The following is a 132,342-nucleotide window of genomic DNA, read 5'->3' as shown; positions in this document are numbered from 1 at the left end:
TCTCTCACCGGCACAGTGGGCTGCCTTTCCTCTAGCCCGAAGGGAGTTTTCTAAATTCGATCTGGCAACAAGATACACCTCACACGACCAAACAACGTGTTCGATGTCGTGGTAACCTCGGCCACAAATGCAGAGATTGCTACCGGCCAGATTGAAACGAAAGAGTAACGCGTCTAACGAACAGTGATTGGACATGAGTCGGGAGAAGGTGCGAATAAAGTCCCGACTCAAGTCCAGACTTTTGAACCATGGTTTGAGGCTAACCTTAGGGATAATCGAGTGAAACCACCGGCCCAATTCATCTTCGTTCCACTTACGTTGCCAGTTTGCGATGGTATTTTTACGGACTAAAGAATAAAATTCATTGAAGGCGATTTGACGCTGATAAATATCGCCTTCAATCGCACCTACCATTGCTAATGAGTCAGCCCTCTCATTACCCGGAATTGAGCAATGAGAAGGGACCCACACAAAGGTAATGACATAACAGCGTCTGGATAAAGCACTCAAAATTTCTCGTATTCTCTCAAGGAAGTACGGCGAGTGCTTTTCCGGCCTCACTGAACGGATAGCTTCGACAGAGCTAAGACTATCCGTTACAATGTAATAGTGTTCAACAGGTCGTGAGGCGACGCTGACCAGCGCCCAGTGAATCGCTGCCAATTCAGCAATATACACTGAACAAGGATTCTGAAGACTGTGTGAGGTGCTAAAAAATTTGTTGAACACTCCAAATCCTGTGGACTCGTTTATAGTGGACCCATCAGTAAAGTACATATTATCACAATTGATACGCCCATACTTTGCATTGAAGATCGTAGGAACGATCCCCGATAGAAGATAATCTGGAATATCATGGATTTTCTCCTTCATGAACAGATCAAAATGCATAGAGGAATTGATGTAGTCAGGAAAACAAACACGGTTGGGAATATACGAAGAAGGATCAACCTGCATGGAGATGAATTCATGATATGAACTCATGAATCCAGAGCGAAAATTCAGCTCGATCAGCTGCTCAAAATTCCCGATCACCAATGGGTTCATAACCTTACACCGGATGAGGAACCGAAGATATAATAAATTGAAGTGATCTTTTAGTGGGAGTACGCCTGCCAAAACCTCGAGGCTCATGGTATGTGTTGAGGGCATACATCCCAACGCAATACGGAGACAAAGATACTGAATTCGCTCGAGTTTAATGAGGTGTGTTTTGGCAGCTGATTGAAAACAGAAACTGCCATACTCCATCACTGAGAGAATAGTTGTTCGATATAACATTATAAGATCTTTGTACGGAGAAAGTTTATTCTTTGTTGACATTTTTTACTCAGATACCTAATATGGGCCCCCAAGTACATTTGGAGTCGAACCAGACCCCAAGATACTTGAATGACATAGCATGAGTGATCGGTTTACCCAAAAGTTGAAGCTTTGGTTTTGCTGGTCTATGCTTCCTAGAAAAAACCACCATCTCTGTTTTCTTCGTGGAGAATTCGATCCCTAGCCCAATGGCCCAGGTTGAAAAATTGTTCAAAGTATCTTGTAAGGGTCCTTGCAGGTCGGATTCGTTTGATCCTACGACAGACACCACTCCATCATCTGCAAGTTGTCTTAGGCTGCAATTTTGTGTAAGGCAATTGTCGATGTCGCTTACATAGAAGTTGTACAAAAGGGGGCTTAAACATGAGCCCTGGGGGAGGCCCATGTAAGAGAACCGATTTACTGCCGAATCTCCGTGAGAAAAGTTGAAATGCTTCTCACAAAGCAAGTTATATAACATATTATGCAATAGAGGCGGCAGACCCCGAGAGTGTAATTTGTCTGACAAAACCTCTATTGAAACAGAATCAAAAGCCCCCTTTATGTCCAAGAATACTGAAGCCATTTGTTTTTTTTTCGGCATAAGCCAATTGAATTTCTGAAGAAAGCAACGCAAGACAATCATTCGTCCCCTTGCCCCTGCGGAACCCATATTGTGTATCTGAGAGTAGGCCATTCGTTTCAACCCATCGATCAAGGCGAAACAAGATCATTTTCTCCAACAATTTCCGTATACAAGACAGCATTGCTATTGGGCGGTACGAATTGAAGTCGGACGCGGGTTTTCCGGGTTTTTGAATAGCTATAATTCGCACTTGTCTCCAATCATCTGGAACAATATTATGCTCCAGAAACCGATTGAATAAATTCAACAAGCGATGTTTCGCCACATCAGGGAGGTTTTTTAACAAGTTGAACTTAATTCGATCCGATCCCGGAGCAGAATTGTTACAAGAAAGAAGAGCAAGAGAGAATTCTACCATCGAAAACTCGGAATCAAGATCGCACCTATCTTGTGGTATATCTCGAACTATTTTTTGCACAGGAGCGGAATCAGGACAAACCTTCCGTGCAAAATTAAAAATCCATCGATGTGAATATTCTTCGCTTTCATTCGTTGAAGAGCGATTTCTCATGTTTCGAGCCACTTTCCATAATTTTTTCATTGACGTTTCTCGTGACAAACCTCCCACGAATTTTCGCCAATAAGCACGTTTTTTCCCTTTGATCAAATTTTTGAACTGATTCTCAAGGGCTAAATACGTTTGAAATTTTTCAGGAGTTCCACGTTTCCGAAAAGCTTTAAATGCATTCGATTTTTCTATATAAAGCTTGGAACATTGGCTATCCCACCATAGATTGGGAGGCCTTCGGGAAATGGTGGAACCTGGAATGAAAAGAAAGGAAGTTATACTCCTCCAATGGAGGTAAACCATCTCTGGAATTGATGGCTAGAGCAATCGCGTCCGCATACTTTTTCCAGTTAATGTGTCTTGTGAGGTCATATGCCATGTTTATAGATTCAGAAGGATTCGACCCAATGGTGATGGAAATTTTGATTGGCAAGTGATCACTACCGTTGGGGTCCTGGATTACATTCCACATGCAATCTAACGATAGTGAATTCGAGCAAAGCGAGAGGTCAAGAGCACTTGGGTTAGCAGGAGGTTTAGGTACACGTGTTGTTTCCCCAGTATTCAAAACGGTCATATTGAAGCTGTTACGAAGATCATATATCAACAATGAACGATTGTCGTCGTACTGTTCCCCCCAGGCAGTTATATGAGAGTTGAAATCTCCCAAGATCAATCGTGGCTCAGGAAGGAGTGAGCACATGTCGCTTGCGGCTAACCGCAGCTCTCGGAGGCCAATACATGCTGACAATACAGAGGTCTTTGCCTTTGATGTTTGCATGACAAGCAACAGCTTCGATCCCTCCAATAGGTGGAAGGTCAATTCGAAAAAATGAGTGGCACTTATTGATCCCCAGTAGCACCCCTCCGTATCTGTCATCACGGTCTAAGCGTATAATATTAAAATCGTGGAAAGAGAGATCATTTTGAGAAGAGAGCCAAGTTTCGGACAGAGCAAAAACATCACAATTGAACTTATGAATCAAAAATTTGAATGTATCCAATTTAGGGATAAGACTACGACAATTCCACTGTAAAACAGTGATATCTCCGACCTCTCTATTTGAATTAGACATCAAGAGAGATAATCATTGCAAGGAGGGGCCATGTTTGCATCAATTGTTGCAAAATTGTCTTTAATACTGGAAGCATTGAGATGACAATGGTTCTGATGGAGTCGGAGACATTAAAACACGTGAAGATTTGATCCACAAGGTCAGACAACTTTATAAATCCCGATTGGGAAGTTGAGCTTGACGGCGAAACAGGGACAGTTGGGGTTTTTGATGTCCCCTCGAGTGCTGGGTCGTTCGAGGGTGAACTATTCCCACGGAAGCCAGGAGGAACCTGATTTTGCTTGTCCGCTGCACTCGATTTTTTAGGCAAGCTAACAGGGGGTATCACCGGGGGAACTTGTTCTTGAAATTTGGGAGTGGTCACATTTTTGCGCCGGGGATTCCCTTTGAAAATAAACGATGTGCCCCCGCTAGCTGTGTCCGCTTCCATTTCATCAACTGGCAACGTGGAGAAAACATTGTGTGTGGAGATTGTTTGTTGTTGTTGTTGGGCCAGTGGAGAAGCGCCCTTTAAAATTTCCGCAAAAGTGCGCTTCGAGCGTTCCTTTAAAGAGCGGATTTCCCCTCATGTTGCTCTCCGCAAGTGGCACAGCGCTCCTTGTTGGCACAATAAGCTGAAGTGTGACCAACTGACTTGCATTTTTGGCAAGTCATGGGCTTTGGCACGAAGAGTCGCAAAGGCAGCCTCAATTTATCCACCATGACGTAGTCAGGGAGGGCGGAACCAGCAAAAGTTACTCGAAACGAGTCTGACGGCGTGAATTTAATTTTTCCCTTTTCTTGGGATACTTTCCCTAGTTGGCGGCTGTCCAAAATTTTAACGCCCACCAACGGGAGTCTTTTAAATTTTCCAAATCCTTCTTTTATCATTTTATACGTCAGACCCGTTTCAGTTACCACCCCCGAGATTTCTACGTCATGGGACGGCACGTAGACACGATACTCCAGGGTGAACCTCTGGTCGATCACAATATCGTTTGCATGTTTCCGATCACCCCCGATAACACGCAGTTTGTTCGGTCTAACTTTCAAAACTTCGATCACGGAGGAGTATCTTGTCAGATCTTTCGTGATCTGAATAACATTCAGCGCTTTTCCGTTTGGTTTGGGCCGGAAGAAAACAACCCAGGGACCAGTTCCAGGTGCATCTTCTGGATAAACCTTGACCCGAGGAGAGGACACAACAGAAAGGGAAGACGAGGACGAGGTTCGCGCGGGAACGGTGTCGTTAGAAGGGGAGAGGAAGTGGATGGTTGAGGGGGATCGGAGACAACAGATGAGGAATGCGAGGTCGAAGGTTGAGTGGAAACAGGAGGATGAAGCGATTGAGAGGAGAGATTTGCGGATTTATTGGAGGGGGGCTTTTTAGTGTTGGTTGAATCTTCTTCAGAAGATACATCTTCTGTTACGCGTTTTAGCGACTTTCCGGCCCCTTTCTGGGCAACCGAGGGAATCTCAATATTTTCATTGTAAGAGATCACCATACTTGGAGATCCCTCTCTATTTGCCATAGTCGGCAATTATATGAAATATTATTATTATATTTTATTGAAATCTTATTTCTATCAAATCTTAAAATATATTTATTTCTAAAAATACCTAATTGCACACACCGGTGCTGCTGTACTCAGTGATCACCCGATCGCGTGCTGTGTGCTCGGCACAAACGAGATAGTGTATCACACACCACCAAGGAGTAGTCTGGACCGCTTCTTCACACTAACGAACGACGGGTCACACCAATACTAATTAGTGTGCGATTGACCATCGATGCCCGTAATGGCGCTGGTTCGACGAAAATCGAAAGCCAGCCACAGCCAAAAACTGGTCAATTCCATTCCAAGCCGCATCAACAGAGTTATAAAGGCTCGTGGAGACAAGATCGCCCAAATTTAAACTTGAAGTCTTCAATTCTCATGAAGTTCATTGAACTGCCTATAATTATGACCAGGTTTTTTCTACATTTATAACCACACTTAGTTCCAACTCCTTTTTTTAACTTTTAATAGAGCAACAACTACTGCGTTTTATTTCTGTTATCAATAAACTCTTTAAAAAATATCACTGTACTTCATTCACCTGATACTGAAGAAAGATATTCCAAGCTCATCATAATACCAACCTTACTGCCTATAATTCTGACCAGTACTGTATGTTCCCGTGGATAACTTTATGGAACTTAAACAATGCGTCCGATCAGAGCAAAAATGCCAGGTGTTTAAGTAACATTATAATTTGAAGTGTATTGCAATCAATGTAAAATATAATGGGCGCACAACTTAATTCGTTCCGTTTAGTGGCGAATGAACTGCAAAGTTCAAAGCTTCTTAAAAACAAAGAAAGAAAGAAAGAAATTTGTTCCGTTTCCACAAAATGGTTCGAGATGCTATAAATAGTCGACGGATGCTATAAACAGATTTTGTAGGGAATGGTTGAACGATTTTTTTTTTTTTTTATTAATCCGTTTATTTTTACAGGCTCAGTTACATAAGTTTAATGGAGCCAAACTCTTAACTATATTTCAACTAGCATATATCAACATGTTGTTTCCTTAATTCTATGGTTAATGAAATAGGAAACCGATTACTCGCGGTCGACTCGAGTTTAGAAGGATGACACATTTTCATTAGGAAAAGGATGGGATGTAAGGAGATGTGTGTTTACACTCGCACTCACATTCACATTCACATTCTCATTCACACTGACACTTCACACTCAATTCTTAAAACTATCCTTACATCTAATATGTATTTACAATTTAACTTATTCTAATGTTAGTAGGAAGGGAACCGATAGCTCGCGAAGGACGAAAAGGAGGGGAAAAAGGATGTATGAACAATCACACTCGAAGATCGATAGCTTTAAGGAAAACATATATTTGGGACATGTAATCAAGGTCTAACCGAGCCAACACATCTCTCACCGGCACATTGGACTGCTTTCCTCCAGCCCGAAGGGAGTTTTCTAAATTCGATCTGGCGACAAGATACAACTCGCACGACCAAACAACGTGTTCGATATCGTGGTAACCATGGCCACAACCGCAGAGATTGCTGTCGGCAAGATTAAAACGAAAAAGCAGCGCGTCTAACGAACAGTGATTGGACATGAGTCGGGAGAAGGTGCGAATAAAGTCCCGACTCAATTCCAGACTTTTGAACCACGGATTGAGGCTAACCTTAGGGATAATTGAGTGGAGCCACCGGCCCAATTCATCTTCGTTCCATTTGCGTTGCCAGTTAACGATGGTATTTTTACGAACTAAAGAATAAAATTCATTGAAGGCGATTTGACGCTGATAAATTTCGCCTTCAATTGCACCTACCTTTGCTAATGAGTCAGCCCTCTCATTACCCGGAATTGAGCAATGTGAAGGGACCCAGACAAAGGTAATGACATAACAGCGTCTGGATAAAGCACTCAAAATTTCTCGTATTCTCTCAAGGAAGTACGGCGAGTGCTTTTCCGGCCTCACTGAACGGATAGCTTCGACAGAGCTAAGACTATCCGTCACAATGTGATAGTGTTCAACAGGTCGTGAGGCGACGCTGTCCAGCGCCCAGTGTATTGCTGCCAATTCAGCAATATACACTGAGCAAGGATACTGAAGACTGTGTGAGGTGCTAAAAAATTTGTTGAACACTCCAAATCCTGTGGACTCATTCATAGAGGACCCATCAGTAAAGTACATATTATCACAATTGACACGCCCATACTTTGCTTCGAAAATCGTAGGAACGATCCCCGATCGATGATAATCTGGAATTCCATGGATATCCTGCATCATGGACAGATCAAAATGCACAGAGGAATTGATGTAGTCAGGAAAACAAACACGGTTGGGAATATACGAAGAAGGATCAACCTGCATGGAGACGAATTCATGATATGAGCTCATGAATCCAGAATGAAAATTTAGCTCGATCAGCTGCTCAAAATTTCCGATCACCAATGGGTTCATAACCTTACACCGAATGAAGAACCGAAGAGATAATAAATTGAAGCGATCTTTTAGTGGGAGTACGCCTGCCAAAACCTCGAGACTCATGGTATGCGTTGAGGGCATACATCCCAACGCAATACGGAGACAAAGATACTGAATTCGCTCGAGTTTAATGAGGTGTGTTTTGGCAGCTGATTGAAAACAGAAACTGCCATACTCCATCACTGAGAGAATAGTTGTTCGATACAACATTAGAAGATCTTGGGGATGGGCTCCCCACCAGGTGCCGGTAATTGTACGGAGAAAGTTTATTCTTTGTTGGCATTTTTTACTCAGATACCTAATATGGGCCCCCCAAGTACATTTGGAGTCGAACCAGACCCCAAGATACTTGAAAGACATAGCATGAGTGATCGGTTTACCCAAAAGTTGAAGCTTTGGTTTTGCTGGTCTATGCTTCCTAGAAAAAACCACCATCTCTGTTTTCTCCGTGGAGAATTCGATCCCTAGCCCAATGGCCCAGGTTGAAAAATTGTTCAAAGTATCTTGTAAGGGTCCTTGCAGTTCGGATTCGTTTGATCCTACGACAGACACCACTCCATCATCTGCAAGTTGTCTTAGGTTGCAATTTTGTGTAAGGCAATTGTCGATGTCGCTTACATAGAAGTTGTACAAAAGGGGGCTTAAACATGAGCCCTGGGGGAGTCCCATGTAGGAGACCCGACTTACTGTCGAATCCCCGTGAGAAAAATTCAAATGTTTCTCACAAAGCAAGTTATATAACATATTATTCAATAGAGGCGGCAGACCCCGAGAGTGTAATTTGTCTGACAGGACCTCTATTGAAACAGAATCAAAGGCCCCCTTTATGTCCAAGAATACTGAAGCCATTTGTTTTTTTTCGGCGTAAGCCAATTGAATTTCTGAAGAAAGCAACGCAAGACAATCATTCGTCCCCTTGCCCCTGCGGAACCCATATTGTGTATCTGAGAGTAGGCCATTCGTTTCAACCCATCGATCAAGGCGAAACAAGATCATTTTCTCCAACAATTTCCGTATACAAGACAGCATTGCTATTGGGCGGTACGAATTGAAGTCGGACGCGGGTTTTCCGGGTTTTTGAATAGCTATAACTCGTACTTGTCTCCAATCATCTGGAACAATATTATGCTCCAGAAACCGATTGAATAAGTTCAACAAGCGATGTTTCGCCACATCAGGGAGATTTTTCAGCAAGTTGAACTTAATTCTATCCGATCCCGGAGCAGAATTGTTACATGAAAGGAGAGCAAGAGAGAATTCTATCATCGAAAACTCGGAATCAAGATCGCACCTATCTTGTGGTATATCTCGAACAAATTTTTGCACAGGAGCTGAATCAGGACAAACCTTTCGTGCAAAATTAAAGATCCATCGATGTGAATATTCCTCGCTTTCATTGGATGAAGAGCGATTTCTCATGTTTCGAGCCACTTTCCATAATTTTTTCATTGACGTTTCTCGTGACAAACCTCCCACGAAATTTCGCCAATAAGCACGTTTTTTCCCTTTGATCAAATTTTTGAACTGATTCTCAAGGGCTAAATACGTTTGAAAATTTTCAGGAGTACCACGTTTCCGAAAAGCTTTAAATGCATTCGATTTTTCTACATAAAGCTTGGAACATTGGCTATCCCACCATAGATTGGGAGGCCTTCGGAAAATGGTGGAACCTGGATTGGGTTTCGTTTGAGCGCGAACTGCGCTGTCATAGATCAAACGAGAAAGGAAGTTATACTCCTCCAATGGAGGTAAACCATCTCTGGAATTGATGGCTAGAGTAATCGCGTCCGCATATTTTTTCCAGTCAATGTGTCTTGTGAGGTCATATGCCATGTTTATAGATTCAGAAGAATTCGACCCAATGGTGATGGAAATTTTGATTGGCAAGTGATCACTACCGTTGGGGTCCTGGATTACATCCCACTTGCAATCTAACGATAGTGAATTCGAGCAAAGCGAGAGGTCAAGAGCACTTGGGTTAGCAGGAGGTTTAGGTACACGTGTTGTTTCCCCAGTGTTCAAAACGGTCATATTGAAGCTGTTACAAAGGTCATATATCAACAATGAACGATTGTCGTCGTACTGTTCCCCCCAGGCAGTTCCGTGAGAGTTGAAGTCTCCCAAGATCAATCGTGGCTCAGGAAGGAGTGAGCACATGTCAACAAGTTGCTTGCGGCTAACCGCAGCTCTCGGAGGCCAATACAAGCTGACAATACAGAGGTCTTTGCCTCTGATGTTTGCATGACAAGCAACAGCTTCAATCCCTCCAATAGGTGGAAGGTCAATTCGAAAAAATGAGTGGCACTTATTGATCCCCAATAGCACCCCTCCGTATCTGTCATCACGGTCCAAGCGTACAATATTGAAATCATGGAAAGAGAGATCATCTCGCGAAGAAAGCCAAGTTTCGGACAGAGCAAAAACATCACAATTGAACTTATGAATTAAAAATTTGAATGTATCCAATTTAGGGATAAGACTACGACAATTCCACTGTAAAACAGTGATATCTCCGACCTCTCTATTTGAATTAGACATCAAGAGAGATAATCATTGCAAGGAGGGGCCATGTTTGCATCAATTGCTGCAAAATTGTCTTTAATACTGGAAGCATTGAAATGACAATGGTTCTGATGGAGTCGGAAACGTTAAAACACTTGAAGATTTGATCCAAAAGGTCAGACAACTTTATAAATCCCGATTGGGAAGTTGAGCTGGACGGAAAAATAGGGACAGTTGGGGTTTTTGATGTCCCCTCGAGTGCTGGGTCGTTCGAAGGTGAACTATTCCCACGGAAGCCAGGAGGAACCTGATTTTGCTTGTCCGCTGCACTCGGTTTTTTAGGCAAGCTAACAGGGGATATCACCGGAGGGACTTGTGATTGAATTTTGGGAGTGGTCACATTTTTGCGCCGGGGATTCCCTTGGGAAATAAACGGTGTACCCCCGTGAGCTGTGTCCGCTTCCATTTCGTCAACTGGCAACGTGGAAAAGATATTGTGTGAGGAGATTGGATGTTGTTGTTGTTGGGCCTGTGGAGAAGCGCCCTTTAAAATTTCCGCAAAAGTGCGTTTCGAGCGTTCCTTTAAAGAGCGCTTCTGTTTCTCCCAGCGACTCTTGTAATTTTCACAAGCTGAGAGCTCATGTGGGGTCCCCCCGCAATATGGACACTTATGCTCAGTCGCACTGCAGGATTTGCCCACATGTTGCTCTCCGCAAGTGGCACAGCGCTCCTTGTTGGCGCAGTAGTCTGCTGTGTGACCAACTGACTTGCATTTGTTGCAAGTCATGGGCTTTGGCACGAAGAGACGCAGCGGAAGCCTCAATTTGTCCACCATAACGTAGTCAGGGAGGGCGGAACCAGCAAAAGTTACTCGAAACGAGTCGGACGGCGTGAATTTTGTTTTTCCCTCTTCCTGGGACACTTTTCCTAATTGATGGCAGTCCAAAATTTTAACTTTCGTCAAAGGGAGCTTTTTAAATCTGCCATCTCCCTCTTTTATTAATGCGCTCGTCAGACCCGTTTCTGTGATCACCCCCGAAATTTCTACGTTTAGGCAGGGCACATAGACGCGATATTCTAGTACGAACCTATTGTCGACAACAATCTCGTTAGCTTGCTTCCGATCAGCCACGACAACACGCAGTTTGTTCGGTCGAACCTTTCTAATTTCGACCACGGAGGAATAATTTTTTGTCAGATCTTTCATGATCTGAATGACGTTGATCGATTTCCCGTTGGGTTTTGGCCGGAAGAAAACAACCCATGGGCCAGATCCAGATGCATCTTCTGGATAGACCTTGACACGCGGAGAGGGGACAACTGCGGGGGAGGACGAGGTCGATTGTTGAGCGGGAGCGGGAACAGTTGGGCTGGGAGGCAAGTTCGGGAGATAATCGGAAGCGGGAGCGGGAGATTGAGGGGGCGAAGTGGAAAAGTTTGCCAATTTTCTTGAAGGGGGCTTGTTGAGGTTGATTAACTCTTCCTCTGTGAAGACATCGTCTGAGGGGGGAACGCGTTTAAGCGACTTCCCAGTAGTTAGTGAGGAGGAAACATCAGATTCAATGTCCATATCAAGAGGATCGCACTCTGCCATTATGGCAGATATACAATTATACTTTTTCTTTTTTTTTTAAATCCTTAACCTAATATATATATAAACTAAAATACTTGAAGCGCACGGTGCGGATGATTTGTATCGGTGCTCCAATCGAACCACGTGATGATCGCTTGGCACAACAGCAATGGTGTATCGCACCACAATACGATGACGAGGAACGGCACACGCTCACAGCGCCCGCAGTGGAGGATTTCTCCCTCCCGCTGGTTGTGATTACTTATCACTTCACTCTCGCAATAAAGAAAACACCGTTAGAGCGACACAATCACTTCAGCGAAACCGATAACGGTATTGTTCCAACACAATAACGGACACGAACAACTTTGCGTCCGGCGGCTTCGGACTGCGCGAGCTGACTGGTTGAACGATTTAAAAGTGGTGATTTTGGTTTGAAAGACAAAAAGCGTCCGGTTGAACCGAAAAAGTTTGAAGACGATGAATTAGAGACATTACTCGATCAAGAATCGTGACAAACGCAAACAGCTACGAATCGTTCGTTCTGCGAGTAGGCATAGGATTTTGTACTTCTGATACGATTTGCGATTAAATGCTCCTCTAATGTACTCCAAATTTTGAAAAATTGGCTAGAAAAAATGGCTGAATGCATCAACTTGAAACGTTCACAAATGTTTATGGAATACAACACACCAGGCTAACAATTTGCCTGCAAACATTAGAACTTACTGCGATATTTGTAGAATTACAGTGGATTTTGTAAAGTACTATAAAAATCCTGTTTTTGGCACTGTTTTGACATCGATGCAAGAAATTTAAATATTTGTTTTTCGTCAAAGTAACAAATTATCCTTGTGCAGAATTTATTGGAGTTTCCAAAACTGCCTTTCGATTTGCGGTGCGATGGTTGTTTATTGAATTATTCATCATCAAAGACGGAGGGGTAATTTTTCATTCAAACTGAAATATTAGGCTGTCAAAAAAGTCCTGTGGTATTTTTTTTGAATTTTCATTTGTTCATAAAATTAGTTACAATCATATTTTTTTAAGTCAAATATGCGCCGTTTTGTTCGATGACTTGTTCCCAACGAGATGCCAACTTCGTAATACCCCTGTTATAGAAGCTTGCTTCTTTATTGGCAAAAACTCGGATAGCCAATTTTCACAGGCCTCTTTTGTGGCTAACTTCTGACTACCTAGCTCGTTCGCCATGGACAAAAACAGGTGGTAGTCACTTGGTGCAAGGTCCGGACTATACGGCGGATGCAAAAGAACCTCCCATCCGAGCTCCCGGAGCTTCTGGCGCGTCACCAAAGAAGTGTGTGGCCTGGCGTTGTCCTGATGGAAGACAATGCGGCCTCTGTTTATCAAAGATGGCCTCTTCTTCATGAGTGCTACCTTCAAGCAGTCCAGTTGTTGGCAGTACAGGTCCGAATTGAGCGTTTGGCCATAGGGAAGCAGCTCATAATAGATTATTCCTTGACAATCCCACCAAACACACAACAGAACCTTCCTGGCCGTTAATAAGGGCTTGGCCACCGTCTGAGCCGCTTCAGCGGGCTTCGACCACGACCGTTTGCGCTTCACGTTGTCGTAAAGGCTGATTTAGAAGATGCCAGTCAGCGCTCTAGTTGAAGTATCCAGTGAACAGAGAACAGACACTCTGTTCAAGTTCGAGGCCAATTACTTGTTCGATACTGGTACAAGTAACTTGAACAGAGTGTCTGTTCTCTGTTCACTGGATACTTCAACTAGAGCGCTGACTGGCATCGTCTAAATCAGTCTTAAGTGACCCACTTTCCATCGCCAGTCACCATCCGCTTCAGAAACGGGTCGATTTTGTTGCGATTCAGCAGCGATTCACATGCGTCGATACTGTCAAAGATGTTTTTTTGCGTCAACGTGTGTGGCACTTAACCAAACAAAACACTGTCAAGGAGCTATAGTATAGTAAGCTATAGTATGACTCGATACAATGAATACAACTAGAACTGCGCGCTTACAACGACACCTCGCGGAAATACCGCAAGACTTTTTTGACAGCCTAATATCTCTGTATGGAAAAGTTTTACAGGAATGTTCTAAGAACCAAAGGAAAACTGGTTGTAAACTGTACCGAAGAGCACTTGGATAATGTTTTTGTGCTGTGAAAAAATTAAATGTGTAGTAATCTGAGAGATAGCGAGCTCACAACAAGAAAAAAAATAAAATTTAAAATAATAATTGGAAATATTATGTAACAAACTCCATCTTTCAAACCATGTAAACTATAAAAACAAATACAATAATTAATTACGAAAAGAAAATCAATTTTTTCGGCAAATATGATATTTTTTTAAAGACTAGATTTGGCTCCAATTTGATATATCGATCATCTGAATCGGTCAAGTAGTTCAAAATTACGAAATTTCAAAATGTCATTTTTGGAAAAAAATAACGAAATACTAAAATATTTATGAAATGATCCTCAATGAAAATCAACCATATCCGTTCTCTCTCATACCGCATCAAACCGCAATTGCAGGTGCGTGCATATCCTACCCAATACTTCTCTTACATATTTATAAATCTTTATATGCCACTGGATCTAGACAGTCTTGATGTTAACATACTACTAAATCCTAGTGAAGCTTCGTTTACATACATATCCTAGTGCAACATACCGCACCTGAAAATCCATGGAACTCATTAAAGCAAGACGAACAGTTTAAATTTCCTTCCTTATAAAAACATGACTGAAAATGAGAAGAGTTATCAGATACATTTTGTTTCTATTAAAAGATATATAAAAAATTGTCTCTTAAAATTTCTCCGTTTTTCTTTACGAGAATTTCGGTATAAACACTAACATTTTTTAATAATTTACAAATAAATTTTAATGATTTACTATTCTCACTCCCGACTTTCTTCCGAAATGGAAGGTAAAAGTGACGAACCAGCCAAATATGTTGAAAGTCACTATAATACAGACAAACAAGATTTACCATTAAACCCAGGCACACTAAGATAAGGAAACAGTTACGCTTAGGCTTCTTACATAAATTTTGTCATTATGTATTTCGTTACATGTATCATTTTTCCTGACATTACACATAAGGTGTTTATTGCGGTTGAACTCAAGACAGAAATTTCAACTAGCAATGAGAAATCTTCACATGCTAAGATAATGAAGAAATTCCTCTTCGGTTAAATTGCTGCCCGGCATCCAAATTCACGTATTTGGCAGATCCTAGACTCATATATATATATATATATATATATATATATATATATATATATATATATATATATATATATATATATATAAATATATATATATATATATATATATATTGTTCTTCTCGAAGTTTAGTATTTTTTATGTAATAAGCGTGTTCACGAAGTGCAACGTAAACAAATGAATGTAAACGTGTAAACTTCTATTATACAAGCCGACAAAAGTGTAAACTTACATTACATCAAGTGACATAGTATTTCCCGTCTTGATCATCATAGTGCGATGACCAGCAACATTGTTAATTACAAACTATCCTATCCAAAAAGGACAGATTTTTAACAGATTTTTCAATTGATTTTGTCACACAACATTTCCGTTTATTTTCGATATTAAAACACTATGAAAACATATCAATACCTATCATATAACAGTGACGCTGGAATTGTAGAATTTGTCCATGAATAAATAACCACCTCGGTCTCAAGAAAAATCGCTCGAAAATAGTTCCTTACTAACTAGAACACTAAACACTAGGAAACATCCCGCAATCGACGCCAATCACAGATCACTCCGGGTGACGGTAGACTCCGTTGAAGAGAACCGCTTGCGTTGCATAGTCGTAGATAAGGAAGATAAACGGATGGTTGCAGTGGAACATGGCGGGATCGGCCGGTCGCGACGACCGGAAACTGAATGCAATCGTGCCGGAGGCAGCCGTCGAGCCCTCTTCGTTCACCGTAATTTTCGACTTTTGCTGCGCATCATCAAATCCGATTCGAGTTTTCGACGAGAAGCCCGTGTAGTTGGCCTTATCATCGAACAGCCGACCCATTCCCAGTCGGCCCAGGACGGTCTTCATGTCAACGGTCTTTTCGATGCTGAACTTGGGCAGTTTGACGTCCACACGGCGAGATATACCCTCGTTGACAATTTCGCTCAGGATGTCTGTGGCGGAAGTGAGCCGAGCGAGCAGTTTATCCAGAGCGTTAGGTTCGGCCGGGGGAAGGAACACAAACATCGACAGCCGGGTTGATTCGTCCTCTCCGCTGTATGGGAGCTCCAGAATGTGGCAACCCAGCTTCTCGTTGGCGGCTGGAAGAGATAAATGATTAATTTCGTAGTTCTCGAGAAGATGTCTAGGACATTTTACCATGACTGAAAGTTCCCTCAACGTGCATCATGTCCACAAACTCCTGTCGATCACTCGAAACGTAGAAGATCTCTTTCTTGGTATTTTCTGGTTTGAATTTACTCTGCCATGTACCCTGTAAATAGTATAAATAATACGTGAGTGGATATCCCAGTTTGGTGTTCTGATTTAAAACACACCTTGAAATAGGCAGCGTTCGCTATGGCTAGCTTGGTGTTCTTGGTAATTGATCCGGGGATCAGTAAATCCTTGATTTCTCCATGAGTTGAATTTTCAACCCAGTTGTTAATGTAAAGTCGCTGTTCCTCGGGGTCACTTTCGAAGTCTAGCTTCTGAATTTCCTCGAAGAACTTATCCTCCATGCACTCCTCTATGGGGATTTGCGTTCCGAAGAACAGTTTATCGATCGACGAGAACTGAATGCTTTTTTCCATGTTGAATCTAGCGATTTGGGATTTCTTGCCAATGTTGTACGCTTGCCATACGACCGGTTTGTCTTCGGTCCAGTGTAGCTCGAGACCTTTGCGAAGCAATTTCTCGGTATCTTCCTTGGCGCCAAAGTACATCAATAGTAGCACATGGTAAAGACTGTATGGCGAGAAGAATACATTTTCCGTTGGCGTAGCAGCGTTGACGGCTTCCAGCAATTTCAACGTGAAGATCGATTCGCCTTTATAGAGGCGATTTCTCGCGAGTGGGTTGTCCGCCTTGGTGTGCTGTATATTATCGTCCTCGGCAAGGCACTGGCCACTGGTACTGTAGACGGCCAATGCCGCCAGTAGCACCGCTAGTGTGAGCGGGTAGATCTTCATCTGTGGATGGTAGAATGGAGGGTAAGGTTACATGTTAGATTATCTTACAGCGATGGGCACAAAAAATATCCTTCCCCATTTGAAATCAAAGTGCTCTAATTTTAAAAGTTTTTTCAAACTTTTCGGTATTCCAGTCAATACTACGTGAAAGAAGTTAATTAGACCATTTTTCCTTTTCAGCATCGTTGATTTATTTATTAGAAAAACAAAAAAATACTTTTGTTCCTAAATGGGTTCTTTTAGGGTATTACATAAATAAAATCCACTTGCGTGACTTTGTTTTACCGTGTTTTGGTCATCGATGCACCCCTCAGTATTGACAGCTGGTTATTTACATCTGACACAAACATAATTTTCGTAGCCATTTAGTTGACTTTTGGTGCGTAGTGACGTGTTTTTGGCGCTGAGGAAGCTTCCGAAAAATGGATGGGGAGCAAATCTCTAGACAGGTCCGTTCCAGCGTAAGGAGTCTCAACATTACTGAGAAGTATGAGGTAAGTCGTGGTGCGGTCCTGCTGGTCATTCGCAAGCATCAGATGCTCGGCAGCGTGGCCGATCGACCGCGAAAAAGACCGAAACGTAAGACTGATGCAAGAAACGGACACGCTAATCATCCGGGTGGTGAAGAAGAACCTACGAACGACCATTCGAGCGATTAAAGTAAGGTTGGATCTAGTCTAGCGGTACTCAGCCTTTTTTTCGTAAAAGCCACAAACACATGTTTATAAAAAGCACTGTTAACAAAGAACTACGAAATCTTTGCTGGCGAGCATGAACATTGAAGCAATTCAATAATAAAACTCTCTGATACGAATGCTTTTACTGAGTGAGGAGCGCGACACTTCGCTAAGCAATTTGAGTAGATTATCAAACTAATTCTTAGCATCAACATGTACTTGTTGTACCGCTCATGACAACTCTACACGAGCTGATGATTTTGCCGGCTAGTGACCATTCTATCCTGGATTCCTCGAGTTGAGAAATATGCACCACGCTAGATATGGGGTACAGACTAGGGGGGCGTTGCTGATTAACGGTCAACTGCATCCCAATAGGAAGTATCCCGTGTCGGGCACACGTACAGAGCATTGAAGACTGCAACATCCCAATTATGAGAACACTTGTAATACTAACCTCGAGCCAACCGCGAGTAATCGGTTACATATTACTAACATAGTTGTAAGCAAACATTCGAAATATTGAACTCCCGGCCCCGTTAGGCTGACGCCATATGAGCCTTAATAAAAATATATATTTTGGATTAACAAAATATATGAGGTTGAGTCCAAGACACGACCGCATTGTTGACGTAGAACTATGCTTTAGTTTAATTCAAGTCGCTTGTTTATAACTGCGAATATTATTTTACAATGCTACGAAATTTTAGAAATAACCATTCTACCAGTTTTGTTTTCTAGTAGAATCATTTGACGATTATTGTTTTATGATTCATTCTTGCCCTCTCAGAACAATAAGCGAGATAAGCGCAGTTATCATCCTTGGTGGAGAATGTTTTGCTACTGGTGAGCGAAACCAAATCACATACAAAATTCCAAAACGACGTTTACTTTCCTGGTGACTAAATAATTGAAATAAACTCTTCCTGTTAATCTCAACAACCTCGAAAAGAGTAGCACTGCTTCATTATGATCAAGATTAGCCCAAATGCAATCCTAGTTGAAGGGAGTTTTGCAACTGGCATGCGAACCCAAATAAATTTATAAATTATTATAACTTATTGAATAACTTGGTATTCCCAAATAATTTTTTGGTACAAAACCTAATACCTAATACAAAATAAAATATATTTTGGAAAAAAAAAAACCTAATACCTGCTTTACCATAGCGTCAGTTCAATGCATTGATACAATGTCAAAGGAACCAACGAAGCCTTTATGATGACGGAAAACAAACAATGTCAACTGCTTGGAAAAAGGCTGAATATTTGCCTAAGCAAATTCATTACTAATACCCTAGCGCAAATATTTCCATCCCGCTATCTCCCCTATTTGTCACCACGTTCGGATCGACATGTTCACCCGCAACAGCGAAATACGTTAAAACACACGCACGTACACACACAAAAATATCCATATATCGATGGCTTGAAACAGTTAAATATGCACACACTTATCTCCGTTTTGTGCTCTTTTCAACAGAAGCCCTTTTTGTTAACATTGCCGGTCTGGATCAGCTTTGCCGTCATCCTTTGTGGAGAGAGTTTTGCTACCATCATGCGAAACCAAATCAAAGACAAAATTCCAGAACATTTATTTTCTCGGTGAGCTGACGATAACCTAGCTTGATGATTCCCCACACAATTGCGCAGCTCAGAACCTTAATGCAATGGCGTCAGTTTGATGCAATTATTGCAATGCTAGAGACATCAGCGACTCAGTAATTTGGTCGCGTCCACAGCTCAATCCGAAACTAAGACACGTGAGACTTTAAACTTCTTTAGTTCATTCGTCTCTAACCTTCAAAAAGGCCCTTGGAAAACTTTACTTTTTCCTCGTATTACTCCTCCACTCCTCACCGTCCAGCTCGCCCAGCAACGATGTTGTTCAGTCGGTGTCCTTACGAAGAATGAAAGTTTACTTCAGCGAGATCCACTGTTTATATTCTAGGCAAATATTCCCCTTCGTTCTTCTTCTTTTCCCTTGTTCACGGAGACTTTAAGTCATACGATTTCCCCTTCGTTGTTCGTCCATAAGTTGCTCGTTATTGACAGCTCTGTTCGGGAAAGCAAACAAATGGACAGAACAAATATATGGGAAAATGGAAACGCTTATAGTTTTCATGAATATTAACCAATTATACACCATAGGATTGTAATGTATAGCATATCAAACAAATTTTAGGGGATTTGCGATTAATTTGGTATGTAAATCGCCAAATCCGTTCGAGGCAAAAATAGTTATTAACGTTAACTTTATTTCATAAAAACGTGACCTGTTTTCTGATTTGGCATCCTTAATGAAAGACGTAGTTCTACGTCAAAAAAAAACATGTACTATCGATTGCTCTCCGTCTAGAGCACTGAAACTGGAATACTGAACTTCTTGAATATCTAAGTAGTTTTTCAGAATCTGCTAGCAAAATTACATTTCTAACACAGAATGAAACATCTCAGCAGACACAGAACGGTAACGGAAAATCCGAACCGAACCTATTATTTGGTGGCTGCGGAGGCGAAAGCAATACCATCGAAACAAAAATTCAACTTCAGTTTTTCACCGAGGAATACAACACTCAACGTTGAAAAATATTTTTTCAACACGAAAGCAATGAAATCACGAAAGTTGAATGATCAATTGAAAAAATCTCAAATCAGTCATTCACGATTTATCAGTTATCCAAGCAGCAAGGCTTTTCTCTAGGCCTAGGTCTTTTTCAAGGCCAGAGGCGAATAAACTGAGAATGCTTAAGCTCTCTACAATTCAAAACAACATCCTTACACCAATAAATCCAAACACACTCCTGAATTCAACGAAGCTCTCTTCAGGCAAACATAAGTGTTAAATAGATTTTTAGAATGCATGGAAAATGCTTAAATAACTTTTTAGTCGAATGTTTTAGTGGCCCTGAAAAGGACCAATGGGTTTGTGTTGTTTTGTGCACGCGGCTGAAAATGGTTGATTCATGATTAATTCTCGCGGGAACAATACACTCAACACATTCAGTATATATCGCGGGATTTTTCCCGTACTACATACAGTGTGGCTGCATGCGAATATATATTTGTCTCACCGTTATCTATTTGAAAACGCATAGGGGAACTGGGGGGAGTGTGGTTACCCTAAGAACCATGCCCATTTCCTGTGTCGACATACCACTAAAATTCCCGTTCTTCGAAGAATATTGTAGCTCAACTTGTTATAGTTCAAGATAGTAAGCGGTTTTTATTATAAAAATTGAAAATAGTACATTTTTCATTATTAGAAAAAAAAAACTTGGGAAATCGAACATTTTTTTAGTGAGGAGGTAAAGTGGTCGCTTGTGGGGGGCAAAGTGGTCACTCGCACATATCACGCTAGAAGGGATAATTTTGCCAAATTTATTTAAATCATAATTGAAATAGTAGGTACATGGATGAAATGAGCTAGGTCTATTCACCTAGAGTCGTAATTGAAATTTTCTCATATGTACAAAAACGTAGTGGGAAACACATAATGTTTCTCATAATGAAGCTTGGTTTTGGTTGGGGTGGTATATTTTTCCTGGATCAAAACCATAAAAGGGACCCCTATAGTAGCAGAAAATGATAAGGTAAATCAGTTTTTGAAAACAGAACATTGTCAGTAGTAATCCTCCACTGACCATTTTGCCCCCCAAACAACGAAATTCGAAATATGCGAATAATCGCTGAAATTGAACAAAATATCTGTTCACCTCTCCTAGAATATGTGAGCCAAACTGTTGATTTGTCGAAAATATCAGGTCAAATAAACTAAATTTCACTAGCAATTCCTTGAATTCGAAACGCACAAAACCACGGCCGAATGTCTACCGAGTAACATGCGACAACTCCATTGAAGTACAGGGTGATTTAAAAGTCATTAAATTCTTCAAACATAAGATGACTATCAATACGGTGTCAATAGTTATACTACCAAACAAGCAGGTGACCACTTTACCCCACGTGACCACTTTCTCCCCACTACCCCTAACGCATAAAATCAACAGTTCGTACAATCTCCACGGTATAAAAACCGACGACGTGCCTCGTATTTAATATTTCTCTTCTGCTTTGATTCCGCTCTACACTATGCTTGCTTCTTGCATATTCTGAAGATGCATTCTGTGGCGAAAAAAATGTTCAACGAAGTAGCAAAGATGGACTTTCGAGCAGGTACTCATATTTATAGATTTTTGTGATTTTGAAGCGATCAGTAAACAACATTATTCATACACCTATTACCTTTCAAATGAAGTGATTGACATACCACTTTGTACAACTGACAAATAGATGTTAACACTCGAGCCTTTGCATCCCAAACGTAACGCTTTTGATTTATAAATTTTAAACCTACATCCCAATAAAGATGCATATATGATGTGATGCAACAATACAGAGGCACTCTTCACCAGACGGCATGCAAATCGATGCGGTGCCCCACCGAACAAAATTGCATCATGCAGTGCGATATCTATCATTCATTCTTCCTTAGAATCGAGCTTAACTATTGTGTGCGACATCAGCATTGACAAATATTGCTGTTTGAGAGGTGGAACGAGACGACTTAAATAATGATGATGATGTTTTGAATTATAGAGGCTATTCAGTTCATCAGACCATTTGTCTCTAGCCTCGAAAAAGACCAATTTGGAAAACTCAACAAAAAATTCAGCCGTGGAAAGGTTATTCGGAAGACTCGGTAAAAAAAGGTAATGATTTCATGTTCATATTTTCATATCAATATTTTCATTTTGACGTGGGACTACGTCTAACCAGAATATATGGGGGGTAAAATGAAAACCTAAACACAGAACATGCAGGAAAAAATGCAAGATTTCGAATGCTCATAGCTCGAACATTTCTTAATGGATCGGAAAGATGTTTGCATCAATTGATAGGGAATATTTCTACGCATTTATCGCAATTAATAAAATGTTATTTTTCATCAGATAAACAATTGAATAACTGTATAATATTAGGCGTTATCTAAACGCCCTAACTGCCTCGTTTTGATTGGCGTGATATACGGTTTTCCCAACACAGCCATCAAAACCAAGCCGCCTTAGGGAAATCGGCATTGAAAATACATGGAAGTATGGGGACTTTTGTTCCCACCGTAATGTGTTCCCTAACAGAGATTTCAAAACTAATTCGCCTGGGGGGAAATCGGCATTGCAAATACATGCAAGTTGGGGGTATTTTTGTTCCGACTAAAATGTGTTTCCCTACCACAGACTTCAAATCCATGGAGTATGGGGAAATTGGCATTGCAAATACATGTAAGTCGGGCATTTTTGTTTTGATTGATTTGTGTTTCCCTAACACAGACTTCGAATCCATGAAGCGTGGAGAAATTGGCATTGCAAATTCATGCAAGTCGGGCTTATTTTGGTTCCGACTGAAATGTTTTCCCGAACACAGAATTCTGAACCAAGGGGTCTGGGGAAATTGCCATTGCAAATTCATGAAGGTCGGTGGTATTTTTGTTCCTACTAAAATGTGTTTTCCTAATACTGATTTCAAAACCAAGGTGTGTGTGGAAATCAGCTTTGCAAATAAATGCAAACTACGAGTACTTTTATATTCGCTTGCCTTTGTGCAGTCTAAAATATGTTTCCCTAACACGGTCTTCCAAACTTAGGAACTTGGAAAAAAAAGTGCAGACACTAGAGGCGAAAGAACTTTCAAGTTTGAAGCATATGTAGTATAAAAAGTAGAAGTTGAAGTTGTTGATTCATGCAAGCCGGGGAAACTTTTGCACCTCCATATTTTGTTTTGCACTCCGAAAAGCGTTTTCCTAACACGGATTACAAAAGCGGGTACGAACACACCGCTTTGGCTCGGTTATTCAAGATTGCATTGAAGGATATGCTTCCATATGTTCTGCTCACTGACTACGCATACTATTTGATTATTAGGAAAAATGTTGATAACCATTTGCTGCGATAACGCCTATTGATTAAATAATATGTGTTCGACGTACATATCAGAATCGAAAATGAGCGCCTGAAGTTCATCAAATCAAGCAAATTAGCGTTTCGAGAAGTACGTACACTTGAGAGTTGCAAACTTCAGAGAGTGAAATAAAATAATCGTTTGATAATTCTTCCGTTCACCTATTTTGTCCAAGGCATCATACCAAACGGAAAAGGACTGCCATTAAATTTACTTGTAACGAAGAACATAATTTATCACAATGCATGAATTCACCTTACATGGCATTTGTTCATTTTTTTTTTACTCACAAAGCAAATATATTGAATTCAATTGAATTCGGAAATTGTTTCATTCACTCAAAAATTTAAGCAATACAAACAATTGCTAAGCTAACAATACAAATGATTGCTAAGCTAAGGTAGTCCCACGTCAACCTTGCGGTTATATCATAGATATAACCCACCCATTTTTTTTTATTCACTAATATCGACAAGGATTAGCCTTAATGATCGGATTAAATGTATTTAATAGATATTATTTGGTCGGGCGAGTCTAAGTTCGAGCTGTTTAACAAGAAAAGGCGCTCCGAGTGTGGCGGACGAGTGACGAGAGCCCCCAGGACCGGCATCTTCAACTGACTATGAATCACGGTGGTGGAAGCATCATGGTGTGAGGCTGTTTCTCGTAGGTTGGGGTGGGAAACTTAGCACAGGTAAACGGTATTATGACCGCCGATGGTTACATTGACATTTTGTGCGAGAACCTGGAAGAATCCATACTGAAAATGGGACTACACCTTCCAGCAAGATAAAAACCCGAAGCATACTGCGAAGAAAACAGGAGCATTCTTGCGATCAGCCCAGATCAAACCAATAGTATGGCCACCGGAAGCCCCGACTTGAGTCCTATTGAGAATTTCTGGGCGATTTTGTACAACAAGGTGAACTAAACTGACGTTACGAATAAGCAAAACTATTTTGCTGCGTTGAAGAGATGGACCCACAACATCTCTGGAACCTCGTGGAGCCAAAGCATTGTCAGTTGGTTATCGAGACCAAAGGGGGTCATATTTAATTATTTGTTTTTATTTTTTTTTTAATAGACCATGAAGTGGATTTTTATGTATACCCTTAAAGTGCCCATTTAGGAACAAAAGTTTTTTTTTGTTTTTTTGAAAAATGAACGGTTCTGAAACGGCGAAATGGTTTACCTACTTTTACGTAGTATTGACTGAAATACCGAAAAGTTTGAAGAAGCTTTAATATCGGAACACTTCGATTGCGAATGGTGGTGGATTTTTTTTTGTCACTGTATTAATAATTCGAATCCAATTCAATTAACCCCTCCCAAGGTGCAAGCAAGCGAAAATAATCAACCTTCGTGCAAGTTAAGTAACTTTCAAACCCACAGCGGCGACGCGTCTGGTTCCGTACTCACGGTACAATGACTCATCGTCCAACTACTCCACGCCACAGCGTGATTATATTCGTTTGATGGTTCACTTTAGATTCCGGCTCGTCTCAACCGTGCGCTGTGGTTGTTTGGGTGTGCACAACCCACGCAATGTTTACACTTTTGTATGCATCTGTGCTTACCGTCGCATTCATCGCAACCTGAGATACCGCAACTATTGCAACATGGTTGAAGAGAATCGACTCCTCCCAACAATTCCTTTGTGGTTTCATCAGATGTTTACGGAGTGACTAATGGATAACGACGCAAAGCGTATTAACCCAAGAAATCATTCTCTCGAAGCTCGTCAATTCGATGTTAGAACTCAACAACACCTTTATACTAGACAATAGTTTCTTTTAGTTCCTAAATTTATGACCGTAGCGAACCCGTGAAAACCCTACCGAATCGACATAAATCAATTTGACCACGAAAATTGGAGAGCAACAAAACCGCGCCAATCAAGCAGAGCGCGCACACGTTCCGTGTCGCACTCAAGGTGGTTGGAAACCCCCAAGACGTTAAGTGCCGAGTGTTGGGGCGGTTATTTGCATTTCCACTCGGTGTTTACTCAACCCTGTTGACACCAGCTGCGTCAATTCACGAGAGCCGGTAGAATTTATACCCCGAGAAGCAGAACAAAAGGTTATCACAGAAATATTCTTCATGATAGACGGACGGAGGCGCATTGATTAGACCGACTGATTCATCTGCGGGGCGCCTTGACTGGAGTTTCTGTCGAACAGAATAGCTCTTGAAAATGAATTCTGAATTTCGTTGAGCTCATTATAATAGCAGAATTGCATAATCTGATCGATCAAATCGTAGACACGTTATCAGGTCTTGCTAGTTCGAAAAGTCGAACAGTACGCTGTCTGTCTGAGATACTGTTGATCGAAAACGTATAAACAGATGATTGTTATTATACTAATTGTTGCTACTAGGAACTTGATCGAATTCCGAATGCTCGATCAGTAACTCGTGCACATGTATGTTATTACACGAGTTACTTCTTGTTGTATATTGCACTCAATTTGTGAATCCTGCTGTGTGTTGTCGGCATTCGATGGTTTTGGATAAAATTGAAATCGTATCTGCCGCATGAAGAAGCTTTAGCTCGATTTAGTGGTTTCATAACTGAATGTGTTTTTCCGAGGAGCACCATTTAAAATTTGGACCTTCAAAGCTAATTTTCCGTTAGACAGACTCTACGATTTGAGCAACTTGAGAGAAAAGCTTTACCGTTAGGTTGTCGGTCGAAAAGGCTATGAATTCATTGGAGAAAAAAATTGTACAAAGTATTTCAATGGAAGTTTTATTCAGAACTTTCTTAATCTTCTCTTCTTCGTTGAAAAGCCGTCGGAACCGTCGGAAGTAAATTAACAGAATGCTTTTCCAACAAATTTCAAAATGATGTCAATAATATTTAAAAAATGTGTTTCTAATTAACCCTTTCACTATAAAAGACGTTGAAATACCATCTTGTAATATACACTTTGATTACATTCTATTTAAAATGTAAACGATGTGATATTGGACGCTCGATGGTTCGACGCATCGTGTAGTCGATGGATGAACTACGAACCTCCAATTTCGAGCGTCGAATATTCGCGTTGGAAGGTAATCCGTTCGTTGTGGGTTACCTTTCAATGCGAGTGGCACGAGTCCAAGGATTTTTGTCATTCGCTCGATTTGACGCTCGATGGCATTCGATGCACCGCTACATAATTCCTCCGAATCTATCTTCGACAGATTGGTTTGTTTACAAGTTGTAGATGAAGATAGTTGAATGAAGATTGTTTCGTAAAATTAAAATATGCGCAAAATATTGAAGTTTAATAATGTTGATTTCAAGCATTTTTGTTTTACAGTCCGATATCAGTATAATTGTTACGGCAGCTATTTCAATACTCGTATACATTCGATTGCACTGTGATCACGCGTATTCTAGAGCTTGCCACTCAGAATGCATTCAAGGCGTGTTATTTGGCATAGAAATCTCAACTAAGTACTAATAAAAATGACGCAAGTAATACTACGTTGAGACGGCGAAGTTCCTCTAGGAACGTTAGTGCCATTGAAGAAGAAGAAGATACATTCGATTCAAATACTCGCCGATTGTTTGAACCGAATGCATTGGATCGAACATTCACTTCGCCGTTTATGCGAGCGCTACACGATTCGTCCAACGTTTCACTCGAATGTTGGACTCAAACATTTGACTCGATGAATCGACAAATGTTGAGACGAATGTGCTGCTACACGGTGAAGTGAATGTTCAATTCAATGCAATCGGTCCAAACAATTCGCGAGTATTTGGATCGAATGTTAATTGTTTTTCTTTACCATCAAAAACGTTAGGAAACTGGTTGACGATGCGAGTATAGAAATTGCTGCCGTAGCAATTGCACTGATATCGGGCTGTAAATTAAAAATGCTTGAAATCAACATTTAATTGCAATATTTTTCCGAATATTTTGAATTTTATGAACCAATTTCATAGTTCCTTCATTTAAAACTTGTAAACAAACCAATCCGTCAAAGATAGATTCGGACGAATCGTGTAGCGGTGTATCGAATGTCATCGAGTGTCGAATCAACGAATGACAAAAACTCTTTGACTCGTGCCACTCGCGTTGGAAGGTAAGTTGAACAACGAACGGATTACCTTCCAACGCGAATATTCGACGCTCGACATTGGAGGTTCGTAGCTCGTCAGTCGACTACACGATGCGTCGAATCATCGAGCGTCCAGCATTCGAGGGTGTTCGTAGCATCGTGTAGCGCTGGCTTTAGCAGCGATTCATTGAGTCAAATGTTTGAGTCCAACATTAGAGTCAAACGTTGGACGAATCGCGTAGCGCCGCATAACATCGATTTGCGTCTGTCAATATTGGTAAAACATGTTTTGCATAGATTATTCCGATCGTGTATTTGTAGCTTGAGACAGAAGACACATGTTTTCAAAATTTTGAACGTTCATTTTCTATAGCCGCACAGAGAGTATTGCTTCGGATTGTTTAATTTTTGTCGATTTACTCAAACAAACAACTCAAAATGCCAGAAGGAAGTGTTCTAAGTGATCAGAGAAAGGATTGATTGAAGCCCATGAGGAAGACGGTGTTTCTATTAGAGAAATCGAACGAAGACTCTCAAGACCTGATAAGGTTATAATTAAGTATCCAATGGATCCAAAAAAGTATGTAACTGTCCTGCGAATGCCGGAAAAATCAAAGCTGTCGGTGATGAAAGAAACATTGTGAAACATGCCTCAAATTCCACCATATCGTTATCTATATAAATAAAAATGTAAGCCAAAATCTTTTGGTAAGCGGAAAACCCGAAGAAGGGATGGTCCGATTTTAGCCTTCTTTATTTCGTTGTATTCGTCTCTTCCCGTAGATCAATATAGCGGAGAGAAAAATCGGAAAATTCGGAAAATTGAATTCCCATATGTTCTACAACTAGCTAAGCGTTGTTAGTCCATTTGATGTTGTCGCTAACGAAATTAATTTTTGTTCGGAAGTGGAAAACGATTTTCAGACGGAATAACGCATTCCTATATCTTCTATCTATATAAACAAAAATGGAAGGCCAATGTGTTGGTGTGCCCTAAACCCGAGGAAGGAATGGTCCGATTTGAGCTGTCTGTATTTTGTAATATTCTCTGTATCAAACATGTATTCCATGCAACGGAGAAACATGTTATTTCCAAATGCTTGAATAATAGTGAACAAGAATTGTGTCTGAAAATAATTTTATATTATAAGGACGAATTTTTGTAGAAGTACTACACAATTTATAGTAGAAGGAAATTGTAAAGGGTCAAAGGGTAAACAATCAATGAAGAGTTCAGTGATTGGACTGACTAACGTTCACTTAGTAAGAAAACGTGGATGTAAATGGATTTCTGTCTTTCTGTCTGTCTGATTCTTACGGACTCGGAAACTATTGAACCGATCAACATGAAAATTGATATGTAGGAGTTTTTGGCCCCGGGGAAGGTTTTCGTGATAGTTTGAGACCCCTCCCTCCCTCTCTAAGGGGGGCTGCCGTACAAATGAAACAAAAATTTCTGCATTACTCGAGAACTAAAGGGCGAACACGAAATTATTGCGACACCGAAAATGTCATGCCAATTTTCTTATAATGTTAGAATCAGACCAAAATTTTAGGGTAGTTTTATACATATATTTACTTCAAAAATCAAAAGAAAAGTTGATCGATGGAGCCTTGAGTGTAAAATTGAACGCATTTTCGCTTGATGCCCTCCATCAAAGTATTTACAGTGTCATCCGGTACCAGTTTCTCAGTTTTTTTTTCCACTTTCTTAACATGTCTTTGACTGCCTTCTTGCTCTTCCGAAATTCCCGTTTCATTATTGCCCAGTACTGCTCCACCGGGCGCAGCTCCGGACAGTTTGGCGGGTTCATATCCTTTGGAACAAAATTGACAGAATTGGCCTCATACCACTCCAGGACACATTTAGAATAGTGACATGATGCCAAATCTGGCCAAAATAGCGGAGCTTCGTCGTGCTGCTGCAAGAACGGCAAAAGGCGCTTCTCGAGGCACTCAGATTTGTAGATCACGCCATTTACTGTGCCCTTTGTCACGAAAGGCTCACTCCTCAGTCCGCAAGAGCAGATGGCCTGATTTTCTTCTTCTTAAATTTGTCGTCCACATCGAACTTGCTCTTGGCGGTGAAAAACTCCAACCCCGGAATTTGCTTGAAATCGGCTTTTATATACGTTTCGTCGTCCATCACACAGCAGCCATATTTTGTCAGCATCTTCTCGTAGAGCTTCCGTGCCCGAGTTTTAGCCGCCGATTGTTGCCGCTCATCGCGGTTTGGGAAGATCTGTATCTTGTATGTATGTAGTCTAGCTCTCTTCTTTGCATTCTGGACGTAGCTCTGCGACATGCCGATCTTTTTAGCCAAATCACGGCTTGAGACGTTGGGATTTGCTTTAATCATCCGCTTCACCTTTCCCTCCGTCTTTTTGTTCTCCGGTCCCGGTTTTCTTCCAGCTCCTTTGCCGTGGTCCAACGTCAACCACTCCTGGAACCGCTTCAACACTCTGGAGACGGTTGAATGGTGAATGTTCAACATTTTTCCCAACTGCCGGTGCGACAGGTCAGGAAATTCCAGGTGTTTTGAAAGAATTTGTTCTCTCGACTCGCGTTGGTTCACCTCCATTTTCGTTGAATTGAAAAACACGACTTCGAGTTTGACAGCATGTAGGCAATACACATCAATGAAAAAGTGTGCAAAATTTGGTTGATTTTTACCCAATGGTAAAAAAAGTTATGCCCTGTTGAATGTGTCGCAATAATTTCGTGTTCGCCCTTTAATCAAGCAAATGAAACCAAATTAAGCATATGTAGGTTTTAGGGTGCAATAAATGTTTCTATGATGGTAAGACTCTCCACCCCCCTCTCTAAGGGGGAGGCTCCCATACAAATGAAACACAAATTTCTGCATTACTCGAGAATTAATCAAGCAAATGAAACCAAATTTTGCATGTGAACGTTTTAGGGTGCAATAAATATTTCTATGATGGTTAGACTCTTCACCCCCCTCTCTACGGGGGGGCTGCCATACAAATGGAACACAAATTTCTGAGTTACTCGAGAATTAATTAAACAAACGAAACCAAATTTGGCATGTGGAGGTTTTAGGATAATAATATATATATAATAATATATAAATATTTCTATGGTGGTTTGACACTACTTCCGCTCTCTAAGGGTGGGGGTTGTGGAGGTTTTAGGGTGCAATATATGTTTTAACGGTGGTTAGATACTACTCCCTCTTCTCTAAGGAAGGGGGGAGGTCTGTCATATAAATGAAACACAAATTTCTGCATAACTCGAAAGCTAATCAAGCACAATTTGGGATGTGAGGGTCTTTGGGTATGAGAAATGTTTCTATAATGGTATGACACCCCTCTCTCCTCTGGAATGGAGAGGGGGTCCCATAAAAATATTACACATATTTCAACCAAAAATATTCCAGCCAAACATGACATTTGAAAATTTTCGAAAAACTCTGAAGAAAAAAGGGAAAATTCGAAAAATCAAATTCCCATATGTTCTACAATCACATAGTGAGAAGTGCTGTTCATTTGATGTTGGCCCTAGGGAAATTGATCTTTGTTCGAAACTGGAAATGGATTTTAATGTGATGAAACACATTCCTATATCTTCTTCTATCTATATAAATAAAATGGATCGCCAGATGTGTTGATAAGAGCAGAACTCGAGGAAGGAATTGTTGGATTTAGGGCTGTCTTTATTCTATCATATTTTCTGTATAAAACATTTATTCCATGCAGAGTTGCAAAATCTCACACTCACTTTACTGACAGCGCAAGATATTGAGACAACATCAAAATCAACCACCAATTCCCCTGCAGTTCATGACAAATGAACCAAACTTAATTCCATGCAACCGACACTCCGTCACGTGGAACATTTGGTTTTTGCATTATTCCCCACACTCATTCGTTCCACTGTCTCACTGAGAATTTCCGCCCGAAATTTTCATACGCATCTTCGATCAGCTGACAGTGGAAGGGAACAGCATTCCATACAAGGAAATATCATCTCACTGACACCGCTTCAGACGTTTAAACGCGTGTTCGTGTGTGTTTTCCTAGTATGTTTCCCGGTCCCATTTTTGTGCCGCTTATTGCACACACATCGATGGGCAACGGCACATTTGAGTGCTGAGTTTATGGGTGTATGACCCAAGATGATGAACTATAGGTGTTTCGTTCTTGACACTTTCAGGACATGACGTGAGACGAGTAGCGAGACGTAACTTTCAGAATTATTTACTTTTTGTTTGGGTGTGTGGTTATGATTTCAATGTCAACTCGCTAAGGAAAATAATTGAAGGAAAAAATAAGCAAATATATATTCGTGGAATATAGTGCACAACCTTCTTTTGCTCTAGCCAATTACTTGTAACGGCCCTTTCCGGATCTCCTTCCCGGTATATGCATTCTCCTCCTCCCTGAGCACAATCCACAGAGCCACAATCAGCGTTATTTTTTGTCACTATCGCCGTAAGCTGATAGTACTCTTTTCCCCGCCGATGGGAGCCAAACAGAAGTACATTTTGCTTGGAAAGAAAGGCGAAAAGATATACTAAAACATCCTTCTGCACTGTTATGATTCGACAATAAAGCGCGAGCAGCTATTTTGCCAACGAATGCATTTGTCACCAAAAGATACGACTTGTTTTGTAAACAAATTTGTTTTTTCACGAGCAATGGCCGAACAGCAATTTTGACATTGCGGTCCACCTATAGTACAACGCCTTGGTATGACCAACGAAAATTTCACCAGGACGCAATGAAAGGTGATATTTTCGGCTTGAGCATTCACTGACATCGAGAATGAACTGATATTTCTGTTGATGGAACGAAAACTATATCAAAACAAACGAGATGGTGAGCCAGCGGTCATAGGCACAGCGGCACCGCGATAGAAAGAAGTGAAGAATGTCGGTGGAGATATTTTGCACTGATAAAAATTGCTTTTCGATTTCAACATGTTCTTTCGAAATTTTGCATCCTTGATTCCATGTAACGGAGAAACATGTTATTTACAAGTGGTTGAAAAATCTTGAACGAGAATTGTGTCTGAAAGTAATCGGATATTATAATGATGAGTTTTGTTAGAAATACTAGGAATTTTATAGTAAAAAGTAAATTCAACGGAGACGAATAAAAGATCAATCAATGAACAGTTCTGCGATTGGATCCATGAACTTGTTCATAGTAAGAAAACGTGAATGTTTGAAGGTATTGAAGGTAAAAAACAATTTTTTGGCGGGACAAAGTTTGCCGGGTCAGCTAGTTCCTAAATAAATTCACGCGCCCCTAGCTTCGATTCTGGGACCGAAAGAGGTGTGTTTTCTGAGCCAAGATGATAAAGCACGTATTGTAATGGGCAGTAAGCAGGCACCGATTAATGCATCTCGAATATCGCGTTAATCTACCTGATCATGATTTTGTCATAGCTGCTAAACATAAGCTTATTTCGTCTGTTATCGCAGAATGAAAAATAAGGTTAGGCCACCGCAGTGGTCCAATATACATTGCAGTTCGTTCGGGAAGGCACAGTTTTCCGAGCGCATTTTCTCATGGGTTCGATTTTCAAAGTATGTGCGAGCTGCCCGAATTTGAGATTATTCGGTACCAAGGAATAATCAAGCCAGTCATAATAAATAATGTGGACGGAGGACCAGACGAGAACCTACGTTTTAAAAAGGTCATACATATGTTCGATTCAACACTTTAATCAATGGAATCTTGAAGCAATATTCGTTGCTACAAAGGCTCCAGCACGCAGTGCATTCATCAGAGTTGAACGTCGGATTATCCCGCTTTCCCGGGAGTTAGCACTATCAATACTTCCTCATGATCATGATGGATCTCATTTGGATGAAAACTCAAAACAAGGGACCTGGAATTGGAAACTAATCCTTTTGAGTATGCAGGGGAATCGTTAGCTGATGTGTGGAATAACCTAGAGATCGGTTAATATCTCGTCAAAGCAGAATGTATTGAGTTCGCCCAAATCGATGAAGCGGAACTTGTACGATATTCAGCTGAGCGGTTTGCTCGTCACGTAAGGACATCCCAAGACCTTTTGTGATTAGTGAAATGTAACATTGCTACATTGAACGAAGGAGTAGTTACTTTTGTGTAAATCAACATCAATTTATACAAGCCCATATTTCTCTCAACTAAACGCCAGATAATTTGAAGTACCAGATGTGAGCATTAATTTTCCGTCTCAAATTTGATGAACTTTTAGAAAGTTCTTCCGAGGTCACTAATAGCACATATGGAACTTTCGTATGAAAATTTGATTCCGACCTGGACAGATATCTGATTTTTTACGTGGATATTCTCATTACTTAACACTAAACCTACCATTGCATTACACATTTTTGCTATTGCTTTATATTTTTTGTTACATTTGTGAATGAATAGAATTAATTGTATTGCGGACCATCCAAACGAGCTAACAGTAACCTTTCCAAGCTACAGTGCTATTTTGCGTGTCAAAAATTGTAATTTCATTATTTTGCTAATAATTGTATTTATGAGAATGATGGTATGCCACGTTTCTCAATAAAACTAGATGAATCGAGTCATTGTTCACTAACTATTCATAAAGGGTCACTTGACCCGCTGTGGTAGTAATAGGTATACATGAAGCATCGGTAGGTTTAGTGTTAAAAACTGCTAAAAATTTTTCAAACGACTTTGCCTTTGTGTACAGATCAGCGTTACGCAAATTAAGAGGGGACCCCTGTCTGGAAGGTCGAGAAATGATGAATTTTCGTGATTTTTTTCGAATGTTAGGAAGAAAGTAAAGTGTTCGGGTATTTTGGTTATTGTTTAAGGTATATTTGAAGATGTATTTTTCATTTTTTGAGTGCACGAATAATGCACGAGAATTTTTAAAAATTTAAATATTGCCAAATTGGCGGTCATTTTTGTCAAAAATGAGTTATTTTTCATGAAAAATAGCTGTTTATAAGTCATAAAAAAATCGAAAAAATGAGATATCAAAAAACGGCTATGTAACGTTTTAGATAGCTCATTTTTACATGCTGATAAAAATTTTCAATCGAATCGATCGAGTAGGTCCTGAGATATCGATACCACCAGCTGAGAAAACATGGTTTCGAGAAAAACACGTTTAAAAATTCGTACAGCAATACTATATTCCTTGAGGTGACCTCATTCTTTTGGCTGTAACTTTCCAACGAAATCAAATATCGAAAAATCCTTTTAGTACAACATTTCAAAGGACATACGCTTCTCAGAAATGCAGAAAACAATAATTCGATTTTTGGTTTTTCTTGCGTTACTTATTGTTACATAGCGGGAGAGGGGAGAGGGGGTCCAAAAACCGCATTTTTAGTGTTACGTAATTTGTGTACCACGATCGTTGTTTTTTCCTATGTTTTTGTACAAAATTCAATCATTCTGTTTTTAAACAGCCAACAATCTTTTTAAATGACAAGAACCTCAATTCGGACGGTCTCGTTTGTTTTCAGGATACTGACGAGATCTTTGTAAGGAGCCGGAAATCTTCTCATCCCGTATATTTGAAAGATTGTGGTCTTGTGTGTAAATTCGGAAGATAGGAGTTGAGAACAAATTGTAGAGCGGTTAGAGAGCTTCCATTTGATTGATAGAAACAATCCAGTGTACGTGGAATTTTCTTAATAAAATTAATAATAACACCTTAAAACCACAAAATTTCAAGGTTTTACTTACAAATTGTTACTTAAATCCCATACTTTAGATGTGTATTAAATTTTGGAATGAAAGCAACAGAATCGTCCTACTTGTTGAAGTAGAGTTCGCTAACTCTGTTATTGTTGAAGTTCCAACATATGCCCAGATGGATTTTTTTCATCAAATAATACGCAAAAATAATGGATTTCCTTTCCCCAACATAATATGATTGAAGGGTGGTATTTGAGATTCTAAAACCTGTTCACAAGTCTAGTTGAACCGAGTGCGATACATGGTTGGCTCTTACGAAACACAAGCAATTCACAGCCACTCAACAGGTGTTAATACGGGCAAACATCATCGCTAAATTGCTGCAAAATTTCACTACCATCATTTATAGCCCACGAAAAATTGTGTTACGAATTTCGTCGTCAGCTGCCAGCGGGTTGGTATGCATATCAAGACACGAACGGATACAGGAAATGAAGGGGGAAATGCGTACCAATGAAGCTCCAGCAGTGATAATGAATTCAGAAAAAAAAGTAACCAGCACACTTTTTTTTTTTTTGTAACAATGCCTACCTGCCAGCTGCAGCGGATGATGATAATGGAGCAACGGATATCGTAAAGGCGGATATTCAAACGAATAAAAAACAAAGCTTATTTCACGATGAAGGAAGAACACCGTTCTCCACTTTGCCGTTGTTGGTTAAAATAAGTGTTGCTTTTTGCGAGCGAATTCAATCTCCCTTCCGACATGGCGAACTGGGATGTAATGTGATACTCGATATATGTTAATTTGTTTTATCAATTTCGAATATGACCAAGCATGCCTAGAGAATGTGGCGTATGGTAGACTCTTTCGATCTGTAACAACACAAATCACACTAATGGTTCGATTTTAGTACCGATCGTTTTTAGAAACATGAAATTTTGGCACAGAACCAAAATTGAACAGTTCCATCTGTGAATTCACAGTTTTACCCGAACATGGACTCAGGGAACCATGGTCAATTTGAGGTAAATATTTCCAACTTCTCCTTTGTCTTAACTCTTTTACGGATGGTGGCAACAAAATTGTCACCAACGATTTTTTAAACGGTTTTATTTAGCTTGCCCTGTAGCGCTAACCCACATTAATAGAAATTTGACCCTCTTCCTGTTGACCGATTGATCTGAAATTTGGAACACACTGAAATTTGGATCTTTGTAGTCATTATAAAACTGCGTATTTCATGATCTTGAAAATCCAAGATGGCGGCCGCTACAAAATGGTGGATCACATATTTTCTCAAAATCTCATCAATGTGGGTTTTCCAAAACCCCATCAATATGGGTATCAAATGAAAGGGCTTGACTAGTAGAATACGGTTATTCATGAAAAATGCAAATCCAAGATGGCTGCCACTACAAAATAGCGGACTACATATTATGTCAAAACCCTATTATTATGGGTATCAAATGAAAGGGCTTGACTAGCAGAAGACGGTTATTTATGAAAAATGCAAATCCATCAAAATCCTACAAAATAACAAATTATGTCAAAATCTCATTAATATGGGTATCAAATGAAAGGGCTTGACTAGTAGAACAAAGTTATTTATGAAAAATGCAAATCTATGATGACTGCCACTATCAAATGGCGAGCTGCATATTTTCTCAAAACCCGATTCATACGGGTATCAAATGAAAGAGCTTGAATAGTAGATCACAGCAGATCATGAAAAATCCAAACCCAAGATGGCCGCAATCACAAAATAGCAAATTATTTTATTAAATGGTTTTATTAAGCTTGAACTGTTCGTATGTATGTTTGTATGTCTGTAGGGTTGTCTCACATTAATAGAAATTTGACCAATAGGAACTGACCGAATTTATAAAATACCTTTATCTCTGCTGTCATTTTAAAACTGTTTATCTTGAAAAATCCAATTTGGCCGCTGCTTCAAAATAGCTGATTCCATGTCATCTCAAAAAAAAAGTTTGATTAAGATATGTGTATCAAACAAACGAACTTGACTTGGAGAACACACTATGTATTTTCTGCAATCCACTCAATATCGGTATGAAACGAAATTTTTTGACTGATAGAATACAGTACAATGATTTTATTGTAGAGAAATATTCTAATGAAACAGATAATGTACTAAAAACTAGAAAATAAAAAAAGTAAAAAAGCTTTTTAAGTTAAACGGTTTAATTGTGATTAAACATAATAATGTACTAAAAGCTAGAAAATAATTGGGCAAGTAGCAGTTAGCAGTTATCACACCTCCCCTTCAGACTAGACTCTCCTAGACTAATAAAGGATAGGTGTGATAACTGCTAACTGCTACTTGCCTAATTATTTTCTAGCTTTTAGTACATTATTATGTTTAATCACAATTAAACCGTTTAACTTAAAAAAGTTTCTTTACTTATTTTATTTCCCTTCTTTAACAATAAATTACCAGTTCTGGCCTCATGTGGCAACTAGTTCTGATATCTAGCAACATGCCTGATTTGTTTGAGCGCGAAACAATGAAACACACTATTCATGTTGGAGTCATTGTCGTGTCAACAGCTCCCAATTTAACACCTTCGTCGCCCATAGCGATTCGGTCGAGTTCCTTGCGGGGCCCAAATTCAACTGTCGGTGCGCTAGAGAAATAAGCAGGCAACGATAATAATGAATTCGGGTTCGATTTAGGACTACTTTTCTGTTGACTCCGAATGAAATCAACCGACTGCTGATTAGAAAACTTAAAAAAATAAGTTTTCAGTCAATTATACAGTGTCTGAAATGATAATAAAAATTAAATTTAATCGAACGTACTTGCTTTATGTACTATATTCGATCGCGATGAATAATTACAATTTTATTGGAGAATATGGAATATTCTGTTCAATCGATTGCGAAGATTCTGTGAATATATCATACTGAGAACATGTGTCACATTTGTGGGAAAATAATCGCCATAAACTATATCACATTTGGCAACTCCGATTTTCCACGTAATTCGTTTTCATCGTTCTTTGCGCTTGGTAGTTTTTTTTTTATCCAGTTCATTTATTTGTAAGGCTCAATCGCATAAGCTTTGCGGAGCCGCTAATTCAAGGTTTGTTTATACAAAGTTTTAACTAATTTCTATGTTTAGTAGGATTCGACCGAATACTCGCGGTTTACTCGAGGTTAAAAGGGCAACATTTTTGTGGGACGGGTCAGGTTGGGGATATGGATATGAGGTATCGTTGTCTCAACCGAGGGTTGCCGCACGCACTGTAGCATTGTGCATAATGACCAGGGATAGCATCTGGTGTTCGACTAGCTGTCGAGGGTGGGCGACGGTGAGATGGGGGGACAAGACAAACAAACTAATAACGAAAAAGAAAAACACAAAAGCATTAAATACTTATACTAGACCGTTTCACAAACATATAGATCAACTGCATATAGCAGATGTCGCGAGTTCCCAACACGTCTCTAACAGGAACATAGGGTTGTCTTCCTTGGACCTCAAGGGCATTCAATAGGTACTCTCTGGCTGCGTAATTATCCGTACATTGCCAAACTGCGTGATCGATGTCATCGTAACCGTTTCCACACCGACAGACGTTGCTTTGAACAAGATTTATTCTGTGGAGATGCACATCTAGCGAGTAGTGGTTGGACATTTTGCGCTTGGTAGTTAAAAATCATCTAAAAGAAGAAGCAAGTTGCAAGCTTTTTTTCTGAGAATGAGAATAATAATTGCGCAACGCGGAGAAGCCCCTGTTTATTCCAAAAAACAATATGTTATGTTTTTTTTAGACACACGTGTTTTTTCATTCTTAAAATGTTCACCGGACGGCGGCGTAATAGTAAATTTGAAAGCGAGGATATTAGTAACGACGAAATAGTGCGAAGCGTTAGAAGAAATATTTCGAGTATTATCTCATCGAGTTCCGATTTGGATATTGAGGAACTATACGCAAGTGAAGACCTGGACGATATGTTAGAAGAACTTTTTATAGACGACATAAAGATATTGATTTTTCAACAGTACATTTTAAAATATGATTTTTCACAAATAAGTATGTTCTACTATTCAAGCCATTTCGTTTGATGCCATATTGATGAAATGAAAAAAAATGTCCCATTTTGTGATGGCGGTCAATTTGGATTTACATTTTTCATAAATAACTGTGTTCTACTAGTCAAGCCCTTTCATTTGATACCCATATTGATGGGGGTTTGATAAAATATGTAGTCCGCCATTTTGTTGCGGCCGCCATCTTGGATTTTCAAGATTATATAATACGCAGTTTTATAATGACAGCAGAGATAAAGGCGTGCTTCAAATTTCAGATCAATCGGTCAACAGGAAGAAGAATAAATTTCTGTTTATGTGGGACAACCCTGCAGATAAACATACAAACATATTTACAGTAGTGCTCAATAAAACCGTTTAAAAGTATAGTATAAAAACTATATTATTATGTTTTTGATTTTTTGATTATTCTTCATAACCCATATTTACATTTAAGTGCCCATTCTATCAAATTCCGTTTAAAAATCCTATTCAATTTGAACGAAAAAAGTGTCACCCACATCTGGGTGACGGGGCCTCCCAGGAAATACACCCGTCACCCAGATCTGGGTGACGGGGCGTTCAAAGTGTTAAAGCAGCAAGAGCAAATTTTCCGAAAAGTCATTGAAAAACAGTCAATTTGTTGATGTTTTCAATACATATGAACTATTTAGGATCTGCTGCTTCTGATCATGAGATTTATTAGTAGTTTTTGATGAAACTAATATTAAAAATTCAAATATAAAACCGCTAGACGGGCAACTATCTTCTTCTTCTTCAATGGCATTAACGTTCCTAGAGGTACTTCGCCGTCTCAACGTAGTATTACTTGCGTCATTTTTATTTGTACTTAGTTGAGATTTTTATGCCAAATAACACGCCTTGACTCGTTTGATCTATGACAGCGCGGTTCGCGCTCAAACGAAACCCATCCCAGGTTCCACTATTCGTCGAAGGCCTCCCAATCCATGGTGGGATGGCCAGTGTTCCAAGCTTTATGGAGATAAATCGAATGCATTTAAAGCTTTTCGGAAACGTGGAACCATTGAGAATTTTCAAACGTATTTGGACCTTGAAAATCAATTTAAAAACTTGATCAAAGGGAAAAAACGTGCTTATTGGCGAAATTGGGAGGTTTATCACGAGAAACGTCAATGAAAAAATTATGGAAAGTGGCTCGAAACATGAGAAATCGCTCTTCATCCAATGAAAGCGAGGAATATTCACATCGATGTATTCAGTATTCTTGGACATAAAGGGGGCCTTTGATTCTGTTTCAATAGAGGTTTTGTCAGACAAATTACACTCTCGGGGTCTGCCGCCTCTATTGAATAATATGTTATATAATTTGCTTTGTGAGAAACATTTGAACTTTTCTCACGGAGATTCGGCAGTAAGTCGGGTCTCTTACATGGGCCTCCCCCAGGGCTCATGTTTAAGCCCCCTTTTGTACAACTTCTACGTAAGCGACATTGACAATTGCCTTACACAAAATTGCAGCCTAAGACAACTTGCAGATGATGGAGTGGTGTCTGTCGTAGGATCAAACGAATCCGACCTGCAAGAATCCTTACAAGATACTTTGAACAATTTTTCAACCTGGGCCATTGGGCTAGGGATCGAATTCTCCACGGAGAAAACAGAGATGATGTTTTTTTCTAGGAAGCATAGACCAGCAAAACCAAAGCTTCAACTTTTGGGTAAACCGATCACTCATGCTATGTCATTCAAGTATCTTGGGGTCTGGTTCGACTCCAAATGTACTTGGGGGGCCCATATTAGGTATCTGAGTAAAAAATGCCAACAAAGAATAAACTTTCTCCGTACAATTACCGGCACCTGGTGGGGAGCCCACCCAGAAGATCTTATAATGTTGTATCGAACAACTATTCTCTCAGTGATGGAGTATGGCAGTTTCTGTTTTCAATCAGCTGCCAAAACACACCTCATTAAACTCGAGCGAATTCAGTATCTTTGTCTCCGTATCGCGTTGGGATGTATGCCCTCAACGCATACCATGAGTCTCGAGGTGTTGGCAGGCCTACTCCCACTAAAAGATCGCTTCAATTTATTATCTCTTCGGTTCCTCATCCGGTGTAAGGTTATGAACCCATTGATGATCGGAGATTTTGAGCAGCTGATCGAGCTAAATTTTCATTCTGGATTCATGAGCTCATATCATGAATTCGTCTCCATGCAGGTTAATCCTTCTTCGTATATTCCCAACCGTGTTTGTTTTCCTGACTACATAAATTCCTCTGTGCATTTTGATCTGTCCATGAAGCAGGATATCCATGGAACATAAGACTATCTTCGATCGAGGATCGTTCCAACGATCTTCGATGCAAAGTATGGGGATATCAATTGTGATAATATGTACTTTACTGATGGGTCCTCTATGAATGAGTCCACAGGATTTGGAGTGTTCAACGAATTTTTTAGCACCTCACACAGTCTTCAGTATCCTTGCTCAGTGTATATTGCTGAATTGGCAGCGATACACTGGGCGCTGGACAGCGTCGCCTCACGACCTGTTGAACACTATTACATTGTAACGGATAGTCTTAGCTCTGTCGAAGCTATCCGTTCAGTGAGGCCGGAAAAGCACTCGCCGTACTTCCTTGAGAGAATACGAGAAATTTTGAGTGCTTTATCCAGACGCTGTTATGTCATTACCTTTGTCTGGGTCCCTTCACATTGCTCAATTCCGGGTAATGAGAGGACTGACTCATTAGCAAAGGTAGGTGCAATTGAAGGCGATATTTATCAGCGTCAAATCGCCTTCAATGAATTTTATTCTTTAGTCCGCAAAAATACCATAGTTAACTGGCAACGCAAATGGAACGAAGATGAATTGGGCCGGTGGCTCCACTCGATTATCCCTAAGGTTAGCCTCAAACCATGGTTCAAAAGTCTGGACTTGAGTCGGGACTTTATTCGCACCTTCTCCCGACTCATGTCCAATCACTGTTCGTTAGATGCGCTACTTTTTCGTATTAATCTTGCCGACAACAATCTTTGTGTTTGTGGCCAAGGTTACCACGACATCGAGCACGTTGTTTGGTCGTGCGAGCTGTATCTTGTCGCCAGATCGAATTTAGTAGTCACCCTTCGGGCCCGAGGAAGGCAGCCCATGATGCCGGTGAGAGACGTGTTGGCTCGGTTAGACCTTGATTACATGTCCCAAATATATGTATTCCTTAAAGCTATCGATCTTCGTGTGTGATTGTCCTTACACCCTTAGTTTTTCCTTTTCCTTTGTGAGAGATCGGATCCCTTCTTAAGAATAAGATGAAATGTAAATACATATTAGATATAAGATAGGTTTAAGAATTGAGTGTGATGAGTGTGATTGAGAGTGTGATTGAGAGTGTGAGTGTGATCATTGTCAATATATCCTCATATCCCCTCCTTTTCCTGAAGAAAATATGTCACCCTTCTAAACTCGAGTCGACCGCGAGTAATCGGTTTCCTATATTATTAACATTAGAATTAAGGAAAAATGTTTATATACTAGTAACAATACAGTAAGGAGTTCGGCTCCTTTAAACCTATGTAACTGAGCCTGTAAAAATAAACGATTTAAATAAAAAAAAACACGCCTTGAATGCATTCTGAGTGGCAAGCTCTAGAATACGCGTGATCACAGTGCAAGTCGGAGGAAATTTCTTTGACGAAAAATTCCCCCGACCAGAACGGGAATCGAACCCGAACACCCGGCATGTTAGTTATGACGCTAACCACTCGGCCAAGGGAGCATAGGACGGGCAACTATATTGCCACCAATTTTTTAAAATGATTTTAACTGTTTAGCGTTTTGGAAAAAATGTTTTGTGTATTTCAGCATGTAAACATGTCGTTTTATTGTAGTTTGGGTTGATTACATGGCTAGTTCTCACGGCCCGTTAAAGAGTTAGAGTTAGATTCTGTTCATTAAATCTTGATGAACATTGATGTTTGCATGCGGGACAGTTATAGTGCGGGACAGACCCCTGTTTCTGTCTATAGCGATGATTTGCTAATGAAATTTCGTATCAAAAGAAATTCGATCGACTGTTTCAGCTCTTTGCCAGTAGGGGCGAGGGTTCCTATAAGAGTAGCATATGAAATTATCTTCAAAATAGTAAAAATCTCTAACAAAACGTTGCATACTTGACCTAGCTTGGCCCATTTTAACTGTACTAAACGAAGCCTTTATTTACATGCAAACATAATGTATTTCACATTATACAGGGTAATTTTCTCAGAGGTTTGTTTTGCAAGCTTTTATTTCTGACCTGAGCTGAGTGTCAAAAAACCGCATTTTATTGTAGTCATATCAGTCAAGTGAGCAAACCTTCAACCCTCAATTTCGCTCAAATGTTACACGTTTTGATCGTTATGTGACAAGTTCAAACAAAATAGTGTTTCGAAATCTCGGAAATAATGCTTGAAATCCTATTTCACTAGATGATCAATTTTTTCATAGACGCAATTATATTGTTATCGACAATTTGCAAATTGTAATATACCGGTCACTCTGAACTGCACAACAAAAAAAAACAAACCAGTTGTGCAGCTCTCGATGAGATAATTCGCAATACAGAATGCAACAAAAAAAAAACCAATCAATTATTTGTATCTACGAAACACTGCGCCACATGAGAAGGTCAACATTGCAGGAGTGGTTTAGCTTGAGAGTTCGTATGTGTCACGAATACGAATGACGCCAGGCGTATGTCGTCTCCTTTAAAATACAAAAACAGCGCCCACAGTGTCGATCGTTACCGGAGGTCACCACCACTCAAAGCGGATCCTGTTGTATTGACATACAAAAAAAAGCACGCGGCGACCACTGACGAGAGCATCCCCAGTTGATACCACAAATTCAACGCCGATCGAGCGAACCCAAACGAACGTATCACATATTACGTAAACCAAATTCACGCTGAAGGAGAGCCATGATTCAATTCAAGCGTTACTCAACAACTGTAACTCCAATAAGCCGCAACCCATCCGAGTGTCGCTTTACTTTCATTTTCTTTCCTATCGCACTGCTAGGCTTCTGGTACAGGGCTTTTCTACCGTTATAGGTTTCCGCTGAGGCTATTGAATAGCATAATGCGTCCGTTTGCTTCATTGTTACTGATTGTTTCGAGATGAGAGAGGAAAAGCCCATATGATGATCATCCGGGTCATTTAGGTTGATCATGTAAATCACGCAATCTCTCCGTACGCTCCGTACTTTGCGTCGATCGCAAGGGTAGGCTTTGGTGGGTCTAACTTTGAACCTAACGACACGACACAATTGTTCTGTTGTTTGGGAATTTCCACAACAAAACTCTAGGAATTACCCAACGCATTTAATTCACTAACGCCATATTGCAAGCACGTACTTTTTCAACTCTTCGCCTCCTTTTATCCGTTTCCTCAGGTGATTTTCGCGTATTCCACTGTTTCGCAACCGCTTTAAGTTTTACTCCTGGATAGGCACAAAACACTACCGAACGAATCTGTGAAAACGGCGTCTGACCGCTACGAAGTACTCCGCGAAACTGATCGCATTCGGGAGCCCCATAATGGTATTTACCCAAACCGACGACCCGCTCGCGTTCGTAGTGTTCGAGATCGGCTGGAGTGTAGTGTGGAGTTGCCTTCGTGCCGCGAGCTTATTAGCTCAAACTTCCATGTCATGAATACGGTCATAAATAACGTAATCAATAAACATATATACTATGATTTTTAATTAATGCCCATATGGACAGTGGTTACGTGGGTGGAATTTGCCTTCGATCATTTAAACATCATTTATGGAAGCTCTTCCACAAACACATACTTTGTAACCAGTTTTCTCACTCGCTTTGTATTGGTTCAGCAGGATTCAGAAGCAGTAGCTTTCTAGTCACATCGGACACGTTGCGCCGCGAAAAAATATACACAAAGAGATTATCGTTTGTTTTGGTTCCGGCGTGGGATTTACGCGCGTTTTTTTCTCTTTCCACTGAAATAGCTCAGCTGTCGACAATCGGATGCTTCCAGTGAACGGACGGGAAATCATTTGAGTTAATTCGTTATCGCTGTGAATGAATGCGAATAAAATGAATGAGTTTAACTTTTTGTGATCTTCCGCATGGCGGGGTCTACGTTCCACGAATAAAAATTATGGTAATTGGAATACCCGATTTGATTGCGCTTGGCGCTTCAATTACATCAATCGATGCGGGTATGGCATGAACAGTGACATATCACCTCCAGACAAGAGATTCTTTGAGAAACATTGGCCAGGATATCATTAACATGCAGAAAAACCCGAGGATGTGTTATGATTCATCTGAAGTGAAGAAATGACAATTACTAGTACTGAAGGCTTGGCAAATATTGTCTGTCTGCTTCTGCATAATGAATATTTGTTGCATATGTAAAGCATAGGAAATTGCTTGAGGTTGAGCTTTGCTCGATTGTGACATTTCACAGTCGCATTTCATGACGGTCCATAAGCAGGTAAATTACACAAAAAACACAGAGATTTGCATTTTGGATTGGTTTAATCGTTCATGATTTAGGTCAAATATGTATCGTTATGTTCAATAATTTTTTGCCATTTTGAAGGTGATTCTAATGTTCTTTTTGAAAAACCTATCGACTAAAAATTTGGGATAGTTCATTTTCACTTTACTTATCTCCAGGCAAAATTTTAATTAGTTAAATTATTCAATTTGAACAGTAACAGAAAGTAATCATTCGGTGTCGGACCCAGACTATGAAGTGAATGTATTGAAACCACTTAACTAAGCTTCCAGAGCTCTTCGGTGTTTTGACGGTTGCTTCCTTCATACGCTCCAATCGTGTACCATACAGGTTTGAATAAGGATTTTGAATATATATGAACAGCTCACAGTTGATGGTACCTTGCCAATCCCACCGAACACATTTCAAATTCTACCTGATCGTTAAAATTGGCTCTATCACCGTTGCCGACCCACCACAATTCGACAGCGACATGAGTTTTTTTTGCGTTAAGTCGGATGGCACCCATGGATCGATCTTTGTGTGTTTTCGGGATTATCAAATAAAAACTGTAAAATATGGTATATTTCCATTTTTCTGGAGTCCATATTTGGGAGCATACAAACAATACGGTGTCAAGTAATCAGAAAATTATATGATAGCTGTGTTGAGTATGAAATATTACCTTTCTAACGTTACCTAGTGTAACGCGTTCGGATTTATACAACGCGAGACACAGCTTATGATTGCCATCTATTGTAAAATAAAGATTTTTCACTACACCTGATGGGGGGATAAGGATTATAATGCCCAGTCGGGGAAAACCGTGCCTTTGTAATATTTCACAAGATTCACACACTATTTAACGCGTTCGCGGCCCAAAGCGGCTTTTCTAAGTTTCTTGAGGAGCCCAACTTGCGGATAAATTATGAAATGAAGATCAAACTTAGTTTGTAGACAACTTTTACATGATCTAGCAATATTTTATTTAATTTGAAGATGAATTGACAGCAATAACATATGCTAAAGTCATGTTATATGGGTTTGCAAAAAGCTGCCGTACAAACCATCCGCACTATAAATGAATAACAAGTACAGTATAAACATTATAATAATATGGTTATAATTTTATTATTTTTCTACATATCCTATAGTTACACTCAGGAGCCTATTCTATCAAATTAAAATCCTATTAAATTTGAACGAGGAAAGTGTTACCCATATCTGGGTGACGAGGCGTCGTAAGTGTTGATATGCCAATCGCTTAAATTTTACATTATAAACCCGTGTGGACCATACAAGCTTTTTATATTATTATAATATTATATTATTTACTTCTTTTATAATAAATCCTTGTGCTCCCGTTGTCGAGTGGTTAGAGTCAAACCTAACATGCCGGGGGTTCGGGTTGAATTCCCGTTCTGGTCGGGGGAATTTCGTCAAAGAAATTTTTTCCGTCTTGCAATGTGGTCACGCGTATTCTAGAGCTTGCCACTCAGATTGCATCCAAGGCGTGTTATTTTGCGTTGAAATCTCAACTAAGTACTAATGAAAATCTTGTAACAAAATCCACCACTAATAAACAATATTATATACCTGTGAACTGTACTTCTTATGAACAAAAATCATGATATTCGCCAGCCAACATAACATTACTTGATTGAATTATTATTTGATTTATTTAAACGAATTTTATAAAACAAATAGAGGCGGGTTGGCCTCTTCATCGAATGAAAGCGAAGAATATTCACATCGATGGATTTTTAATTTTGCACGGAAGGTTTGTCCTGATTCCGCTGAAAAAATTGTTCGAGATATACCACAAGGTAGGTGCGATTTTGATTACGAGTTTTCGATGGTAGAATTCTCTCTTGCTCTCCTTTCATGCTGAAGCGACCCTAATTCCTCCATATATGTATGTATGAGATGCTTGGAGAATACCTCGCCAAACCATTCTTCATATTTCATTAAGGTGAAGGTGGAAGCTAGCCACAAATGGCTGCCACAATGGCGCTCATTTCTTTCATCTCCCTCCCTCACCTCTCGCCCGAAAATCAATAATTTTGCGAAACAGTGTGAAGAAAATGATCGTTTTCGCACACTTCCCATCAAGTAATATCAACCAAACTCTAATCGATTACTCACAAGATATTAAATTTTCATCTGCTTTCGCACCGTATAGTGAAGAACGTCGGAAAACTCGAGCAAGTGCTCTGAAAGTTAAATTTTCGTTTTTCAATCTTCTGCAATGGTTTTGTTTGTATTGGTGGAAGCATCGTTATTTTTTCGACACTGATGCCAAACAACATCATCGAAACAGCTATAAAAACCACTCAATAAAATGTTATTCCGGAGTCATAGCGTTTCATGTCATGAAAATCAATAGAATAAAATTGTGTTGATATTAATACAATTATTATTTTCACGTTTAATGGGTCTATAATGTAAGTTTTAACAACATTAACATTGGGTAATAAAATTGTATTGCAGAGCTCCGAACACTGCCACGGCTGCCTATGCTTTCAAAAACAGTAAACGGAAAAGTATTAAATTCAATGCCTCGGCCAACGAAGAGAAGGGTTAAGGCTTTCCAACGTGAATATGTGAAAACAACACGATCAACGAAGGAAAATATTAAGGAATTATCAACATCGAGTTACTATGCGGAAGAACTTGTTAATACCAAAAGTGCCCCAATTCGCATGTGTTATAAATTTGCTCATGTTACGCTCGCGTATAATCAGAATCATATGCAAATGCACCTTCTATATATATTTCGTAGTCGTACTTCGGTCGTTTCGAGTTTTTGTTTCTTACAGGTGTTGTTACCGATTTCATTGCAATTCGACGAGTGATAACAATAATAATCTGCCTTTAGAATGAAATGCTGTTATTTGGATTGTTGTTTAGTAGTTAGTTTCAAATTCTTATCGTGCAACGTAATATGTCCAATGTGCAAATGCGGGTAGTCAAAACGTCCAATGTAACATTTTTCGCTCCTAGTCTTCAACTTCAATCTCAAATCACAGAACAACAGTTACGATTGGTTTTTCAGAGTTATTCTTGACTGCTAGTGGTGAAAGTGGCGATAAAGATCGAAAGCTTTTAAGACAATTCGCGGAATAATGTTTGGGTCTTCAACTTCGTTTTTCTCGAGTTGACGAAAATGTTACATTGGACCTTTTCAAAAGTTACGCGAGAATTGATCTATTTACGTGTGCTTTGCTCTTCTCTCACAAACACTATTACCCCATTTTTACACGAGGGTTTACCTATACTACTACAATGGCTAGCTTCCACCTTCACCTTAAAGCACACTTGCGCTTTGTCGTCAAATTCCAAAAGTGCATCACCCTTGTCGAAAATCGAACACATTATTACATTTTTACATAATTACATTTTTGTTCAACTTATGTTGTTACCGAGTCTACATTTTTTTTACTGACATCAATTTTGTTATTTTTGTGCGAGTGAAACAACTCTCAAGTTTCCACTCGGTTTTCGTAATTATTTATCGGCAGATATAGCAGGGTAACTCCAAGCACCTCCCCAGAAATTTGAAGGTAGACAAGCTACAATGCTACAATGTAACAATTCTGCTCCGGGATCGGATAGAATTAAGTTCAACTTGCTGGAAAACCTCCCTGATGTGGCGAAACAACGCTTGTTGAATTTATTCAATCGGTTTCTGAAGCATAATATTGTTCCAGATGATTGGAGACAAGTACGAATTATAGCTATTCAAAAACCCGGAAAGCCCACGTCCGACTTCAATTCGTACCACCCAATAGCAATACTGTCTTGTATACGGAAACTGTTGGAGAAAATGATCTTGTTTCGCCTTGATCGTTGGGTTGAAACGAATGGCTTATTCTCAGATATATAATACGGGTTCCGCAGGGGCAAGGGGACGAATGATTGTCTTGCGTTGCTTTCTTCAGAAATTCATAGGGCTTACGCCGAAAAAAAAACAAATGGCTTCAGTATTCTTGGACATAAAGGGGGCTTTTAATCCTGATTCAATAGAGGTTTTGTCAGACAAATTACACTCTCGGGGTCTGCCGCCTCTATTGAATAACATGTTATATAACTTGCTTTGTGAGAAACATTTGAATTTTTCTCACGGAGATTCGGCAGTGAGTCGGATCTCTTACATGGGCCTCTCTCAGGGCTCCTGTTTAAGCCCCCTTTTGTACAACTTCTATGTAAGCGACATTGGCAATTGCCTTACACAAAATTGCAGCTTAAGACAACTTGCAGATGATGGTGTGGTGTCTGCCGTAGGATCAAACGAATCGGACCTGCAAGAACCCTCACAAGATACTTTGAACAATTTTTCAACCTGGGCCATTGGGCTAGGGATCGAATTCTCCACGGAGAAAACAGAGATGGCGGTTTTTCTAGGAGGCATAAACCAGCAAAACCAAAGCTTCAACTTTTGGATGAACCGATCACTCATGCTATGTCAATCAAGTATCTTGGGGTCTGGTTCGACTCCAAATGTACTTGGGGCCCATATTAGGTATCTGAGTAAAAAATGTCAACACAGAATGAACTTTCTCCATACAATTACCGGCACCTTGTGGGGAACCCATCCCGAAGATCTTATAATGTTGTATCGAACAACTATTCTCTCAGTGATGGAGTATGGCTGTTTCTGTTTTCAATCAGCTGTCAAAACACACCTCATTAAACTCGTGCGAATTCAGTATCTTTGTCTCCGTATTGCGTTGGGATGTATGCCCTCAACGCATACCATGAGTCTCGAGGTTTTGGCAGGCGTACTCCCACTAAAAGATCGCTTCAATTTACTATTTCTTCGGTTCCTCATCCGGCGTAAGGTTATGAACCCATTGGTGATCGGAAATTTCGAGCAGCTGATCGAGCTAAATGGCCAGGGTTATCACGACATCGAGCATGTTGTTTGGTTGTGCGAGGTGTATCTTGTCGCCAGATAGAATTTAGAAAACTCCCTTCGGGTCCGAGGAAGACAGCCCAATGTGCCAGTGAGAGATGTATTGTCCCATATATAAATTATGTTCGATGAGGATATCGAAGAGTTTTTTTTTTAAAAAGGAAAGACTGGTTTCACAGAGAGTACAAGTTAGACTGATTTTATTATAATCAATTTTACATCATGAAGCCTAGCCATTTACATAAAGCCCTTACGCTGCACATTCTATCCAGTCCGTTGTCGCGCCAGGTACAGAGTCCGAATCGATGTTTTACGTTGGTGTCCTAAATTATTGTTTCGCTTGCGTTCGCGAATTGATGCTACCGATAAACTGTTCCACAGTGATCGGTTCTGTTGCTGTGGGAAAAATTATGTTGCTTGCGTTAATTTATATGTTTTCCTTAAAGCTATCTATCTTCGTGTGTAATTGTCCTTATACCCCTCTTTTCTTCCCCTGCGAGTAATTCTTCCCTTGCGAGTAATTCCTTTGCTACAAACAGTAGAACAAGTTGAAATGTAAAAACACAATAGATATACGAATAGATTTAAGAATTGAGTGTTCATAAACATTGATCAATTTCCTTATAGCCCATCCTTCTCCTAAAAAATATGTCACCCTTCTAAACTCGAGTACACCGCGAGTAATCGGTTTTCCCTCTACTTACCATAGATGTAAGAATATTGATTATAGATATATAGTTTAAAAATTATATTTAAGAATTCGGCTCCTTTAAACTTATGTAACTGAGCCTAGAAAAATAAACGAATTAAAAAAAAAGTAGGGTTAACATGAACCATGAGAATTTTGAGATTTACTAAACAATATGCTTGCAGTGTCCCCAAACATCATTCAAACATTTCTTAACGTATGTCTTACAACATTTTTGAATTTTGCTAGATTTTATGCCCAGGCGACATCGAAACCATGCTAAAATAATTTCAATATTCAAGCAGACAAAATCATTTATTCCAAAAGGCTGAAAAGGTTAGATAGGCTTCTAAAAAAACATCCGAAAATTCAACCCCCAGAGCGCAAATTGAAGGGATTTAATCGAATTTTGTTCAGTTTGTCTGAAAATGGAGAAAGTTAAATGATGTGTGTTCAATGCAAACCAATGCAAGCATGTTTCATCTCACAGGTCTGTATGGATAATAAAAAGGTTAGTATTTGTATATTTTTCTTAAAACTTACAGATTCAATCCTCATTCCATTTTTTTGTATTTTTTTTTGCTTCGGTTTCGCTAGTGAACCGTAACAATAAAGGGTGTGTCACATCAAATTGCATCACGGAAAAAACGCTGTAGAAATTCAATTTTTAGGAATTATATCTTCAGCTTTCGCTTATAATCAGATAAGAGTGTATAGATCACGTTGGCCATGCTTCACTGTCAATTTTTCGTAAATTTGGAAAAATGTCGTCGAACGAAAAAGAGCGTCGTGAATTAATCCTGCGCACTCATTTCGAGAATCCGGAGTTGTCACATCGGGACATCGGTAAGATGCTGGGAATCGTCCAATCCACGGTCAGCAGAGTACTAAAACGATACTTCGAGAACCTAACCATCGACCGGAAGGTGAAGAACGGCAAAAATGGATGCTCCGTCAGTGAAAAAGATCACAAGCGCGTAGTTAAGCAGTTTAGACGTGATCCGAGAAGTTCGGTCCGGGATGTCGCCAATAAGCTGAATTTGTCAAGTTCATTCGTCCAGCGGACCAAGCAGCGGGAGGGCCTGCGTACATACAAAGTTCAGAAGGCTCCTAACCGCGACGAAAGGCAAAACATGGTGGGGAAGACGCGAGCCCGGAAGCTGTACACCGAAATGCTGACGAAGCCGCATTGCCTGGTAATGGATGACGAAATCTACGTCAAAGCGGACTTTCGTCAGCTGCCGGGCTGTTGTTCTTCTCCGCAGAGGACAAATTCAGCGTTCCGGAGGAGATTCGCAAGCAGAAACTATCCAAGTTTGCCAAAAAGTACATGGTGTGGCAAGCGATCTGCTCTTGCGGAAAGCGGAGCGCCCCCTTCGTGATGAGCGGCACGGTAAACGGATAGGTTTACCTTAAGGAGTACCTACAGAAGCGCTTACTACCACTATTGAAGCAGCACGAGGGCCCGACCATCTTCTGGCCGGATCTCGCTTCGTGCCACTATTCAAAGGACGTGTTGGAGTGGTACGAAGCCAACGGGGTCACCTTCGTGCCAAAGGAAATGAACCCGCCCAACGCGCCGGAACTTCGCCCAATAGAGAAATATTGGGCGATTATGAAGCAGGCCCTCCGGAAGAACCCAAAAGTTGTCAAATCGAAGGCGGACTTCAAGAGAAAATGGATTTCTGTTCAAAACAAAACTACAACCTGACGTTGTACAGAACCTTATGGACGGGGTAAAGAGGAAGGTGCGAGTATACGGGCTTGGGCTCGAAGTATGAATAAAAAGAAAATGCCAAAAGTTGTTTAATAGTTTTTATTTTACTGTCTAAAATTTTCAAAAGGATCGGTCTACTGGGCGAATTTCTACAGCGTTTTTTCCGTGATGCAATTTGATGTGACACACCCTTTAGTTTGTCCTAGGAGTCCATCCAACCACTGTTAATTTCCGCGGAACGCATCACGTTAGTCGCCGGGATCTTCTTCGTCGTCTTGTTCTAGATTCATTTAGAATCCGGTATCATAGAACCAGTAATATTTCTGGATTGGTTAAAGGTAAAAATGTTTTTTTTATCAAAATGCAGATAATTTATTCTTCGTTTTTGAAAAAAATATTGAAAACAAAATATTCACAAAAAAAAATTTATTACAGTTTTGATGAACTTTTGTACTTTTCTTCGGATACCTCCATCAAAGTTCAGAGAGTTCAATCTGTTCATCCTGAGTCACTTTGACACCCTTCTTCAATTTCCATTTGACAATTGCCTAATATTTCGATTGGGTGGAATTGGTGGCAATTGGGAGGATTGGGGTCTTTTTCAATTAAATCGACTCCATGTCGCGGTACCACTGAAGCACCTCTCGATAGTAGTGGTAGTTTTCCAAACCTGGTTAAAACTTCACCGGACCATTGTAAGCCACAATAACCTGAAGCAGACGTTTCTGCAGGCGTCCTTCCCTATACATTTTCGAGTCCATTGTCTTGTATGTGACGAGAGCCTTGGGTTTCTGTCCACAGCTGTAATTCCGTTGCCAAATCAAGAACTTTCTTGAAATTTCATCAGCGAAAACGAACTTAAATTTGCAGGGGACATCTCTTCTGGAAGTGGCCATTTAGAATTTCAGGCTTGGGAGCTGCCCGAAATCTATCTTCACGTATGTTTCGTCATCCATCAGCATGCACTTTATTGTACAACTCTCAAGCGCGTTTTTTTGGCCACGAGATTTCGCTGTTTGGTTCCTTGCAGACACGAAAATTACGATAACCTTCTCGCATACGGATTCTGCGGATGGTACTTTGGTTAGAGTTATGTTTTTGGAGATGTCGTAGTCCGAGAGTCCCGGATTTAGTGTTGATTATACAAAATCGCAATCAAAAACAAAACGTGTGAAGATTGCATGAAAATCGACCATAATACCTAGGCAACTTATATTGCTCCATCGTCCTTCCAACCAAAGAATCTCGATTCAAATTAATCATTGGTTCAATAACGGTCAAAATCATATCGTATAAAAAAAATGTCTCACGATACAAAATCTTTATTCTCGAATAAAAAAATACGTTAGCAAAGAATTACAGCATTTCTGCAGAAGTAAAGGAATAAAAATGGAGTATACGGTACCCTATACGCCGGAACAGAATGGCGTCCCCGAGAGGATGAATAGAATGCTGGAAGAGAAGCCCCGTTCAATGTTGTTTGATTCGAGAATTGATCGTTCGTTTTGGGGAGAAGCAGAACAGACAGCTGCGCTCCTCGCTAACAGGGGTCCAGCAAGCGCTATTGGTGAGAAGACGCCGTTCGAAATGTGGGAAGGTAGAAAACCCGATGTTTCTAAACTTCGAGTGGTTGGTTCTTCGGCTTATTGTCATATTCGAGGAGCATAGAAGAAAGATGTCGACGAGGAGATGATCTCGCTTCTCAAGAATAAAACATGGACGCTGGTGAAACTTCCAAAAGGGCGAGAAGCAATCACGTGTAAATGGGTTTTTCGTATCAAGCCCGGAGAAGGCCGGGAACCGGACCGATACAAGGCTCGGTTGGTTGCGCGTGGCTTCAGCCAACGATACGGATTTGATTACACGGAGACTTATTCTCCCGTAGCGAAGGTTGATACGTTGCGGATAATGCTAGCAATTGCAAATCAGCAAAGATTGCTGATCCATCAGTTGGATGTTCGAACAGCCTTTCTAAATGGCGACGTGACAGAGGAGATATACATGACGCAGCCAGAGGGGTATGAGCAAGGAGGCGGTCTGGTCTGTCGACTGAATCGTTCTCTATACGGTCTCAAGCAAGCGTCGAAGGCATGGAACGATCGTTTCCATCGTTTTATCACACAACGTGGATTCCAGAGATCGAATAGTGATCAGTGCCTGTATGTTAAGAGTGACGGACCAAATAACATTTATCTGATTCTTTACGTAGACGATATTTTGGGGATTGGACGTGATGTGAAGGAAATTTTGTCAGTAAAGGCTTGTTTGTCGAAGGAGTTTGAGATGAAAGATTCTGGAGAGGTGACGAATTTTCTTGATATACGAATCACGAGGGACACGGATAGAAGAGTTCTACGGATTAGTCAACAACGATATCTATTGGATTGAATGGCGCGGTTCAACATGTCTGAATGCAAACCGAGCTCCGTTCCAATGGAGAACAAGCTTCGACTGGAGAGAGGAGAGGAATCACAGCGCACTTCAAAGCCATATAGGGAGTTAACCCCTTCCCGTATTATTTAATACGTCACACATCAAGTGATTTCACTACTCTGCTGAGCGTTCTAGCACCTATGTTATCCAAGTACACCACGAGTGAGACTCGATGTTGTACGGGAAAGGGTTAATAGGCTGTTTGATGTATGTAGCGTTGAGCACTCGACCAGATTTATCAGCTGCGGTTAATTATTTTAGCCAGTTCCAAAGCTGTCCGACAGAGGAACATTGGATGTATCTTAAGCGTGTTCTACGGTATGTTCGAGGCTCAGTGGATGTTGGACTAGAATACAAGGCGGATGTTAATGCACCTCTGCTTGTAGCGTACTGTGATGCCGATTGGGCGAACGACATTGTTGATCGGCGATCTGTTTCGGGGTATTTGTTCAAGGTCTTCGGATGTACTACGACATGGGTGACAAGAAAACAACGAACTGTATCGCTGTCGTCTACCGAGGCTGAGTTAGCAGCACTTTGTGATGCAGCTTGCGATGGAATTTGAATCGTGCGATTTCTCAAAGAGTTGGGATTCGATTTTGAGACTGCTGTACCATATTTCGAAGATAATCAATCTGCCATTAAGGTGATTGAAGAGCCAAGGGATCGTAGAAAATTGAAACATGTAGATGTCAAACGTAGTTTTGTGAAGGAATTAGTACAAGAAGAAAGCATCAAATTACAGTACGTGCCATCAGAGAAGCAGGAAGCAGATATTCTGACTAAGGGACTTTCTTCGGGACCATTCAAGCGTCAACGAGCGGCAATCGGCCTTGGAGCTAGCATAAATTAAGGAGAGGTGTTAGAGTGTAATTTATAAAGCGTTTGTCTATTTTCACATCAGTGTGTATTCAGCACAGAGTGTGCAACTGTCAAACTTAATTTGCAGTAATCATTAATGTAAAACTCAACTGTACATATCTCGCGTAACTTTTGAAAACGTCCTAAGTAACAAATGTAAACAAATCGAGTTCATGGATTCACACTATTAGTTATCAAACATTTATTGCATTGAGAAAACAATCGTTCAAGTATCTATCCTTTTCACCTTTTTATCGCCGATACAAAAAATGACCAATGTACAGATTCGAATTTTAAGCACTAGACTGTCACTTCGGACACCACTTTCCTCTGACGCTCGATACATCCGAAGTAACAAAGCAACCAATACAACACGAAATCGCACTTAGGTCATTTTGAGTTTTTGTTATTTTCGGATGTTGATATCGTTTTTAGTTCAATTCAACGAGTTATAACAATAATGATCTGCTTTTAGCACGAAGTGCAAGTATTTGGATCGTTGTTTAGTAGTTATTTTCAGATTCTCATCGTGCAACGTTATTTGTCCAATGTACAAAGCGGGCAGTCAAAACGTCCAATGTAACATTTTTCGCTCGAAGGCTTGAATTTCTAACTAAAATCACATGACAACAGTTACGATTGGTTTTTCAGAGTTATTATTGACTGCTAGTGGTAAAAGTAGTGATAAAGATCGATTCCTTTTGAAACAATTCGCGGAACAATATTCCGATCTTCAACTCCGTTTTTCTCGAGTTGATGTGAATGTTACATAGGACCTTTTCAAAAGTTACGCGAGATATGTGTACGAAATAAATTCTCTCGCTTATTCTCGTGTAAATCCGCGTGTTTCACTTTTTCGAGTTTGTCTGCCCAATACCGGAGATAAGCGGGATTGCTTGTTACCATCAAATTTTGAATATTTAGTATTATTTAGATTTAGTATTTATAGACAATGACAATATGGTATGGTTTATATCGTGTTCTTCTTGCATTTGTATTAATTTTCGGAATCTGGAATTTGGTTACCATCCAGTATCCAATCGTGTAATGGATCTCCGTTTCATTCTTGGGTACGAACCTATTAGCCATTCTTGTTCGTGTTTAATTGAGTTTCCGATGTCAATTAATACGTTTCAATGATAGGTTTTAGGCCTTGTTCTCACTGCAGCGGGGCGTCAGCGTGGCTTGGGCGGGGCGTGTGACGCTTACGATTAATCGTGTGTGTTCTTACCGATGTGTTCACACCAGGCTGACGTGTCGTGAGCGTGGTTATGACGTCCCAGCAAACATTAAATCGTATAATTTTGCACCTGCCAAGTCTTACAAGAAATCCGAATAAATCATAATCGCATATAATATCAATCCAAGTATGTATCGTGTATATTTAAAATCGCATAAAATGTAAAAACTCGATTTTATATACCATTATCAAATTAAGTCGCAATTCGGTATAATAAACATCAATTTTATGATGTACATTGTCGTAAAATATATATAATCCGCATCATATGCATATATTACGCTGATGCAGTTTGTGTGTCGTATAAGGGTATAATTTGAATCGATTCAGCACTGTAGTAAATCGTGTTGCATGCTGAAGAAAATCATGAAACAGTAAATCATATTTGATCCTAATAAAGAACATATTACATCATATTGAAATGTCAATGAAATGCTGATGCACTCGAAAGTTTTAATCGCTGTTGGATTAAATTTCAGATAGCCGCGCGAGATAGCTGGTGGATGATAATCCAGACGACCGGAGTTCGAACCCACATCGGAGCAGTTTTCACTAAACATCAATCTGTGCCATTTTAAACATTCATATTCCACTCCCAACACAAGTCAATCAAACAATTATTATTTCTACAAACATAAATATTCATATATAAAAATGGCGATTCATGAGGCTACAATAAACATTTCACGAACATATTTTGCGCCATTTGTTTTTTTTCCATGTCTGTAATAAATCGTATATAAGTATGTCAAAAGTCGTATTTGGTGCTTTGACAATTCTCGCGTAACTTTTGAAAAGGTCCAATGTAACATTTTCGTCAACTCGAGAAAAACGAAGTTGAAGACCCGAACATTAATCTGCGAATTGTATTGAAAAGTATCGATCTCTATCGCTACTTTCACCACTAGCAGTCAAGAATAACTCTGTAAAACCAATCGTAACTGTTGTTCAGTGATTTGAGCTTAAATTTGAAGCCTAGGAACGAAAAATGTTACATTGGACGTTTTGAATGCCGCGTTTGCACATTGGACATATTACGTTGCACGATGCGAATCTGAAACTAACTACTAAACAGCAATTCAAATATCAGCATTTCGTTTCAAAGACGTATTATTGTTTGTTATCACTCGTTGAATTGCACTGAAATCGCTAACAACGCCTGTAAGAAACAAAAACCCAAAACGACCGAAGTACGACTTTGTGTTGTTTTGACTGCTTTGTTACTTCGGACGTTCCGATCGTCGGAGGAAGGTGGCGTCCGAAGTAACAGCCGAGTGCTTAAAACACGAATCTGCACATTGGATATTTTTTGTATCGGCGATAAAAAGATGAAGAAGATAGATACATGAACGATTGTTTTTGTAATGCATTCAATGATTGAAAACTAAGAGCGTGCATCCATTAACTCGATTTGTTTACTTTTGTTACATAGGACCTTTTCAAAAGTTAAGCGAGAATTCATGAATATATTCATATTAGATCGCAATTCAATTTCAACATAATCGCTATTATAGCCGGTCAAAGTTGCATATTCATCCAAACCAATTCGGTAAGCATTTGCCATGTATGTATATGGCCTCCACTTTTGCATACATATGCCAGTTAGGCGCATTATATGCCAACCAAATTTTAGGGAATATGCCCAGCAAACATTAAATCGTATAATTTTGCACCTGCCAAGTCTTACAAGAAATCCGAATAAATCATAATCGCATATAATATCAATCAAAGTATGTATCGTGTATATTTGAAATCGCATAAAATGTAAAAACTCGATTTTATATACCATTATCAAATTAAGTCGCAATTCGGTATAATAAACATCAGTTTTATGATGTACATTGTCGTAAAATATATTTAATCCGCATCATATGCGTATATTACGCTGATGCAGTTTGTGTGTCGTATAAGCGTATAATTTAAATCGATTCAGTACTGTAGTAAATCGTGTTGCATGCTGAAGAAAATCATGAAACAGTAAATCATATTAGATCCTAATAAAGAACACATTGGGGGTCTTCGTAGCCTAATTGGTTGCGTGTCCGCTACTAAGCGAACGATCATGAGCTAATAACTCAGGGCCCCTCAACTGACCATCTTTGTGTGTTATTCTAGCTACTACGTCCACGCAACAATCATCATGTGTCGGTAATCCCAGTCCCTTACCGCTCACATTACGATCTGCTGCATCGGTAATTGGTGCTAATTCTAACACAGCAATGGAAGCCTCATATCAGCAGTCCCGTTGTGAACAGTCCAACTGTGAACATTCGAACAATAGGAATATTCTAACGCCGAAAAAGGCGGCATGTGTTGTGTATCGATAGAAATGGAATACTCGGCATGTGTTGTGTATCGATAGAATTGGAATATTCTACCTAAACAGCTACTGTGTTATACATAAAAAAAACAAATGTTTATCGATGGATAGGAATCTTAAGCCTAAATAATATACAACAATAGTTATCTTAACATAAAAATGTATTCGAATAAATTCGGCTCTGTGACAGCTGAATTGCTAAATGAGCCTAATAAACGGATGGGATAAAAAAAAAAGAACACATTACATCATATTGAAATGTCAATGATGCAATCGAAAGTTTTAACCGCTGTTGAATTAAATTTCAGATAGCCGCGCGAGATAGCTGGTGGATGATAATCCAGACGACCAGAGTTCGAACCCACATCGGAGCACTTTCCACCAAACATCAATCTGTGGCATTTTAAACATTCATATTCCACTCCCAACACAAGTCAATCAAACAATTATTATTTCTACGAACATAAATACTCATATATAAAAATGGCGATTCGTGAGGTTGTAATAAACATTTCACGAAAATATTTTGCGCCATTTGTTTTTTTCTATGTCTGTAATAAATCGTATATAAGTATGGCAAAAGTTGTATTTGGTGCTTTGACAATTCATGAATATATTCATATTAGATCGCAATTCAATTCCAACATAATCGATATTATAGCCGGTCAAAGTTGCATATTCATCCAAACAAATTCGGTAAGCATTTGCCATGTATGTATATGGCCTCCACTTTTGCATACATATGCCAGTTAGGCGCATTATATGCCAACCAAATTTTAGGGCATATGATGTTATATATACGCTTGTTATGCGATTTAATGTTTGCTGGGTGATGTTATATATACGCTTGTTATGCGATTTAATGTTTGCTGGGGTGTGGCTGGCGTGCAATCGAAAACACTTCACGCCGGCGATATTTGTACTTCTCCGCTTCTCTCTAGCATATGTTTGTTTGTAGTAGTGACATAATTTAGATTTTTTTTTGTTTTTTTTATCTTTTACGTTTTTTACCCCACGAGTTTTTAGCCGGATACGTCCAACGATGCTGGAATATTGAAAAATAAACCAATTTTCATTATTTCATTCAAAAACACACATTGACAATTTTCATAGAACACGCCGAAAACACGCAGCTGTAGAGGTGTGCAAATCAGCTCATCATGATGAACAGCTCTGATCATATCAGCTCATCTAAATGAGCTGTTCTTTATGAACAGCTCTTCAGCTCAGTTGTCAGTGCCGACTTTCAATTTGGGTCCCAAACTCGATAGCCACGAAGCCAGTTTGAAAATGTTAAAATTCAAATGAAATTTTTCACACCATATTATTAATTACTTGAAACACGTATTCCAGACTATTATTTACAACAGACTCGGCGAGTACAACATTTCCGACATTTTTACTGAGGCTTTACATTACAATAGAAAGTTTTCTTCAAAAAAAAAAATCTTATGAGATTTTTGCACCGCCTGCAAACAAAGTGTTTTTCATTGAAATAGAATACTCATTTGATACACAGAAGTTAATTTTCATTAATAATTTGAATTTTAAAAACGTGTTCATTCTGCCTGAGAGCCAATTATTATTTTTGGCGCCCCCTAAACTGGTAAACAAAGCTCAATGCCATCAACGCGAATATAACAGTTGAAAAGACGAGGGACAAATGAAACTAAACTGATGTCTTAACACGAAGAGCGAGAGACGGTCAGTTCATTTGAATCTTACAGCTCACACACTCTCTTCAATTCTACAGCTCTTTTCTCTCCTTCATCATCATCAAAGTGAGCTGAAGAGCTGTTTGATTTTTTTTGCGAGCTGTTCCGCGTCAACTCACTTCAAAGAGTCGATTCTTCGGAACAGCTCATGAGCGGATGGCACATCTCTACGCAGCTGGCACGGTACAATGTGAGTGAATTAAAATATCGTGGCGAGAAGTGAACACGCCCCGCTCACGCCACGTTGACGCCCCGCTGCAGTGAGAACATGGCCTTAGTATTCATGAAAAATATTACCATCCGGAAAATCTCTGATGAAAATCCTATTTTGAACCCTATCGCATAGTTAAATGAACTCCGACAAGAATTATTCAATCACCCACAGCTCCGAAAACTTAAGTTGGTTATGAGGGAGGGTAGCTAATAACACAAAGAGTAAAAAAATGTAAATTCCTCTCATTTTTTTGGACACAAACGGAAAAGAGCAGAATATTTCGATGGAGAATAGCCAATCATAATTTTGTTTTAAAGAAACTCATAAGAATATGGGGTACTGGATAATAATTCTTGTTAAATGCGATCCACCGTCCCCAAGCGTTTTACCCAGTTCATCACAATTCAGGCAACCTCCATTCACACTAACTTGCCATCGCACCCACCCGAGAGCTGTCAAAAGGTGAAAAATTTTGCTCGCTAGCGCACAACGAAATTATCAGTGCTTCACTGCGAAAACTGACGATCATGTAAAAAAGGCTCGAAGCGAACTGAAAGCGGCACAAAATGGCAACACAAAAGCCAGGCGAGTGGGCAAACTCACTTTTGGCACGGTTTGAGGAACAGGTGAGTCGTCTAGTGTTCGGCTGGGTGTTAGCCGCCGATGCGTAGCCCCAGCAGCAAAAGGCGTGAGACTCTGCCATCCGGAGATTTTTCATCCTGCGATCGATCGATACTGGTTGGCTGGCTGGCTGGCCTTGTCGGACTTCGGTGTGCAGGTGTGGGCGTGCGGTCGCGCTAGTGTGTGTGTCCCGGCTTGTGCAACGCTGGTTTGTTTTTGTTTACATGGTTGCTCTGGTGGGTCGAACTGGTGCCCATTCATGTGGGGGAGTTTGTTTACTAACAGAGCGTGGAGTACACGCGGCTTTCGACGTGATGTGTATGTGTTTTGAATGAACTATATTCCATGAATGAATTGATATGTTTTGATTGAAGCGAGGTGATACTGGTGGTATCGAGCGATATAGAAACATCGTAAATGTCGTTTACGGTAGAAGTCCTATATTCATTTCAGGATATTTTTCATTTTTGAAACCTTTTTTGGTAAAATTCCACTTTAATTCTATAAGGGAAAACTGAGTAGATTTATTGTACAATTTAAAATTATAGTAATATGAGTGAGTTTTTTTTTTATTGATTTAGAAAACATGTCTTATTTTTAATGTGCTTGCTTACCATTTTGCGAAGGATTACGTGATCAAAATAATAAGATTTTCGTACTGTTAAGCGACTGTTTTGTTGTAAACAAATTGAAGACGCATGAACTACATACTTTTTGAGTTTGTGATTCGACAAATTCACAAGATCTTATGAATGAACTGCCTTTTTATTTCGATGATAAATATGATTTAGAGTGATTGAGTGATATGATTCAGAGTGAGTGATTTAGAGTGAAAATCTCATATTACTAGCGTTTGTGTAATAGTTATGATACAGCACCATGTGACCAGACAATACGTTTACCCATATTAAGCAAAGCGATCGAAAAATCGTGTTCGAAATGTTTTTGGAATGTAACCATATGATTATGTTTTTGCACAAAAAGATAGCTTAACCCTTCTTTGCATAAAGGTTGAGATGGGCAAATCAGCTCATCAGCTCATCATCATGCTTAAGCATCCACACCAATTGCATATGAAACGTAACTGCCATGGGACTTTGTATAGTGTGTATTTTTTTAATAGACGGAAAGCAAAAAAAAGAATGCATCTAATTTGTAATTGTATACAAACTAAAACTGAGATGAGTTCTAATAATAGAAGATGCTTAGGGAATGCTGAACCTAATTAACAGAAAAACCAGCAGTAGCCAAATGAAATGCCTTCAGAAATATTGGCCGAAACAACGTTTTTTGATAAAACTACTGTTTTAACTTTTTTTTTTCATCCAAGGATATAAAAATAAATCCACTAATAGGCGCAACAAGGAATAATTATTCGCGAAGAGAAAGGTTACAAACAGACTATTGTAAATCATCTGCATTTATGCCGGGTGATTTTCTGAATTGTTTTGATTCAGCACGCGGAATTGAATTTATGTGCTTTCACAGTTAAATAACAATATAATATAGTACTCTTATTTATAATGGTTACTACGTTAGTAAAACATGTCTGGTTATGACTAGTTGTGCAGACAGAATGAACATTTTATTTAAAATCTAATTCATGGCTTACTATTATCAACATCCCCTCCTTAACCATGAATTTGTTGAATTCCAAGATTCTTCACTGCTTCAGTATGACGGCCTACCGGAATGGGTTTGGTAAGAACATCCGCCTTCTGGAGCTCGGACTTCACGTGATGCAACGACATCGCCTTGGATTCCAGTTGTTCGCGTACAAAGTGGTGCCTTAGATCGATGTGTTTGCTTCGAGGTGAATAACCGATCTCCTTTTCCGCCAAGCAGATTGCGCTTTGATTATCGCAGAAGATCGGGACAGTAACTTCAATCTGAAACATCTCGTTGAGAAAACCACGCCACCAAACAGCTTCCTGTGTTGCACCTGATAGAGCCATGTATTCCGCTTCAGTTGTGGACAAAGCCACTGTTGGTTGTCGCCTACAACTCCACGCCACTGATCCGCCACCGTACTGAAAGGTATACCCTGTGACAGAACGACGAATTTCCAAATCGTTGCCCCAATCCGCGTCACTATATCCTTCGAACGATGGTTCAGCTTGCTTGTGGAAAGTCAGCTTCTTGGATTTTGTGCCCTTCAGGTACCGGAGAATTCTTTTAGCCGCTGCCCAGTGTATCTCGTTAGGATCACTGTTGAAACTGCTCACTGCGTTTACGGCATAAGCGATATCCGGCCGTGTGCAGTGCGCCAAAAACTGCAATCCTCCCACCAATTCACGAAACGGAACCTTTTCCATTTGTTGCTCCTGTTCTTCCGTTCTTGGTCCTGCTTTCGTCAATCGCTGATGTGGGTCCATGGGTATCGACACTGTGTTGCAATTGGTCATGTTGAATTGCTCCAGTAGTTCCTCCACATACCTTTCTTGATCCAGCATAACAGCGTCCTTACTTCTGGTGATTCGTATGCCGAGAACCTGCTTGGCCTCTCCTAGGTCTTTCATGTGGAACTTCGTCATCAGTTGCTTCTTCACGGTGTCGATCCAATCTTGATCCGTCGAGAACAGCAAGAAATCGTCCACGTATACAGCGACCACCAGAATAGTATTTCCTTCGATCTTGAAGTATACGCACGGATCGAAGCTAGATCGCTTCAAACCCATACGCTTCAGCTCCGCATCCAATTTCGTGTTCCAGACACGACTCGCTTGCTTCAATCCATACAGAGCCTTCAGCAGACGACAAACTTTCTTCGGAGACTTCCTATCAACGAATCCTTCAGGTTGCTCCATATAGATTTCTTCGTCGGACAACTCTCCCTGAAGAAACGCTGTAACGGCATCCATTTGGTGTATATGCATATCCTGCTGCGCTGACAGTGCCAACAGAAATCGAATGCTTGCGAGTCTCACCACCGGTGAATACGTCTCGTTATAGTCGACTCCCTTGACTTGCGAGAACCCTTTGATGACGAGCCTTGCCTTATACTTCTGCACAGATCCGTCCGAGTTGAATTTCCGCTTGAAGATCCACTTGCACTTCAAAACTTTTCTTCTCGCTGGTAGCTCTGTTAACTTCCACGTCTTGTTGCTTCTCAACGCCTGCATCTCAGCTTCCATAGCCTCACGCCACAGCTCATGATCGTCGGCCTCCATTGCTTGACCGACCGTCTGCGGCTCGGTTTCCCGCTCATTGCCGATTACCTGAGATTCAACAAACGTTTCAGGAAGTACACTATACGTCAAATCGAAATTATAGTACTTGCCTGGAATACGGCGCTCCCGCTCGCTGCGCCTGACAGCATATCGCTGCTCTTCTTGTTGCGAGGGGAGCGCAGGTGATGCTGTCCGAATTGTCTCGATACTATCATTCGCGCTGTCGTAATCCGTCTCGTCCTCCAAATCGTCCTCCGATGACAGGTCTTTTTGATTTTCATCATTGCCTTCGGTGGAACCAGTTGGCAAGCCGATAGCTTCATTACCTTCAACGATCTCTTCACTCATTAATTCCATCATTTCATTCACAGGTTCAGCTTCCGACATCTGCATGGCATTTCCGCTAGCTTCACTCACGAAGACGACGTCACGAGACACAAATACTTTTCCAGTCCTAGGATTGAACACTCGCAGGCCCTTCGAATGCTCGGAATATCCAACAAATATGCCATCTTCGGATTTTGCATCCCACTTCAATCGCTTCGCCTTCGGAACATGGCACATTACTTTTGCTCCAAACACACGTAATTTGGACAGGTCTGGTCTCACACCGCTGAACCGTTCCTCCGGGGTCACTCGTAAGCCTTTCGTTGATCGATTCGCCAGGAACGCAGCAGTTGACACAGCTTCCGTCCAGAAGCGTTTTTCCAGGTTGGCATCTAACAACAGACATCGTGCCCGCTCGACGATCGTACGGTTCGCTCTCTTCGCTAACCCGTTCTGCTCTGGGTTGTACGGCACCGTGACTTCATGATGAATCCCGGATTTGCGAAGAAAATTCTCCATCTCTCCATTCACATACTCTGTGCCATTATCCGTCCGTAAGCGCTTGATTCTTTTGCCGGTTTGGTTCTCCACCATCGATTTGAAGTCTTGGAAATACTGCAACACTTGCTTCTTCGACTTCAAAAAATACACATGAATTTTGCGGCTGCTGTCATCAATGAACGTTAGAAAATACCGGCTACCACCGATTGACACGTTCTCCATCGGGCCGCATAGATCACTGTGGATCAATTCCAGAACTTCTCCTGCGCGGTTTCCACTCTTCTTGAAGAGGCGACGAGAATGCTTGCCCTGCAAGCACGCAACACATGACTGTACCTCTGCATCAACGAAATCGATTACTGTTGCTATGGACCGAAGCATCTTCAAACTGTGCACGTTCAAATGCCCCATCCTTCGGTGCCACAGCACCATGCCATTTTCTTCCTTGACCACATACGAAACACGTTCATTCACCAAACAATGTTTGTAGAGTCCGCTGCTTTCTCGTCCAATGGCCACTACCTCGTTGGAAGCCGATCGCACCTCACATGCATCCTTGGTGAATGTAATCGAATGGCCATTACTGCATATCTTACTCACCGATATCAAATTGATTGCCAAGTCGGGAATACTCAACACGTTGGACAAAGTAACGTTACACGTGCCATTGCCGACATCAGCTTCAATCTTCACGCTGCCAACGGCGTCTACCATCGACACAGCATTATTCGCCACGCTGATTCGCTGCTGGACTTCTTTAGCATCTTCCAAAGTAACTTCACCGTTGCACATGTGTGAAGTAGCACCCGAATCGAATATCCAGCTCACCTCGCGCTTGGCTGACGATTGCGTTATCATGAATGCAGTATGCTTGTCGGATTTGACCTTTTTCTGCTTCTCATCCTTTACAGGACATTCCGCCGCGTAATGCCCCAATCGCTTGCACTTGTAGCATTTCACGTTGGCCTTATTGAATGACTTGGATCCTTTCCGCTGCTGGGAGTAAAACGCACCATCATGTCCGCTTGAGCTTGAATCGCTGGAAACCTTGACGTCTTGAAGTATCTTGGCCTTTACCGAATCCGCTGTGATTTTCCTTCCTGATGCCTCGAGGCCCATTATCATTGGTTCATATACCTCGGGGAGTCCCATCAGCAACAGACTGGCCAACCATTCATCGTCAACCTTGAATCCTGCTTCACTCAGCTTATGACTCGTACACATCATCTCGTTCAGGTACGCTTCAACAGTGGAATAGTCTCCCAGGCGAATACTGGTCAACTTACGAAGTAACCCAATCCTCCGAGTCATCCCGTCATCCTGGAAGGCTTTCTTGAGGTTACCCCATGCTTGTTTCGCTGTGCTTGCCGACTGGACCAGGCTATAATTGATCGGTTCAATACTGAGGCATATCGTAGCTAGTGCTCTCAGCGACCTCTCGTTTTCCGGATCACCTTCTTCCGGTGCATTCACAGCGTCCCAAGTTCCCTCACGGATTAACAGCATTTTGGTCGCGAATGCCCATGAAGAATAGTTTTCTCGGCCTCGAAGACGTTCCATGGCTGGCAGCGAAATCCCTCCACTGCCGGTCGATCTTCCTCTATCTCCGAAATTTCGTCCATTTCCGTCCCCGCCATGTCCGCTTCCGGTTCCGGAACTTCCGCTTCCAGCTCCAGCAAGAGACATCTTGAAATAATGTTCTTCAAAAAAAAAAAAAAAATCACACTAATGGTTACTACGTTAGTAAAACACGTCTGGTTATGACTAGTTGTACAGACAGAATGAACATTTTATCTAAAATCTAATTCATGGCTTACTATTATCAACAATTTACAAGCATATAATAATGTTTATTATTTTGTCATCATCCCAACTAACGCCAGATTCGGTGGGTGATATCATCGACGAAGAAGATCTAAATGATGATACTATTCAATTGAATAATAACCACCTTGCCTTTGTTTTGTTCCCAAGCGTTTTTGTACTTTTTAGGTTTTGTATTTGTACTATGTACTTCGATTTTTCGGGAAATGGATAATCGAAAAAAAATATTCTTAAGCATTGATATTTCTCAACAGCCAAAAAATAAATAACAGCAATAGCTTTCGTTTGAAAGAAAAAGCCTACCGGTAATATGTAAAAACTACATGAAATAAGAAATGTGACATCTCACCATAGGTGGATTAATTCAGGTTTATAATTGTAGACTTTCATCCTCCTGTGCTTGTTCGTCCCGTAATGAAAAATTAATGCATTTTTGAATGCATATATTTGCTAATTTAAGTGATTTGTTAGTTCGCAGTATGTTTGTACTTGCAAAAAGGGCTGGTTTCGGCCAATGTTCATTTTTTCGAACAGTCGTTTCCCGGAAAATGGAAGATGGGAAATCAATAATTCTTGGACATTGGGGATTCTTTAGCGTCAATAATCAAAATTACACCAATGGCTTTCGTCAAAAAAATATTTTCTACGGCTTGATCGTTAATAGGGTTCAATCCGAACCGAATTGGGTGCGTGGTGGGGTGGCGGCGTCGATAGCAACCGCTGCGAAACAAATTTTCACCTTTAGTTTTCCACTGAAGAACGCAGCTTTCACCGTTGAAAAATGCCTCCTTCACATCCGGCTTGAAATGCGCTGTACTTTAACGCCACTTTAAATCCAGAAACAATGCTAGATGTAACGCGCTTTCCACCGGACGGCACGAAAATCGACGCGGTGCCTCCACCGAATAAAATTGTAAAATTGCTCTGTGCGACATCTATCTTCCATTACGCCTTTGTATTGAGCAAAACAGCAGTATCGGACATCAGCATTGAGGAAGACTGCTGTCTGCTAGCTGGAGTGAGACTGTGACTTGAATAATGAATATCATGAGTTTGCTTGTAGAGGCAGGAAAAGTTATCAGTTCATTCGTATCTAGTCTTGAAAAAGGCTAATTCGGAAAATTAAATTAAACTCGGCTCTTCTGAGAGGCCATTTGAAAAACCTCGCAGCTGTTTGGTCGGTGCCTGGGTTACTGATGAATCTTGAATGCTGTGGAATCGCGAATAGCATGTTTTTATTATATATATTTTTTGTACGAAAGCTTTAATCAAGAAGAACCTTTTTTATAATTTAATTTGGTTCACTATCTTGATCATATATAAGCGTTAATGACGCCTGCCCTCTTGACTTGCACCATCCTCGTAGTTCGCCATCCTAGGGTTATTGTAGATTGTGTGGCATGCCCAGTTCTGACAACACGGGCATCGTCAGTTTAGCGATCAAGTGGGCTGGGCACTCGGCATCTTATCAGCAGGCAGTCACCCTTCGGCTTCGGGCCCTTCAGGTACCGGAGAATTCTTTTAGCCGCTGCCCAGTGTATCTCGTTAGGATCACTGTTGAAACTGCTCACTGCGTTTACGGCATAAGCGATATCCGGCCGTGTGCAGTGCGCTGTTCTTCCGTTCTTGGTCCTGCTTTCGTCAATCGCTGATGTGGGTCCATGGGTATCGACACTGTGTTGCAATTGGTCATGTTGAATTGCTCCAGTAGTTCCTCCACATACCTTTCTTGATCCAGCATAACAGCGTCCTTACTTCTGGTGATTCGTATGCCGAGAACCTGCTTGGCCTCTCCTAGGTCTTTCATGTGGAACTTCGTCATCAGTTGCTTCTTCACGGTGTCGATCCAATCTTGATCCGTCGAGAACAGCAAGAAATCGTCCACGTATACAGCGACCACCAGAATAGTATTTCCTTCGATCTTGAAGTATACGCACGGATCGAAGCTAGATCGCTTCAAACCCATACGCTTCAGCTCCGCATCCAATTTAGTGTTCCAGACACGACTCGCTTGCTTCAATCCATACAGAGCCTTCAGCAGACGACAAACTTTCTTCGGAGACTTCCTATCAACGAATCCTTCAGGTTGCTCCATATAGATTTCTTCGTCGGACAACTCTCCCTGAAGAAACGCTGTAACGGCATCCATTTGGTGTATATGCATATCCTGCTGCGCTGACAGTGCCAACAGAAATCGAATGCTTGCGAGTCTCACCACCGGTGAATACGTCTCGTTATAGTCGACTCCCTTGACTTGCGAGAACCCTTTGATGACGAGCCTTGCCTTATACTTCTGCACAGATCCGTCCGAGTTGAATTTCCGCTTGAAGATCCACTTGCACTTCAAAACTTTTCTTCTCGCTGGTAGCTCTGTTAACTTCCACGTCTTGTTGCTTCTCAACGCCTGCATCTCAGCTTCCATAGCCTCACGCCACAGCTCATGATCGTCGGCCTCCATTGCTTGACCGACCGTCTGCGGCTCGGTTTCCCGCTCATTGCCGATTACCTGAGATTCAACAAACGTTTCAGGAAGTACACTATACGTCAAATCGAAATTATAGTACTTGCCTGGAATACGGCGCTCCCGCTCGCTGCGCCTGACAGCATATCGCTGCTCTTCTTGTTGCGAGGGGAGCGCAGGTGATGCTGTCCGAATTGTCTCGATACTATCATTCGCGCTGTCGTAATCCGTCTCGTCCTCCAAATCGTCCTCCGATGACAGGTCTTTTTGATTTTCATCATTGCCTTCGGTGGAACCAGTTGGCAAGCCGATAGCTTCATTACCTTCAACGATCTCTTCACTCATTAATTCCATCATTTCATTCACAGGTTCAGCTTCCGACATCTGCATGGCATTTCCGCTAGCTTCACTCACGAAGACGACGTCACGAGACACAAATACTTTTCCAGTCCTAGGATTGAACACTCGCAGGCCCTTCGAATGCTCGGAATATCCAACAAATATGCCATCTTCGGATTTTGCATCCCACTTCAATCGCTTCGCCTTCGGAACATGGCACATTACTTTTGCTCCAAACACACGTAATTTGGACAGGTCTGGTCTCACACCGCTGAACCGTTCCTCCGGGGTCACTCGTAAGCCTTTCGTTGGTGATCGATTCGCCAGGAACGCAGCAGTTGACACAGCTTCCGTCCAGAAGCGTTTTTCCAGGTTGGCATCAAACAACAGACATCGTGCCCGCTCGACGATCGTACGGTTCGTTCTCTCCGCTAACCCGTTCTGCTCTGGGTTGTACGGCACCGTGACTTCATGATGAATCCCGGATTTGCGAAGAAAATTCTTCATCTCTCCATTCACATACTCTGTGCCATTATCCGTCCGTAAGCGCTTGATTCTTTTGCCGGTTTGGTTCTCCACCATCGATTTGAAGTCTTGGAAATACTGCAACACTTGCTTCTTCGACTTCAAAAAATACACATGAATTTTGCGGCTGCTGTCATCAATGAACGTTAGAAAATACCGGCTACCACCGATTGACACGTTCTCCATCGGGCCGCATAGATCACTGTGGATCAATTCCAGAACTTCTCCTGCTTCCTCCTGTTTCCACTCTTCTTGAAGAGGCGACGAGAATGCTTGCCCTGCAAGCACGCAACACATGACTGTACCTCTGCATCAACGAAATCGATTACTGTTGCTATGGACCGAAGCATCTTCAAACTGTGCACGTTCAAATGCCCCATCCTTCGGTGCCACAGCACCATGCCATTTTCTTCCTTGACCACATACGAAACACGTTCATTCACCAAACAATATTTGTAGAGTCCGCTGCTTTCTCGTCCAATGGCCACTACCTCGTTGGAAGCCGATCGCACCTCACATGCATCCTTGGTGAATGTAATCGAATGGCCATTACTGCATATCTTACTCACCGATATCAAATTGATTGCCAAGTCGGGAATACTCAACACGTTGGACAAAGTAACGTTACACGTGCCATTGCCGACATCAGCTTCAATCTTCACGCTGCCAACGGCGTCTACCATCGACACAGCATTATTCGCCACGCTGATTCGCTGCTGGACTTCTTTAGCATCTTCCAAAGTAACTTCACCGTTGCACATGTGTGAAGTAGCACCCGAATCGAATATCCAGCTCACCTCGCGCTTGGCTGACGATTGCGTTATCATGAATGCAGTATGCTTGTCGGATTTGACCTTTTTCTGCTTCTCATCCTTTACAGGACATTCCGCCGCGTAATGCCCCAATCGCTTGCACTTGTAGCATTTCACGTTGGCCTTATTGAATGACTTGGATCCTTTCCGCTGCTGGGAGTAAAACGCACCATCATGTCCGCTTGAGCTTGAATCGCTGGAAACCTTGACGTCTTGAAGTATCTTGGCCTTTACCGAATCCGCTGTGATTTTCCTTCCTGATGCCTCGAGGCCCATTATCATTGGTTCATATACCTCGGGGAGTCCCATCAGCAACAGACTGGCCAACCATTCATCGTCAACCTTGAATCCTGCTTCACTCAGCTTATGGCTCGTACACATCATCTCGTTCAGGTACGCTTCAACAGTGGAATAGTCTCCCAGGCGAATACTGGTCAACTTACGAAGTAACCCAATCCTCCGAGTCATCCCGTCATCCTGGAAGGCTTTCTTGAGGTTACCCCATGCTTGTTTCGCTGTGCTTGCCGACTGGACCAGGCTATAATTGATCGGTTCAATACTGAGGCATATCGTAGCTAGTGCTCTCAGCGACCTCTCGTTTTCCGGATCACCTTCTTCCGGTGTATTCACAGCGTCCCAAGTTCCCTCACGGATTAACAGCATTTTGGTCGCGAATGCCCATGAAGAATAGTTTTCTCGGCCTCGAAGACGTTCCATGGCTGGCAGCGAAATCCCTCCACTGCCGGTCGATCTTCCTCTATCTCCGAAATTTCGTCCATTTCCGTCCCCGCCATGTCCGCTTCCGGTTCCGGAACTTCCGCTTCCAGCTCCAGCAAGAGACATCTTGAAATAATGTTCTTCAAAAAAAAAAAAAATTCACACTAATGGTTACTACGTTAGTAAAACACGTCTGGTTATGACTAGTTGTACAGACAGAATGAACATTTTATCTAAAATCTAATTCATGGCTTACTATTATCAACAATTTACAAGCATATAATAATGTTTATTATTTTGTCATCATCCCAACTAACGCCAGATTCGGTGGGTGATATCATCGACGAAGAAGATCTAAATGATGATACTATTCAATTGAATAATAACCACCTTGCCTTTGTTTTGTTCCCAAGCGTTTTTGTACTTTTTAGGTTTTGTATTTGTACTATGTACTTCGATTTTTCGGGAAATGGATAATCGAAAAAAAATATTCTTAAGCATTGATATTTCTCAACAGCCAAAAAATAAATAACAGCAATAGCTTTCGTTTGAAAGAAAAAGCCTACCGGTAATATGTAAAAACTACATGAAATAAGAAATGTGACATCTCACCATAGGTGGATTAATTCAGGTTTATAATTGTAGACTTTCATCCTCCTGTGCTTGTTCGTCCCGTAATGAAAAATTAATGCATTTTTGAATGCATATATTTGCTAATTTAAGTGATTTGTTAGTTCGCAGTATGTTTGTACTTGCAAAAAGGGCTGGTTTCGGCCAATGTTCATTTTTTCGAACAGTCGTTTCCCGGAAAATGGAAGATGGGAAATCAATAATTCTTGGACATTGGGGATTCTTTAGCGTCAATAATCAAAATTACACCAATGGCTTTCGTCAAAAAAATATTTTCTACGGCTTGATCGTTAATAGGGTTCAATCCGAACCGAATTGGGTGCGTGGTGGGGTGGCGGCGTCGATAGCAACCGCTGCGAAACAAATTTTCACCTTTAGTTTTCCACTGAAGAACGCAGCTTTCACCGTTGAAAAATGCCTCCTTCACATCCGGCTTGAAATGCGCTGTACTTTAACGCCACTTTAAATCCAGAAACAATGCTAGATGTAACGCGCTTTCCACCGGACGGCACGAAAATCGACGCGGTGCCTCCACCGAATAAAATTGTAAAATTGCTCTGTGCGACATCTATCTTCCATTACGCCTTTGTATTGAGCAAAACAGCAGTATCGGACATCAGCATTGAGGAAGACTGCTGTCTGCTAGCTGGAGTGAGACTGTGACTTGAATAATGAATATCATGAGTTTGCTTGTAGAGGCAGGAAAAGTTATCAGTTCATTCGTATCTAGTCTTGAAAAAGGCTAATTCGGAAAATTAAATTAAACTCGGCTCTTCTGAGAGGCCATTTGAAAAACCTCGCAGCTGTTTGGTCGGTGCCTGGGTTACTGATGAATCTTGAATGCTGTGGAATCGCGAATAGCATGTTTTTATTATATATATTTTTTGTACGAAAGCTTTAATCAAGAAGAACCTTTTTTATAATTTAATTTGGTTCACTATCTTGATCATATATAAGCGTTAATGACGCCTGCCCTCTTGACTTGCACCATCCTCGTAGTTCGCCATCCTAGGGTTATTGTAGATTGTGTGGCATGCCCAGTTCTGACAACACGGGCATCGTCAGTTTAGCGATCAAGTGGGCTGGGCACTCGGCATCTTATCAGCAGGCAGTCACCCTTCGGCTTCGGGCCCTTCAGGTACCGGAGAATTCTTTTAGCCGCTGCCCAGTGTATCTCGTTAGGATCACTGTTGAAACTGCTCACTGCGTTTACGGCATAAGCGATATCCGGCCGTGTGCAGTGCGCTGTTCTTCCGTTCTTGGTCCTGCTTTCGTCAATCGCTGATGTGGGTCCATGGGTATCGACACTGTGTTGCAATTGGTCATGTTGAATTGCTCCAGTAGTTCCTCCACATACCTTTCTTGATCCAGCATAACAGCGTCCTTACTTCTGGTGATTCGTATGCCGAGAACCTGCTTGGCCTCTCCTAGGTCTTTCATGTGGAACTTCGTCATCAGTTGCTTCTTCACGGTGTCGATCCAATCTTGATCCGTCGAGAACAGCAAGAAATCGTCCACGTATACAGCGACCACCAGAATAGTATTTCCTTCGATCTTGAAGTATACGCACGGATCGAAGCTAGATCGCTTCAAACCCATACGCTTCAGCTCCGCATCCAATTTCGTGTTCCAGACACGACTCGCTTGCTTCAATCCATACAGAGCCTTCAGCAGACGACAAACTTTCTTCGGAGACTTCCTATCAACGAATCCTTCAGGTTGCTCCATATAGATTTCTTCGTCGGACAACTCTCCCTGAAGAAACGCTGTAACGGCATCCATTTGGTGTATATGCATATCCTGCTGCGCTGACAGTGCCAACAGAAATCGAATGCTTGCGAGTCTCACCACCGGTGAATACGTCTCGTTATAGTCGACTCCCTTGACTTGCGAGAACCCTTTGATGACGAGCCTTGCCTTATACTTCTGCACAGATCCGTCCGAGTTGAATTTCCGCTTGAAGATCCACTTGCACTTCAAAACTTTTCTTCTCGCTGGTAGCTCTGTTAACTTCCACGTCTTGTTGCTTCTCAACGCCTGCATCTCAGCTTCCATAGCCTCACGCCACAGCTCATGATCGTCGGCCTCCATTGCTTGACCGACCGTCTGCGGCTCGGTTTCCCGCTCATTGCCGATTACCTGAGATTCAACAAACGTTTCAGGAAGTACACTATACGTCAAATCGAAATTATAGTACTTGCCTGGAATACGGCGCTCCCGCTCGCTGCGCCTGACAGCATATCGCTGCTCTTCTTGTTGCGAGGGGAGCGCAGGTGATGCTGTCCGAATTGTCTCGATACTATCATTCGCGCTGTCGTAATCCGTCTCGTCCTCCAAATCGTCCTCCGATGACAGGTCTTTTTGATTTTCATCATTGCCTTCGGTGGAACCAGTTGGCAAGCCGATAGCTTCATTACCTTCAACGATCTCTTCACTCATTAATTCCATCATTTCATTCACAGGTTCAGCTTCCGACATCTGCATGGCATTTCCGCTAGCTTCACTCACGAAGACGACGTCACGAGACACAAATACTTTTCCAGTCCTAGGATTGAACACTCGCAGGCCCTTCGAATGCTCGGAATATCCAACAAATATGCCATCTTCGGATTTTGCATCCCACTTCAATCGCTTCGCCTTCGGAACATGGCACATTACTTTTGCTCCAAACACACGTAATTTGGACAGGTCTGGTCTCACACCGCTGAACCGTTCCTCCGGGGTCACTCGTAAGCCTTTCGTTGGTGATCGATTCGCCAGGAACGCAGCAGTTGACACAGCTTCCGTCCAGAAGCGTTTTTCCAGGTTGGCATCAAACAACAGACATCGTGCCCGCTCGACGATCGTACGGTTCGTTCTCTCCGCTAACCCGTTCTGCTCTGGGTTGTACGGCACCGTGACTTCATGATGAATCCCGGATTTGCGAAGAAAATTCTTCATCTCTCCATTCACATACTCTGTGCCATTATCCGTCCGTAAGCGCTTGATTCTTTTGCCGGTTTGGTTCTCCACCATCGATTTGAAGTCTTGGAAATACTGCAACACTTGCTTCTTCGACTTCAAAAAATACACATGAATTTTGCGGCTGCTGTCATCAATGAACGTTAGAAAATACCGGCTACCACCGATTGACACGTTCTCCATCGGGCCGCATAGATCACTGTGGATCAATTCCAGAACTTCTCCTGCTTCCTCCTGTTTCCACTCTTCTTGAAGAGGCGACGAGAATGCTTGCCCTGCAAGCACGCAACACATGACTGTACCTCTGCATCAACGAAATCGATTACTGTTGCTATGGACCGAAGCATCTTCAAACTGTGCACGTTCAAATGCCCCATCCTTCGGTGCCACAGCACCATGCCATTTTCTTCCTTGACCACATACGAAACACGTTCATTCACCAAACAATATTTGTAGAGTCCGCTGCTTTCTCGTCCAATGGCCACTACCTCGTTGGAAGCCGATCGCACCTCACATGCATCCTTGGTGAATGTAATCGAATGGCCATTACTGCATATCTTACTCACCGATATCAAATTGATTGCCAAGTCGGGAATACTCAACACGTTGGACAAAGTAACGTTACACGTGCCATTGCCGACATCAGCTTCAATCTTCACGCTGCCAACGGCGTCTACCATCGACACAGCATTATTCGCCACGCTGATTCGCTGCTGGACTTCTTTAGCATCTTCCAAAGTAACTTCACCGTTGCACATGTGTGAAGTAGCACCCGAATCGAATATCCAGCTCACCTCGCGCTTGGCTGACGATTGCGTTATCATGAATGCAGTATGCTTGTCGGATTTGACCTTTTTCTGCTTCTCATCCTTTACAGGACATTCCGCCGCGTAATGCCCCAATCGCTTGCACTTGTAGCATTTCACGTTGGCCTTATTGAATGACTTGGATCCTTTCCGCTGCTGGGAGTAAAACGCACCATCATGTCCGCTTGAGCTTGAATCGCTGGAAACCTTGACGTCTTGAAGTATCTTGGCCTTTACCGAATCCGCTGTGATTTTCCTTCCTGATGCCTCGAGGCCCATTATCATTGGTTCATATACCTCGGGGAGTCCCATCAGCAACAGACTGGCCAACCATTCATCGTCAACCTTGAATCCTGCTTCACTCAGCTTATGACTCGTACACATCATCTCGTTCAGGTACGCTTCAACAGTGGAATAGTCTCCCAGGCGAATACTGGTCAACTTACGAAGTAACCCAATCCTCCGAGTCATCCCGTCATCCTGGAAGGCTTTCTTGAGGTTACCCCATGCTTGTTTCGCTGTGCTTGCCGACTGGACCAGGCTATAATTGATCGGTTCAATACTGAGGCATATCGTAGCTAGTGCTCTCAGCGACCTCTCGTTTTCCGGATCACCTTCTTCCGGTGCATTCACAGCGTCCCAAGTTCCCTCACGGATTAACAGCATTTTGGTCGCGAATGCCCATGAAGAATAGTTTTCTCGGCCTCGAAGACGTTCCATGGCTGGCAGCGAAATCCCTCCACTGCCGGTCGATCTTCCTCTATCTCCGAAATTTCGTCCATTTCCGTCCCCGCCATGTCCGCTTCCGGTTCCGGAACTTCCGCTTCCAGCTCCAGCAAGAGACATCTTGAAATAATGTTCTTCAAAAAAAAAAAAAAATTCACACTAATGGTTACTACGTTAGTAAAACACGTCTGGTTATGACTAGTTGTACAGACAGAATGAACATTTTATCTAAAATCTAATTCATGGCTTACTATTATCAACAATTTACAAGCATATAATAATGTTTATTATTTTGTCATCATCCCAACTAACGCCAGATTCGGTGGGTGATATCATCGACGAAGAAGATCTAAATGATGATACTATTCAATTGAATAATAACCACCTTGCCTTTGTTTTGTTCCCAAGCGTTTTTGTACTTTTTAGGTTTTGTATTTGTACTATGTACTTCGATTTTTCGGGAAATGGATAATCGAAAAAAAATATTCTTAAGCATTGATATTTCTCAACAGCCAAAAAATAAATAACAGCAATAGCTTTCGTTTGAAAGAAAAAGCCTACCGGTAATATGTAAAAACTACATGAAATAAGAAATGTGACATCTCACCATAGGTGGATTAATTCAGGTTTATAATTGTAGACTTTCATCCTCCTGTGCTTGTTCGTCCCGTAATGAAAAATTAATGCATTTTTGAATGCATATATTTGCTAATTTAAGTGATTTGTTAGTTCGCAGTATGTTTGTACTTGCAAAAAGGGCTGGTTTCGGCCAATGTTCATTTTTTCGAACAGTCGTTTCCCGGAAAATGGAAGATGGGAAATCAATAATTCTTGGACATTGGGGATTCTTTAGCGTCAATAATCAAAATTACACCAATGGCTTTCGTCAAAAAAATATTTTCTACGGCTTGATCGTTAATAGGGTTCAATCCGAACCGAATTGGGTGCGTGGTGGGGTGGCGGCGTCGATAGCAACCGCTGCGAAACAAATTTTCACCTTTAGTTTTCCACTGAAGAACGCAGCTTTCACCGTTGAAAAATGCCTCCTTCACATCCGGCTTGAAATGCGCTGTACTTTAACGCCACTTTAAATCCAGAAACAATGCTAGATGTAACGCGCTTTCCACCGGACGGCACGAAAATCGACGCGGTGCCTCCACCGAATAAAATTGTAAAATTGCTCTGTGCGACATCTATCTTCCATTACGCCTTTGTATTGAGCAAAACAGCAGTATCGGACATCAGCATTGAGGAAGACTGCTGTCTGCTAGCTGGAGTGAGACTGTGACTTGAATAATGAATATCATGAGTTTGCTTGTAGAGGCAGGAAAAGTTATCAGTTCATTCGTATCTTGAAGTCTTGAAAAAGGCTAATTCGGAAAATTACTCGGCTCTTCTGAGAGGCCATTTGAAAAACCTCGCAGCTGTTTGGTCGGTGCCTGGGTTACTGATGAATCTTGAATGCTGTGGAATCGCGAATAGCATGTTTTTATTATATATATTTTTTGTACGAAAGCTTTAATCAAGAAGAACCTTTTTTATAATTTAATTTGGTTCACTATCTTGATCATATATCAGCGTTAATGACGCCTGCCCTCTTGACTTTCACCATCCTCGTAGTTCGCCATCCTAGGGTTATTGTAGATTGTGTGGCATGCCCAGTTCTGACAACACGGGCATCGTCAGTTTAGCGATCAAGTGGGCTGGGCACTCGGCATCTTATCAGCAGGCAGTCACCCTTCGGCTTCGGGCGGTCTCCGATTATCCCGCCTGCGCTTAGGGACACACATTTTGGTGATCCTGCCAAGAGCGAGAATCAATCGGGATAATCGGAAACCACCTTGTACCGAAATATTTTCAGGGGCTCTGCGTGGGAATTGAGTGACACTAAAGTTGCACGTGTGCAGTTGGTGTAATTCACATCGTGTGTGAAATATTCCGAGTAGAAATTAGAAAAATCTGTTCATTTTTTTTCTTTTATTGATGTTTGTATGTGTGCAAAAGGGCAGTACAATCTTTTGGGGGAACAAGTTGGAATTACATGAATAGGTGAGTATTATTTTATTTGTAGTCCGGGACTATTAAATAGTATTATATATTTGCAATCCGGGACTATTAAATAGCATGTTTGGCAGAAAGTCTAATGCTCCTTGTTAAATTGCAGGTTGACTTAAATTATATTAAAATTGAAACTTTTTGCTAAAAACAATGATTTATTTTTATAGGGTAAAAAAATAAATTGTAACACATTGAAACTCAAGATAACGGGTCATATATTAATAATGGGCGTTACTCTGAAGGTGCACAATGAAAACGAACAAATTATTAACACTGATATGTTTCACTTTTTTAATATAACAAGGTATAAAAGATAATACTTTTGTAATAAGTACGGATCAGGATGACCATTCGATGAAACTGTAGGATGAAGGTGGATAAGCGCGGATCGAGACGACCGCACAAACGGGTACGGCTCGGGACGACCATATGGGCACAAAAGAAAATGGAAAGAAATACGAATCGGAACGACCGTGCAGTGTAAAATTGGAAGTAAAAATATTTGCGAATCGGGACGACCGTATGAAAAAATTATAATGATAAGTGTTGGGATTGCAGTGGACTGTATTGTGCCGGTCGATGTAGGGTGCTCGTGTTCCCAGCGGTGGGAGCCGGATCCGCTGTGTTCCGTCCCAGCAGGGCAACTGAGCTGGAATTCTTGGGTTGACTTCGTCTCATGAAGCCAATGACGCAGTTGGACTGGACTAGCTTGGCTAGCAGCAATCGCCTTCACTTGATGAGCCTTGAGAAAGGCTTTCTCAAGTTACTTTTTCAGAAAACTTTTACTCTTTTATTTGCCGCAGAGGTGGAGAATCCGGCGGTTGGATACAAACACCGTAAGACTACGACTTTTCACACTGATCTATTCATTTTCTCTTCTTATTTCTAATTCATAATTCACTTCACTTTCCGATGGTTAGATAGCGATTGATTCGCTCCGCTGTGGGCGCATTACTTTTATGAGTCCAACCAAAAAAGCCCACAGAGCCACATTCGGCCCGCGGGCGCGGTTGAGTATAGCTAGTCCAGACCATCTGATAATCTTAGCATTGGATTCTGCAGTGATAACGATAACAAACGTGTTTACCTTTTTTTCAGCTGCCCTACCGCACCGGTCCCCATGGGACCCAGGCGCGCCTCAGCATCGACCAAACGATGACCTGTTTGATCCAGATATCGCGCTACCGCTTTTCACTGGTGATCTCCGGCCTAACGAAGATGCTCCAACGGGTCAACGAGATTGTAAGTGATCGAGAACGCGCGTAGTGCGTGGTGCGAGAAACTTTCGCCAGCATTTGATCCTAGTTTATTATCTTGCAGTTTCAGCCGCCGGCATGTCGGGGACACGAGCCGGAACGCTGTTGCTACGATTCGCTGATCGTTATCCTAGAGACGCTGGAGCGTTGCCTGTCCGGGCAGTCCAAGGATACGGCTCGGTTTGAGGAAGCGATGAATGTGAAGCTGCTACTGAGGGAGATTTGTCAGTTTATTGGTAAATTGAACATTTCGAACACGAACACGATTTTTTTTTAAATATCTTGTTTTGTAGACATTCAAAACGAGAACAACCAAAATGCAGCGTCACTCAAGGCTCTTGCTTCGAAGGTGCTTTACGCGCTCTCCCAGAACCATTTCGGGGCCGTGTTCAATCGCATCTCGGCTCGCTTGCAGGAGCTGAGCACCTGTTCAGAGGAGAATCCCGATTACAGCGATATCGAGTTGATACAGCACATCGATTTGGACGTGAATCGTCTCACCAAACTGCTAACGGAAACCATACAGAAGTTTAAATCGCTGAAAAAGTCTGCCCATTTTATTTTGTTGAACTCGCTGGAGAAGGCGCTTTGGAATTGGATCGAGTTCCACCCGAAGGAGTTTGAAGACTTGCAGCGAAATCCTAACGATGAGCTGTCGAAATGCTGCGAGACGTTCTTTGATATATTGGACTCGTACGCAGAGAATAAAAAGGCTCGATCGGCTGTTTGGCCACTGCAGATAATGCTGCTGGTTCTGAGTCCAAAGGTGCTGGAGGAAATAGTCAATGCGGATTCGGGAGCACCTTGCTCTCCGAGGCATTTGAAAAAGAAGCATTTTATGGAGGGAATCAAGAAAGGATTGGGAGCGCATGCTTCCTCCAAGCAGTCCACCGAATCGGCTGCTATTGCGTGCGTTAAGCTCTGCAAAGCTTCCACGTACATAAATATCAACGACTCGAACAATGTCACCTTTCAGCTTGTTCAGAGCGTGATAAACGATTTGAAATCTCTGCTATTCAATCCGGCAAAACCGTTTTCCCGAGGGCAAGGCTACAATTTTCAGGACATCGACTTGATGATCGACTGCTGGGTGTCCTGTTTCCGGATCAAACCACACAACAACGAAGCGCTGAAGGTTTGCTTAAGCCTCAGTTCGCCCCCCGCATATCACTTTGTAATTGTAAGTTCGCTGCTGAAAATCGTAACCCAAGCTAGGCTCCCGTGGTGGCCCCAGATTGATCTGGTGTACGCTCGCTCGGGAGAGCTGAGAGCCCTGTTCACCGATACGCTCAACAAGGCAACCCAAGGCTACATTGCGCACACTCCGCTGCGAATGATAACCTCGCTGACGCTCAAATCCAAAGACGCACAAAGTCGACTGACCCGGCCGGATGAGGGCCCGGCGCACAAAGCGCTGCTGCTGCTGATGGTTCGTTTGATTCACGCCGATCCGATGCTGCTGTTGAACAGTCTCGGCAAAGCGGGTCACGAGGTGCAGAGCTCAACGCTGGAGCTGATCAACGGGCTTGTGTCGCTTGTGCATCAGCCAACGATGCCGGATGTGGCACAGGAGGCAATGGAGGCACTGCTGGCTCTTCATTCTCCCGACAAGATAGAGGTGTGGAATCCGGAAGCTCCGATTAACACTTTTTGGGATGTGAGCTCCCAGGTTTTGTTTTCGATCTCCCAAAAGCTGATTCAGCATCAGATTGCTAACTACACGGATGTGCTGAAGTGGCTGCGAGAGATTCTAATCTGTCGCAATACGTTCCTTCAGCGACACAAAGATTATGCCAACGTGGGAAGTCAGATCGCCATTTGCCGACAGGCGCACATCAAGCTGGAAGTGGTGTTCTTTATGTATTTGTGGTCGGTTGATTTGGACGCGGTCATGGTTTCGCTCTCCTGCTTTGGATTGCTCTGCGAGGAGGCTGAAATTCGTTCCGGCTCGGATGAGATTACGGTGGGTTTTATCCTTCCAAACTACCACCTGTATCAGGAGCTGTCGCACGCATCCAGCACACTGGCCACGCAGAATCTCGAGTCCAGGTACAACTTCTATGAACACACCCAGGGAAGGGCCGCCCTGCAGAAAAACATTATGTCTTTGGTGCGAAAGATCGAGCACTGCGTCAACGGCGTTCAGCCAGCTTGGGAGGAAACATTTCGCAACTGGGAGGTTACCTCCAAGGTGCTGCAGAATTACCCCAAGGGCAAACCCGAGGATGGACAGGCGGAAGTTTTCCACCGAAGCATGGGGAAGAGGCGCGCGAGTCACCAGAGCTCCGAGCACGATCTCGAAGAGCAGATCTCCGAGTGGGCAAATATGACGTGGTTTCTGTTGGCGCTGGGCGGCGTTTGTCTGCAGAAACCGAGAAATCAGCGACTGACACAGAGTCAAATGCTTCCGATTGGGATCAGCGGGCCTTCGTTGATGCAGTCGACCACTTCGCTTTCGAGTTCCAGCTCTGGGCGGGGTTCGATGCATCCCATCATGGGTTCTCTGGTGTCTTCGATTGCCGGTGCCAGCCAGGATGTTCAGTACTGTCCGGTGACGCAGTTTATTGGACAGCTGTTACGTTTGTTGGTGTGTAACAATGAAAAGTTCGGGCCCCAGATTCAGAAACACGTGAAAGAGCTGGTAGGGCAGGAAATGTCCGCCCAGCTGTATCCGATACTATTCGATCAGATCCGATCGATAGTGGAGAAGTTCTTCGACCAGCAGGGACAGGTAGTGGTGACCGATATCAACACGCAGTTCATCGAGCATACGATCTATATCATGAAGTCGGTGCTGGATGGTCGCCAAAGCAAGGATCAGAACGATCAACCTTCGAATGCGGAGCATCTGGGTGTGACGAGCATTGAGAATTTGATGCTGGCGATCGTACGCTATGTGCGTCATCTGGATATGACGGTGCATGCTATTCACATAAAAACGAAGCTCTGTCAGTTGGTGGAAGTGATGATGAAACGCCGGGACGATCTCGCATTTCGACAGGAGATGAAATTCCGAAACAAATTGGTTGAGTATCTGACCGATTGGGTAATGGGGACATCCCATCAAATCGCACCGCCAAGCTCCGGCGATGTAACCATAATAACTCGCGATTTAGATCAGGCATGTATGGAAGCAGTCGCAGCACTTCTGAGGGGACTCCCGTTGCAGCCGGAGGAATCGGATCGTGGCGATTTGATGGACGCGAAAAGCGCTCTCTTTCTGAAGTATTTTACATTGTTCATGAACCTTTTGAGCGACTGTGTGGATGGTTCGGAAGCGGACAAGGATTCCAACAATCCTCCGCTGCTCCCTCCGCGACCTCGTGTGGCAGCTGGAAAGCTAAGCGCTTTGCGGAACGCAACCATTCAGGCGATGTCGAATCTTCTCAGCGCAAACATCGACTCCGGATTGATGCATTCCATCGATCTTGGCTACAACCCGGATCTGCAAACCAGGGCTGCATTCATGGAAGTGCTCACCCAGATCCTCCAACAGGGAACGGAATTCGACACCCTTGCCGAATCTGTCATGGCGGATCGATTCGAGCAGCTGGTTCAGCTCGTAACCATGATCAGCGACAAGGGAGAACTTCCGATAGCGATGGCTCTGGCCTCGGTCGTTACCACATCTCAGATGGATGAACTGGCCCGGGTTCTGGTGACGCTCTTCGATGCCAAACACCTGCTTTCGCCACTGCTCTGGAACATGTTCTATCGTGAGGTGGAGGTATCCGACTGTATGCAAACTCTTTTCCGGGGAAACTCGCTCGGAAGCAAAATAATGGCTTTCTGTTTCAAAATATATGGAGCCAGCTATCTGCAGGGCTTGCTGGAACCTCTGATTCGTCCGCTGCTGGATGACCCGGTCACAAGTTTCGAAGTGGATCCGGCGCGCTTGGAGACCACCGAAGATATTGAAACGAATCGAAAGAATTTGATAGCCCTCACCCAGAAGGTGTTCGACGCGATTGTGAACTCCGCGGATCGCTTCCCTCCGCAGCTTCGCTCGATGTGCCACTGCTTGTACCAGGTGTTGAGCAAGCGCTTCCCCAACTTGCTGCAGAACAACATCGGGGCGGTTGGAACGGTGATTTTCTTGCGCTTCATCAATCCAGCGATTGTTTCGCCCCAGGAACTGGGCATTGTTGGTAAACAGGTTCCCACCCAGATCAAGCGGGGCCTCATGCTGATGTCCAAGATTCTCCAAAACATCGCAAACCATGTGGAATTCTCCAAAGAACAACATATGCTGTGCTTCAACGACTTTCTACGATCGCACTTCGAGGGAGGTCGACGATTTTTCATCCAAATTGCGTCCGATTGCGAAACCGTTGATCAAACCTCACACAGCATGAGTTTCATCTCGGACGCTAACGTGCTGGCGTTGCATCGCCTACTGTGGTCCCATCAGGAGCGAATCGGCGACTATCTGTCCAGCAGTCGGGATCACAAAGCCGTTGGAAGGCGACCCTTTGACAAGATGGCTACATTGCTGGCCTATCTGGGACCACCGGAGCACAAACCGGTGGATTCGCATCTGCTCTTTTCCAGCTACGCCCGCTGGAGCTCGATCGATATGTCCTCGACGAACTTCGAGGAGATCATGGTGAAACATCAGATGCACGAGAAGGAAGAATTCAAAACGCTGAAGTCGATGAATATTTTCTACCAGGCTGGGACAAGCAAGGCAGGCAATCCGGTGTTCTACTACATTGCACGACGCTACAAGATCGGCGAAACCAACGGCGACTTGCTGATCTATCATGTGATCCTCAGCCTAAAACCCTTCTGTCATTCACCTTTCGAGGTGGTGATCGATTTCACCCACACCTGCTCGGACAATCGCTTCCGGACGGAGTTCCTGCAGAAATGGTTCTACGTGCTCCCCGAGGTCGCATACGAGAATCTCCATGCAGCCTATATCTACAACTGCAACTCGTGGGTGCGGGAGTACACAAAGTTCCACGATCGTATTCTTGCACCCCTCAAGGGGTGTCGGAAGTTGATCTTCCTCGATTCTCCAGCCAAACTGAACGACGTCATCGACCCCGAACAGCAGAAACTACCCGGAGCAACGCTCTCGCTGGACGAAGACTTGAAAGTGTTCAACAACGCACTCAAGCTGAGCCACAAGGACACAAAGGTAGCGATCAAGGTGGGACCCACCGCGCTGCAAATCACGTCCGCTGAGAAGACCAAAGTGCTAGCGCACTCGGTGCTCCTGAACGATGTCTATTACGCGTCTGAAATCGAGGAAGTGTGTCTTGTGGACGATAACCAGTTTACGCTGTCCATCGCCAACGAAAGCTCTCAGCTGAGCTTCATCCACAATGACTGTGACAACATTGTTCAGGCGATCATTCACATCCGCAACCGGTGGGAGCTAAGCCAACCGGACTCGGTTACCGTGCACCAGAAGATCCGCCCCAAGGACGTTCCGGGAACGCTGCTGAACATGGCGCTCCTTAATCTGGGCTCATCCGATCCTAATTTGCGGACGGCAGCTTACAACCAGTTGTGTGCGCTGACGGCAACGTTTGATCTCAAAATCGAGGGTCAACTGTTGGAAACTCAGGGGCTGTGTATCCCGTCGAATAATACTATTTTCATCAAATCGGTCAGCGAAACACTCGCCAACAATGAATCCCACTTGACGCTGGAGTTTCTGGAAGAGTGTATTCAGGGTTTCCAGAGGAGCACCATCGAATTGAAGCATTTGTGTTTGGAGTACATGACCCCGTGGCTGGGGAATATGGTACGTTTCTGTAAGAACTGTGAAGACAACAAGCGGCAGAAGCAAGTGGCCATGATTCTTGAGAAATTGATCAACTTAACCATAGAACAAAAGGAGATGTATCCATCGATCCAGGCGAAGATTTGGGGATCAATCGGGCAAATTCCGGAATTGATTGACATGGTGCTGGATAACTTTATCCACAAATCGGTAAGCTCCGGGCTGGGATCTCCACAGGTGGAGATCATGGCGGATACAGCGGTGGCTCTAGCTTCTGCGAATGTTCAACTGGTGGCGAAGAAAGTCATCGGGCGACTTTGTCGAGTTATGGACAAAACATGTCACTCACCAACTCAGTACCTAGAGCAGCACATGATGTGGGACGACATCGCAATCCTGGCCCGATATCTGCTCATGTTGTCCTTCAACAATTGTTTGGACGTTGCGCGTCATCTACCGTACCTTTTCCACATCGTAACCTTCCTGGTTTGCAGTGGCTCGCTGTCGATGCGTGCATCCACCCATGGTCTAGTCATCAATATACTTCACTCGCTGTGTACCTGCACGAAACCTTCGTTCTCGGAGGAAACCCAACGTGTGTTGCGGCTTTCCCTGGATGAGTTCTCCCTACCAAAGTTCTACCTGTTGTTTGGCATCAGCAAGGTCAAATCCGCTGCTGTGACAGCGTTCCGCTCATCCTGTCGACATCCGAACGATCGCTGGCTTGGAAACGAACGAGTTTCCCAGGCTCCACCAGCCGATCGTGAGAGGCTTTCTCTTCCCTCGCTCGAGGTTGTCACCGATGCGCTGCTCGAAATTATGGAAGCCTGCATGCGAGACATTCCGGACTGTGAGTGGTTGAACGCGTGGACTTCGCTCGCCAAGAGCTTCGCATTCTGCTACAATCCGGCACTGCAGCATCGAGCCCTCATCGTATACGGTTGCATATCGAAAAGTATTACCGACCAAGATATCAAGCAATTGCTGCGAATCATGGTGAAAGCGTTGGAATCCTTCAACGACATCGTCCTGCTTGAGGCATTGGTGATGTGCCTGACGCGGTTGCAGCCACTACTGCAGCCCGATTCTATCATGCATACATCCCTCTTCTGGGTTGCGGTCAGTGTACTTCAACTGGACGAGTCCACCCTGTACGCAGCAGGGCTGGCCCTGCTCGAGCAAAATTTACACACGCTCAACTCCCAGCAACTGTTCGACAAACAGAACATTGCCGACGTGATGATGACAACGCGGGAGCCACTCGAGTGGCACTTCAAGCAGCTCGACCATGCTGTTGGGTTGTCCTTCAGGTCCAACTTCCACTTCGCACTCGTCGGCCATTTGCTCAAAGGATTCCGACATCCAACGCCGACGACGGTGTCCCGAACGACCCGGGTGCTGACCATGTTGCTCGGAATTATCGCCAAACCCCACCGGAGGGACAAGTTCGAGGTGACGCCGGATAGTGTGGCTTATTTGACGGGTAAGTGCGTGTTGTTGTTTGCATGGATTTTTTGCATCGTAGATTGAAATTCATGCAAATTGTCTATTAACTTGTCTATTATAAACTTCACGATGATTTTTCTTTACAATGTCAAGTTGATTATTTATTTAAAATATTCGTTGAAAAAAGGTGTCCGAAGAGACACTAGACAGGTCAGGTTAAACAGGTCAAAAACTTTTTTGAAATGAACTGACATAAAATGGATAGGATTGTGTGAGTACCATACTATAGATCGGCAGGATAGGAAGCGTCGTAGTGGGACTAAGGTTCGGAAGCCTCATTTGAAGGTGTTGAGATCGATTAGGAGAAACTCGTGTCAGTCGAATTATGATATCACCAAGAAATTGAATGCCTGCTAAAGCGCCGTCAGATTGATTGGTCGGCAAAAAGGAGTTCGACTTTTTCGGGCCAGTAAGTAACCAAACAGGATACTGAAGACGTGCGTGGAAGTTGTACAATGAGGTTCTTACGAAGTACGGAGAATGCATCTCTATGGAGGAAGAAACGTAAGTGATGATGTAAAATGGGCAGCTTCCCGGACAGGAATTCTATAAAGCCACTGGTCGAGGTGATGTCTCATAGTAAGTTCAAATTCGGTTTTGTCGTTAAATTCACAAGAAAGCTTATGATCTGACAAGATATTTGCAGCTGCGGATAAAAAACTCAGGTTCTCGTGACAAACAAGACTATGGATTCCAAAATGTACAAGCAGGAGTGCCTGAAAAAACGAATTTTTCCGTATATTAAAGCTGAAACTGTAAAGTTTTGGCCTGCCACTTCAGCAGGGGAGTACTACAGTGGTATCGATACAGCGGGTGGATATCTCCGGATATCTTCTTATGTGATTCAGGGCGCGGATGGTATTTTTTGTGGCTTGGATGATATGAAGGCATTTCTTCTTATGCTGTCTTGAATCCGTCAACCAAGCTTTTGTAGTCCGTGTTAGGAAAACACATTCCGGAATGCAAAAATGCATGCAGGTACAAAAGTACCTCCGGCTTGTATGAATCAATAACATCAACTTCAACTTTTTATACTATAGAGTCTTTAAGTTTGAAAGCTCATTCGCCTCTAGTATCTGTAATTACTCCAGGTCCATTGGTAAAAAACTCGGGCAGGGAAACATATTTCGGTTTGCACATATGCATGTGGTAACAGAAATGCCCCATGCTTGCATGTATTTGCAATGCCAATTTCTCCACACTCCTTGGTTTTGAAGTCCGTGTTAGGGAAACCGTATTCCGTTCTTACTTTGGTTGCTCCTTTTGGTGGGTACAATTTGAGGAGCACAAATCGGGCCAACATTTCACAATTATGAAATTGTTTATCTCAAGAAAAAAATCATTGTGATAGACGCGTAGAATGGTAATGGTAATGAATTAGAGAGACTTTAAACTCTGAGAGTTCATTCGTCTCTACGCGTAGAAGTATTTATTTATTTATTTTATATTGATCACAAAACTTAAGGCCTTAATGCCTTTTATGTTCTAGGTTTCAATTGGTAAAACAAAGTGCGTCAAATAATATTTGTTCCTTGGTATTAATTGTTCAAAATGCGATTGCTCCATACAATTACTCTTGAATTTTATGGAAGAAGTGACAGTCTGTACATTGTGAGGTAATTGATTCCAGTGGGCGATTCCCCTGATGAAAAACGAATTTGAATAATGGGATGTCCGGTACCTGTAGATGGGAAACTTCCTACCTCGCTCTGTTCTTAATGGTTTCATGATTTTGAGTAGATATGACGGACTCTGTTTTTTTGAGTAAATTAAATATCAAATCAACAGCTCTCAATTTTCCAAAATTTATTAATGAGCATCCCAATAATGTATGTTGTAAATGTGAAACGTGGGTATAAAGATTGATGTTGTAAATAAAACGTGGATATGATCTAGCGTAGTGGTAACATCCATACCTCTCACGCAAAGGTCACGAGTTCAATTCTCACTCCCGACATTCTTCCAAAAATGGGAGTAAAATTGCCGAACCAGCCAAAATGTGCTCAAAGTCACTATAATAGAGAAAAAAAAAACAATATATAAATAAAACGCTTATGGAATGACGAAATCACATGAGATAAAATGATAATATATTAGCTTGTGGAAAAAGTTATCCATAATTTTCTCGGTAGCTGGCATTTGTGATCAATATCTCGCGCAATATCGATCATACAATTCCAAGTTTAGGCTTTTTCTCGCAATTCGTCTATTTTTGTCAATCTTTTCGCGCAAATGCTCTGGCTATTATTGATATAGCAAATAGCTATTAACAATTAGAAAAACAATAAAAATCACAATTGACGCAAAAAAAACAAAATTACCAATTCGAAAAAATAACTTATTCTATAATATTTTTAGAATCTGAGACACAGGATGAAAGGAAGGGAGTGGAAAGGAAAGTAAAAGCTTATTGAGGAAAGGTTGTGTTCTTCTGAATTATTTTTTCAAGCTCTTCGTTTCTCCTCACAGCAAAGTCTTGATCAAGGATCAGGGATCCCAACGTGGACGATTCCTTCAGTTTATCTTCCTTCTTCAAAACTAGTGCGTTGGATTTGATTTTGCGAGCAGGGCGGACCAGGTTCTCGTTTTTTTTTCCAAAATATATATTTTTATCAAGGCTCATATGGCGTTAGCCTGACGGGGCCGGAGTTCAATATTTTGACAGTTTTTCTTATTATCTGTGTTAGTAATATGTAACCGATTACTCGCGGTCGGCTCGAGGTTAGTATTACAAGTGTTCTCGTAATTGGGATGTTGCTGTCTCCAATGCTCTGTACGTGTGCCCGACACGGGATACTTCCTATTGGGATGCAGCTGACCATTAATCAGCAACGCCCCCTAGTATGTACCCCATATCTAGCGTGGTGCATCTTTCTCGACTCGAGGAATCCAGGATAGAATGGTCACTAGCCGGCGCAATCATCAGCTCGTGTAGAGTTGTCATGAGCGGTACAACCTTTGGCTCTTGTTGAATCATCAGTGGACTGCACAACCTTTGGCCCGTGTATCTGTAAAGAGTGTGTGTATGTATTGCCGCGACTAAGTAAAAGTTTATAGATCGGATAGGAGGGATATGTAACAGGGACACAGTAGTAGGAAACATCATTAAACGTTGACATCGGCGTTTCTGAGGAACAGGTATAGATGAAGCAGAAGATCAGGATCACGGCTACCTAAGATATCCCGGACGGGGATATCCGATTGTCTGCCTTGTGCTCTCAGTGCTCTAGAGAGCTGAGAGCGAGCAGCATGGAACCGGATACACGACCAGACAACATGCTCGATGTCGTGGTAGCCATCGCCACAATCACAAAGATTGTTTGCTGCGAGCCCAATGCGATAGAGATGCGCGTTTAGGTTGTAGTGATTGGACATGAGCCGAGATATCACGCGAATGAAATCACGACCTACATTCAATCCCTTAAACCAAGCACTCGTCGAGACCTTAGGGATAATCGTGTGTAACCAACGACCGAACTCATCTTCACTCCACATGCGCTGCCAACTAACGAGTGTGTCCTGACGAGGAATGTGAAAAAATTCATTATAGGCAATTTGCCTTTCAAAAAGTGTGCCTTCTGAAGCGCCCACCTTAGCTAGCGAGTCCGCTTTCTCATTCCCCGGAATCGAGCAATGAGAGCGAACCCATGCTAAGGTAATCTTGAATAATTTTTCGACCAAAACACTCAATAGATGTCTTATTCTTGATAGGAAATAAGATGAGCGTTTATCAACTTTCATTGAGCGGATTGCCTCTATTGAGCTGAGACTGTCTGAAAAAATAAAATAATGGTCGATGGGCAGTGTTTCAATGATCCCTAGATCATAGTATATCGCACCCATTTCTGCGACATACACGGAACAAGGATCTCTGAGTTTGAAAGAGGCACTGGAATTTTCATTGAAGATGCCGAAGCCAGTGGACCCGTTTATGTATGAACCGTCAGTAAAGAACATTTTATCAGATCCAACTTTCCCATATTTTTCCGAAAATATCGACGGAATAACATTGGAGCGTAGGTGATCTGGTATTCCATGGATTTTTTGTCGCATGGACAGATAAAAAATGACAGAAGAATTGCAAAAGTATGGGAAGCAAACTTGGTTGGTGATGCCTGGTGAAGGGTGCACGTCGTGGGTAAGGTACTCATGGTATAAAGACATAAAACTTGACTGAGGAGTCAGTTGTAGTAGATTTTCGAAGTTATCAATCACCAATGGATTCATAATCTTGCAACGGATGAGAAATCTGTAGGATAATTCTGTGAACCGAAGAGTAAGCGGGGGTACTCCTGCCAAAACTTCGAGACTCATCGTATGTGTCGAATGCAAACACCCCATGGCTATACGCAAGCAACAATATTGTATCCTCTCCAGCTTGAGAATATGAATCCTGGCAGCTGATCGGAAGCAAAAACTGTCATATTCTAACACTGACAATATCGTTGTTTTGTACAACTGAATGAGGTCTCCTGGATGGGCACCCCACCATGTTCCGGTTATTGTTTGGAGAAAATTGATTCTTTGCTGGCATTTCTGTTTCAAATACGCAATGTGTCTCCCCCAGGTACATTTAGAATCAAAATATACACCCAGGTATTTGAAAAACATAGAGTGTTGGATCGTTTTGCCGGATAGGTAAAGCTGGAATTGGGCAGGTTCGTGCTTCCTAGAAAAAACGACCATTTCAGTTTTCTCCGTAGAGAATTCGATACCCAGCTTGAGGGCCCACGTGAACAGATTGTTCATGGTATCTTGCAACGACTTTTGCAGAGCGACGGGATTAGTACCCGTGATGGAAATAACTCCATCGTTTGCAAGTTGTCTCAGCGTGCAGTCTCTAGTTAGACAATCATCCATATCATTGACGTAAAAACTGTACAAGAGGGGGCTTAGGCAGGAGCCTTGCGGTAGGCCCATAAAACTGTAACGAGAAGATTTTGAGTTGCCATGAGAGAAATTCATGTGCTTTTCTGACAGTAAATTGTACAGGAAATTATTCAGAATTGGTGAAAGTCCACGATTATGAAGCTTCTCTGAGAGAATTTCCATGGAAACTGAATCAAATGCCCCTTTGATATCGAGAAAAACGGAAGCCATTTGTTCTTTGCGAGCAAATGCGATTTGGATTTCAGAAGATAGCAGCGCGAGACAATCATTCGTCCCTTTACCTCGGCGGAAGCCAAACTGCGTATTTGACAGCAAATTGTTCGTTTCGATCTACTTGTCCAAACGAAGTAGAATCATTTTCTCTAACAATTTGCGAATACAGGATAACATTGTAATCGGCCTATACGAGTTGTGATCGCAAGCCGGCTTGTTGGGTTTTCGTATGGCTATCACTCTCACTTGTCTCCAGTCATGCGGGACAATATTCAGCTCCAGAATCTTGTTGAACAAGTTCAGCAAACGCTGTTTTGCCAAGTCGGGAAGATTCTTCAACAAGTTGAATTTAATCTTGTCCGACCCCGGAGCTGAATTGTTACATGAGAGGAGGGCAATTGAGAATTCTACCATCGAAAAATTCTCATAATCGCATCGGAGAGGAATATCGCGTACGACGCTTTGTGCAGGAACAGAATCGGGACAAACCTTCCTTGCAAATTGGAAAATCCAACGGTCAGAGTATTCCTCACTTTCATTGGTATGGTTCCAGCCACGCCGTATTCCAAAGAGTACTCATAGCGGTCTCCCTTGACAAACCATTGATTTTGAATTTCCGCCAATATCCACGCTTTTTTGCTTTAATCAGACCTTTTAGTTTGGCTTCTAGAGCTTGGTACTTTCGAAACCATTCCACTAATCCAGTTTTCCTGAATTTTTTGAAAGCGGATGATTTTTCAAGGTAGACCTTTGAACACTCCCTGTCCCACCCAAGTGATGGAGGACGACGTCGGAAAGTGGTAGCCGGTACACGTTTCTTTTGAGCTTGAAGTGCGCTATCGTAAATCAAACTTGATATAAAATTATACTCTTCAAGGGGAGGAAGTTCATGCATCGAAATGATTGCTTCAGATATTAATTCTGCAAATTTTCTCCAGTCAATACTCTTCGTGAGGTCATACGCAATATCGACTGACTCACTAGATTTTGATTCATTGGCGATCGATAAAATTATTGGTAGGTGATCACTACCGTGGGGATCTTGGATTACCTTCCATGTGCAATACAATATGAAGAAGAGCAGAGAGATATGTCTAGCATGCTTGCCCGTGCAGGAGGGTTGGCTATCCTAGTTGCTTCCCCAGTATTTAAAACTGTCATGTTGAAGTTGTCGCACAGATCATAAATCAACGTGGCACGGTTGTCATCGTAGAGTGACCCCCATGCTGTTCCATGGGAGTTGAAGTCACCTAAGATTAACCGCGGCTCCGGCAATGCCTCGATAATATCAAAGAACTGATGGCGGCCTACCGTAGTCCTGGGAGGAATATATATCGAAGCAATGCAGAGTTCTTTGCCATTGATTTGTAAAATTTAAATTGGTCTAGTTTAGGGATGATGCTTCTGCAATTCCACTGTATGACAGTGGTCAAATCCTTGACCTCTTGCGCTGAATTAGGCATCGAGGGAAATGAACGCTGCTAAAAAGCCACATTTTTCTTTCAAAAATGTTCTCACAACCGGAAGCAAACATAATACTATGCTTTTAAGAGGATCATTTATATTTAAAGCATTTAAAATGTTATCCACAAGGTCTGAAAGCGCAAGCAGGCCAGGTAGTGGCTGTTGCTTCGACCGCGAAAATGGAACAGACGTGTTCGTTGTTGTTCCGGGAAGTGCTGAGGACCCCTGGTTGGTAGCATGACCACGTAAACCGGGAGGTACTTGCTTCGGCCTATTCTCAGTACGTTCAGTTCGAGGCTTCATTCCAACTTGGGAAGTTTCGGTATTCTTTCTGCGCAACGTTTTTTATTGCAACAATAGGCGGCCGTGTGACCGAGTTGCATACATTTGTTGCATTTCATTACCCGGGGTACAAACAACCGAACAGGTAAACGAAGTGCCCCTATTGCAACGTAATTTGGAAGGGCGGAACCCTCAAAAGTCACACGAAAAGAGTTTGTCCGATTGAGAATTCTTTTGTCATTTTTATGTGACACAGATTTCAGTCGATCGCATGCAAGAATCTTCACAGTTTTTAGTGTGGAGTTCTTGAAGCGACCGACATCATCGATTATCTCTTTTCGGGCCAAACCCTTTTCGGTTATTACGCCGTCTATTTCGACGTTGCAACAGGGTACGTATACACGATACTCAATCGCAAAGAGGTCGCAGCGCGTTATTTTGTTCGCTTGGGTCCTGCTTGAGACGACAACTCGTAGTTTGTCTGGCCCCATCCGTGTAATTTCGGTAACGTCAGAAAAATGTTGAGTTAGTTCCTTCGAGATGCGAATGACATTGAGAGGTTTGGATTTTCGTCTAAAGTACACATTGAATGGGCCTTTGGAGCCTTCAGGGTATTCTTTAGGATGAAAATCCTGTTTCTCGTCGATTTCCTCATCTTCGGAACTATCAACTTCGTAAACAGAATTTTCTACCTCAATTTCTGCTTCATCCTCCTGCTCTTCAGGAGGAGGTTCGGTATCAGAAATATTCAATTGCGTCAACGGGGGGTCCTTTCCGCCCTCAGCCATATTAGAAAAATCGGCCAACTGTTCGATATGAACAGAATATAATAATTATCAAAATGAAAAAAAAAAATATTATAAGGTTATGCTGCGGATAATATTTATATTAATTTATTTTATTTATATAAAATTATAAAATGAAAAAAAGTTCCAATAAAATTTCAACGGTAATGTAACCAAGAAAAAATAGACACTCCTAATGCCAACGTTTGCAGATTTGGTAAACACACAGATGAACAATGGTGTAAATCGAGCACAGATGGTAGAAGGAATGATAGGAGGACAAAAGAAAAATAAACTTATACTTGCCGCTGCTGTGTGGCGTGTGTGATGAATCTGTCTGAATTGTATCCTCTGCGTCTCGGTCGCGCACCACTTTGAGCTTCGCTCTACTCGCAAGCGCAACCGATGAAAAAAAAACACAGTCTGATTCGATGTGGAAAAAAACACCTTTGTTGGGTCGTTTCGAAAACCTGTCCGATCTACTTGCGAGTTATCGAACGAATGAAGGTTCTCGTTGATGTAGATCCGTTTATCTGACTTGAAGCCGATTTAATAATGAGCGAGTGTGGTACCTTCCAACGAAATCATTTCGTTGATTCGTAATAGTGAATTAAACCAGTATGAAACGGATGCTGTCCTCACGAATGTCAGATTTTGCCATCCTATGAATATTCACGAGTGGAATGGAAGCTTCAGCAAAGCCCAGCACAGTACACTAGCTTCGAAAATAGGACGGTAAATTTTCGTCCTTCAGATACGGAACCCCACTAATGATCAGGTCGTTACGTACTACCGATCTACTAATTGCGTCTGTGTTGGCATCTACTTCGTTTTCAATCCAGGACAACTTGTAGTGAACGTTCATCAAATGCACCTTTTTTTTATCCCATTTATTTATTTAAGGCTCATTAGCATTTTAGATGTAACAGAGCCGAATTTTAATCGTGTACATGTCACATGGTTATCATATCTATAATTAGCACATTACACAGTTGTCATTCGCCAGTATTCCTTCTATACCATTACATATGGTACATTCACACGGTAGCCATTTAGGCGTAGTATTCTTTCTGTTCTTCCATTATCCAGTTGGACGGACCACCGGACAGCGGAGACAGTTGATTGATCATTGTTGAGTTATTTATAGAACAGCAGCCCGATGTGTCTTGCAGAGCAGAGCAGTTGTATGGATGAATCGATCTTATTTCGACCGTGGATCGATCTCCATCGCTGATGATTGTTGCGTGGACGTAGCTATTCTGTAACAACACAAAGATGGTCAATGAGGGCCCTGAGTTTTGAACACACGATCGTAAAAAAATGCACCTTGATGCCTTCTAGTCTTCTATTCAGTTCACGCAGCCCATTTCCCAATTGGGACTATTCCTGCGTCGATTTTCCCTGCTGTGTAAACATCCTGGCCAGATCGCTGCTGGAAACACCCGAGTTGCTATTCGGAGGATGAAACACTTGTTTATGCCGTTTGTTGTTCGAGCCTTGCTTTGACATGATATATGTTTTGCTTCTCAGACACAGTTGACTTATTAAATCTTTCGGGAACGATGGAAAAGGAACGAATGGCGACAATGAATTGAAATGGCTCAATGCACTTGTAAACAACTGGAGCGACCGGAGCGCACTTCCATCGCATTTTTTACGTGATTTGCTCGAAAATATGCGATTTTCTCGAAATTACACGATCTGCCTATCGTTGCCTCGTTGTGAAGTGTAATTCTGCAAGTGTGTTGGGACGAGCGCGTGCCGATGAATGGGCAATTTATTTTTAGGCAATTCCCTCGAAATTACGCGGTTTGCGCGAAATGATGCGATTTTGACGTAGGATTACGTCTTTCAGGAACATATTGGGGTACAAATTGAAAATCGAAAATCGAGTACATCGTGAAAATTGTCCAATTTCAAACGCTTATCGCTCAGTCAGTTCATGATGGATCGATGAAATTTTTGCGTCAATCGATTTCGGCACTCCATAACATTTTTTTTAAATTGAAGAAAATAATATATGTAATGAAACTAATTATCGAACAATTGAAAAATCTCAACCCCTATCCCAACTGAAATACCCACTTTTGATTGGTCGAAATTGACGACACATGCGGCGGGTCCCTAACAGAGACATCAAAACCAAGCTACCTGGGGAAAATCAGCATTGCAAATGCATGAGAGTATAGGGAGCTTTTGTTCCTACTGAAATGTATTGCCTAACAGAGATATCAAAACTAAGCTTCCTGGAGTAAATCGGCATTGCAAATACATGAGATTAGAGAGAACTTTTGTTTCTACCGAAATGTGTTCCCTGACAGAGTCATCAAAACCAAGCTGCCAGGGGGGAATCGGCATTGCAAATATAATGTGAGTGATACGATTAATTCTAGCGAATACGATTTAAATTTGGAACTTTAATGTTCATTGCTTCGTGAAATTTCATATCAATGACCTGTCGTGTATTGTGAAAAATTTGGCACACAAATAACTGTAAAATTGTATATGGGAGCAGTTGTGTTAAAAATGACTTGATGTATGAAACGATTTATTTAAATTTAAATAAATAAAAACCAAGGTTTGTTCCTGCTCGAGAACGGATCGTTTGATTTAAACTGTCTGTTTTGTTGTGTTCATTTTCACTCAAGGATAGTTAATTTTTTAGCTCTACATATAGTATTAGGTATTGCTAATCCAACTAATATTCGTATTGGGTTGAATAAATACTCAGAAAGTAAAAATTATCAAAGAAAATTACTTTTTCCATTTCAAATATGTTTTCTCTATATTAAAGTAACATGTTTTTACTGATGAGAAAAATTGATAATTGTGTTCGGTATTGGTAATAATCTTATATTACATTGGTGAGTTTTTTTTTCTTCATTTCATCCATACATATCATAGGAGGCATCTCGTCCAAGATCACAGAGGGTGGTTTTCATCAAATCTCGTCCCACTTCAGTATATTTTATCTGAAACGCGCCATCTAACGACTGTTTACCATCCTTCTGTCATCATGACTCGGTAATCACTGGTTGAGTGAACAAACAATTTCCAACAACCAAACAAAACGGCCCTTTTCAGGGCCACCAAATCATTATCAAAGAGTTTAACGATGTAATTCTCCAAACATATCCAAAATCAACAGATAGCCTAACGGAATCCTACGTCAGCTATGCGGTCGTGTCGCGGACACAACCCTCCTGTAACTTTTTTTTTGCGCGCACGCATCAATCGCGTAAAAAAGAATCCAGTGTAGTTACAAGCTGGTAAAGTGAGGGGGTTCAAAAAAGTTGTACCATGGCAAACACGATGGTATGAAGATGGGTTTTCAGGAAATGTTTGTATAGATTTGCACATGGATTAAATAAAAATCAGTTGACAGGGTTTTGGAGATATGGAATAAATATGTTCCGTGGTATGAGAAATTTACGATATCTCTTCTATGTGGATTAATTATTCGAAATTTATTCATAACATCGTTAAAACAATCAAATGTTTCCTCAACAATCCAGCAAATTTTTCTTCGTCTTCACCGATCAACAACTGAAAGTCCAATTGTTTCATCTCCCGACATAACACAAGCTCTAGGATTCATTTAATTTTTCATTTTGGTGTCAAGGTTTTTGCTCCTTTCAATTTTTTGAGATTTTTTGAAATTGACTGAATTTTTTTACATACCAAATCGATGGTATCACACGAAAACATTGGAAAGGCTTATCAGAATTAATGAATGAGAACAAATCACCAGGAATTCTCCAGCAAAACCGCGATATCACAGAGTCTTACGTCCAAAGACCATACTGTAGGTCTGGTAAATTTTGCTTTTGTCGAATTGAGGATTCTTCTCAACAATGTCTTACAAGTTCCGAAAGTATCGGTTAGCAACCTCTACAAAGTAAGGGTCAGTAAGGGCCGCAAATGCAAAAGAAGTTAAATAAAGTTCAATTATTCAATTGTTCAACAAAATAGATTCTAGCGAAAGATGAATTAGAAAAACCTTCACCCAATCGAAGCGTCTGAAGCGACGAGTTTGTAATTTAATGTAATTTTTGTATCTTCCAAACAATGGAGAAGTATGAATTCATCCGTGTACGTGGGTTCGGCGGTCTCTAGTAGTCGATCAAATATGCATCAACGATTAAGAGCGCTGTTTGGAGCTATTTTAGGGTAAATTTGGTAACGGTAAAAATTCTATAATCTGAATGAGTTCTCTTTTTAAATTTTCGTTCGTCTCGGGCAAAATACTCAAACTATACATTAACACACTGCGTCTTAATTATCCCTCTTTCCAGCTTTGGTTTGCTTCTCGGAAGAAGTCCGATCACGGTGTCACGTGAAGCACACGCTACCACGCTGGCCCATTGAAACAAACAGCGTTACAGATACGAACAGCAGCGGTGACTCATCGTCATCGAATGCGGCCGGTGGATCCCAAAGTGGTTCCGGCGGACAAAATGTCCGCAGACAGAAGTCCTGGGACATGTTGGATCAATCAGCGATTCAGTACGCGCGTCAATCGCACAAGGTCCAACCACATCAGGTAAGCGAAACGTGTACTCCTCACCGGAGTATATCCAACATCCATTCGATTTGTCATGATCAGTTAGCGATTGGATATGGGAAGCATTTTTCCCTATCGTACCGGGGTCACCTATCAACCCCGTCCGGAGTTTGATCAGCGTTTCATTTACTAACAGACATAAAAGTTGTATATTCTTGATTGTGTAGATTTTTTATTGTTGGAATAACAATTGACGTTCGGTATTTAGTTTACAATCTTTCTGAACCAGTAGAAATATGTTACTTGGTTTTTGATGATTCCGCTGTATACTCATAAATTGATCTCATCCGATGGTACTTTGTCACTCATTCATTCACCTCCAATTCCACGATGTTGCATTCATTCGGATTTGTGTTCAATTTGAATATGATTTCGAAACAGCGTGGAGTGTTGTCAGAAGTTAGTTTGTAAGGATTTTTGGTTGTTTTACTTTCTGTTTCCTCGATGTTCCCATCTTGTTATCTCATTCCATCTATCCTTCACTTGTCACTTGTGCAGAGGGAGAAATGAAAAATGTGTGAAACCCTTGGAAAAGTTCACAAGTTTGACAAGATTTGCTCGTCATAAGGTACTGACGAACATTTCTTGGAACGTATTCGTGTGAACAAAATCTGGCAAACTCATCTTCTACCCCCTGTTACGATTATTATCTATGAACTTAGAAACACTTTTAATGCGATGTAATTTTAAAACCCATTTTGTATGCATCCCACCGTCTCCTCATCTAGGACCCAGCTATCAGAGGAAAATCCTGGCGAAGTTTAGACTTAACCCATAATCCGCACCTTGGGATGATCAGTCATTCCTCGTTTGTGTCACATGCTTGTACTAATACAAATACCACACCTTCCGCGTACAACACCACTAATATGAATAACAACAACACCTCCACTAATGTAAACAACACAAACAGTCAGATCGGTGGTGGCGCGTATCAACGGAGCGATTTCCGCAACCGTCGCTCCTCTTCAGAACCGGTCAGTCATCAGATGGTTCTGGTCAATCCAAACATTGCTAAGCTGATGGCCCTCAAGCAGGCTCACATTTACTCGGGTACTAGCATCTCCTCTGCTCCACCCTCTGCCGCCTTGGGCACAATCAGTAATACCACCATTAACACAGCTTCGACCACTGCTATTACTACCACTAATCTGACCATCACTTGTACAAACTCCGCCACCACGAACAGTACGCTGACGATCAATACGGCGAACAGTAGCGCCACTAACAGTACTAGCCCGGCACAATCTATCGAAGATGTTGAGAATGACGACGAGACGAATAACTTTATCGTCGACTGTTTGCAAGACATTTCATCGATCAAAGTAAGGATACTAAACCAAATGCAACCAACAAATCGTAAAAACTCTCTTTTCTCGAGCATCTTGCAAGAAACCAAAGTCTCTTTCTTCTTTAAGCTACTGCTCTCTATCCTATCTTCGTGTTTCATGCCTATTTCCCTCAATTCAGATTTGCCCTCCCCTCGAAAAACTTTTTTGTTCTACACAGTTTTATATTTTTTTCCAAATAGTCGAACACTTGTTCCCTCTCACACCTACACACTTACCTTGTCTCGATATCCCCGTTGCATTTACGTTAATATTTCTAGTAAACTATCAACGATTCCCACAAGAATGCTGTCTATCAGTGCGCTGAAGTGGTTAAAGAAAGGTTTGTCTTACACTGCTAGTTGTACTTTTTTCCACATTATCTTCTTCTAGAAAATCCCTCCACTATGTTCCCCCAAAAATTTGGACCTGTTGTTTCTATCCACCCACTACTAATCTATGAAGCCGGATAGTGTTCCAGAATCTTTTTCCATACCAATTGTGTGATTTTTTTTCGTTTTGGTTCGTTTCCATTTCACTTTTGCACGTTATCCACCGTGTGGCCTGAAGGGAGATTCATTATAATGATTATTTTTGGACAATATTTTATTGATAAATATAGTTTATACAAATCCAGGATATTGAGTCTCTCTGTCAGGAAACCAAACTCATTGCTTGTGTCCTCTCAAAGAGAGAGTCATTATTCTTGAAGAAATAAAGGGCAAGTGCACACCTCACCAGGTGGGGGTTAATCTACGTTGCGACCCGCATTTCAGAACGATGGGTTTGTGTATTGACTAGGTTGTTAGGCGTGGTACATACGTAACGCTACAATGTGCCTCTTGAACCTCCTCCCCGTCTTTGTAACAATAAGTAACGCAAGACAAACTTCCCTCCCTTTTAAGTTCCGTAACGCTAACATAATCTGTACACAAAGTCAAAGACGTTTGGAAAATTTTATAATAATAAAGCTTTTTTTAAGTAATGAAAATATTAATATAGAAAATCAGACATCCACCCAGGTCGGAATCAAATGATCATACTTTCATCAAGTTCATAAATTTCGAACAGAGACGGAATCCTTGCATACTCAAAATATTTCGTTTTCAGTTCCTGGTCCCTTGTTTTGAGTTTATCATCCAAGTGACTCATGATTATGCGGAAGTACCTGCTAACTCCCGGCAAAGAGGAATCATCCGACGTTCAACTTGGCTGAAAGCACTGCGTAGTGACGAATATTGCATTGAGATTCAATTGATTAAAATTATAAATCGAAAATATCTATGACCTTTTTAAGACGAGGGTTCTCGTCTGTTTCTCCATCCACATTAATTATGGTTACTGGCTTGATTCTTCTTTGACACCGAATAACATCAAATTCAGGCAGATCGCACAAATTCAGGCAAATCGAGCCCATGATAAAATGTCTTCACTGTATTAAATTGCTTCAGCATGATCAAGTGTAGCGCCCTTATTTAATTTATAAGTCCCGCTTATGTCGAACCGGCCCCACTTTAGTTTTGTTTATTCGTCAAATTTCCAGGGGCAAGTTCAACATAGCGGTTTTGATTGTACAACATACAATGAACTTTTGATTGAAAATGTATTCTTAAAATGGTTCACTGCCCATACGATTGCCAACAGTTCTTTTTCAATTGTATGGTATTTCTTTTCGGCACCTACGAGTCCTCTGCTAGCGTATGCAATAGGTCTATCTGTAGTTTTCTCATTTGAGAGTACTGCCCCAATAGCGTACTCACTCGCGTCTGTTGTTATGACAAATGTATCTTTATAGTTTGGTCTCACCAGTAGAGAATCAGAAGTTAGGAAGTTTTTCAATTCTTCGAAAGCAATTTGACACTCCTCGGTCCAAATGAACTTGGAGTCTTTTTTCAAAAGATTGTTTAGTGGTTTCCTACTGTGAGCAATTCTCGGGATGAATTTCCCGTAGAAATTTACTGTTCCCAGGAATGATCGGACTTCCTTGATTGTTGTTGGCACCGGCATTTCCTTAATGGTCACAATATTGTCAGTTGTGGGGCGAATCCCTCTCTTATCAACTGTGTGTCCCAAAAATTTTAGTTCTGATTTCAAAATTTGACATTTTGATGGTTCAATTTTCAAATTATGTCGACTTAGGGCTTCTAGAACCTTGCATAAGTTCTCGTTGTGTTCCTCTATCGTCTTTCCAAATAATATTATATCATCTAAATAGGTAATTGATTTTACATCTCCTAATTCATAAAGGATTGTATTCATCAGTTTCTGGAATGTTGAAGGACTGTTCCTCAGTCCCATAGGCATTCTCGTAAATTCAAAATGCCCCCGTGGGGTTGAAAAAGCTGTCTTCGCTCTGTCTCTTGAATGAATGGGAACTTGGTAAAATCCTGATTTAAGATCCAAGGTTGAAAAATACTCACCATCTCCCAGGTTATCAAGAATCTCGTCGATTAGTGGAATTGGGTAAACGAACGGTTTGGTGATCAAATTCAAAGCTCGGAAATCCACTACGATTCGATACTTTTTATTTCCCTCGGCATCCACACTTTTCTTTGGTATGCAAAGCACCGGGGCATTCCAAGGACTTTTGCTTGGTTTAATTATTCCTTGTTTGTACATTTCATCAATCTCTTCATTGATGTGTTTCTTCGTAGATTCCGGAAATCGGTACTGTCTTTTGTAAATTGGAATGTTTGTTGTAGTTTCGATTTCATGTACAACTGTGTCTGTATGTTCAAGTTTATCCCCTTCTAGAAAAAATACGTCCTTATGGTGATTCAGAATTGATGCGATAGAGTTTAATTCCTCCTTGTTCAAATGATCTAGATTAATTGTCTCAGCTAATTTTTTATACCGTTCGTAACCCCGAATCATCTGGATGTTCTTATATTCCATAATGTTATAATCCATGTCCGCGTTCAGATCTAACAGTCTTGCTAAATATTGTGGTTGTTCAACGTTGTATAGTGCTTCATCGCTTTTGTCGTATTCAAATACGGCATTTTCCTCGAATTCATTGTTTTTTTCGTTTTCAAATGATTTGCGGCACATATTTTGTACCCCTATTCCATTGAATGTTTGGGATTTTATATTCGATTCACCTATATCATCGGTATTATTACCGAAAACTACATGGTTGAGATTTCTCCCGATATATACTACATGTTTTTGCAGGAATTCGTTTCCCAATATACAAGGCACTATTGTCCTAGTTTCATTTTGTACCCTGCCCTAGCTTTATTTTGTACAGGTGGAATAAGCTTATGTTTACCAGCCATGACAAAATCATGATCCAGTAGGTTAACGCGATAATCGATATGCTTTGATCGGTGCATACTTACTGGCTGCTGTTAAGCCCATTACAACACGTGCTTTATTATCTTGGCTCAGGGAACATATTTCTTTCGGTTCCAGAATCGAAGCTAGCTGCCCAACAGGGCTCGGCAAAGCCATATTCAACTGAGGATAGTCAGCGTACTATGAAGAAAGTCGCCTTCGTATTCAATTGGAAATGAGTTTTGGCTTCTCCCAGCAGCAGTCTTTCGAAAAACACTTACACATGTCCGCGTGATGTTCAAATTCCATGTTTGAACACGAACATACTTTTCGCTAGTGTTCAATGTTTATTCCAAACAAGCTCAATGATGCACAAACACAAACATGTTTGAATCACACGCGTTTCTCAAATCATAAACAAACATGGTGTTTATAATTCAAGCACATCATGTACAAAACATACCACCCGTTGTCGCATTATTTCATTGCTCTTCGTTTCTTTTCATGCACAGAAAAAAATAATTCCTCCTAAAACATTTCTTTGCAGAATATTTTTTCACAGAAACGAACTATCAATTTAAATCGTATTGCAAAAATTACATGAACTCAGAGGCTATGAGTTGATACACATTTTGCAAGTATGATTAAATATTCTTTATGAAACATGAAAACATTCTCTAAATAAAAAGAAGCTATGAGATTTTTTTTCTCCGTGCATGTTGCCAATTGAAGTCTGGGGAACCGAGTGCACAGCAGGGCGACGTCATACAAATGCTGGCCAAATAAATAAATAAATACTCAAAAATTAGTTTTAGATGCATGTTTCAGGAAAGTTTACACCTATTCTTGGTATTTTGATGTGGATAACTAAACACTCTCCGCCACACTCGATTCAATTTTACTACTTGTTCAAATAGCTAATGAGCGGATGTTACATATATTCAATATATAAATTGATGCGTGCACTAAATAATGATATCAATTGTGAAGAACTCTGATATCAATTGACGTTTATTTTGTTCAGAACAGATTAAGAGGTTTATTTTATTTGCCCAACATTTTAGACATAGCACCCATTGTCATGATATGGTAGCATTTTTCCCATGTCAACACACCAACATACCTTGTGTTGAGTGGCGGTGGTGTGGTGTCCGATTCGCTTCTTCTACTCTACGCACTGCCTGTACATCAGGATCGAACATCATGTGAAACTTTCGGATTAAACATCGTATATCTAAATATGCTACGAATACAAACATATCACATTTCCAAACACAGGTACGAAAAAATCATGTTTGTATTCAAACACAAAACTGCAATCAGCAGCGTGAACATGTTTATCTCGAACGCAGTGTTTTTTGTGAAACACGGAAGACTGTCCAGCAGTTTTTCTGTCAACATGACTCAATAGTCATTCGGGCGTTTAGTTGCTATCTCTCTTTACGACGCGACCATCGCATTCCATTCTTCCCCGTCAAATGGACTTCAATGCATATTGAACTGACTCCCCCCAAAATGAATTCGTTTCTCTCTCTGTATTCTCTCTCTGTATCACGTGTGCATGTATCGATGTTTGGGTTCAACGTGGTTTGACATATACTACAAGTGAGCTATATTTGTTTATAACGTACATGAAAATTTCTCACAAAAATAAAATAGCGTGCAGTGTTGTGTTGAGAAACACTGACAAATTTGTGGATTTTATTGATATAAACCTGTATGTTTTTTCACAAAATTGAGCTCGGAGACAAAGGGAACGAAACTGTTTTTAAGAATTCCTCCCAAACTACACGCTTTTTACAAATACTAACTTGAGGACCTTTATAGCATACCTGATAACTGTCTAAGTTCGTTGGTTTGAGTCCACGGTGGGTAGACAACATGTCCATTAATGGTGTAACTACTTATTTGCATCAGAAATCAAGTTTTCATTTCACTTTATATGGACGTAAAAATAAGATTGTGTACGTGTGCTGCAAAATGCATGTCAGGGGAATAGAAGTGTGGATTGAAGTGAAGTTGAATGAAGAGGCAGATTAGTATACATTAGTCATGTCAATTAGAATAACCATTGACTAGGATAGTTCACCAGTCATCCTCGCTCTCAACGCTCGTCAATTCATTTTCTTGTCAATTTAAAGTATGTTGACGGCGAATGCCGAAGTAGTCCTAGTCGAAGCGAAGCTACTGAGAAAAGAGTCGATTTTCGTTTTTCATCTTCGAAGACTTCGGGCTCTGCTGCTCAAGCATAAAGGGGCGCGTGAATTAATTTAGGAATGAAAATGGAATTTTGTTACGTAACGATCATGGCTACCCTCTCCACCCTCATTTGGACAAAGCTGGATACGAAAAGGAGCACGATATGGGCACAACCCATTTCTATCATTTCAACCGACCCATTTCTGAAGCAGATTAACACATCAAGCAAAAATGTTTGGTTGTCAAAATGCGATGAACCGGCACAAACAGCAGCAAAGCCAAATAAGTTTTTTTTCTGCCATTTTGTAGTATTATTTTTAAATATTTCAACAAGCAAAATGTCCAATTATAGTTGACATTTGACGACGTTATGCACAACGGGCGACTGACTTGCATGGGTGACAACTTTTGTTTATGCTGAGTAGCGTTATCTATTATTTACGGGAGCATCGTATTGATTCGTAAACAGGTTTACTAGACTTTAAGGTTCGTTTAGAAAAAGTGTAAGCTGATACATGATTGGATAAAATATAAGCTTATTATAGTTTCTTGGCCTAGTGTCTTAGAGCAGACATACGACCGCGAAAGGGTTAATAAGACATGTTCTAACAATAATTGGACCATCTGAATGAAGCAATCACCTAAAAGTGATTAGCTTTGACTAACGGATGAGGAATTGTGTTTTATCAGGACAAAGCCTGTCCGCACGTAACGAAAATGACTCGCCAGAAGCTCCGCGAGCTTGGTTACGGGTTTTCTTGTGCATCCATATTACACTCCGGATATGATACCAAGTGATTACCATTTGTTATTATAGTAAAAATATAGAACAAAACGGTGTATACATTGGATTCCTTTTTACGCGATTTGATCGAAATTACGTTAAATTACACGTTTCGACACTACTATCGTGCCTTGTTATTGCTGCACGCAATGAGTTTCTGAGTAGCTACAATTGGAGTGCCCTTGGTTAGGGCGTTAATGCCATGGCGACGCGTTTCTGAGAAATTGTTTCTGGGTGACTCTCAACGAATCCTTCACAGAAGAAACCTCCGATGTCTCCAGCTTAGAGCACTCCACTCCTTAGCGTCTTACGGCGTGACAAAAATTCCTGCCAATGCGTATTGCACCGTCGACGAACTATTGAAACTATACACAACTTCCAACTCGCTAGCAGTTCATACCGCAGCCTTAAGGTGAAGGTGGAAGCTAGCCATTGTAGTAGTATAGGTAAACCCACGTGTAAAAATGGGGTAATAGTGTTTGTGAGAGAAGAGGAAAGCACACGTAAATAGATCAATTCCCTTATCAGACTGTGTGGCGCTTCATTGACACGAGTTTTTGAATACATTTGAAAAAAAAATAACAATTCAATACTAAAGTAAAATGTATGAACGATATGTTCCGATGAAAAATTGCAAATTTAAATATATATAGAAGGTGCATTTGTATGAACGATATGTTCCGATGAAAAATTGCAAATTTAAATATATATAGAAGGTGCATTTGCATATGAAGTAAAATTCTGATTATACGCGAGCGTATCATGAGCAAATTTATAACACATGCGAAATGGGGCTCTTTTGGTATTAACAAGTTCTTCCGTATAGTAATTCGATGTTGATAATTCCTTATTATTTTCCTTCGTTGATCGTATTGTTTTCACATATTCACGTTGGAGAGCTCTTCTCTTCGTTGGCCGAGGCATTTTGATTGAATGTAATACTTTACCGTTTTCTGGTTTTGAAAGCATAAGCAGTCGTGGCAGTGTTCCGAGCTCTGCAATACAATTTTATTACCCAATGTTAATGTTGTTAAAACTTACATTATAGACCCATTAAACGTGAAAATAATAATTGTATTAATATCAACACAATTTTATTCTATTGATTTTCATGACATGAAAATTTTATTGAGTGGTTTTTATAGCTGTTTCGATGATGTTGTCTGGCATCAGTGTCGAAAAAAATAACCATGCTTTCACCAATACAAACAAAACCATTGCCGAAGATTGAATAATGGAAATTTAACTTTCAGAGCACTAGCTCGAGTTTTCCGACGTTTTTCACTATACAGTGCGACAGCAGATGAAAATTTAATATCTTGTGAGTAATCGATTATAGTTTGGTTGATATTACTTGATAGGAAAACGATCATTTTCTTCACACTGTTTCGCAAAACTATCGATTTTCGGGCGAGGGGTGAGGGAGGGAGATTGATGAAATGAGCGCCATTGTGGCAGCCATTTGTGGCTAGCTTCCACCTTCACCTTAACGCTATTCCTACAAATCATAAGTTCTTCGTGTTTACACAAACTTGCGTAGGAATCCAAGGAATAACGCTTTATCAAGGCCAAGGAGTAAACAACCAAGAAGGACACGTAGCACGCAAGAATATTCAGAGCGATTCTTAACAGAACAGGTAACGGAGAGTTCGTCATAAGTAAAATAAGAAAGGAAGCTGGTGCTCTACAGCTTCCCGATACAGAACGAAGGAAAAACGTGGCTGGAAAAGAGGGAGTTTTGGTCCAACTTCCTTTTTTTTCTTAATTTATGAGAGCGAGCGGCTGCACGAAATAATCTATAATATGGTCCAAATCATCTTGGGAAAAGATAAATGCCTCCGAACTGACTGGGTGGCCTCATCTCCTCAACGTATCGAAGAGGTTGTTGAAACAACTGTCGTAGTATCACTCTTCTCAATTCCGCTTTATTGTCCAAATCCGATGAATACCAGTCCAGCTCTCGAGGAGAAATTTTGACAACTCAGCGTTTTGTTTCCTATATACTTTTTTGGGTTTTAAATTGTAACAACGAAGATGGCGCGAATCAAAATCGAAGTAAAAAAACAAATCTTGCACATTTGGTGTACTTCAAAGGGCATTACTTATAATCAAAAGGCCAAACGAGTAGGAGTTGCAAGTGTGAAAGCAATTATTGAGAAATTTGAGATACATACGCTTACGCTTGAAGACTTGCCACGATACGAACGGAATCAGGTGCCAGTGACCCTAAATTGGACAAATATGTTGTGTATGTCAACACATACATAAGCTGATGTCTATACGTGATTTGGCCAAAAGGCGGAACTTCGTATGGAATAATTCAACGAATCAAAGCTAGACATAATCTGAAGACGTATAAGAAACAGAAAATTGCTAAACAAAGTGACAAACAAAAAGCTCAACTCAGATCGCGAAAACTGTATGATCGAATTGTGAGTAACAATCAACTATGCATTTTGATGGACGATGAAACATATGCCAAGGAGGACCCTATAGCTCTTCCTGGGCCCCAGTTTTATACAAAAGCTGTCGAAGAGGATATTATTGACTCAGCGAAGTTTATTAGGGTGGATAAATTCAGGTAAAATGGGCTTATCTGGCAGGCCATATACAGGGAAACTTCCATATAACGTACCCTCGTTATAACGTACCCTCGTTATAACGTACCCTCGTTATAACGTACCATCGATATAACGAACATTTTACCTCGATATAACGTACACATTTCCAAAGTGTAAAAGGAATTTTTTTTCGATATTTTTTTCCGATAGAACAATGAATTATCTGTATTGTGATGCTAAAACAAGTTTTGTACCTTTAATCAATCCCGAAATACAACAGGTTTTGTGATTCCGGATTCTAAATGAATCAAGTTTTAATCAACAGTACGAAGGGAAGCATCAACAGAAAGACTGGCTTCGTTTTCTGATTGAAGTTATTCATTAACTTTACTAAAACAGCAACACAATAATGTTTTATAGACTACGTTTGTGAGTACTTTATTATGCTTCGATATAACGTACAATTCGATACAACGTACAATTTTGAAAGTGAAATGTACGTTATATCGAAGTTTACCTGTACAGCTGCGGCATGGGCTCATCCATTTTCTTCACAAAAGGAACCATCAACCCCAGAAGCGCATTTTGCCATTGTACAATAAGCATATCATTATTTTGGCCGGATTTGGCATCCGCCCACTATGCCCGTTCAAAAATTTATTGGCTGAAGGAAAACCATATCGATTATTTCGAAATAGACAGCAATCCACCTAACTGACGACAGCTGCGCACAATTGAGTGTTATTGGGCGATTGTTGAAGGAATCTTTCGCAAGGATGACAAGGCTGCTCATAACATAATTTGGAGAAACGCTTTAGAAAAGTGTACAGGAAAAACTGTGCAAAAACTGATGGGTGTTATTAAACGTAAAATTCCCGTTTATAATTCAGAAAGTAACTTTTTGTCTGAAATTCATGATGTTATACTATTGCTGTATATTAATCTCAAATAAAGTCTGCTATTAGATTATTTTTATTCTCATGTATTGTTTATTTTGGGTTGATGAAAGTTTGAAGTTACTTTTCGATATTACATTTTACATTTGTTTTGCATTTCCAATTGTAAATGTTTATAAGCACCGATTAATTTTGCAAATATTGATGAAGAGTTACGTTTTTATTCGCAACAATCTTAGGTGATGACATGGAACGACGATTTTAATGAGACTGCTGGTGTGCACGTTTTTCCGCCGAATCCGGTGTGCCATCACACTGATAAAGAAACCGTTTCGTTAAAAAAAAAGCTTGTCGGTAAGAAGTAAACTTATTCAAAATAAGGAAGATCACATCTCCCCATAGGTGAATGAATTGTGGTTTTTCCTTCGAGACTATCATCCTAAAATTAATGCATTCACTTATTAAAGTTACATTTTGTCTGCAGTGTTTATGCACTTGCAAAAAAAGTACAAGTAGTGGCCAATGTTCGATTTTTCGAACAGTCATCTCCCGGAAAATGGAAGATGGGAAAGAATTTATTCTAGAACATTTGAGGTTTCTTTAGCGCCAATGATCGAAATAACACCAATGAACAACGGTCCAGGAGGTGCATTTAAGAGGAAATTAGCATTTAGAGCTCGACAGTTGTTCTCTAGACAAACACTGTCTTAGACAAAGTTGTTAGATATGATAGAGCGCAAATTTTTATGTTATCAAAATTTAACTTTCTTATCTTTATACAGGGTGGGCCATTTAAAGTGGAAGGATTTGTTTTTGCAATAGCAAAGTAAAGAAGTGGAATTTTAAAATTTTTTTTTGAAATTCATTTATTTTGGTCCAAGGAGATTTGTTCTAACTACTTTTTGATTATGATATCTCGTAAATGACCGCCTCTGGCCTTGACCGCAAAATGTGCCTTTTTTTCGGCATTTTCCATCACTTTGCCCAATGCTTCGGCCGATATGGCAGCAATTTCTTGTCGGATATTGTCTTTCAGCGCAGCCAGGGTCCTTGGTTTACCAGTGTATACCTTGGATTTTAAATATCCCCATAAAAAAAAGTCAGGAGGCGTCAAATCAGGTGATCTCGGTGGCCAGTCATAATCGCCGTTTTTCGATATTAATCTTCCGGGGAACATTTCGTGCAATAATTTGGTCGTGGCAGCCGCTGTATGGCATGTAGCGCCGTCCTGTTGGAACCAGTAATTGTCCAATTCATTATGCGTCGGAGAGTGGTTCGAGCGATGCCTAACTCTTGCGAACGATGGCGACCTGATGTCGATGGAGTCTCTGCAACACTGGCTCGAACGGCATCAATATTCTCGTCGAAACGTCTTGGTCGTTGTCTGGACAGATGACTGGCATTACCAACACTACCAGACGATATAAATTTGGCATATAATCAACGTATAGTGTTGTCTCCAGGCGATGTTTTAACTTTATTTTTATTTTTCCACGCACGTTTAGTTAACACAATTGAGAAGTTATTTTGAATGTACAGCTGAACAATTTCAGCGCGTTGTTTAGGTGTGTATTGTTCCATGGTTAAAATTGTACTGAAATGACGCTTCCAACGCAGTATGACATTTGTTAATCTGACATCTCTGTCAAAAGTTATAGGGTTACCAGATGCTTCCACTTTAAATGGCCCACCCTGTAGATAGAAGTAAACATGGTTCAACAATGTTGTAGTCCCGGTTATTTGAGACATCTTTGTGGAACAAAGTTTTTTTTCTATCTCTTGAAATAACCGATATAGCGTCTTCTTTCTATGTTACGTTAGGGTCTCCATGGAAAAAAATGTTTTTTGCTCTGACTTTTATATTTGAAATTCTACATACAAACTGTCTTCGAGAGACTTTTAGAGCTTAGTAATACAAATATTTTGCGATGCAGAACTTATCAATATCTCAACTTCACTCAATGTTATTGATATATCTTCCCAAAAAACACGCTCTTTTCATTTGCTTGTCATTCTTTCTGGGGCTAACATAAAGTTTGTTGACCGAATTTGAAAGAGCATATTTCGCTCTACATGTTATGTGATTTTCAAACTTATTTGTTATTTTTGTTATTTTTTGTGTTTGAGTAAACTTAAATTGAAAAAATTAATTTGGGTAAAAAATCTTTAATAACTTTAAGTAGGATTAAGAAATTAACAAATTCTGCATCGAAAAATGCTTGTATTAATAAGCTCCAAAAGTCGTACGAAGACAGTTTTGATATAGAATTTTAAATGTTAAAGCAAAAAAACCCGTTTTTTCATGGTCACACTGAAGCAACTTAGAAAAAACGCGCTAAATCGATTATATTAAAAGATAGAAAATGCTTTATTCTACAAAGTTGTTTAGATTTTTCATTTCATCGAAAAATTTGGTCACCCTATTTTTGATAACATGAATATAAGCGCTCTATCATATCTAACAACTTTGTCGAAGACAGTTTTTGTCTAAAGAATAAATATCTCCCACAAAATTGTTTTTAGTGCTTTCTATCTAAGTTGCATTAGGATAACCATGCAAAAACGGTTTTCTTACTCTAACTTTTGTAATTAATATTCTACATCAAAACTGTCTTCGTACGACTTTTAGAGCTTATCATTACCAACATTTTGCGATGCGAAATTTGTCAATATCTTAATCCTGCTTAAAATTATTGATGTGTTTTTATCCAAAAGCTCATGATTTCAATTTTGATTTACTCAAACACAAAAAATAACATAGTTTTTAAAATCACATATTATATAGAGTGAAATTTGTTCTTTCAAATTCAGCCAACAAACTTTTTTTTTATTTGCCCCAGAAAGAATGACAAACAAATGAAAAGAGCGTGTTTTTTGACAAGAAATATCAATAACTTTGAGTGAAGTTGAGATATTGACAAGTTCTGCATCGCAAAATATTTGTATTACTAAGCTTTAAGTCTCTCGAAGACAGTTTGTATGTAGAATTTGGAATTTAAAAGTTAGAGCTAAAAACAATTTTGTTTCATGGTGACCCTAATGTAACATAGAAAAAATACGCTATATCGGTTATTTCAAGAGATAAAATAAAACTGTGTTCTACAAAGGTGTCTCAAATAGCTGGGATTACAACATTGTTGAACTATGTTTACTTCTATCTGTAAAGATAAGAAAGTTATATTTTTTATTTCATCGACAATTTTGGTCACCCTATTTTTGGTAACATAAAAATAAGCGCTCTATCATATGTAACAACTTTGTCTAAGACAGTTTTTGTCTAGAGAATAACTGTCGAGCTCTAAATGTTAATTTCCACTTAAATGCACCTCCTGGACCATTGTGCAATGGTTTTCGATGGTAAGGGTAAGGTAGTAAGATACGCCTAGTTCTGTTTTAATTCATTCCATATGTTGCTTTTATAGTTGTTTCAATAGCGAAACAAAATAATTAAAATGTGTTAGAAAAATTTTACAGTCAAAAAAATCTGTAGCTATCTGTACTTAAAAACAAAAATCTGTAATCTGTACCTTTGATAATACAAATTTGTACTTGTGGCAACATTGGTTCAGAGTGTAATTTGGTATTGCAATCTCAACTGAGTACCAATAGTATACTACAGAATTGCTACTTTGAGAAGTTGAAATTACTTCATCGTTATGGATGCTGAATTTATTTAACAGTAAGAGCACAGAAGCAATGTTATACTCTTTTGTAAGTTTTTGAATATATATCTCAATTGTATATGAAAAATTCATCAGCACAGGAAAGTTCCTGTTCTACTGTTGAGCAGTTTACCTTGAATCGACCTTAGTTTCGATTAATGATTGCTAGAATTCTTAGGGTTATGTGTGTTAATTTCCGGTAAATCTAATAACATATTGATACAGGATTCCAGCATTCTCTCATCCATCCGATTATGTTCTATACGTTTGTTTCTCATAGCTCTCCCGTTTTTCTCTTCTCCCCGTTCATTGCGTCTGCCCGATGATGCTTGTGTGTTTGGACTGACCAACATTGCAATCAATCAATCAATCAATCAATCAACCATCAACCACCATCTTCAATGTTTGCTACCTATACCACGAACATCACTCCAATATTATCTGTTTTTCGTGGAATGTTTGCGATTGTTCATCACTTTCCTCGACATCACGTTACACCAATAATATTCATCATATACCTACTCTTATCACGCCAAATGTATTCCATTTCTGTTTTTTTTCACTTCTGTAATGTTCTGTTCATATTCATGTACCAAATTGGAACAATGTTTTGTGTCTTTTTCATGCATGCAATTCCTTCTTACACTGTATCTCTCTGCGGATTCGGATTCGGAACTGTGTTCGGACCTCCTGAATGACATTTTACGATTCTTATCTTTTTGCTTCGGTTTCCTTTTGTCTCACCCTGTTCCAACCATTATGTGCTGCATTGTGTTTACACGTTTCGTTGTTTTCTCGTAATCGCACTGTTTTGGCAAACATTTGCGTGACACACTCACATATGTACACCAGTGTTCAAAAATGGCCCGACTACTGTTCAAAACCCAGCGATCGTTGTCCGTTCCGACGCCGAAGGGACGCCAGGGCAAGTCCGCCGGAACAAGCGATCGACAGAAGGTATCATCCACTTTTCTCTATGTCCTTTTCGTTGCCCGTGTTTTTTCGGCTCTATCTTCTCTATTGCTTTCAATTCACCAATCAATTTTGCTCTGAACCACGCCGCTGAGTTTGCGCTGATTTGTTTATTCAGTGGCACACACACATATGTAAACCGCTTACTTACAACCACCCACTTCAGTCTTGACACGTGTGCAATATTTGCTTTCTCGTAGTTGTATATACATTAATATGTGTAACTGTATTTGTACATGTGTTTTCGATTCAGCATAATATATAAACAGATCTCGTACTTCAAGCTACATCTTAGTAGAATCTTAGCACACAGCGGACAGTCTGCGGTCACACTTGTGTAGACGAAGAGTCCCAGTCGGTCATGCCTTAGTAACCCACGATCATCTTTCCCAAACAGGAGCGTGGATCGCGTTCGTCGGTTTCGAACGAATCGAATGTTTTACTCGATCCGGAAGTGCTACCGGACTCATCCACCCAAGCGTTGGTCCTAACGGTGCTGGCAACACTGGTGAAGTACACTACGGATGAGGCGGAAACGCGTGTCCTCTATCAGTATCTTGCCGAGGGATCGGTTGTTTTCCCGAAGGTTTTTCCAGTGATGTAAGTATGCGGTCGTGCAAAGGTTCTAGACATTTCAGTTTATTGTTTTCATCCCCGAAGACACTCCCTGCTGGACCAGAAGGTGAACAACGTGCTCTCGGTATCCAACGACCAGATTGTGCTTGCCTCGGTACAGAGCATCATTCAGAATATGCTGGCCAGCGAGGATGCCTCCCAGCAACCGTTGCATTTTCTTCAGAGCTGCGGCTTCGGGGGTTTGTGGCGATTCGCCGGACCTTTCACTAAGGTAAGATTCGATATAGTGCACTTCACTAGTTACTAATTTTGACCCCTTTTCACAGTACAATTTAATGGTCGAATCATCGGAACTGTTCGTCAACTGTCTGGAGGCGATGGTCGAGACGTGTCTCCCGGGGGACGAGAATACCCCGATGCCCCAATCGCCGATGGTCTACAATCTCAGCTCGAGCCTGAGCAGCCTCACACTTGGCTCACCGACGGAAAAAGGTTCTTCCTCAAACTAAACCTTGCATCACCGTTGTGTGTGTATGCCACTGTTTGTTGTCGGATTCCAGGTTCATTTTCTCTATTGTTCCTATTTTTGAATGACTGATTCGTTAGTTTTATGTTGATCATTTTCGTCATTGAAGTCATTGCGTTTCACAACTTCAACCGTCCATTGGCATTGCTCTAGAGCAGCTTCACTCAATCTTTTCTCTCAGAGGGGTCACAAACACGTTTTAGCCATGGAGTCGCGGGCCGTAAAAAATAAATAAAAAGGGTGGTGTCCAAGACTCGACCGCATTGCTAAAGTAGGACTTATGAAATCAAAACCTGCAGGGAACAAACATTATACAAATTTAAGAATGAAACACTTTAGTACAAACATTTTGTTGCATTGACGAGGGCCTATGAATGAATGCTTTGCAGGCAAGAAAAGGCCAATTTGAGCAGATTTTGCCGGAGCCGCCATGGAACAGCATGGGGGTCACTCTACGATGACAACCGTGTCACTTTGATTCGTGATCTGTGCGACAACTTCAAAATGACAATTTTGAATACAGAGGAAGCAAGTAGGATAGCCAGCCCTCCTGCAAGGGCAAGCATGCTCGACATATCTCTCTGCTTTTCTTCGTTATCCCTGGATCGCACTTGGAAGGTAATCCAAGATCCCCACGGTAGTGATCACTTATCAATAACTCTATCGATCGCCAATGAATCAAAATCTCGTGAACCAGTCGATGTTACGTATGACCTCACGAAAAATATTAACTGGAGAAAGTTTGCGGGAATAATATCTGAAGCAACCGTTTCGATGCTTGAACTTCCTCCCCATCGAAGAGTATAACTTTATATCAGGTTTGATTTACGATATCGCACTTCAAACTCAAAATAAACATGCGGTGGGAGTGCTCAAATGTATACCTTGAAAAATCACCCGCTTTCAAAAAATTCAGGAAAACTGGATTAGTGGAATGGTTTTTGATGTACCAATCTTTAGAAATCAAACCAAAAGATTCAAGTTTGCAAGAAAGGTTTGCCCCGAATAAGTCCCTGCACGAAACGTCGTACGCGACGTACTGCCTCAAAAAGATTATAAGAATTTTTCGATGGTAGAGTTCTCAATTGCCCTCCTTTCTTGTAACAATTCAGCTCCGGGGTCGGACAAAATTAAAGCGTTTGCTGAACTTGTTATAGAAGTTTCTGGAACTGATTATTATCCCGATTATTATGACTTGAGGCAAGTGAGAGTGATTGCCATACGGAAACCGAAAACAAGCCGGCTTGCGATCACAATTCGTATAGGCCTTTGCAATGTTATCATGTATTCGTAAATTGTCGGAGAAAATAATTCTACTTCGTTTGGACAAGTGGGTCGAAGCGAACAATTTGCTGTTAAACATACAGTTTGGTTTCCGCAGAGGTAAAGGATTGTCTGGCGCTGTTATCTTCTGAAATACAAATTGCATTTGTTCGAAAAGAACAATGGCTTTTGTTTTCTTGGCATCAAAGGGGCATTTGATTTAGTTTTATCTCAGAGAAGCTTCATAATCGTGGACTTACACAAATTATGAATAATTTCCTGTACAATCTATTGTGAGAAAAGCACATGATTTTCTCTCATAACGGCTCGAAATCTTCTCGTTACAGGTTTATGGGCCTACCGCAAGGCTCCTGCCTAAGTCTCCTCTTGTATAGTTCTTACGTCAATGATATGGATGACTAACTAGAAACTGCACGCTGAGACAACTTGCAGACGATGGAGTTATTTCAATCACGGGTACTAATTCCGTCTTTCTGCGAAATTCGTTGCAAGATACTTTTAACAACCTGTTCACGTGGGCTCTCATGCTGGGTATCGAATTCTCTACGGAGAAAACCGAAATGGTCGTTTTTTCTAGGAAGCACGATCTCGCCCAATTCCAGCTTTATCTATCCAGTAAAACGATTATGCACTCTATGTTTTCCAAATGTACTGTTGATTGCTCGCTGTTTAGGGCGACATTGGAACTTACTGAATATCCAAGTAGCTTTACAGCATCTCTCAGCAAAATTATATTTCCGCTTAGAAAGGCAACAGAAAATCCGAACCGGGTGCGTGGTGGGGTGGCGGCGTCGACTGCAACCGCTGTGGAATAAATTTTCACCTTCAGCTTTTCACCCGAAAACCGCAGCTCTCACCGCTGGAGAATAACTTCTTCACATCCGACTTGAAATGCGCTGCACTTTGAGTTCACCCTTCACCCGGAAACAATGCTCGAATTCACGAAAATGAATTGATCGAACGGGAAAAGTCGCCAATAAGTCTTTCACAATTTATCGGTCATCCTGCTAACGACCAGGTGGTATCGAGGTTTTTCAAATGGCCTCTCTCAAGGCCGTGTGTTTAGTTTAGTTTTCCGAATTTGACTTTTTGAAGGTTAGATGCGAATGAACTGAGAAAGTCTGAGAGTCTGAGAAAGACTCTATTATTCAAAACATCACCATCATTACACCGATAACTCCTAATATGCTCCTAAAATCACAGAAGCTCTCTTACAATGCATAAAATTTTTCAAAATAATTCTATAAGGGAAAGTTTTGGTGGTCCTAAAAATGTTCGATGGGTTCGTGAGGTTTCGTACAAGCGGTTAAAGATGGGTGATTCATGAATCATTCTTGTTCTCGTGGGAATAACACACGATATTTGTGTTCTTATTGCCAATGCACGTAGTGCACTCAGTATTCATCGCGAATATTCTTCTGACGCTATAGTGCGGCCCATATATATTCCACCGCCACTGTTATCTATTTGATAACGCATAAAATCAACAATTCGTACGTGTGACTCATTCAAACTTATTTCACCATAACTGTATGAGAACCGACCTTCTTCTATTTGATATTTCTCTTCTGTGTCACTTCTGCCCTTCAATGAAAGCTCTGCACTATGTTTACTTCGCGCATATTCTGAGAATGTGTTTAACACGAAAGTAAAACAGAAACTGTGGTTGACAAGGGCGAGCATAATATACATAGTGCTTTCATGGCCATTCGAAGATATGCATTAACCATTAATCAATCTTGACTTCGGAGGACTCTCAAGCATATTTATGGGTATTTTGTGGTTTCCCCAATATCTACAGATTCTTGTGTTTCAAAGCAGTTTTTGACCCATTCCAGCGAGATGTGACAACGTTTTGACTTACTAAAACAGTTCTATTTTCTCGTCTTCAAGTATAAATCAGACGATTTCCAAAAAAATAAACGTTGTCAAAGCAAAATTGAGAAAATTTTCTACGAGTATCATCAGTTGGAGAATATATTATAGTTGAACTCGCTTGTTGCCAATCCAATACTTTTGTAACGTGACAACACCTGTTTTTTGTGGTTTCCGACAAGGCAATCTAGCTATAAAATATTCTTCAACTAGTAGGAAACATTATAAGTATAGATTCTTGTAGCGAATTTTCCTAATTTTACTACAACATCGTTTGATTTTGTGTGGTTGACTCATGAAAACGCGAGAAAAGTGAGTCAAAATGTTGGCACGTCACACTGGAATGGATCGTGTACTTTTCGTGACGTGACAACAACTTCTTGAGACAGTTCGTACTCCTTAATTTGTGGACCGATCTAATATAATTATTTTAAATAATATAATTAAAATATTTTAAATATTAATTATGTAAATCTTTTTCTTCTTCTATACATATAAAAATCATGTGTCACGGTGTTTGTGGTCGAACTCCTCCGAAACGGCTCGACCGATTTTGATGAATTTATCCACAAAAAACTTGGTAGGCATGGTAATAGGTCGTAAACAATATATGATACCACTAGGATACCTACTAGTGCCCCTGTGGCCGAGTGGTTAGCGTCACACCTAGCATGTCGGGGGTTCGGGTTCGATTCCCGTTCTGGTCGGGGGAGTTTTTCGTCAAAGAAATTTCCTCCGACTTACACTGTGGTTACGCGTATTCTAGAGCTTGCCACTCAGAATGCATTCAAGGCGTGTTATTTGGCATAGGAATCTCAACTCCAAGTACTCCCAGTTTAACACTCATCCACTGTTTTTAATCGCGATTGTAGTATTTTTATATAAATAATATTCAAACAATTTAACCGTCGTTCGTTTTTCGAACAGAACGAATTTATTTACGTTGTTAAATGACAGATGGCGCTACGTTCGTTTCATGGAACTTTCATTCAGACATGTGCAGGCAACCTCAATTCGCTTAAAGCCAGGTGCATCACCGGTCACCTAAAAACCTTTTTGAATGAGCACAACGAATTATTAAAATTCTTCGGATTATAACATGACAATCACGCTATTGCCATAAATCCTCATAAAATACAAGCTGTAGAGCCCGTGTGTACATTCGCATTACTTGCGTCATTTTTATCAGTCCATAGTTGAAATTTCTATGCCAAGCAATACGCCTTGAATGTATTCTGAGTGACAAACTCTAGAATATGTGTGACTATAGAGGAAGTGAGAAGGGTTTCACAGGTACTTCATTCATTATAAATATTATTTCTCATTTTCAATTAATATTAAGTTGGGAAAAAAGTCATCTATTATTTTCTCGGTAACTGGTTTTAGTGATCAATATCATGTGTAATATCATAATATCATACAATTTCAAGTTTAGGCTCGTTGTAAAGGTGACATTTCACACTAAAAAAACACACTGAAGCTAGCGATTGACCAGAAACGTCCAGAATTGGCCAACAGAAGAGGTGTTGTGTTACATCAGAATAACGCAAGGCCACACAATTCCGAGAACTTGATTGGAATGTTTCAATAGATCTACTATATAGTCCGGACCTGGTATCAAGCGATTACCATCTTTTTCTCGCATTGCAAAATTTCTAGAGTGATAAGAAATTGGAATCAAGCGAAGATTTGAAAAATCTAATACTAGAGTTTTTCGCCAATAAGAACCAAGACCTCTATGATAGAGATATTTTTCAGCAACCTTTAGAATGACAAATTTTACAACAAAACGGTGCATATTTGACCCAAATCGAACAATCCGAAGCATATTAAAAATAGTGTTGAATTTCACTCAAAAACAATGGATTACTTTTTCTCCAACCTAATATTTATGAACATCCGGTTGGAGGAGCCGGAACAAACAAGAGAGTGCGCTTTTTCATGTTTATGGCAATTATGGTTCGACATGGTCTCCTGAACAATTCATGTTCGATATGTACGCGAATGTAAAGAGCGAACGACTGCGATTCCTACGATACAATTAACGAAAGCGGTGTGAAAAAGCATACATTCACTAGTGAGATGCTATCATGAGCAAAGCCGACACAGCCTTTGTTATTGCCAAGCCAAAACGCAATGCATTTCCATGACATTATAGCGCGTGTGTTCAAACAAAAATTTAAGTCCGGTCGGATTTGGTCTCACATATTGCTGGATATATTCGATAGAATAGTAGAAGCGAGGATCACCTCATACACTCATTTTATGTTGACAAAATACGCACTGAAAAAATCGATAGTGTAGTTTCCTCAGAAGTTCCAGATCTGTTTACTGATCAACTATTCATCATTCTGAAATCCGTTTCAAGTCAGAATTACCCGAACGGATCGCGATTTTACGTTCCGTAATCCGTTCGACTTAAGTCCAATCGAGTTGTGCAAATGTGAGAATTTTGCAACGCAATTCAACATAGATAACATTGTACTTCGTGTTCGATTTCTGTGAAGCTAAAATGGTAATGGATTTTCGGGTAGAATAAATACGCTTTAAAATAAAAAAGACGGGTGGGTAATGTCGGGGACATAACCGGAGTGACGTAGGACTATATAAAGGGGACAGCTTTTGCTAAATATATTGTGTTATTTTCTTCTCTTACGTGAATACCCACCTATCTAACTGAAAAACGGATTAGTTTACTGTTTACTCTTCATGAACATATTGGGGGGTCTGAAAAGAACCTTTGGTGTTGTGTTTTTGTGTTTTTTTTACAAACTTTCTCAATTTTTTATCACTATTATTGGATGTTCAACGCCGGGCATCTTTTGGCGTATACACATATCGTAAAATCAAAATGATGGCTATGATAAGGAATGTATAATGGTCCTCAGCTCATTCTGTAACATATATTTCACTATTGAGCACATTACCGTACCTTAAACTGTGGAATTGTAAGATTTGTAGTCTCCTCAAACAAAGTAAATAAAAATGAAAAAGAACTGAGGTTTTGGAGACGAACTTTACGATCTGTCGAGAAATAGATGAGCTATAAGCGTTCTGAAAAACCAACAGTAAATACAGGGACGGATGACCTTCGGAATAAAGTCCTTTAAAATAAGAACAGAGCAGCAGGAAATACATAGCTCATCGTATTGTTCCTTAGTTATTTCTCTATGCAATGCAGATGTAACGTCAGTCAATTTTCAACATCAGTTATCAACCAAAGAAAGCAGATCTTGCTACCGAGAAAATTCGTTAATGCCATCCTGCATACAATGTGTTGTAATTTGAAACCACTTTCAATTCGGGAACCATGCATGGGTTTGGGAAAACTGAATGATCAATTTAAGAGACCCCAACCTCCAATAAGTTCAAAAACAAGCATAAACAAAATAAATATATAGTTCATATTATATGTCATATTATGTCACTTTAGAATGCATTGGTATTGTGAATAACTTTTAATAACTCTTCTTTAAAAAGTTTAATGGCCCTGAAAAGCGCCGTGCTTTACGGTGGCTGGTTTTGCCACCAAAGCAGTCTTTATAAACAAACTTTTTCTTTCTTCTACTTGCTGCCGTTTTGCGATTACGTTTGCTACTCGCTGAAACTAGTTGTTGCCACCGAACCGAATGTGCTCTGTTCTGTAGGCGGGTTTTCTCATTGTCGTGAGCAGCTTTGCAAGCCAACTCGAGCACTCCGGCGGCCGAAACTCTATAACCGCTGTTAGGTATACTGGGGCTCCGGCACCAATCCGTTCGGCCTAGTTACCCTTGCGAAGCAATCAGTGAATGCGACCAACAGGGAACTGCAGACCTGCACGGTTCGAGTGGGACTTTGCCTTTCCCTTAACTTGTCCTCATTTGTCACGTCCACACGTCCACGATGCTGCTTGTGTTGCTTTGTTGATGTGATGCGATGCGATGTGAAACGATGCCAAACAACTGATTTACTGATTTACGGTTTGAAAGAGAATGATATATTTTCCAGCGGGTCCGCGCATTTTGTACTTTAGTGGTACGCGCTCACAGCATAGAGACAAATCGGCAGACTCAGCCAAAGGGGCGAGTCCAACAAGACGAACGAATGAGCGTTAAAAGGTAGCGATGGCAAAAAAATACACTCATTACGATTTTTTCGCTCGTGGGATTCACATGCACGCTAAAAAGGGTCCTTTTCAGGATCACAAAATTATCCTTAATCTAAAGAGTTTATTGTTTTGTTATCGCTCGATATCCCCATCTTGTTCGGCTAAACCTTCCTGTTCAGCGATTGCGTTTGCCACTCGCCACAGCTTTCACAGTTGGAAAATTTCTTCCCATCCAACTTGTGACATGTTGTACAGTAAATAACATTTGATGCGACGTGCCGAAGCATCACTCAGTGTCAGATTGGAGGCGATTTTAACCTGCAATTGAACATTTGCGATGACAGGGATTGGGATATTGTTTTAGAAAGCATTGAACTGTATTTCGTAAACTCTTTTTTGGAAGGTTTGATGGCCCTGAAAAGCGCCGTGTTTTATGGAATGGTTTCAATTTAGAAAACTTAGTATTCGTGGTTTTGAAAAAACCATTTCGAACGCCCTCGATGCCGCCTTGTTCTGGATTTGCCACCAAAGCAGTTTGTATAAAGAACAAACTTTTTTCTTCTGCTACTTGCTGCCGTTTCGTGATTGCGTTTGCCACTCGCCACTCGCTGCAACTGCTGTTGTTGTCTTGATGTCCACCGAACCGAATGTGGTCTGTTCTGAATGCGGGTTTTCTTATCGTCGCGATCCTCCTTTGCTCCTTTGCCATGTCCAGACATGGCTGCTTGTGTTAGTTTGTTGATGTGATGTGATGCGAAACGATGTGGTGTACGGTTTGGATGAGAATGATCGTTACGGCAGCGGAGCGGGGATTTTTAAGCTGACTGGCTGGCTCGAGAATTACGCATGTGTGAGACTGTGGCCAATGTTTCATTCAGTTTTTTTCTTTTTCCTTTCCAATCGTGCTTCATTGTATTTCGCTGCTGCTCTGGTTGCCCGTTTTGATCGGTACGATTTGAGGAGCACAAAATGGACCAATCAAAAATAGGCACATAGTGCATTTCGACAATGCTTGATATTTCACAATTATTCAATTATTCATCTCAAGAAAAATGAAATGTTATTCGTTATGATAGATGCGTAGATGTATTTCCTATCAATTGATGCAAAAACCTTTGCGATCTATTGAGAAATGCTCGAGTTAAAAGCGTTCCAAATCTTGCATTTTTTCCTCCTTGTTCAGTGCCTAGATTTTCATTTCACCCCCTATATCTTCCGGTTAGACGTAGTCCTACGTCAAAAATAAAAATAAAAATTAGTTCTACCGTATCAAATATGTGTTCTATATAAAAAAAAATAACACATTCTCTGCAAGTGGGAAATTTCTTGAACGAAAGATGTGTCTTATGATAATTTTATATTATGGATACAGTTTTAGTGAAAATGTAATGAAATTTATAAAAAAAAGTTAAGTTGGGGTTAGGACTACGTCTTCTAACTATTCAAATGACATTGATTAATAATTTTCATTCAAATTTAAACAATTCAAAATTGTTTTCGGCAGTAAATAGAGGGTAAATTCCTCCACGAATACGCATGAATTATTTTGACGTTTGTTTTGCGATAAGGCAAGGTGGCCACATATGCATAGAACGATTGAACTTGATTGAAGTCTATTTCGATCGAATCGTGACTTTCGTTCAAATTGTTTTATTCGTTTTTTTCATCGATCACATTCGATTCATTCTTTAGATCGTTGAAACATTCAAACATACTTACAATTCATAAGTTATGTTTTATTTAACACCCAAAATATTCACTACAAATAATTCGTATGGCAGAACTACGTTTGCCGGTTCAGCTAGTTTCAAATAAAACTACGCCTATTTCAAAGGTTGGTTAAATTTGTTTCGAAGAATTCATAATGTAATAGATAACGTTATAAATTTTCTCCTTAAACTTGATCTTTAATTCGGTTCTAAATAACATAAATTCATGGAATGGGTTTTTTGAGCTAAGGAAAAACAAAATTTTGCCAAAAAGTAATGAAAGTCACACATACGCCTTTTATCTTACGGGAGTGATTGTCATACCATTTCGTTCAGAATGCAAAAAGTTATGAAAATCGACGCGGTGCCTTCACCGAACAAAACTGTGCGATATATATCCTCCATTATTTCTTTGTATCGAGCAAAAGAGTTGTGTCTGACAACAGCATTGAAAAAGACTGCTGTCTGCTAGATGGGCCGACATTGTGGCTTGAATAACGATGATCAAGGTTTGAACTATAGAGGATTCAAAATTTCTCAGTTCATTCGCCTCTAGCCTTGAAAAAGGCCAATTTGCAAAACTAAACTCTCGACCTTGAAATCTTAAGGCTATTTGGGAAATCTCGTTGCCGCTAGCTGGATGAATCGTGAATGCTGTGGAATCGCGAACAGTTTTTTGTTGCTCAATAAATTGAGAACGGGTGAAGCTTGAATTGCATTATTTTCTCTGTCCATATTTTCCGTAGAACGAACGCTGAATTTGCTATTTCTATTCGAGAGCCTTCGGAAATGTCGTGATTAGAACGATCTCATGTCATTAACATCTCGTCATCCTCATGCGATTAAACTTCATGAAGTTCAAACTATTTTAAAGTCAGTCTAAAAGTTTAAAATGGAAATGAGCACCATGATGAAAAAATGCGGGTCTAATATTCGGCGCTAAGGAGCAAAGATATCACTTTTCACGGAAATTTTAGAAGCAATATATCGGTTTGGCATGTAATGGCTGTATATGTGTATCCAAACATGCGAACTATGGCTGTATTCATTAAGTTACAAATACAAAGTGCCATTCATCAACGACTCTTGTTTGTTAGTTAGTTGTATATTCTAATATTTCGAACCTATAATAGTTAATCATTTTCTTCCTAATTGTACTGGCTAGTTTTAGCATCTTTTACGAGTTTTTTTTTTCTTTTGGTATACTATACTATCACTTCGCATCTGCACCAGTTCTTTACAGCATGAATGCAACTCCAAACAGTCTTATTGGTTCATATTTTGAAAGTTGTTATCTGTAAATTATTATGTTATGCTGTTCCAAAATACACCGTTCAAGGCACCAAAAACACAAACACACACAATTTGCATTATCGAACTAAGTTTGTTTTTGATAACAACACCCTCCAAAACAAGCAATGAATGTCTAGCATACCCCAATTAACACGTAGTCTTCTCACCAGAATCCCTGGATCACGATGGCTTTAGCGGTAGTGTTAGTTCACTGCGCAGAGCTTCCTGCAGCAAAGCACGTAGTACAAAGCATCGATTCGTTGATAGCCCAACCCATAACATTTAGAGCGTCAGCACGGTAGCATGCGAGCACGCAGAAACCTTATAGACTATGGTATATACACACTCATATATCAACTGTGTTGTTAATCATGGAATGGAGAAAAACAAAAACGAACAGAAGAGATAGGATTGGAAAGGATATGTTATCACATCAAAAATCAAACAATGAATAAAACAAAAAAGAAATGCACTCACATACTAAAAAATAAGTGATAAGAAAACAAGAATAGAAACCAGTGTGTGCATGTGCATTTATACTAATCAAGTGAAATATTTTACAATCATATAAATTCGTTGGCTCACGCTGATTGGAGAGATGTGCAATGATTTCCTGGAACATTTTTGTGCACTGCAGAGCCAGCTTTCTGGAGTCTCAGTATCAATTCCAGATGGATCATATTAACGAAAACTTGAAACAACGATAGTGCTATCTTGCAATTGGATCTAACATTTGGCTTAACTCCCACGATTCTGCGAGTTCATTGTGTGTCTTTTCGCCATTATTGTTCCATGAAGCTAGCCGTGTTCTGTGTATTGATTTCCGCCCTGGAAAAACAGCTTTTGAATCGAGTTTCACCAAGATGAAACTGAAATGCTTCAACATTTGAATCTCAGCAACATCTTACCTATTGGTTACTTTGCCTTCTCCGACATTGGTGATCTATTATAGTACAAACTCAAGTACTCATTCGTTAAAATGCAAAATATAGCACATATATTAAACTCATCATTGTTACGAGTTCAAAACTCCTCCCACCTGTGCCAATCTTCTCGCTGCAGATAGTTTAAGCCATGAGACAGGATATTTTTATACTAAGAGAAAAATAATCAACATTTTTTCGTCGAATTATCTTAGTGGCAGATATGAAACTTGTTGTATAATCTATTTTTTTTTTAATAATGAAAAAATCAATATTATACCATGTATTACAACACTTCGCATATGTGTATTTTGGTAGATTCAGTCTCTCATTTGGAGAAAAAAACACAAATCTAATTCATACTGCTCCTGAGGCGCAGTGAATAAATGTATTGAAAAAAAAAGATAGATACATAATATTATATTAAATGGATATTTTTATGTCACTATATCTTGCTGTTGGCACAATAATTTCATCCGAACATGTCCCATAATGCCTGTAATGCCTCGTTTACCCAATTTCAGACAGTAAAAATCGACGACTGGTGCTTGAATCAAAACATCAAATTCGAGGTGCGTCCTACCAGTAGAGGCTACGCTTTGAAGAAGGTGACTTATTTCTTGGATGTATTATAGGAACGTAAAGACGTTTATTCTTCATCCCATTTATGTATTTAAAGCTCATTAGCATTTTAGCTGTAACAGAGCCGAATTTTAATCGTGTACATGTCACATGGTTATCATATCTATAATTAAGCACATCACACAGTTGTCATTCGCCAGTATTCCTTCTATACCATTACATATGGTACATTTACACAGTAGCCGTTTAGGCGTAAGAGTATTCTTTCTGTTCTTCCATTATCCAGTTGGACGGACCACCGGACAGCGGAGACAGTTGATTGATCATTGTTGAGTTATTTATAGAACAGCAGCCCGATGTGTCTTGCAGAGCAGAGCAGTTATATGGATGAATCGATCTTATTTCGACCGTGGATTGATCTCCATCGCTGATGATTGTTGCGTAGACGAAGCTATTCTGTAACAACACAAAGATGGTCAATGAGGGCCCTGAGTTTTGAACTCACGATCGATCGCTTACTAAGCGAATGTGCAACCGAACGTGGCTACGGAGACCCCCAACGTAAAGACGTAAAACGGAAACGTTTTTCATATAGGGGATACGAAACGTTGCCCATCGACACACATGAAATGATACCGGCATAGAGATAATCGTCATTATTCCCAATTGATAAACCTAAAGTGAGCTTTGTATCGGTAAGTTTTCACAAGATTAGCGCAAGTATTTAATCAAAAACGCCCGGTGATCAAACGAGCTTTCGGGAATCGCATGGCAGCCCCTGAGGCTGGTAAGGTAAGGTAAGGTAAATGAGGTAAGGTAAGTCTAAATTCTTGTATATTATTAGATTAACAACTTTTTCCCAGTAACCCGTTTTGTAATATGAAAAACCGAACTCTGGACATGTAAGAAATTATGCATGATTTCAAATGCTTACAACTCGACCATTTCGTAAGAGATATTTCATAAAGATATTTGCATCAATTGATTGAAAATAGTTTTACACAGCAGCAATTTAAATAAATGCGTTAACAAACGTTTGCATGACATTATATTCAAAGAAAATAAGAGAAATAAGGAAACGAAGACATAATAATATAAATTTTGGTGTCCCTCTTGTCGACCTAATAGAGGCGAATGTACTGAATAAAATTGAAGCAATTCAACTCATCCTCATCATAAACTTCAGTCTCACTCCAGCTAGCGAGCAGACCTGAGTCTTTCCTAATGCTGAAATCAGCGTTAGAAAAGCAGCAAAATCATCAGAAAGAATCTCTCCACTTGCAACTTCATCATCAGCGTAGTATAGCTGAAGCAAACGAGTTTCAATTTACGGGAGCCGTGAGCCTCCGCTACCGATCCAACAGAACACAACACTATGATGCAATATTGTTCGGTTGAAATATCGTATCACAATATTAGATAATGGTGTTGGTGGAAGGAAATATAATCGCCGAGAACAAGAATAAATCAATCAATCATTGCACCTTAGGGTGCCAATGAAAATGGTCATTTCAAATTTCAAAAAGTTACCCCATAAAAATGTTCACCACCTCAAAAAAAAAAATCTATGCTGCAACCGCAAAGTTGACGTGGAACTACCTTAGCTTAGCAATCATTTGTTTGTATTGATTAAATTTTTGATTAAGTTTGCATTTCTCAAGTGTACGTGCTTCTTGAATCGCGAATTTACTTGATTTGTAGAAATTCAGTGAGCAGAAGATATGAAGGCATATCCTTCAATGCAATCTTGAATAACCGAGCCATAGCGTTGTGTCCGTAACCGCTTTTGTAATCCGTGTTAGGAAAATACTTTTCGGAGTGCAAAAAAAACATGCTGGTGCAGAAGTACTCCCGGCTTGTATGCATCAACAACTTAGAAGTTGTTTAGAAGGTTTAGAAGTCTGTATTAGGTAAACCATTTCAGTCAGAACATAAATACCCCCGACTTCCATGTATTTGCAATGCCAATTTCCCCACGCTCCATGGATTTGAAGTCTGTGTTAGGGAAACACATTTCAGTCGGAACAAAAATGTCCCCAACTTACATATATTTGGAATACCAATTTCCCCACGCTCCTTGGATGTAAAGTCTGTGTTAGGGAAACACATTTCAGTAGGAACAAAAATACCCCCGACTTTCATGTATTTGCAATGCTGATTTCCCTATGGCTGCCATCAATGCACAATGGTCCAGGAGATGCATTTAAGTGGAAATTAGCATTTAGAGCTTGACAGTTATTCTCTAGACGAAAACTGTCTTAGACAAAGTTGTTACATATGATAGAGCGCTCATTTAGATGTTATCAAAAATAGGGTGACCAAAATTGTCGATGAAATAAAAAATCTAACTTTCTTATCTCTAGAGATAGAGGCAAATATAGTTAGACAATGTTGTTGTCCCAGTTATTTGAGACATCTTTGTAGAACAAAATTTTTCTCTATCTCTTAAAATAATCGATATAGTGCCTTATTTCTATGTTACGTTAGGGTTACCATGAAAAAAACTATTCTGTCGCTCTAACTTTTATATTTCAAATTCTACATGCAAACTGTCTTCGAAAGGCTTTTAGAGCATACTAAGACAAATATTTTTTGATGCAGCACTTGTCGATATCTCAACTTCACTCAAAGTTATTGATATTTCTTCCCAAAAAATACGCTCTTTTCAATTGTTTGTCATTCTTCCTGGGGCAAACATAAAAAATGTGTATCGACGGCATTTGAAAGAGCATATTTCACTCTACATAATGTGTGATTTTCAAAACTATGTTATTTTTCGTTTTTGAGTAAATTAAAATTTAAATCATTAGTTTTTGGGTAAAAAAGACGGGTGGGTAATGTCGGGGACATAACAGGAGTGACGTAGGACTATACAAACGGGACAGCTTT

General features: G+C 40.8%; 2 protein-coding genes across 7 annotated transcripts; one reads left to right on the top strand and one right to left on the bottom strand.

Annotated features, from left to right (window-relative positions):
- Window positions 1–15,164: 15,164 nt before the first annotated feature.
- Window positions 15,165–44,771, bottom strand: LOC129776578 (serine protease inhibitor 88Ea-like). The gene is made up of 4 exons (XM_055782300.1): window positions 44,535–44,771; window positions 16,139–16,771; window positions 15,960–16,074; window positions 15,165–15,901 (listed from the first exon to the last, which is right to left on the bottom strand). Exons 2-4 carry the CDS (start codon window positions 16,769–16,771, stop codon window positions 15,375–15,377), a joined length of 1,275 nt encoding a protein of 424 aa, XP_055638275.1. The 5' UTR covers window positions 44,535–44,771; the 3' UTR covers window positions 15,165–15,374.
- A 17,447-nt stretch (window positions 44,772–62,218) lies between these two features.
- LOC129780448 (neurofibromin) lies at window positions 62,219–129,299 on the top strand. 6 transcript variants are annotated; one of them, XR_008743923.1, is made up of 11 exons: window positions 62,219–62,374; window positions 81,325–81,468; window positions 81,532–81,718; window positions 81,776–88,699; window positions 100,652–100,899; window positions 101,649–102,245; window positions 116,479–116,583; window positions 116,996–117,198; window positions 117,259–117,445; window positions 117,501–117,734; window positions 128,119–128,242. XR_008743923.1 is itself a non-coding variant. In XM_055788735.1 (11 exons), the coding sequence occupies exons 1-11, from the start codon at window positions 62,315–62,317 to the stop codon at window positions 128,232–128,234; spliced, it is 8,922 nt and encodes a 2,973-aa protein (XP_055644710.1). In that variant the 5' UTR covers window positions 62,219–62,314; the 3' UTR covers window positions 128,235–129,299. The 6 variants fall into 6 exon arrangements, 5 of the variants coding, with proteins under 5 accessions (XP_055644710.1, XP_055644709.1, XP_055644712.1 ...); XM_055788735.1 differs by having other exon boundaries at window positions 81,547–81,718; window positions 117,501–117,666; window positions 128,119–129,299; XM_055788734.1 differs by having other exon boundaries at window positions 117,501–117,666; window positions 128,119–129,299.
- The last annotated feature ends 3,043 nt before the right edge of the window (window positions 129,300–132,342 follow it).

This window comes from Toxorhynchites rutilus, chromosome 3 (genome assembly GCF_029784135.1).
Source record: "Toxorhynchites rutilus septentrionalis strain SRP chromosome 3, ASM2978413v1, whole genome shotgun sequence".
NCBI classification, from domain to species: Eukaryota; Metazoa; Arthropoda; class Insecta; order Diptera; family Culicidae; genus Toxorhynchites; species Toxorhynchites rutilus.
The sequence above is the reverse complement of the archived record's forward strand: the minus strand, read 5'-3'. Positions and strand labels throughout refer to the sequence as shown.

Excerpts from the sequence above, each read along its gene's own strand:
- LOC129776578 (XM_055782300.1), bottom strand. The coding sequence starts at position 16,771 with ATGAAGATCTACCCGCTCACACTAGCGGTGCTACTGGCGGCATTGGCC. Across the intron at positions 16,075-16,138 it reads CGAACGCTGCCTATTTCAAG|GGTACATGGCAGAGTAAATT; the intron begins GTGTGTTTTAAA and ends TACTATTTACAG. Across the intron at positions 15,902-15,959 it reads TGAGGGAACTTTCAGTCATG|CCGCCAACGAGAAGCTGGGT; the intron begins GTAAAATGTCCT and ends TATCTCTTCCAG.
- LOC129780448 (XM_055788734.1), top strand. The coding sequence starts at position 62,315 with ATGGCAACACAAAAGCCAGGCGAGTGGGCAAACTCACTTTTGGCACGG. Across the intron at positions 81,719-81,775 it reads GGAGATTTGTCAGTTTATTG|ACATTCAAAACGAGAACAAC; the intron begins GTAAATTGAACA and ends CTTGTTTTGTAG. Across the intron at positions 117,667-128,118 it reads TGGCTCACCGACGGAAAAAG|AATCCCTGGATCACGATGGC; the intron begins GTTCTTCCTCAA and ends TCTTCTCACCAG.